The 144,179-nt window shown below is 38.3% G+C and overlaps 4 protein-coding genes across 7 annotated transcripts; 3 read left to right on the top strand and 1 right to left on the bottom strand.

The window, feature by feature from the left end:
- The first annotated feature begins 80,176 nt into the window (after nt 1-80,176).
- On the top strand, nt 80,177-89,594 carry dipk2b (divergent protein kinase domain 2B). 2 transcript variants are annotated; one of them, XM_056755667.1, is made up of 5 exons: nt 80,177-80,549; nt 87,379-87,637; nt 87,903-88,076; nt 88,266-88,554; nt 88,771-89,594. In XM_056755667.1, the coding sequence occupies exons 1-5, from the start codon at nt 80,368-80,370 to the stop codon at nt 89,115-89,117; spliced, it is 1,251 nt and encodes a 416-aa protein (XP_056611645.1). In that variant the 5' UTR covers nt 80,177-80,367; the 3' UTR covers nt 89,118-89,594. The 2 variants fall into 2 exon arrangements, with proteins under 2 accessions (XP_056611645.1, XP_056611644.1); XM_056755666.1 differs by having other exon boundaries at nt 87,379-87,643.
- On the bottom strand, nt 89,436-126,000 carry kdm6a (lysine (K)-specific demethylase 6A). Of its 3 annotated transcripts, XM_056755663.1 has the most exons (31): nt 125,477-126,000; nt 125,276-125,339; nt 121,642-121,750; nt 121,511-121,560; nt 118,462-118,520; nt 116,396-116,440; nt 109,102-109,222; nt 104,644-104,698; nt 104,154-104,188; nt 102,923-103,016; nt 101,761-101,887; nt 101,484-101,582; nt 100,190-100,409; nt 99,792-99,926; nt 99,096-99,233; nt 98,923-99,000; nt 98,709-98,813; nt 98,173-98,553; nt 97,306-98,057; nt 95,363-95,492; nt 95,138-95,243; nt 93,609-93,814; nt 93,439-93,500; nt 93,285-93,359; nt 92,199-92,347; nt 91,987-92,101; nt 91,652-91,839; nt 90,956-91,097; nt 90,737-90,863; nt 90,418-90,588; nt 89,436-90,227 (listed from the first exon to the last, which is right to left on the bottom strand). In XM_056755663.1, exons 1-31 carry the CDS (start codon nt 125,632-125,634, stop codon nt 90,198-90,200), a joined length of 4,326 nt encoding a protein of 1,441 aa, XP_056611641.1. In that variant the 5' UTR covers nt 125,635-126,000; the 3' UTR covers nt 89,436-90,197. The 3 variants fall into 3 exon arrangements, with proteins under 3 accessions (XP_056611641.1, XP_056611642.1, XP_056611643.1); XM_056755664.1 differs by lacking the exon at nt 116,396-116,440; XM_056755665.1 differs by lacking the exons at nt 99,792-99,926; nt 116,396-116,440.
- A 477-nt stretch (nt 126,001-126,477) lies between these two features.
- On the top strand, nt 126,478-128,550 carry fundc1 (FUN14 domain containing 1). The gene is made up of 5 exons (XM_056755668.1): nt 126,478-126,641; nt 127,169-127,325; nt 127,493-127,568; nt 127,667-127,795; nt 127,963-128,550. Exons 1-5 carry the CDS (start codon nt 126,623-126,625, stop codon nt 128,038-128,040), a joined length of 459 nt encoding a protein of 152 aa, XP_056611646.1. The 5' UTR covers nt 126,478-126,622; the 3' UTR covers nt 128,041-128,550.
- A 759-nt stretch (nt 128,551-129,309) lies between these two features.
- Nucleotides 129,310-140,674, top strand: efhc2 (EF-hand domain (C-terminal) containing 2). The gene is made up of 15 exons (XM_056754525.1): nt 129,310-129,458; nt 129,554-129,742; nt 129,827-129,977; nt 130,062-130,285; nt 130,367-130,618; nt 131,379-131,486; nt 132,100-132,238; nt 133,464-133,629; nt 134,758-134,900; nt 135,030-135,226; nt 135,302-135,435; nt 135,814-136,008; nt 138,420-138,512; nt 138,606-138,708; nt 140,479-140,674. The coding sequence occupies exons 1-15, from the start codon at nt 129,417-129,419 to the stop codon at nt 140,629-140,631; spliced, it is 2,289 nt and encodes a 762-aa protein (XP_056610503.1). The 5' UTR covers nt 129,310-129,416; the 3' UTR covers nt 140,632-140,674.
- Nucleotides 140,675-144,179: the final 3,505 nt, after the last annotated feature.

Here is a 144,179-nt window from a genome sequence, read left to right as displayed (position 1 = left end):
CTAAACACCCAATACTGACAACTGTGATTCACCTTAATATTGGCCACGTTTTACCAAGGGCCATTGTTGACACCTGTTGGTAAGCTTGTGTCATGTTGGTTGTTGTAATCAACCAATTGTTTAATTTCCTTTTATTATTTTATTAATTCAGGTCTATGTTAACTTTATTCCTATAATTTTTTTACTGTCATAAGTAAATCTATGGACATTTTAAATGAGAGGACAATCCCTCTTTTGTGACAATCATAAAGAATGAATGTGCTGTGCTGCCACCTACTGTTCTCACTGTAACAGCACATAGTGAAAAGTCATGTTGTTATAATATATTAACCAACAAGTGTGCATAACTCACATGCTTATTTAGTCACTAAACTTTCTGATTCTGATTGAGGTATCCTAAATGTATCACTTGAGTGGCAACAGTCTCAACAGGCATTTGTAACAATAACTCAACAACCTTAAAAAACATTGTTTTATAAATATTGCCCCTCTTTAAATCAAAAGTAGGCTAAAAGTTGCAAATAAATTACAAAGAAAGTAAATTGATTAAATTGAACTCGTTCCATCGATCTAATTGTTATTTGAGTTGACCTTCCAGTCAATTATCTTTTGATAATATTTAGTGCATCATCACTTTAAATGTCGATGAAGTTATTAAGGATTTTACGAAAATCTACAGTGTTGTCTAAAAATGTATCACATGTCTGCACACAGGTAAGTAAAAATTTGTTCCACCATTCATTTCATAATTCTTTGTGTGGGTTACAGTCTGTTAACAAACATGTTCTCTTTGTTTACTTCTTGTGGATGTATAAATCTTTACTGCTGACAGTGGTTATGCTGTAAGAAACAGGAATTGTCATGTTATAGTTTCATTGGTTTTCATCTGCCATATTACATTCCACTAACTCGTTTAGCACATATTATATTTTCTCTTAAAAACAATACCATTCCCACAACATTAAATTAATTAGAGTTTCTGTGATATTTTATACTGTATTTTTTCGTCAATGTTGTGCAACGGAAAATGGAACCTGTAGGTGTCTCCGTTGCTTCGTTTTTACACTTCGTAGCAGTAGGTAATGCCGCTGATACACTGAACATACCATGTCTTCATTGGCTTAAATATCACCATGGCACACCGTATACACAGGTGCCTAAAACACGTGTTTCCACGCTGTGAATTTGCAGGCAGCGTGTTCACAAGATAGATGTATATTCAATTTTAGAGTTGCTTTTTAATATTAACAAATTAGACTACAGTGCTAATAATATAAAGCAAGTGACCGTTCACGGTTACCGTATGCAATTAAACATTTCCTATCTAGTATTACAGACAGTAATGCATAGGTACGCGTACATCATCAAAGCATCGCGAGAACGATTCGAAAGCACTCCTATAGGCTCGTTCTCGCGGTGATTTGATGTAATACGCGGAACGGTTTGCGCAAGGCCGTATAAAAACTATGATGCAAGTGTATGTCCGGTAAAACGACGTCTGCTTTCATAACGTGCACTGGATTTAGCGGTGACGATTAAGACAATTCTATGTTTTAAACACCCCACCTCTCATCTTTTTAATGGTCCTCCCAAACCGCAAATTATGTCCTTCCTGTTACAACGTGCCTGTTTATGGCGCGCCACCTCCGTATCTTGCTATTTAGGTGAGGGTTGGTGAGAAGGTTCTAGGGTGTAATTTTCGACATAGTTGAGAACAAAAAGATGAGATTGTTTATGTATTGTGAATTATTAAGCGACCTGATGGTGGCGGTATTGCATACTGAATGATTTGAGAATTTCAGACTTGCGATTCTGGTGGAGTGTGTGTGGTAAGGTCAGTTTGTTTGCTGCCATCATGAGTGGCCCTTTGAACTCTTTTGTGTAATGATGACTCAGTCATTATACAGCGTGTTGTGTTGTAAAATTCCTTATTTATCTAATTACTATTTGTTTAGTCTAACAAGTTAAAGGCACCCAAAGCATAATATTTTGTTTAGTCAAGCATGAGGCTAATAGCTATAGTAACTTACATTTTATTTCATCTTGTAGGTATTATAAAATATTTTTTGATTTAAAGGACCATCTCTCTCTTCCTCGATCGTAATAGCTGTCTTCACTATGTGGAAAGGTGAGGCAAAAAAATCTCAAACGTGAAATTCAGCAAACCTTCAAGCATTTAAAGGCTCAGTGCGCTTTTACTCATGACCCCTATTCACGTCTGTGAAAAATATTTTCATTGTGTTCATATTTTTCCTCCAGCGCTGCCCACACAACTCCAGCATGCCGCAGTGCATAACCAGCATGCCTAAAGCTTGCAATCCGCCGTGTTTTCGCAGACTCTTATTGTGGTGTAAACAGGACGTGTCGATTCACATCCCCAGTTATCTCGTTTTTCTCCCCAAACCCATGCATTCCTTGGCGTTTTCTTCAAAGATGAACATAAGGGTCAAGTAAAAGCACTTAGAAACAGGCATAGTGGTGATCTGGGGGAGCTAGAGTGGGTTGGTCTGTCTTCCATCAGCCATGGCTAACAGATCATTCCCAGGTTCGTGGGGCTGGAGACGGCAGAACAGCTTGCTTTGTTTTAAGAGGGAATGCCTTTAACATACATTCAAAATATCACGCAAGCTAACTCTGGCACCATTCACAAATGGGATGCCTTCACTGCAACTTCATTTTGCGGTCGCTAAGATCACACAACACCCTTATGGCTTCTTTTATTGCTGTTGCCCATGCCATCAATCACAGTGCACTGATAGGCATTGACAAGACATTTCCAGACTGCTCAAACAAGGGATTACAGAGGCATTTTAAAAGCTCTCACAGGATGTCAGAGTTCACTTGTGGCCCTTTAAGAGTCTATAATTCTGGAACGAAATTGGCAAATTCTGTTGCGCTTTAGAAATGCCAAGGGCAAAGCAACTTTCTGCACAGGAGAGCATCCTATGTTGCATAATAAAATGAATTGCCAATTGTTTTTATTCCTAGAGTAAAGATGGATAATAGCAAGGGTGATATTCAGAACGGATGACTTCCGGAAGAAATTTGAGTGACGATTATGTTTCTTTATAATATAATAGACATTATTCAGATTCCATTCGATGAGCCTCAGGAATAATTCTGTAGGTCGTGTCTGGAACATGTTGCTTTGAAGCTATAGGAGCCAGCTGGTTTTGCAAAGATTTGAACATCTCATTTTACTCACGATCTTCTGGGTGTACTTTTCTGCTTTGTCGCGTAATGTATTTGCTCCTATCAGGTAGAAAAGATAGATCAGATCAGCTTGTGTAAAGAGCCTTACCTGCATGATGCCTAGTTTGGTGTCTTAATCTTTGTGGGTTTCTCCTAAAAATTAAACGAGTTAATTGCCAACCGTCATGCCCTTATACTAAAAAGCCCCATTTGAGTTCTCCTCTAACCGCTTAAATTTTTATCTTGATCAGATTTCTTTCTGGCTGGGGGGTGGGGTGCTGTCGTGGCTGGTGGTATGCTGTGGAACTTTTGGAATTCCAGAGCTGATTTCACATGTTTTACATTGGCCTCATTCTGAATCACTTTGGGTGCACATGGGTTTCAGACTGGATGTGGATTAGGAGATAAAGATTGGCGACCTCTCACAGTTTGTGCCGTTTCGACTGGCCCACCTTAAGATAGGAATGAGAAGTGAAGGCAGGGTGGCGGTTTCTGGTCCTGCTTGAGTCGGTTCCCATGTCTCCTTTAGAATTTAATGGGCTGAGGCAGTGGGAATCTGACAACTTTTGTTTAATTTATGAGAAGATGGGCCTGTTTTTGTAGTTTCTCCCCAGGTCACATACCAAGGATTGTGTGTGTGTCTGTGTGTGTTTGTGCATGCATAGAATGGTTTCACGTTACCATCACTTAGCAATGGTGTCACTGTTGTCACGCTAGCTTGGATTGTGTTATCTGCACTACCTTTCCAGGGGTTTGTGTTTAACAGAGATGATATCTTGAGAAGAAGTGACTTGGGAAGCTGGAATCCTCATGTCGTATTACTTTGATGTCAAGGGTCATATGATATCAGATGTATTCATTAACGTGTGATAAATCTGTATGACCCTAACTAGAGATAAAACAGAAATTGAAAATGTTACATTTTCGTAAATGTTATGCTTTTTTGGATTATATTTAAAGCGACCCTAACACACGGGGTTTCTTCCAATCTCATACAAATCTTGAGTACCTATAGAGTAGTATTTCATACGTTGTATCGCCGAAGACTATTTAGTTTGATCACATTTCTGAAAGCTAGATACAGCTGTACGATTATTTCCGAAATCATATGGCATGTGCAGGGGTAGGGGTAGGCTGAACTAAAGCACATTGTCAACAAAACACAGACATCAGTTTCACTCACCGGAAGCGGTTCATTTCAGCCATCTTTTAGCGCTGGGACGGCTCCATATATCAATTTCAAACGATCTCCAAATCCAGCGTTATATCCACCGTTTATGTAACATTCATCACCAAAATGGAGTTAACAACAAACACCTGAACTTCGCGAACATATGCTCTCTCTCTCTCTCTCCTGCACACAAGTGGAAGTGACGTCTGCGCATGCTCCATCTCTTTCTCTCCATGCTGCCGCATGGACGTGCTCGCTTGCTTTTCCGGGAGAATTATCCAATAAGGGACTAAGAAAAATTGTTACAAAATTGTCCAATAAGGGCAAAACAGTTTTATATGTTCGTAAAAAACTTTCCGAAAGCTGTATGATATCTGGGGGAGTGTATTGAGCACAGAAATACTTCAAAATACGCCCAACTCGTTTTTTGACAAGTTGACCATGTTAAGCATGAGAAGACGGCACGTTTTACATTGTAAAGAAGTCAGAATGCATGACACATCGTTGCAGTACCCCTTAAAAACAAAGAGCCGTCTCAACACAAGTTACAAGGCTCAAAAAAAGCGAATGCACCGTGATTGTGTGTCTGATGACAATACAATACGGGCTAATGTATTCCTCTTTGTGCAATTACAGATCCATACTTCTGACTTGAAGTGAGTCATACAAACCGTGGAACGAGAGAGTTATTAAACGTATGACAGACAGAAAGAGAGCAAGACAGAGGGTGGCGAGAAAGAAAATTGAACTTAACTACCATAACGCCACTTAATCTCATTTGCATTGCTTCTTTCTTTGCTAACCTCAACCTGTGGCATGCCAGAGTCTCCCCCACGTGTCACCTAGGAATTTCCTATCCATTAAAAGAAGAGAATGCAGCGCTAATGTATAACCAATTACACAAGTAGCATTTCCTGTGTTCCTTTGAGATTTTTTTCAACCTCAAAGTGCCAATCAAGGCTGGAATGTTAGAACATGATTCTTATTTACTAAGGGTCATCGCACCATTGCCCCTACATTCTAAAGGCCCATTGTTCCCAAAGAGCCGAGAGACTCTATAACCCTCGGCCCCTGCTCTCTTACCCCAGAGCCCCTACATCAAGGGACCACGCTGTTTACACAGCATCCGCTCGTAGAGTGACCCGCCATGGAAAGGATTAAATAAGGTGGAGCCCTCACTGCAAAGGACAGAGAGATTCAATCACTGCCATAGATAGTTAGACTGAGGCAGTGAGTAGAAAGAGAGAGAGGCGGCTCGGGTCCGTGAGGTTTTTGTGCAGTGAACAATGGTGAGATTGAGACATTTATGACATGATAGAGAGAGACGATTAATTTAAAGGGACAGTTCACCCCCCAAAAAAAATTCCGTCATCTAAAGGAAGAAATTTATATATATTTGGAATAACTCACTTAAGTTGTTCCAAATATGTTTAAATGTCTTTATTCTGATGAACACAGAGAAAGATATTTAGAAGAATGCTTGTAACCAAACAGTTTTTGGCCACGATTGACTACCATATTAGTACCAAAGAAACGTATAAATATACTAGCTTCAAATGATTTCACAGCGAGGGGTGAGGGATGTGGGATGTGAGCCACCTGTATAGAGAGTTTATAATGAATGTCTTCAGAGTCAAGCGAAATGGCACGATAGGAAATGAACCCTCTCGGTGCAATCAATGGCTAATTTATGGAAACATGACCATTTTGAGCACTGCAGATGCAAGGACTCCTTAACAAGAACGGATCAAACCAAATCCGACGCTCATGCCCTGAATTAATGCATTCCCATCCTATCGCATTCCACCTAGTATAAGAGCTCAAGACGCAAGACATTTTGACATAATTCTCTGCATATTATTTTCCAAACTTCTATTTATTGCTTCACTCCGTAGAAGATCTTTTGGCTCAAGGTGGCTGACAGTATGACTGTGAGGGTGAGCTTCGCTGCAAGCGCGTGGCACAAAATGAGAGATGCTGAATATTGACCATCTCCTGTGCTTTTAGGAGAAGTGCCTGACATCTCCACACTCACATGGAGGCAGACAATGTGCATTGTTAGCATGAAGGGTATTCTATCTTCCCTCTCTGTCAGGTCCATCAGCTACTTTGGAGAAGCTCAGCACACATTAAGAATGATTTTGGTTTCACAGCACTGCATTAGATTACATTTAGTTTCGATTTAGTCTATTATGGATACTAGTAAAACTGAATAAAAGAAATCTCGGTTGAATTGGCTTTTGTACATTCAATTAAAGGGATAATCCATTCAAATATTAAAATTCTGTCATCATTTACTCTCAAGTTGTTTCAAACTTGTATACATAGCTTTGTTTTGAGGAAAATAGTTGGAAATAATATTGTATAATTTTTTTGTATTCTTTTTTTACAGTTATTTTAAATGTATTTGACATTTTTCACTGCATTTAATTGCATTTTAGCGGTGACTAAAATGTCTGTAAAATAAAGAGAAATGTACTTATAATTTTCTGCAGGTACTTTTTCCACATTTTACCGGATTTTTTTATAGTGCGGGTTTCTCGCATGCAGTGACTTCTAACGTTTTGCTAACGGCGGTTATGAGCTTTCCCCGATAAAAGAAAAACGCTTTACGCGTTTACATGACCTACTTCTTATCAGGTTATTTAGCACAATCTGCGGAAGATTGTGCATGTTAACGCGCTTAAAGATAAATCACAAAAATGGCTTTAGCTGGGTTTTCACAGCCAGGGTCACATATTTATAGTTGTATTATTTTCCAAAATGAACCAAAATTGACAAATACCAACATGAAATAGCACACAATCCAAAATGTGTTTGTAAGCATGTTCATGCAAATTCAATAGATAATGAACTAAAGCACTGGATTATATTGAGTGCTTCAGCAGTGTGTGTATCCTGAATGCTTTGACCCATTGCTCAAATGCAGAAACCAGATTAGAACAAGGTGGTCAGCACTGTTTGCTCTCTCTGAACCGCTGTCTTCGCCACTATGACAGGCATGCCAAGAATTCCACAGATCACTGTGTGTGCCGATATGGCTCAAAGGTATGTAGTCACATTAACAGAAACTCAACCTACCTGACTGATCGAAACTACACCCACGCGTTATTAAGCTCACAATGCCCTTGTGGGAAACTATGAAACGGTCTTGGAAGCTAATTCCTTCCCAGATTCGGAACAGAGACGGGCAGGTTTGAATGAACCGAGGTATGTGTATAGAAATGCCAAGGTCCTTCTCTTCATTCTGTCCTCGGTGGTTGCCAGGATATGCTTAGATTTCTTTTATATATTTTCTTTCAGACAGCACTGGCAAACAGGCTCAGACGATGTGTATTTGTTCTCTCCTCAAAACACTCTGTGTTTACGATGCTCGGCACCTTAAGGTTGGTTAATGCGAACAGCTGACAAAATTTAATAAAGCCATTTTGTGTATCTTCTCGGCACAAAGGCGCTTCACCATAAAGGTGGTCAGTATATCCCTCTTCTTTCTTGACATTCAAACCGCCACAGGGAATACATGCATGTTTTTTACCTTTTCCTAAAATTATAGAAAATCTGGCATTGCAACTCTTCGTCTTGCCCTTATTGAGGCGTCATGCAAATAGTCAAAAAAGTACAAAATGTATCATATTTATAATACTTCTAGGACTACATGCAACCATCAATTAATATACACCTGGCATTTAATATACAGTATACATGCAGAAATAAATCTCCATTTAAATAAACATACATTTCATAAAACAGATTTGTTTCCCAGTCCTAGTGGAAGTACATTCCTGAGGGTTTGGTTCTTGTCTTGTGGTTCTTGTTTTATCCTCCCTCCCTGCCTGGCCCAACCCAGCTGTGGGAACAGGGCTGTGGGGCGTAACTTCGTGCCCAGTCCTCTCACATACTTAAACAAACACATGTACATACATATCCATGGACTATATAGCATCTGCTGTTTACAGCTCCTGTAAGCCAGTCCCACAAAAAGTGACTATTGCACCTGTCTGTGCACATTGTCTGTCATGTAGTATTTGTAGTCGCAATGTGCGATGAACATAAATGAAGACAAATTGGAAAACCTCTGGTCTACTGTGGAGCTTATTCTGACAGGAGCACCCATTTAGACAGGACGAGACTACATGTACTGGGTAGATCACAATACATATAGTGATTTCCTGGCGAAGTGGACTATACTTAGTTTTGTTTTTAACATTTAGAAGCAGGTAAATTGAAAACTGATGATACCACAATAATAGACCAATAGACCATTTCTGAAATAATACTCATTCTGTACTCATGGCGAAGCAGAATATACAGTAATTTTTGAAGATTATAAGGATGGTTCAACCAAACAGGAATACTCTTTCGACATACTTTTAAACTCATTGTGTTCAAAATATATTTCATCTGTGGAACACAAAAGTAAATATTTTGAGAAATGTCTCAGTGGTTTTGTGCCCATACAGTGGAAGTCAATGGGGTCCAATGTTGTTTGGTTACCAGAACTCTTAAAATATCTCTTGTGCTTTGCAGAAGAAATTCAAACAGGTTTGGAATGACATGAAGGTGATGGTGAACACTGAAAGAACTTTCATTTTTGGGTGTACTAAGTGCCTCTTGCTCTTATTCCATATCCTCCTTTTTTTAGTGTGGTCTTTATGTTAAATGCACTTAGATATTTCTCCCTATGATGTTTTTGTCACATCTTTATTATTGACCCCCTTGGTCCACACTTACACCTGGAAGTTGTATAGACTTCACCCATTCAGACTAAAGCTGCTCTTGTTTTCAATGCAGCGCTTTTCATTTTTGTGTGCAGTGTGCGTCAGATGGCCCGTGAACTGTTGGCAGTCTGAAGATGTGCCATCTTGAGTCGGCGTATCCCGGTGATGATTTCCATCAGCTTGTCTAACCCACATGTGGGAGCTAAACTCAGACCCCGCAACTGCATCTGCGAACAGGCATCAGCCACTACAGCTGCATAATCCACTGAAGTGCCGCATGTAAATCTCAGCCAGTCCTCATTAACCTGCCGTATTCTCAACTCAGACCTGTGCCGGTGACATGCTTTGAGGGGCCGGTAGTGTGTGCTCATTAGTCAAACCCACACACACTGCCTACCTCGGGTCAAGAGCTTTTACTGTAGCCACCCTCTCGGTTTTCGCGGCTGATTGATGCCTGTTAAGGTGTCACGTAAAAGAACTCCACTTTAGGCCTGATGAGTAGCCCAGGTGAGAGTAGATGAGCACCGCAGTTTCAAGAAACATTTTTGAAGTATGCTAATTTACATGTCTGTAAAGCGTAAGTGGTTTTACCACCTCGCTGTTTGGAAGCTTTGGGCACGATGTGGAATTTTAAATCTTGTTGGTTTGAACTATGGATTTTCTTGCACTGTTGGCATTTTCTTTGTTTTGGCTCCACACAGTGTTTTTTTTTTTGGGGGGGGGGTCAATGACATTCTTTGCCCTTTCCAGTTTACAGTCTGATTATGTCACATCAGCTTGTGAAAGCCTACTGATGTCAGCTGCGCAGTAAAAAAACAGCTCGCTTCTCTGAATCCTTTCACTGTGAACTCTAACGGAATATGTTGGTAGGCGCTCATTATCTTGTCCGCTTTATTCTTTTTTGTTATTTGCAAAATCATGGTTGTATTTATCAACCATTTATTTAACTAAACCACTTGATAGATTACCCACCAAAAATGCCTTGTATCGTAAGGGTTCACGGTTAGCTGCTTAATTTATTTTGCACAATAAAATTGCCTTACTTGCGTATACATTTGGGTGGTCTTAGTCAAATCATACCACGAACAGACGTAGATTTGTGGGGGTGTGGTTACACGAGGCCTTTCAGGCTGGTCAGGGTGAGCATTCGCTTACAGATAGAAATGCATCTTTTGTTCCGACACTTACATTTTTGCAATTTTAAAGACACAGAAAAACAAGTGTTCGCCCCATTTCCCCCTTAAATGGAGTTCTCCCCAAATTGTATATTCTAAAAAACATTTAGTCACCCTCTGGTCATACAAAACATTCTGTGGAACGCATAAAAGAAGATAAGATATTTTGAGAAATGTCTTGGTGGTTTTGTGTCCATGCAATGGTCAGTGGGCCCCCAATGCTGTTGGGGAACCAACATTCTTCAAAATGTTTTCTTTTGTGTTCTGCATGGGAAAGAAGGTCATACATGTTTTGTGATGATAAAATCATTTTTTCGCTGAAATATCCCTTTATCCCTTCTAAAAAAACACATTAAAGATATATTTGATTCATAGCGTTTATTTATTTTCCAAAATAATTTGCAATACATATTTAGAAATCTTTGGACATGTGGTCCAAATGTATTACAAACCGTATAAATGTATCTTTATATTAACAAACTCTGACAAACGATTAAATGTTATGTTGTTTGGACGACCAACAAACTGTTGGTATAATGCTGTACCAATAGTTTATATTGTTATAAACTATTGTTTATATGATGCTTTATATAATGCTGTACCCATTACTGAACATTAAATGTACATGTTGTTCTGTTATTTTGCTACATCGTAATGCATTTTTGCTGTCAGCATAGACAGGCAAATTGTTTGTCCCTGGAAACTCTTCTTCTGCCTGGTGAGGACACGGTATAGTGCCTGCATATGTAAAGTTGGAAGCTTTCATAGGTATGTCAGAACTTCTGTTGAAAAGTTGATCTTTTACAAACTGGACTTTAAAGACTTTGGTCAGTGAACCCAAACCCTGTATGGTCTGTACATGTATGGTGTGCATAGGCTGGCCTGTTTAATATTCAAATACCCTTTATTCCACATTTATGGGCTTATAAACGGTTTCAAAGTGGGCCGACCTGATAAAGGCCTTCTGACAAGCAAAATACAAGGGCAGGGGACAGCCTTATCTGAGTTATGATTTCCTTTGTGCCCTTGGATACCGTTTGATTAGGGGCACATGAAAAGCTTGCGGCAAAATCATTTCTCTTTCTCTGACAAAACGTGGTCTCTGGTTTTATCAGTTTACCATTGATCAGCTGAGATCCCACAAGCCCTCGCACGCCATTGAGCAACAGGTGTGACGTCCACTGTACTGTGCAGAGGACAAACTTTAACGTCATAAATTATACAATATCGCCTTTGCCATCAATAGTCACAGCTGGTGTTTAGAAAGGTTTCTATCTCGACTGTAAATGGGGAATAGAAGCTGCCATTTTGGCCAGGATTTATTTATTAATTATTTCTTGAATTTTGCATCTTCACACATTCTGCTCAATGTGTGATACTAAACCTTTTTGCGATAGCATCTGAGATGATATAACAGGATTTAGTTTTATGATAGACGTTGTTATATATTTCATTATATTGTTTATATAAAAGAATATTTTTGCTGCTGTCAAATCATGAATTATCGATTCTATAATTAATCTTTGTGTTTATATAACATATTCATTGTGTGTTGCTTGTATGTTTATATATACATACATGAATATATTAAAAGTTAATTATATTTAATTAAAAATTCATATATTTATGTAAATATTTATATATACATTATACACATTTATTTTGCAATCAATTAATCACAGTTAATCGATTTGCAATTATTAAAAATATTATTTTGGTGTTTAAATAGTGTTTTTATCCATCAACAAACACACGATGATAAGAAAATAGTTTCTAATGGGAAAGTTTAAATTTCAATTCTGATTAAGTGATCAGATGATGTTTTTGATCACCGTTTTTTTTCCAAAAAACAATTCCATGTATTGAAGATATCTGTACATCAGATTACAGTGTTCCATTAACTGTTATCTTATCATTTTAAATCAGGAAGCCTGACTTACTCATTGCCTTATACAGCTTCAGTCAAAAAAATGCAATTCATACCAATTGTGAGCTAATGGTTTATGTAAAGTTTATTTTTCCATATTGTTTATAATCACCTATTAATGGAGATTGTTTAAGACAGTTTAAGGTTCCTATTCCTGTAATATAACAAACACAATTTCAACTGCCTTCTCACGACAATAGAATTCAGTTTAAGTAATGTATTTTCAGTTACGTCTAATCAAACAACATTTTAATTTAGCTTCAATAACTTCTCTTGTTAGGTCAGAGGAATGAAGGCCGTTACTAAAAATATTGGTCAATATGTCAGTATTTTACAAATACAATATACCATATTTCTACACACTCATAAATTCTGAAATATGTGAAAATACCCTAAGGTGACAGTTAAAGATGTACAAGTAAGAAACTGACACAAGTGACTGAGGCACCAGCTCATTAGTTGGATGCTAGCTGCTTCTCAAAGATGCTCCAATTTTGATAGTCCTGCATCCTGCAATATGTGAAATCACTTGACTCTGTTACAGCAGTTTTTATGACTGCTAGATGTGGTTACAGAGACCGCAGAAGTTATTAAAAATAATCATCTGTCTTTTTAACACATTTAACCCTGTTCTGCAGCCTTTCAACTAACCCCTCCCCCTGAATCATCATTGTTTAACAGCAAGCCATTTATCTGGCACAGAAATATGACCGTGCCTGAAGTATCATTTTCCGCTGTTTTTGCAATATGAATTGAATAAGAGAATATGTAAAACAGAGTTTTTCATGACTTGCCAGCCAAGCTGATTTCTGCTGTCAGTTCTGCCGTCCACGTACCCGGCGTTCTCCCCTCAGCATGTGTTTAGCATGCCATGTCTCAGGAAAATAAAACCACAACTATGTCACGGAGAGATTTATTTTTGCCTTGTAAAACGACCTGAATGTTGTGGCATTTTTGAAAATAGTTGTGACACAAAACTCTCTGCCTTTCTGAAGTAATACGAGACCTTTACGGGAGGCAAGGGAAGTTGAACCAGACGAAAGGTTTTAATTGACTTGGAAAATGACTCTATAGCACTGGACGTCACTCAGCCCACACTAAAGCAAACAGATCTGGACATGTCAAGGGCCTTTGACGTCCAGCGTGCATTGAAGGTCATATTTTCTTCTGCTAAGACAGACTGTGGCTAAACCGCCATGATGAAACCACCACACCCCCACCTAGCTTCTCAGCCCCCCCCTGTTTCCATCGTACTTTCACACTCCGTCTTGGTTTTCTAATGCGCAATGTGTTAAGCCTGTTATTCAGAAGATCTGTATGATATGCTGTTTGTACTGTGGTGTTGATAACGGAAAGCTGTGACGCTGCTGTCCTGTCTGGAAGAGAGACTTTAGTCATGTGAGGGCAACAGTCTAATCTCTGTGTGGCCCCTTTAAAAAAACAAACACACAGGTTGATACGCTGACCTCTAGGTTAGTTACAAATGTACGTCATACATCACCGTCAACGTTGAAACTACAGAGTCATTCGCGGGACATTCTTTCATCATGGACCAAAACAACCATTGGTTTAGTTTTGGCTTCCAGCCCCTGGCAAAGAATTTGAGTTGTATTTGAATGTGTCATGTATCCTGTTCAGATGTGTCTTAAGCATTTAGTTTGGATGTTTTTAGGTTTGATATTTAGGTTTAATATTTGCAGGTTTTCATTCAAATTTGGGAGAACTGTTGGAAGTGGTTCATAGAATGAAACACAAATGATAATTTTACCTACTTGGGTGGTCTTAGTCTACTACATAGCATCTTGCTGTACTGTTTGCAAATGCATAAAAGTGTGGCCAGACATACTCATTGCCTTATACAGCTTCAGTCAAAAAATGCTAATTATACCAATTGTGAGCTAATGGTTTATGTGAAGGTTATTTTTCCAAACTGTTTATAATCACCTATCACCACAATTTCATAAAATTTTGCTTCGATACTACATAGCATCTTGCTGTACTGTTTGCAAATGCACAAAAGTGTGGCCCATTGGCACACACTGGACCTGCCTTTTACCTGATTTTCCAGTTCTCAGATTTGTGCTTCAGACACCCCCCTACTGCTTTAATATAAAGTCACGGCTACCTAACACAAAAAGCGTGATTAAATGAATATATTTTTATTCCTCAAGGGAGAAGTGCATGCATGCTGTGGAGGAACGGGGGTAGGTTATGACAGACGCGTCTCTTTTGGAATGTGCCAAATTCAGTTTTTACTCTGTCACATGTAACATGATGTATTTTGCCAGAGCACTCATTTGAAATAAGGACAGTGGAAACTCATGCAGCAAGATCATAATTATAGGCCCATTCATTCACACATTTTGACAACTTTGATATGCATGATTCATTTGAACCTATTGAATACATTTTGAATGCCAGATTATTTGTTTTGGGTGGAGGCACCTTGTAACTTACTGGAGCATGCGGAGATTCATTTTGTTTGGCGTTTATTCACAGAAATTCTTATGTATGGCTTCCTACTGTATGTATTTGTTTCTGTTTGGGTGGTTGACATCCTTTGTGTCTCACAGGAAACCAGGTGCATCATTCTTTCATTTCAAGTCTTATCAGGGAGCACTATGGAGATTGTACGGTTATGCTGACAGTAATTGTTCGATAAGAATATATGATAAGTTAGCGTGACCACACTCAGTAATTTTATATTTTTTCTGCCAATTTAACCGTTCTAGGATTAGCAGTACGATAGGGTTGAGAACCCTTTAATGGTGGAAGACGCTTTTACTAAAAGCGAAAGTTGCTTTCTATTGGTAAATCGGGAGAAAATTTGAAAGATTGTTTAGATCTCATTTAAAGAGATGCATGGTAGCATTGGGGTCTCGTAAAGGAAACATCTGACTGAGAAGCAGATGATTTCAATTAAACTCTCCATTTTTACTTTTCATAGGATATCAACGCAAAGATTCAACTCTGATAACCACTGTCATTTAGACAAATAACAAAATAAACCATACGTATATTTCTGTCAATTTATCTTGCACACCCAAGGGGCCAAAGTGACTTCACATTGAGCGTTTGCATCTTGTCCTCTATTTTCTTTCCAAACTAAAAGAAAACTAAGGTCTGCCCGCACACCGCTAAACTCGGAATTCACTGTCTGCTCTGCTCACCTTGAGCGGTACACGCTCCCCGCCACGCAGACCCTCTTCACCCCCGCACACAAGAAAATGTGCCATCTAGATGTGGACAGCGGCTAAGAGAGGAAGAGGGAAAAAAGGAAAGCAATTAGTCATCGATTTCAAAGCGAGCATATAATAAAACGTTTCCCCCCTAAGGTAAACCTGCTGAATACAAACACGAATTAACCGCCCACGCCAGGCCTGTGAATAAGGCTAGAAGAATGTACGGCAGCCCACACAACCGCCATTAAAGAGTGACACACTTAGACACACCGACACATGTAGATATGCCTCTCACCTTCCTGTCACTGCACTCAGCTTTTCAATATTCATCATGTAGCGCTGTAAAAAAGCACAGACTGCGCTCGGCTTCTTAGACCCTTTCACGCTCGCACGATGGAGTCCTTTCAAAGCCCTGCTCTGTAAGGTGAGAAAAATGTTCACCAAATCTATACTGTATGTTGACATCTTTGGTATATAAAATTATGCAGCAAATTTTGTGAGGATTCAGTTTTTCAAAGAGAAAAATATGTTTCAAAACGCATGTTTAACGATGAAATATAGCAATGCAATAGTTCATCCAAAAATGAAAATGTACTTCGTCTCTTGTCCTTTTAAACCTGTATGACTTTTCTTGCTTCTGCAGAACACAAAAGAAGATATTTTGAAGCATGTTTGTAACTGCACAACGTCGGTACGCATTGAATTGCATTGGTTTCGTGTCCATACGATAATAGTGAATTGGTACGGCTGTTGTTTGGTTACCAACTTTCTTCAAAATATCTTCTTTTGTGTTCGGCAAAAGAAAGAAAGGTCATACAGGTTTGAAATGACAAGAGGGTTTGTTAATGATGACAGAATTTTCATTTTTAGGTGAACTGTCTCTTTAGTCCCATTTTTAGATAGATGCATTTATCTTATTTTGCATTAAATATTTGCATCTTTTTTCAAACATGCTTTATCAATATCTTATTTAGTGTTGCAGTGAGATTAAACGAGGAACGATACATTTATACAAATGTATAAAACTCACTCAATCACTCGCTCGCTCTCTCTCTCCATATGAATGTTTTACATATTACAGTTTTTACTTTTGTTTTGACTAAATTTTTTTATAATATTAATTAAGTATTGTATTTGTAAGATTGTTATGAAAGCTGTTAAATTATGTTATATATGTCTTTTATATAGCCCATCGTGTCTCTGAGAACTCAGTTTGGAAACCTACTTTCCACCCTCCCGCATTCTGCTGTTACCCTAGCAACGTAAGGGTGCTGCGTCTCCCGATGGGTTTTCACTGCGCTTGACTCTTTGTATCTAAATCACGAGAAAAACAAAGAAGAGAAGTTTGTCAAAAATTCACTTTCAGAATTTTCCAGTTCCACATGCAACTTAAACTGCATTCACATCAGCAAAGGTTAAACCTCAGATCACTTTGACCTGTTTTAAATCTCAATGTGTAGGCCCTAACAAGTATGAAATCTTTGGAAAAAGTACAGAAATACTTTTTCAGAAAACTACTTATGTGAAATCGTGTCTTTGCAAAGTAATTTTTATTCCTGAGAAAAAGTAGCAATCCGTCATTTGTCTCCTTTACAATCTACATTCGAAATGAAACCATTGAGAAGCCTCTGAGATCTCTGAGAAATAAAACTGTCTGGTTTTATAGCAGGTCTAGGATCTCTTGCTACAAAAGTGTGACATCAATTGTGTCTAAGTTTCCAGGAAAGCGAGATGGTTCTGTGCTGTCCCTTCACCCACATGCTTTAGATGAAACATGATGAACTACTTCTCTGGGGCCACTCCGGGATGTCCAGAGATGAACGCAGTTTTTGGAAATGTGAGCGAGTGATTGGAAATATGTCTGAGGCTGAATAACACTGTGCCTGACCTCTGAGGACAGTGTTCAAAGGAAACATGCCTCCTTCGTCTGTCACTCAGTTTGATTAATCATATTTTCCATAAAATGGGGATTTTTGGTTAAATGTTTTTATCTCAGTGTTGCAGCTTAAAAATGGCTTTTCAAGTAGTCATAGAAGCATTGATGCTTTGTTGCTCTGTCAGCAACTTCTGCAATTTTGAAGAGATTATTTCGGGGATATACTGTAATAATGTCAGGAAACCTGTACTAGTTTAATCTCGTGTTTGCTGGTTTCTAGCAACATCGGTGTTGTAAGTTAAATTTCAAAGACATGAAATTGAAAAAAGGTTGGCTTAAATGGGTAACATTTGTGCATATGGCAGATTTTATGTGCTAACAGCAACTCATTTAAGGTACAGTTTAAATTGTATCAGTTTTTTCTGTTTTCTTGGATTTTAATTTATATGACCTTGGTTCACTAGTTTTGCATAAATACTTTGGATAAAAACATCTGGTGCATAAACATATATCACTGTTTTGTGCAGATAGGGACCAAACGGCCATCAAATATATGCAAAAGTAAAGACAAGTAGGAGCTTCATTTCATACTTTTCAATCTGTAAAATGTTTTGTTTACTAACAGAGATAAGGAAAAATAAGATAGGAAAAATTATACCATTTAAACAACTTACAAAACCACAATGGTGGCCTTTAGTAAACGGAGTAAAATGGTCATGGTGGTCTGACCTCTCAGCCTTCTCAAAGAAACCTCACTTAAAGGTGTGACTCATCACCTTCAACAACGTCAGAAGTAGGAAGGCTTGACATGGGTGCTTATGTATGCAAAGTCTTTTCAATTATCAAGAGCTGTTAGCTCATCATTGCTAAATGTCAGACCAATTTCACTCTGTATGATTCATCCAGGTGTTCTTTGTTTCTACATGTTGTCCCCAGAATTTGCATTATGTGAATGGCATTTTTTACATGCCGGGGGAGACTTGGGCCTTTCCCCTCATGCCTCGACTGAACCTCCCTTATTGTTTTGGATTTTAAGCAACGTGCAGCTATGTTGTAAGTGTAAATGTTGGCCCCCCTTTTGCCACAAAAAAGCTCCCCAATGGAAAGCAGTGAGAACGAATGTGCGGTCGAGGTGACTGTTTCGTGCCCGGTCTCAAAGGGTCCGGTTGAGCAGGTAAATGACCTGTATAGATGTTCTTTTATTGCGTGACTGAATGTAGACATTTTTCTCAGTCTCACACAGACCGATACCCCCCATAAGGGCCGAGAGTAGGAACCCCAGGCTCGAAGTGCAGGCGAAACACGTCTGTCAACACACTCTGCCATGTCTGTGTAATCCTCCAAAACAAATGAGCAGGATCTTAGAAAAGGGAAAGCCCTCTTTACCCACCGTTAGAAGTGCAAACCATCTCCTCATGAGTGAATCGTTTCTGTTCTTTCTGAGGGTTTTGCATGCTGAGACTCAGCTGTTGCTTTGGAGATCATTTTTTCAGCGTGTTTGTCCGGTATCGTAGCGAACGTATGATATTAGTCTGTCTTCAGTAAGGTTTAACACACTTGAATGTCCTAAACTTTGTGTGACTCGCACACACTTGCGTTGTCTGGTGACCGTACGACATGGGTCGCACAAGACCACAGGGGTTCGCTCTCTCTCTCTCATACATGGCCTGTAGCCCTGTGTTCTTCAGACAGTTCACACATATATCAAGTAACTCTCACAGCAGAACATATGATCTTATTCATGCTTTCTTGGGCATATAAGATTCAAATATGTTGTTTAATGCGATCATGTCAGAACTTACCAATGATGGAGGATATAGTTTGTACCAGTTAAGGGTTGCAGTCAGTTTACCTTGTAATTTACTATATTTGTGACATCTGAGCTATAAGATACTGTATTAAGACTGTTATTTAACATATTAATTTTGATTTCCAACGATAACAAAAACAAAACAATCGAGGTAAAACAATTGTGCCTCTTTTTTCTTTGGATCTTTTCACTTCTTCATGTGTTATTTGTAACTGCGTATGAGCTCTGCTATTTTTTACATATTACATTTTGTACAGTGTCATTTGTTTTTTGGTTGAATTTTGATTGAAATTTTTTTTTGTATTTTTTTTTTTTCAAGTAAGTGAGTATTTGTTAAATAATCATATATCTCACTATTGGCTGAAATAAGCTTGATTATGATTTTTCTTGTTTCATAATCTTGTTTTTACAAAACCAAAAAAGGGTTTTAAATTAATGTTAAGAATAAGCATGTTTATTTAATCATGTCAATCTTTTTGTAAGGATGTGACTTTTTGGGTTATTTCTGTGATGACAGAATGCAACAGTCAGGTCTGTTCTTGCCTAACTTCACCTTTAATTTTCATTTCCATCGCACATGCATTAACTTCAGCTTATTAATTAAAACGTCCGGGGGGAATTAAGAGCCTGAGTCAAATCTCGTCCTCAACCTCCTCCATTGTGAACAGCAAGCCAAATCTGTTTACCTTCATTACATTTATAGACTATATTAACTTGTGAACTAAAATGTAAACAAAAAATCAGAGAAGGCGATAGCGAGAGAGAGAGAGCGCGAATGTGTTAAAAAAGATAGAAATCTATTGTCTGTTTTGTTTGTCTCTGTGGAATTACTTCTCTACGGTTGAACTTCCCACCTTGCTTCAAGCACTTTAGCCCACTCCACAGCCCCCTCCCCCCCACAGCTGTCCCTGGAGAGGATCCCCCTGACCCTCCTCAGCCTATCTGTGCCAATGCAGCCCACTTCTCTGAGTCCTGAAGAGGAGAGCTGGGCTCTACCGAGCAGCTGGTGAAGAGGCAGAGATATGACGCCTCCCTCTTGCTCGCTCTCTTCTTCTCTCTTATTTATGCCAAGTTCCTTTCAAATGTCCGTAGTCCAGGCAACTGAATTAACTGGATAGAGTAATGCATTGATTGTATAGATTCGGAAATGTTTTCAAATCTTAATGTACAGAATTTATTTACAATGTTGGTCAAAATATTGGTCATTGGTGATATTTGTGTAAAGGTTCTGACAACTTGCCTCATGTGATACAGTGTGTGTTTGTAAAAAAGATCAACATCAATAAACTATATTTCTATTTCTGGGTGATATCAAATCAAATGTTACATTTCGTTTTTTTGAATAGGCTTCAAGGTATGTACAGTATATGCCTAAACGGATATAAAACAACCAAACCCAGGCATCTTTATATGAAAATGTGGTATTTAAAACAAAATCAACTAATGTGTGGTATCTAAAAATGTACAATGAAACTTTTGAATGATGTAAAATAAAGATGAGATATTACATGACAGAATATATTTGTTAACCCTACAAAAGTTCAGATGTCCTTACATATAGAGCTGTGGACAAAATTAATAGACCATTTTTTCAGCTTCTCTGAATTTGCTAGTATTGATTATATGTCTTGGGGTGAAATTATCTTTTTGTGAACTTTTATTTTATTTTAATTTATTTGCAGAAAATGAAAACTTGAGAAACAGGGCAAAATAGCAGAAAAGTATTTTGTCAGACTTAAAAAACAAGGTCATATTTACTTCAAAGCAAACAGTAATATTTGTACATGTAATGAGGAAAAGTAATTTTTTTATGTGATAACCTGGATTTATATCTCCGTTTTCATGTGTCTTGTCATGATGTCAGACATACACATTGCTCCTTATCACTCCTGAGGTTTGATTTTGTTGAAATTCAACAGACACTGGACTGGAATGGCGACGATACATCTAGAAATGCGGATTAAATAAAAAATCTGGAATTGTCGCTTAATTTTTACTGCAGCTGTATTTTTGGCTGCACAAATAATCGTATTTCATATATAAACGTTTAAAAAAATATATATATGATTTCTGTTGACAGAATAATAGCGATTATTATTCTTGAGTAAGCACAATAATTAATAATCATTTTACCCATTATAGTGCTGCCATAATATTTCTATATATTCAATATTTTCTATTCAATCGTGGTATTCAATTAACCCATGTCTGTTGTGCTCTACAAATGAAGGTAGATCACTGCTTTCAGGACTACAGGCTCTGATCCGATAACGTGTCAAATGCCTCTGACCCTGATCAGCAAATCTCCCGCAGGGCCATTGAAAGGAAGCAGACTAATGGTCATTCATCACTAAGGGCTGGATAAACAGAGGAAGTGAGAGGGTGATCGTGCCTCTGTGTAATTTATGTGGGAAGCGATGTGTGTACAACACCGCGCGGGCCGAGGTGTATATGTTACTCTCCAGAATGCTTTTATTTGAGGTTCTACTTGACCCTCTGTGAATCTGCTCGGAGGCACCTGATATGAAGTTACTCTCTCTCTCGGGAGGGGATCTCTTTTACTGGGCCCCCCAGGTTGATCTTGTTTGAACCTGCTGATCTGTCTGGGAGCATGAGTTGTGTTACAGAACACCAGAACATGTAATGTAGAAAGTCAACTTGGTGTTTTATTTTCTTGTAGTCATGCAAATCACAATTAAATAGGCAACATGTATAAGATTGTTCCTGTAATGCTTATAAAACGATATTGGCAAACAATTGCGACTGTACCATATTTGCACTGCGTCACAAAACCTTGTTTCCTCGCAGACTCTGTTATTTGGCATGGATTTCACTTTTTCATTTTCTTATTGTCTTTTTCCTTTCACCCTCAATCAATGAATCTTCAAGTCCCTGAAGCATGTGTGACTAAGACATACCAACCCCCAAGTTTATTCAGGGCAAACGGTACAAAAATGATAACAATCCTGTTGGTTCATGTTCCTGTTTCAGTATACGCTACTGACTAAATAGCAATGATATACAAGTGATGTACAGCAGTGATTTGATTTCTATCTCATGTGTCAGGTAAAATGCAACACACATACACATACACAAGCATACATATACACGTCACACATTCCAGCTCTCACCTTGTTAAAAGAAACATTACTTTTGTAAACCTAAAGCCAATGCCAGACTGATACCAGAATGAATGTTAATGGTTTATTTTTTCTTGCAGAAGCTTCTTTCCAAATTCAATAGATCTGAGCTGAATAGAGAATAGAGTTGTCACGTTGCTGGGCAGAATGCTTGAAATGTGTGCAGTACTGAAAATCGACAGAGAGAGCAAAATTGTTACTCCCACGTTATTCCATTGCATTCTCTAGTGCCACTGTTGGCACAATGGGAAAGCAGCTTTTAATGACATTAATAAACATGAATTTGAAGTCTACATTAATGCATTTGGCATATGACTTTAACTATAACGACTTGATGTATACATTTTATCAGTGTGTATTTGCTTTCCTGGGGATCTGAACCTGGGGTTTCTAGCCCATTTTCTAACAGTTAAGTTAGAGCAACACCATGTAGTTGAACCTTAGCAAAGAACCTTGTTTGGTTTTGTTGGTAGACTGTTAAAATTTAGAACCTGTGGAAAAACTAGTTTGTGTTTGTCGGAGAACTTGAAAAAAATATTTGGCAATGCAACCATTTGGCTTACTCATCTTTCATGGGTTTTGTGATGTGTTGGTGAATAACTGTTAACTTGTTTTCCCATTAATTTCCAGTTAATCTTTACAAACCGAGGAATGAGTCCAATAATTTCTCGTGGTAATGATGGCACATTATTGTATTGTTCAGAGGCTATTGTTATCTGATAAGACATGACTTGGGCATTCAAGTGTGCCGTTTGTGGATTGCACAAAAAAGGCATTTTTGAAAGGGTGTCAAAGAGAACATTAACAATAATTAGGAAGAACTCAAGTCCAGTTAAAATTTAAAGAGGGCCTCTTTTTTTTACAGATGTAGTTTCTATGTCATTCTCTGCATTGCTAATAAACAATTAAGATATCCGGGCCATATATTATCAAAAAGTCTAATCATTTAATTTGGAAAAAGGGCTGCAAAAAATTCTGCCATAGAAGAACCGTTTTTTGTTGAATGGTTCAATAAAGAACCTTTAACGTTCATAGAACATTTCTGGTTCACAAACGTTTTTTTTGTACTGGAGAAAGGTTCTTTAGATCAGTGGTTCTCATACTGGTCCAGAGATGGTTCCATGTGGGGGGAAAGACGTTGTGGCATTTTATGAAATATAGAAATTTATTATACATCAAACATCAGAAAATAGAACCAATGGAATTTATGTCCCCCAGTGTAACTGAAAATGTTTTTGGTTTCAGTAAAATACTAAGCGTAAGATTTTAAGTCTTTATTTTGAGAGCACAAAGTGATGCACCCCACTTAAAGGGGGCCATTCAACGTAAAAGTTTGAGAACAACTGCTTTAGATTATAAAAAAGGACAGAAATGCTTCTTATAAGAGCTGTTGTGTAAATGGTTCTTTGGGCAACCAAAAATGACATGAAGAACATTTTGTTTTTTAAGAGCGTATGATCAGCATCAACGTCAATTATCGTTTTAATAAAGAATCTGTGTTTACCACCAAGAACATAATTTATGCTGCAAAATCTCACAGATCATCGCACAAGTGACACCTATAGATTCGCTCGGCTCTGTAAGAGGGAGTGATGGAATAGCGGCACTGCAGAATAACATTATCAAACACCCACGCATACATGCACACAAGTGTATATACTCCACCATTAGCACCGAACGCAAACACAAAGAGCCTCTGAACGCAGAAGGCTTCATGCGTTGCTTTTCTGGAGCAGATGGGGTTGAACTGAGCGATGAAGCCTGGCTTCATATATATTCATCAACCTTCATTTCTCGCCTCAAACATTCACATGTTGAATTTTTTTTTTTGCCCAAGCCTTGTCCTATTATATCCATCGGGGTTATTGAAGCTTTTGTGCGCCGCGTTCGTTTAAGAGAATGTGTTACATCACAGCGGAGCACAACAGGGGATATGGAAGGCTTAATCAGCCCTTCATTGCCCAAACAGGCTTCCCACACTCTGCCGTGAGGTCACCCCACCACCTCCATCTCCATTTGAAACACTCCAAAACGGGGGCTCACAACCCAGTACGTGGGGGTGGTGGAGGGCTACAATGGGTCGCAGCAGCAGTCTGTGAAAAATCAGCGCCGGTAGCGGACAAAAGGTAATAGAGAGCCTACACATTTGAGTCGTGACTCCTGCATGAAACAGCTGTAGGAGTTGTCAGACTGCACTTGTAGCGCTGTTGCATAACAAACTGGGCGGCTTTAATCGTGATGGGCGCAGGTCAGTTTTCCCGCGGCACATCCAGCCCCTCAGAGAGGCACTCCTCTCTCAAATAGAGCTAATCCACTGTGTGTGAGTGCATTTCAATTCGGCACTCAGCGATTCCAACACCCCCGCTGCGCGCGCGCGTATGTGTGTGAGTGCATCGCACACTTTCAAAAAATCAGGAGCGAAATGGCCACAAGCTGGTTATGTTTCACATACTTTTGAAAGTGAAATTTCACGTTGGATAAAAAAAGTGACCAAATTTCTGGGATACGTTTGACAAATTATTATGTATTTGAGGCTGCCTCTAAAGCTTCCATTTGCTCCCTGCACGCCGTCACCAGCCAACACTCGGTTGAAAGAAAATGTGACATAAATGAGTTTGTATTTAAGCCAAAGAGCAGATCTAATGTTCGAGGAGGCTGCTGATAATTGAATGTGTGACAAGTAGTGCGACTGAGTGCAGGCGGAAGGCCTCGGTCGGGAAATGAAAGGAAATGTGCGCAGAACGCTGGCGGTCGGAGGGAGGAGACATATGTCTGGGTGCTATAGACTAAAGTGCTCTGCTGAAAGATCAATCAAATTAATCTCGCAGTGCTTCTAAAGCGAGGGTGGCTGTTACTCACAATCTTGCTGTACGTGGCATGACAATACCTGTATTAATTTGAATACAGTAAAAAATCTGATCAACGGCAAATGTGGCAAATTTATTTGAGTTCGGATGCTACCTGAGTCTTTATTTTTAATTGAATCCTAATCATGAATTAGTTAAAAGCGGAGCTATCATGTCATGCATTCGAACTTCTTTAAACTGTGAAACGGGCTGGCTTCTGATGCGTAACATGGTCAACTTGTTAAAAAACGAGTTGGACGTATAGTATACTTGATACACTCCCCAGCCAGTGTTCGAATTGTGTAAAAGCTCTTGGGGGGTCCCCTAACTAGCCCTTAAAAAATTGCTATGGATCTTACTTTTATTTTTCTATTTTGCATTGTACGTTTTTCATCCAAAACCAAATTTAGCCTTTTGTAAAATCTCTTAAATTTATTGATAACAGTAAGATTAACAATTTTTTCAAAATGTATAATTACATTTTTCTTACCAATTCAGATTTTCCTATCCTTTATTTATTTTCTTGTCCTTTGATTCTTGTTCTTTATATAACTGTAATGGAATGCTGTTCCTTTTTTTCGAATATTAATACAACAATTCATTGGAACGAGTGAGGGAGAGGATAGGTCGAAGTCAATAGTGGCTGTCTGTACAGTGCTGCCAAACCAGCCAGTCAGAAGCATATGAGCGTTTTGAACGTGATTCCTCTCTTGATAATGTAGATCAAGTACATGTAAATAATCCATATGAACCAATGCAGAATAAAAAAAAAAGTCATTTCTTTGGGCAAAAGCAGAATAGCGTCAAATTCTGAGTTTATGTTTGCAGAACAGAGCCCAAGATAATCTCTGGGGAATGCAATTTTTTTCCTGAAGGAAGAAAAATATTCTCGGGGAAACGTAAAAGTTTTGCAAAGTAACGCAATGTTTTTGGGGAGAGCAAAAGATTGGAAATATTTTCGCTCTCTTTCGTATTTGTCCACCACCCGTATGTCCCCTTAGTTGCTGAGTAATGCGTTGCATCTGTTTTGACAATGTGAGATATCATCGTACATAAAGAAAGACTTGCATATCAAATTTATAGTAACTGTTGAGGTTAAGAAAAACGCTTTCAGTTTCAATATAAGAGGATCCGCACACACCATTGTCTCTGTACATGTCTTCATAGAACACTGTTTGGCGCGCTTGAGCATGCATCGATTTTTCAGACGAAAATTTAATTTTGCGTTTTATGAAATGTGGACAAATAACGAACAACAGGGCCCCCCCTGAATTCGAACCCTGCCCCCAGCACTCCAACTTGTTTCAGAAACTTTTTTCTAATTCTGGATCCCTGTGTCGTTAAAGGGATCCTATTCCTTTTATTGGCCAAAAACATGGCAGGGCCGGAGCGAGAGAGAGTCGCGACTCCGTTGACTCCAATGGAACAGTTTTTTCACAGCAATGGCGGTTCATGGAGGCTCTCAATAGTTCCAGGAAATTACTAGTTATGCATGGAGCTGCGACTAAACAGACCATATGAGGTAAACTTCTTACCAATTTAAAGACGAAAGCCATTTAATTAATAAAAAAGGAATGAAATAAAGCATTTAAAGAGAAAGCATAACTTCCTGGAACTATCTGAAGGCTCCATGAATCATGTGACGCTCCAGCATTTTGGACTTCTGTTAGCAGAAGTCTCTATCTCTGTGGCTCTGGGCAAGGCGAAGGCGAAACACCCCACCCACGAGCCAACCGACCAGCGAGACCCGCTTACCATCAAGGTTATCTGTGCTGCGTCAAGATGGGCTGCGCAGTGCTGCAGCTTCTTACTCATGCGATAGTGAAGTTAAGTTGTCCGTTTGTTCACGGCATTTCAGTTATGGATATTATATAAATACGGTGGATATAATGCTGGATTTGAAGATTGTTTGAAACTGATAGATGGCGGGGTCCCAGTGCTAAAAGATGTCGGACATGAACTGCAAGCAGTAAGTGAAACTAAGTCATAGGTCTGTGTTTTGTTGGCAATCTGCATGTCATGCATAATGTACAAAACACGAAGGGATGATGTGATGATGTGTTGGTTGCTCGTGCTTTAGTTCCACCCACTCTCCCCACTTGTCCTACCTCTAGCAGCTCGTGTTTTTCCCTGAAATAATCGTACAGCTTTATCTCCCTTTTTTAAATTTGATCAAACTAAATACTCTTCGAAGATACGACGTATGCAATACTATTGTATAGGCACTCAAGATTAATAAGAGATTGGCAGAAACTGCCTTTGATACGCAATCCTTAAGTGGCTGTAAAACAATAAAACTAACTTATATTAATCCTTATTGACAACAGACGTACATCAAAACTTAATCATAAAATATCCATTTAAATTCTGTGTCAAATGTGGAAATAGTGCAGTGAGATTTGCACATTTTTTAAATAACCAATGTATGGATATCATTTTTATCTAGTTTTGAATTGGATTTATGAATTTGAATTAAGTCTTTCTTTTGTTCCATGTTTCAACTCCTACTTTTAATTGAATTGGTAATATCTGTGTGAATCTACTTTATCAATCCTACACGATTACAAGATTCTAATCATTAAATAAGAATATGAATAATCTTCGTATAACAAGTCAGCCTGTATAAAATTGAAACTTGTTAATATATTTTGACAATTTCATGCAAGTATTGATAAACTTGTTTTATGCTAAAATTATAATATGTTAAGAATAGATCAATCTTTCTTATGCTAAGTGTATGTTTGCTTACCTTTACCTGTTGCTGCGTATATTTCTTTTCTCAGAATCACTACCATAACATAGGCCGAAGGGACATGGATTGCATATTTTTAAAGCTATTAGACTTTGAGATCTTGTTGTCCTACACAAAGTATTCAAACTGTCTTTCCACTGTAAAATATTAAGCTGAGCAGATCTCAGTAGCACAGTCCCAAACCGCTTTTTGTGCCCAGGAGAGCCATGTTTATAAAACAGCCGTTAAGTCAACACTCGTGATCCTATGGCAAAGATAGATACTGCTATAAATCATTACAACAGATAACAAGTTTGATGGTACTTTAAACGAACCCCAGGCAAAATATTCCTTCTTTCCCAAGGTAGGCAAATCCAGACCTTTTGAGAAAGGTCAGGGGAGTCAAATACCACAAGGAATTCTCCTCGAGACGAACCCCAAAACATCGGAACGCCTCCCTCAGGGTACGAACGGAGCGGCTCTGTTGCCTGGAACCCAGACGTGTTTGTCTTATGTTTTGCATTATCTTCTAGCCGCTCTGAATCCTCTGCCGCTAACTGTTTTTATGTATGATTTGCATTGAACATGTCGGATGGGACGCTTACTTCTGCAGCAGCACATCGGGGCGATTTACTCGTAACTGACTGTGGATGATAATGAGGTACTTGTGCTGTGACTGACGGGGTTGGTGTTTTCACAGGAGGAATCACAGTGGGGCAGCTCCCTCCTGGCTCACGGCCCCTCTGGCTCCCCCATTATGTTCAACAAAGAATGTAAATCCACTGTTAGCTATTAGCGTCCCTCCGCTTTCTTCCCACACAAACCCCTGCTCCAGAGGGGCACTGAGAACATTCCACCAAAGCTGTGGAATTTCACTGTTTTCAGAGAGGAAGAATTGAGGAACGTATATGAATCTTTCCTTTTCGATTCTCTGCTATCTGTGTGAGCTGTGATTTTATGCAAAAGCGTAATAAGGCGGCATTGGTGACAAAAACCCCAAATAAGCGTAATGCAAATATAAAAATCAATCAAAATGTTTGGCCTCATATAAAGAAATATTTTAAAACCACATCAACCTTTTATTGCTTAAAGACTTCTGTGAACATCGAAGTATTATCCAAACCTAAAATTTGGTCTCATGAATGATTTTGATTTTTTAATGCCTTTTAGATATTGCGCTTTGCATTACTTTTGAGCGTTCTTCCTTTGAAGTAGACAGCATCACACTGCAAAAAGTTATTTAAAGCATTATCTGTTATTTATATGGGAATTTGCTCTAAAGCTAAGATAAATAAATAAAAATTTCAAAATACAGTTGAAACAGCTGTAAATATCCTTCATATTAGTTCAGTATATTGTGTTGTTTTATCCAGTGCATGATTTTAGATGATACCTTCTATCTCCATAATTCATGATTTTTATTTTATGCCATAAATCGTTATAATTATTTGTCCCCTTTATGTTTGTCACTGGGTTTTGCAAATATTTAGGCAATATAAAGTAATGAACATTTATTTTTTAAATATTATGTTTCTAAGTCTCCACATTGGCCATATTCTGTATGATTAAAGCTGTGTATGCATATTCTCTATATAGCTAAAGAGGAAAGCTTTAATATTGTACAGGCATCTACTGTAAATATAGAAATATATCAGTATTTTTTATACCTGGCGACATTGAACCTACAAACAAAGGTGCCAGCTTTTAACCGTGTCCTTTGGCGTGCCCTACCATTTGCTGACCTCTCAATGACAGAGCTTGGGATGATTTCCAGCATGCCAGGTGAGTTTCGCTACCTCGTTCAGTGTCCTGCTGTGGCATTGTGGCGCTGCGACAATCTAAGCTGAGAGTGCCAGGGAGCATTGCCTCATTAGTGTAAGATATTTTGTCAGCCACCTGCTTGTTTTATCCCACCCTGTAGTATCCAACAATAAAAAATAAAACATCTGAAATGCTGACAACACAAACCAATGTTTCTTTCCACTGTCGGCTGGTTTTTTCTCTTCCATCTACCCCACGTCGAAACCATTTCACTCTTTAAAATTTTTATCTGAAATATGTTGTGGTTGCAATCTGCACGTGGGTGTCACATTGGCGTGTACCCGAAGTTCCACTGACTTTCATCCTGCTGAGCGATGGGCTGTACTGTGAGGTTTGCAGCGTATTTGAATGGTGCTGGTGTGTGGGTTATAGGCTGGGCTGCATGGGGTAGCCTTCGCCGGTCCTGCTGCCTTCTATGTTATATACTTACCACTGAGGAGATGAGGTGCTGTCAGACTGCGGTCTTTCTCATCTGTTACATAGGTTGAAATTTTTGGGTGGAGTATCAGGAGAGCTTGCTTAAGCTGAAAACCGTGGTACTTGAGAACAGGGAGATATTTGAATACGTATCCTCTTGTCTGATACAAAATTTAAAAGTAAAAAAAAATGTTTGATGTGTATTACAGAATACAGAGTGGTATTTTTGTAAATCTTTACCATAAAAGTCCCCATGAAAGATTTATTGGTTTGTGAAGTCACCATGAAACGGAAGTAGTGATTGACTTCTTTTCCGTTTAGTGACGTTTATCCGAGTGAAACGGCTTCTGAAATGAGAAAAAGAGGTTAACATTTTTCTTAAAGATTATGAGGGTGCATGAATTACTAAAAATAACGAAGTGCGATAAGTCACTAATAAATACAATACAAAACAATATTCCATAAGAAATATAATTTTATGCCATCTTTAATGTAAATATATTCAGCCTTAAGAACCAAATTTAGGCTTTGAGGTATAGGTTACCGTCTATTGCCTATAAAAATATAGGAGGAGCCAGTTAATTTATCCTGCCTTCACTGAAATAAACTTCAAATTTCATTGAATATTATGTTAACTGATCATATTTATTCAAGCCGGTGGAAGAAAGTCAGAGAAATGGTTTGTATAATTTAATCATTAAAATGATAGTTTCAATTTAATTTTTTTTACAATTTAATTTTTTTATTCGTTGGTGCTCTGTATTTCTATGTCAACAAGTTGTTAGCCACACAAAACACTATTCAAGTCAATAGAGTTGAGTGTGACAATACAAAGTGCTTCTCACGTGAAGACATGAGACAGAGTCCAAATCGGTCACTTATTCACTTTTATGACAGAAGCAGCTTCCTTCTAAAGCAGAAGTATACAGCAGATATCAAGGTGGCTCAATGGGTTCCCACACAAACACAATATACAATATTCACAATATAACTTTCATTCCAGCTCTCATGCAGCTTCACTATGAATGACAGTAATTAATGCACAACTCAGGGGCTGAAAGTGGTTGTCTGTGGGAGGGAAAGAGAGCTGTGCCCACTTCATCCCCGGCAATGCTTGCATTAATTGTTCCACACGTGTGTATCACAGTCTCTCTTTGACCCCAAACAAACATACATGCGTGTCGAAGCGTAAACACACACGTTTACAGTGGCTTCCTGCAGCCGTCACCCACTTACCCGCCCACATCCCTCTCCAACCCTCTGTGATTGACAGCCCACCTAACAACCCTGCAAACCCCCACACGCAAACGCACATGCACATGGAGCTAAAGGTCGACCCCGGTTCAACCTCTCCTCAACAACAATGGCGCATGTTCATAATGAGGCACGAGGGCTAACAGATTGTGCCGGCCGTCCCACCGCTCAGCCACGGAAAGAGGGAGGGTTGTGTTCTGAGAATAGACGCTTTCTGATTCACAAGGTCCCTATGTTCAGTGCTCACTACATAGTGAGCAGAGGACATTTGTGGTTGTTCACTTTATTTCGAATTTCCTGAAGCAGTATCTAGATATTATATATTTATAAATGTGTAAATAAAAAATGCCCAAAAATGAAAATTTTGTCATCATTGACCAACAGCTTGTTCCAGACCTTTTATAAAGTTCTTTGTTTCGTCGGAACACGAAAGAAGATATTTGGAAGAATGTCAGTAACCAAACAAACTCTTCCCTCATTCCCTCCCATAGTATGTCCCTGTCTGTGTCCTGTGAAGTGATATATCAAAGTAACCGTCTCTATATTTGGAAGAATGTCAGTAACTAAAACAAAATCTTGTTGTTCAAGCTTTGATCCTCCTATTAGCATGTCCTTGTAAACTATCGGTAAGATTTAGCGTCTAAACAAAATGTTAATACGCTCTACTTGTCGCTTTGGATAAAAGCGTCAGCCAAATGAATGAATTGAAATGTAACGTTAACCAGCCCATAGTGGGAGGCAAGTAATGCTATTCTTCCAAATATTTTTCTTTGTGTTCTGCTGAATTTTTTTTAATTAAAAAATATTTTTTGGGGGTGAACTATCCCTTTAAGAATGTTAATCTAACATTGTGATTACATAGAACACATTATTATTTAGACTTTATATTTGTGACAATGACATTCGGCATCACACTTCTTGTCATTGTATTAGCTCACTGTAATTTTAATATTGAGTCATTGAGCGATGACTGATGGGTAAATTTCCCTGCCTGCTTCCTGTGAAGTGATATATCGATGTCACCTTCTTTATGCCGTTTGCAGTGCCCTTGGGACTAAGCAGTGAGATCTCACTTAAGATGGCCAAACATCCGAAATGTGAAATCTTCTGCGATTAAAACATGCCCAGTTTTTCATCATTTCACACCAAACACACTGGTTTAAAGTATTGATGATGGTGTAAAATGTGGATGTCACAGTTTTCTCACATTGATGTGTTGTTTCTCATTGAATCCTTGTTTTGAGTGTTTCGTCAGTCATTGCTTGAAGAATATGAAACAACAAAAATTTTCGGAACTATTAAACCACATGGCATGATTTGATATCGTATTTCTCCTTATTGATGCGATTATGTTTTGAGATGTGTGAAAACACCTCTTAATTATACCTGACTTCATATTAATGTCCTTGATATAGCCTTCATCTCTCCTATCAAAATAACACGACACCATTAAAAGCATGATTGAACAGATACTTTAAATAGATTGTGTTAGTGCTATATTTTTATTCACACGCACAAAGGAAAACACTTGTGTTTCTATTGGTTTACCGTATACTTTAACCACGTTTTAGCATTACAGGTGGTCCAGTTAAAGTGATGAAAATGCTGTGTTCATTTACTCAACCTCATGTCATGTCAGTGCTGGCACTCATTGACTTCTATTGTATAGACACAAATCCAATGCAAGGGAATGTGTGCTGGTTAACAACTTTCTACTAAATATCTTTTTTTGTGTTTGGCGGTGTAAATGAAGTCTGAAATTACGCGATGGTAAGTAAATGATGATAGAATTGTAATTATCCCTTCAATTACAGTAGAAATACATGCAGGATACTCTACAGTGGAATGTGCACAGACAGACAACTATAATATAACATAATATAACACTATGGTATGCTATGCTATGATATATAATATGATATGATAATGAAATTAAATACAAGACATCTTTTCAGTAAAATATTTTCCAATTAATTGAATATATTTGTTTACTATATTACATTATTGGGAGAGTTGTCTTGTGGGATTGACTCAACAGGCTGAAGTTTCAAGATTTAATTGCTTGGATGATAATTGAATAATTGTAATATTTATAGGTCTGTACAGTTTCATTTGTATATAATTTAAATATAAAATCTTTTAAGTATAAAAACATAAAAGACAATACATTTTTAGTTAATATTAAATTGATGGCTGTCGTTTAATATGATGCAGGTTAACAAATCTAGTGACATATGTAAACGAAATAAACTTTGAATTTGTAAAACAAGAATTAAACAAGAATTTTTGTTTCACATATGTGGGTTGTAAGAAAACACCTTTGACACTTGCTATGAATGGAATGCAAAATAATGGCTTTCCTCCGCGTCTGAGTCACCTTCATTGAGAGCTGAGGAAAGAGAAGGGTGTCCTGTTTTTACATGTTACGACAAATGCCGTAAAGGAATGGAAGTCAATCTAAATCAGACGCGCTTAGAAGATTGGACTATCTTGGCATGCTCATAATTGTCAGTTTGAGATTATTACGTTGCTGGAGGGTGATTCCCACTCGCATTCCTTTACATCTTCATTTTAATTACCTGTCTGAATGTCCATTGGGTCTTTAAGGGTCCTGGTAGGCTTTTATCGGGAACAACTTCCAAAGAGAATCCCACATTTTTTTTCATTTTGGGTGTGTTGTATGAAAGAATCCAATTGTGAGTGAATGATTGTTTTATAGGAGGAGCTGGATTTTGATAACCGAAAGCACACCTACGATAGGGTGTGCCTCAACAACGAAGCCCACCCCTGCCCAAGAACATTTATACCTGGAAAGTCTCCTTCCACAAACAGTTGAGGTGGGTTTATTTGTTTCTTATCTACGATTCTCACTTTGGTTTTGCCAGACGTTAAGCATTTCAGGAAGTGGCTTTGGTACAATCTCCTACCAGATGCCAGCAGCTAAAACAATAACTTAAGTAAACAAGTGTAACGCAGCCATCGCTCCACCTTTAACAGCATGACTCCTATAATTCTTTGCTGTACCGACTTGTGCACATTAACGCTAGTAAATTAAGAACAATCACGTGTATTAAATAATCTGTTTATGCCTGAAAATAACTCTTCACCGTTAGAAAGGTGGAAGAATTTAAATGTTGAGATGTCTCATGGCTTGTTCTTAAGTATAAGAAAGGTTCTCTTGGTTCACCTGTAAACTTTTAAGGGTCATTTTAGCACATCAGACAGCGTGATCTAGCTCTAAGCCCCGTGTTGACACCTCTTGTCTAAATGTAAATGTTAGGTCGACAGTCAATTAGTTTAAAGCTATTCCAAGTATGCAGACTCAATTTCAAGGTACTCTACTCGTAAAGCACCAAAAATCAGATCGCAGAAATAGTAATAGTCAATCTGCAGTCAGAACTGTAGTTTTGTATTTGCATATTCTTAGAAAAATCTAAGAAATCTTAGTTTACAACACAAAAAAAGTATATAAATATATATTCTGATAATGACGAACTACTCTTATTGTTTACTTGTCACCTGCTTCTGAATTTAATGGTGCCAAAATTTTAAAACAAAAAGTCATGAGGCAAGAATGGTTCTTTACTGCATGAATTGAGCTGGCTCATAAAAAGTGATTATTTGAGATAATCTGACCATGAAGTAATTTCAAACCTAGATCAACACATCCCTACTGTTTTAAATCTGAATTGGATTTATTTTCATGGTAATACAACTAAACATACTGTTATGAATTACCAATGCCCTTTTTTGTTATCATTGCTATGGAATTACAAGGGAAACTCCCTTGTACATCAAAACTAGAACAGTGTTTAACCAGCATGTCCTCCCCCACTTCACCTAATATCATCCATGCTTTTTTGGTTCTTTAAAAAATAATTTCTTGTACAAGTTTATAACAAACAATATCCAACACACTTTTTAAAAAAGTGTGCCTCAGGATTCCATAGTTCCCTAAGGGACCTTTAAATTCTAAAGAATCTGTTTCACAAAAGGTTTGTTGTAGTGTAAAAAGGTTATAGATAAAAAATAAAAATATATATTCTCTCATTAAAACCTTCAAGGAAATTATTCTTCAGTGGCCTTTTGTAGCACCTTTATTTTTAAAAGCGTTTGCTTATCATGGACATAAATGCTTTAATAAGTGTCATAGAAACTGGCTATATGAAGCAGTATTTCCCACGATGCTTAGACAAGATGCGATTTAAAATAACCTCCAAGAATAGTACATGAGCTAGAATCCAAATATCTTGAAATAGCTCATCGTGCTTGTTGACTATGGATGAAATCATTCAGGTACTGTGTCTGTATCAAAAATGTAATTTTATCATTCACTCGTTATCATCATTTGCTTACCCTAACGTCTTTACAAATCTGTATGATTTTATTTCTCCTGCAGATCACAAAATAATATTTGAAATTACGTTGGTAACCAAACAACATTCCCCCCATTGACTTCCATTGTACCGACACAAAACGTCTTGGTTATGGATGTAACCTCAAGTTCCCTGATGGAGGGAACGAGACCTTGTGTCGAACCGACAGATGGGGTTCGCCCTTGAGAAACCTATCACTTTGACTGGTTTTGAAACGGGTCGGACTCTGCCCCCGGATATCCGGGTATAAAAAGGAGATGGCGTGCTGCATTCATTCACCTTTAGTTCTGAGGAGCCTGAGAGCCTCTCACAACTGCTGAAGCGGTCGGCACGTGTTTGTGGCCAGAAGGACACAACGTCTCCTTCCCTTCATCAGGGAACTGAGGTTACATCCTTAACCAAGATGTTCCCTTTCTGTCGGTTTCTCGACGTTGTGTTGAACCGAATGACGGGGTTCCTATTAAACTCGCCACAACGCTGTGCCGTATTACAATCTCAGCGAAGCAAAGGTGACAGGCCTGGGCGTGTCAGATGTGAGCGCTTCGTGAAATTTGTAAACTTCCAGTGGATAGGTGGGCAGAGGGTCCCAGAGCTTTTAGAAAAGGTGGGAGGCCTCTACCTTTGGTCCTCACGGGCGGCGGCCTTTGTTTCCGCAAGGCCACTGGGTAAGTGCACTCCTCGAATGGGGAACGCACTACAGAGACCACTTCCCACCATCGGGAGGAGTTCTAGTGGAGACACCCGCATGGTGTGTTGCAGAAACATAGTTAAAACAGCAGCAGTTTTATGTAGAAAAAAATTCTCCTCGATGGTTTAAAATGAGGAATTTGCTTTATCCTGAAGCATATCTCTCACACACTTTCTATGGATGTGTTCCAAGAATCTGGAACGATCTCCCTCTCACCACAAGATCAGCGGATTCTGAAGCTGTCTTTAAGAATCGTTTAAAAAAACATTCCTCAAAATATTATCTTTTGTCTTCCACAGAAGAATGAAAATCATGCACTTTTTGAATTGCATGAGGATACATTTATGACGAAATAATTATAAGAATCATTAATAAATACAATAATTATTATAATTATTTTATTTTTGTATATTTATGGGGAAACTGTCACTTTAATGGCACTTAATATATCAAATATTTTTTTATGACCACTCAATGTTTAATGTTGCCTTTTTTTCCCTTTTTTTCTTCAGTTAAACTGTCGTCAACCACTGAAGTTGACACTCATTAACAACTTTGTTTGCAAAGTAATGATAATACAGTGACATTACGGTACATAGCGTCAGAGCAGAGAGTCCAGAGGGTATTCCCACTGCGTCTGTCCACATCCCACTTATGAAAAAGTACCTATGCTGTAGATAACTGCAAAGGAAGTCAAATCACCTTCTTGGTCTTTTTTTTAAGAAAATTCCTAACATTGTTTTTTTTCTGGGTACGTATATACCTAAAATTCATAGCTTGTAGAAAATTTCCCCCCAGATTCATAAATGTTAACGCATAACATGTAAATTTGCTTTAAACAGCAGGATGTAAATGTCTGGGATGTACACTGTAATCGTCAGAGCCTTGAATCTGAGAAACTACCCAGTGGGTTGTGTGCAAAAACAGGGTGAGTCGATACATTTTGTGGGTAAAATCTGGGTTAAGGTGGGGAGAGAATTGCAGGGAAACTGTGGGTGCAGGGGTGGGGTCTTTGTGCAAACACATGTGATGAGAAGTTACGCAACTGAATACATGAGTATTTTTCTTTGTAAGTGGCCACACCTGTTGATAACAAGCTTCCAGTTCTTTTGGCCTGCATAGTGAACTCATGAAATGCAAGCATTTGTGTACAATCAAATATACAGTTTGTAAGCGACGTAATACAATACAATGTAACTGTCAGCAATCTCCCATACTTGTGTGCTGTGATTCTATATTTACTGGTGCTAGGAATCTAAGCACCACACTATGAAGTGCTAAGAAATCAATTATGTTATCTGACGAAATCATTATGAAATACAGGTATCCAATGATGAAGACGTTCAGCTCCTGTAGTATTTTTTGTAAAATATATTTTTAATAGACAATGACAGGCACAAATAAAAACAAATAAAAAAATCTGTCAGCCTGTGTTCTGTGCCACCTGTGAATGAATAGAATCTGATTGGATTGTTCAGGGAGTTCAGAAAATGTGTCATACATCTTGACAGGTTAATGCTAATAGTTTTGTTAGTTAACCACCAGAGATCAGACAAAGAAAAAAATTGAGGTGATATAAGAAATTAATCTGGGCTTGTGGGAAAAAATGCTAGTGAAAGTGACAAAAATGACCCCCTTTGTGAATTCTTCAGTTTTGAAAAGTTTCTGACACTGTACTCAATAAACTTTTTGAGCATTTAAGCCATTGAGACAAGTTTGTACCTCGAATAAGCCTTGTATGTGCCATCAGGGTCTTTAAAATCTGTCTGCGTTCTGACAGAGACTCTGCCTCTCCCTATTATCTCCCACCTACGCATAATTCCAGCCTCTTGTCCATAAGCATATTACTTGAATGTATATGAATATTCTTTCACTCTCGCTCTTTAAAATAGCCCAATTACCTGCTCTGAAAAGTAATCACAGGTTGAACCACACACACCCACTTCTGCTTAATGCACAGCAGTAAATGTAATGTTGTGTAACCGGGGTGGTCGGACCTAATAGAGCATTTTCCGTCCAAATGGTCTCTCTGATAGACAGGTTCGTATTTTATGACCTATTTTGTGGATTGCTAGTTTTTAAAGGATGTGGAGAGTATGACTCCAACGCATCTTCCCTGAAATGGGAGGTTAAAAACACCATACAGCTCTTTCCCTTCATATACAGTAACAAACTGCTCTGTTGTAATATTTTGGGGTTGATGGAAATACTGATTATTTTATTTTGGGTAGAATGAATGTCTAAAGACTTCATATGTCCACATTCGTTCCTTCGCCTCAATAACCGTTTGATTGCGTTTGCAACAAAGGCATATGTTTTCCGTATACTGACATTTCATTGAGTCCTCACACTTTTAAATGCACGCAGTGTTTGATGGGCATTAAAGAGCTGGTTTGATGAGATGCTCATGGAAAACAGTACACATATTGAGGTGACCTATTTATGATTTAATGGAGTGAGTAATCAATCCAATAACAGGGTGAGCATTGTGAGATCATGAATTAGAATGTCACGTCCAATTTCCGAATTGTTTTTTTTTCCCTCAGATGAAAAATCCTAGCTGGATCATGTCTCACAACAGATTGGTTGTTGGTAAGACCAGCCGTAGGTTGTCAAAAAGCCAAGAACAATATAGCACTTCATATACAATAGTATAGTCGCAATATGTTTCAACTGAGATTCAGATAAGATTAAAGTCTCCCTGTGGTGGAAATCAAGTTTTAATGTTGTTTATATCTAAATGTTGTTTTTTTCATATTTACATTTAGTTGTTTAGAGGACGCTTTAATCGAAAGAAACGTACAAAGGAAGGGAAAACAATAGAAGCAATTATGCGAACAATAATGCGTTGGTGAAGACAAAACAGGTCTCATTCAGCCCATCCAAGTATACAAAGCTAAGGATTTTTATTTTTGGGGAGATTGTGTAGAGTACTGCACTAATGAAATGATTTTGACGGAAGATATGTGTTTTTTAATGATTCTTAAAGACAGATACAGAATCCGCTGATCTTGTGGCAAGAAGGAGATCGTTCCAGAGTCATGAAACACATCCGGAGAAAGTGCGCGAGAAATATGCTTCAAGATAAAGAAAATGACAAATTTTAAACCATTGCATTTTCTACATAAAACTGATCCTGTTTTAGCTATGTTTCTGCAACACAAGTATCGAATGAGGCATCTAACTATAATCAATTGTCCAAGCTAACGTGATTGAATGGAGACGGGGACAAATTTGCATATTCATGAATTCACTTATACTAAATGAAGCAAGGGTGTAGAGTCATTTCAAGGCATGAAGAAATTATCACCAAAAAATATTTTACCAATGCTTTTTTGTGCTTAAAGATGAGTTTTAAATGATACACATATCGAATGCGTTGTGCTTGTTACAGCACAGAAGAAATTGTAGGAAAAGAGGTTGGTCTCGCATAGCTTTGATGATCTTATCAATGTCAACTTGTTTTAGATGTTTCTACGGAAATTTCTCAGCTGGAAAAGAAGAATCGCGAGTTTGACAAATGTTGCAGCGCAAAATAATAAGAATAGAGTAAAGGAGGTATTTATAGACAACTTGTATACGGTCTTTGGAGTCTGAGACATCTTTTCCAAAACTACACAGGACAGGCATGTTAAATTATCCATGAGAAAGCAGACTTAAGCAGAAGAAGCAGAAATCTGTGAAATACTAAAGAGAGTGAAAGAAAAAAGGGAACAATGTGTGGGGTAACTTAGGGAGGCTGGTCAGGTGGCGGCATTTTAAAGTAGGCAGTGAATGTTGTGAGAGAGTTTGTGTGGGGTGGGGGCGATGGGGGCTGACATACAGAGCCGTGTGTAGGCAGGAAAGCTTCATTGCTCACACACGCTTACCATGCAGCCATGGGGGTGGAGAGATGCTATGTAGTTAAACCCAAGGCAGCCTGTGGATTCGACACTTCCAGCGTGACACTTGCGGAGAAAGCACAGCCAAAAGCTTAGCTTGAACACACTTGCACACACTTGCACACACACAAACACAGAACAGCAGAATCTTAACAGGATACTGCAGTCAGGCACATGAGCATGGGAGGAAATGAAGGCGAGGGTAAAGAAAGAGAGGACGTGCATGTACAGGTAAGATTTTGACCTTTTACATTATAAACTCAGACACACCTCCTTTTGGAAAAACAATCTTTAGCCATTCCTTTTAGTTTTAAGAATGATTCATAATGAGTGATGTAAAGTTTTGTTATCATTAATTGTTTCATATGGAGAGTTTTGGTGGTGTTTCACTTATTCCTGTGTTCTGCAGTAAGTGTGAATCATCTGTGTCGTGCGGTGCTGTTTAGAAACAAATAGTTTTCTGTGTGGTAAGACGGTGTCTTTGCTAGAGCGGAATGTAAGGGACCGAAATCACGCTTTGCTCTTTGTTCTCTGCTGTTGCGTGGCGGTACATGTGAGATAACCCAAAGCGCTTAAACTTCACAGTGGGGACTTGGCTAATACCATTATCCAGTGTATTTGTTTTTGCTGTATCAACATATACCAAAGCAGATTAGAAATATCATGAGAAACTTATTGTGTGTGTGTGTGTGGGTGGATAAGTCTCACTGTGTGAGTGTGCGATCAGGAGCACATGAGTGTGTGTGGGTGTTTGAATATAGGTATTTGTGTGGGTAGGTGTATCACGGTGTGTGTGGGTGTATCACGGTGTGTGTGGGTGACCGGGTGTGTGTGGGCGCCAGCGAGTGAGGACAAACGTGCGTATATGTGAAATATTCCATCCCAAGCATGCGTTTGTCTACAGTGCCTGTCAAACCTCTTAACCGACTCTGAATGGTGCGATGAATGTTGTGAATTTCAGCTGAAACATGAAGACAAAAGCCAGAGGCACATTTAGGAGGGTATAGCTCAGACGGATCGCTGGGAATCAATCCCCTCGCTGCAGTGGGAAAATCCAGCTCTCGGGTTTGTATTTCAGGTTCAGCTGGAGACAGTTGCAGCCTGCCGACTAGGGGCTTTCCCAAAATGGGGCACAACCGGGAGGGGATACAAAGAAACCCACCTGTGGTGCCGTTAGAACGGTGATGTCAAGAGGGAGCGTGAAGCGCCTTGCTGTTGTGTCCCCACAGGGTTGGCGATATTTTTCATTTCCAACTGACTGATTAATGCAGCAAAGTATTTCAATGCTGGGTGGTCTGAGAGGTGGTCTCATTCCGTCCTTACAATTGATGAACAAAGAGTAAGGTTTCTATGGATATGCTGCCTTCAATTGTCCTTGATGTTCAAACCGCAGAAGATGCTAAAGAGAAATATAAGATTAGCACGGATTTCACAGTCCCCTCTCTTAGATTTTTTAACCCTTTAAATCTGATCAAAAATATGAAGGATTCAATCAAATATTTTTAACAATCAATTTGTTGTTTCGATATTGGAAATAAAACAACGGAGATTGAAGTATTGAAGTCTTAAATTTTAACCTGTGTAGATTGACTCCATATAGACTGTATTTTGCAATGTCCCTTCTGTAGATGCTACATTCACAAATGTGTAGAAAGAACCTGACTTTTTTTTAACAAGATTATCATAGTAGATTATTTCATTCGTTTATATTGAGTCTCAATTGTTCTTGACAGATTATAACGAAAAAGAGATTCTCCCATATCAAGATTCTTAAAAAAACTCCATCTAAGTTAATTCTGGAAGAATGTGTTGCATTACTTGTTTTTGTGCTTTGGAGATCAATCCACGTTGACAGTCTAAATGAGAGGTAGGGGGTGAAAGTTCACTTGAATTCCTTTTTAGATACCACCTTTGAATTCAGGAATTTGGGGGTCACTGATCATTCACCGTGATTTTTTTTTCAACAGGAATAAATACCTGTACTTAAGAAACCTGCACTGTAAGATTTTAACTTTTGTTTTATCTCTAGTCCCAGTATCCACTCTTACTTTACAGGTAAATTAAATTTGCCTTAAATAGACCTGCTATCAATGTATATGAAAATCTGTGTTTCAAGATTGTCGGAACCAGATGCAACATGATCATTCATGTTGTGGAAGATAAAACAGTGACATATAAACTACATATAACATCAGTGGTTATTCATTACAATACTTTTAGTCTAACTAAACAAAGGCAACATGTCCTTTAGACTATGGTTAAACAAATTCCAGCCAAAGCGGGCTGAAGTCAGAGTTGATTGAAGTCAAGAGAGAAAATGCAGTCAGGAGAGGGAATGCAGTTAGCTATTGTTTGCTTTTGTCTGCATCTTAAGCTAAGCACAACCATGGATGTTGAGTAATAGATCCTAATCTTAAAACAACTCTTCAGTTCTGTATCCTGATATGCTATTTCTGAAATGATAAATCAGCATCAATTTATTATCGTATGATGTTGCAAGTAGAGAAAAATGTATATACCAGTAGATTTCAGCAAGGTTGTCTACTGTCAAATAGTTCAGTTCTGTATATTATCGACTGGAAAAGCTTTTTTAAATGTCTTATACATATAAGTTGTTAAAGTAAAGATTTTTTGTAAAGTTCCGTGTGAAAATGTGTTATAAATATTTTCTAGAAGTTCAATAAATACACATTTGTAAACATTTAACTGAATCATCTTAAGTCACTTGCATGAGAACCTAGTAATGGTTTTGAAAGAACATCATCCCGTTTTTCCAAATACAAATTTTACAAATTGTTATTCGTTTTAATTAGACTTAGAGCATTTAAATGATCAGCTGTTTTCTGACTCTTTGTCTGTTGCTTGTGTCTTATTTGGCTGAAGCAGCTGTGAAACTGATATTTAAAATGTTTTCATACCAGTACAGACTCATACTGTGCTGTGTGTGTGAGCAGGGCTGAAGAATCATGCTGCGCAGGCTATGTTTTCATATTTTGTTGTGTGCAGATGGTCACACATTGATTAGAAGAATAAATGGTAGCTACAAAAGTTCGTTTGTTAAGTTTAATGCTAATTTATTAATGGTATTCAAATTTTCCTCATTATAAGATTGATACGTTTTCTTGTCACATTTTAGAAAATGTTGAAAAGTGTTTTTACTTTAAAACATTTAATAAACTTTTAAATCCTCCCCTTGAAAACCCTCTATGAGATGCTCTATGTAAAATTGAAATTATACATTATATGCCAGTCTGGCACTTTTAAAAATGTATGTAAATTGTAGGGCACCACCCACAGCTTTTGTATTTCCCCTGTGCATCCTATCTGCATCCAGGACAAGGCACTGTGTGGATTGAAGAAGAGAGTTCACGGTCTGTTATGAATGAGACGATGTGGTCAGTTAGGTAAACTTCCATTGTACTTTTTTCTTGCTCATCTTACTCTGGTGAAATCCCGGGTGTCTACTGTAAAAACAGCTCTGTCGAGAGAGGGAGTGAATGCAAAGGCTGAAGCATGTTATACACAAGGTTCAGTGGTTTCCCATATTGATGTACATCAACAAAAGTACTTAAAATAAGTGAAAACACCAATTACTCATTTGTCAACATGCAAATTTCAGCCTCTTCAATGCACACAGCAATTGAAATTCATGTGTTTGCCAATGCAAAGCTAAAAACCTCCCAAGTTTAAGTCTCAAATGCTGTGGTATTCTTCAGAAGATTTATGCGTTCTTATTGTAAATCTTAAGGCAAGGTTTCCTTAGAAACAGTTGATAAATAATTATTCAGTATTTATCATCAATAAAATACCAAAATCTTTATCTAAGAAAATTTCAAAACCCACATCTTGGGAAACATAAGCTTATAACAAAGCATCCAAAAACACATGACAGGCTTCAATGGTTTAGAAAATAGTTTCCCTCAAACGTGATTTAATTAATTGAAAGTCTTTATTATAAAGTACTTTCTCTCTAGAATTAAAGTTTCTACATTAACTGAGTGATAAGGTATAAAGACACCTTATCATCTTATTCTGGTGCTATACTTTTTAAATTATTAATGACATCATAACAAGATATAGGCTACTACTTATGTTTATACAAAAAATAACAAAACAAGCTTTTCCAATGGTTCTTTGGAGTATTCGTAAATCTTTCCTCAAGCAGCATTTTTGATGAGTAAAGATGTTGTGTTTTCACAGTCTTAAAAACGTTTTTATTTAGATTTGTACTTTTTAGCTTTTGAAGTGTTTTAACAAGAAAAACTAAATGCATTGACAAATTTCCCCTTAGATTTACAGTTCAAATCTGCCTACAAATTCGATTTACGACGATGCAGCTGCTTTGTTTGTCTCAGTTTGTTCTCAGAAATATCGCGAGTAAATTCAACATAAGGAGAAATGATGTCATCTCAGCGTTCAACTTTTGCCTTTCTTGCACTAAACTCTATTTTTGACTTAGGAGTTTCCTCCATTGTTTGCACGAAAGAATATGCATATATATCGTAAGCCCGCACACGCTGAGCTCAATCCCCGTTATAGCCGCGATGTAAGGGACGGCCCCGGCGGAGGGGGGATTTCTGAACTAAAATGCTTGTTAGTGGTGAAGTCAGCAGCGTTCATGTGAATGGGGCAGTTGTGGCATTTCCAACCCGTTCGGTATGTAAACGCACAACGTGAAAAGCCCTTAGGTGGCCGGTGTGACCAAAAGGGAAATGACAAGCAGATGAATGAAAGAGGCGACGAACGTCAAGTGTTACATTTGCGTCGTACTTTCATTTTTCTCGACCGAGCTCATTTTTTTCATACCTTTCTTTTTCTGCCTTTTTTTCTGGACACAGAGAAACAGATAGTCCGCTATCAGATGAAGATGGTGCGGATCGGAAGAATCAGCACGAAGTGGAACAAAAGGTACGTGTTTCTGTGTATTTTAGAGAATTTTATTTGGCTGCATATGCATGTTTCAGATGAATTGTTGAGGATTTTTTTCATATGTAAAACCACCGAGTGGCATCTTGCCAAAATTTAGCAGTAATGCCATAAAAAGGATGCTTCCGCCGATGGGTTTTAAAGAAATAAGAACACTCTGCTGTTTGCATTTATGTTGGTTTGTGCATTAAACCTCGAACTTGCAGTGCCGCATGTACGTAGCGTGATGCAGCTACAGTGTGTGTGTGTGTGTGTGTGTGTGTGTGTGGTCTCTGTGTGTTCCGACAAATGCATTTTATAGAGAGACGCTGTGGCAAAAAGTCAAAGATTGTCTTAAGTTGTAAAGACGTTGTGACACAGCCCAATATATGTATTAGTGCTATTTCGTGTAAGGATCGGAGGGTGTTGTATTCGGTTTGTCCTTTTCTTGAATTGAGGTAGTGGGGAGGGTTGTGAACTCAAGGAAAGGAAATTCTTGTGTGTGTTTTGGAATGCTGTTGCCCCGGGGGGACTGAAAGAATTGAGTTGGGGAATAAGAGAGGAGAGAGTTTAGAGAGGGGAAAATAGGGGGACGCTTCTTTTTTTCCCCAATGACAAGGATAACACCGCAGAAAGATGAAGTGCAGTGGCCGGTGATCGGACACATTATGCATATGGATTCAACGAACCCGGTCACCCCGGAAAGCACCCTCGAAATTGTGGCTTTTCTTATAACTACTATTATTAATACTACAGCCACCATTACATCTGCTACTTTATTAAAGTTGATGTCCCCGTTGAAACAACTTTGTATCTAAAGTAGATAAATAAAACTGTTTAGTTTGGTGAAGTTACTCTTTTCTTCTTGTGGTGTTAAACGAACCCAAGTTCGTTTATTCATTAATATTGAGGGAATTACCGTATAGTGTGAATTTTATGTTTCTTTGTTTCGAATATTTGCCATCAGGGGGCGCGCACGAGACACACTGTGATGACAGGCGATGAACTGTAGAACTTGAGCATCTACACATTTTGTTTTATCCTTCTGGTCTAATATGAACGTGATTGTTTCTGATATTGTTACAATGTGGCTACAGCTTATCAGTAACAATAGCTCGGCCTGTATGCTGACTGGCAGCATTTTCCTGTAGTGATTTGTTTTTAAAGAGCAGGACAATTGCACCTGATGTCTGCCTTGTTCAGGTTTTGTTGTTTTTTGTAATCTTCTTACATACCTAAAACCTAAAAGGCTCAGTGTCTTTGGTTTCCTATTTGTTTAACGCTAAACCGGATAAATTGGACTATTGGCTTATTTTTCAGCAAAACCGCATCAAACGTAATTTTAGTTTTAGACAGACAGTGTATGTGTGATCAGTTACACAGCAGCGCATTAACAATGTCTGCTTTGTGCTGTCAGACATGTCGGAGTATTTTTTTCCTTTCTCGTTTTGCCCTGAAAAGAGCTGTTAATGGATCCTGTACCTCAATTGGCATAATGATAAGGACGTGAATGATTCATACCTCAGTATATTTCAGTTAAGTACCTCAAAGTGCCTTCAAAAAGCTTCCCTCTTTTAGCAACGGCTGCATAATTGCCACAGTTTCGTGTTCTATTACACAATAGCGTTTTAAACCTTTGTCCTTAGTCTAGGTTTTACTGTTAAGGGAACTTAAGGCTTATAATTCCTATAGGATGTCTAATCATAAACAGAAAAAGTGATTATATGTGATCTGAAAGCTGGTTCGTGAGTAAAACTCTCATCCCTGGAGATTATTTGTGTTGAAGAATGGCTGTTGGTGATCGCCCACACGCAAATGTGAAGTATTCTAATGAGCAATCTGTCTCGCATGGGTGTCATTTTAGTTGGTCCGTTTCAACAAAATGTTCCTTCACAGTTTCATTTGAATTGGACATGTTGCATAATAATGAACTATATATATTTATATATATATTTTTTTAATTAACAAGATCAAGACTGATACTCTTTCTTTTCCCTCTTATTTTCCCATAGTGCTTCAGATGACCTTTTCAGAATAGGACAGACTTGTTGAAACTAAATCGCATATTCGTTCAACAATGGTAAGTCCAAAATTCTCTTCTTTGTGTCTGCTCCTTTACAAAAGGTTGGCTGGACTGGGCAGTTCTATAAATTGGCAGGTTACACACTTTTGTGGTTTTGAGAGTTTAGGTCTGTAGGTGATGATTGGCAGGTGCCAGACTGGGTTGTTAATCCACGGTCTAGCAAAGAGTGAGATCAGAGCACGGCAGGAGCGGAGTCTCTCATCCGTGGTGTTGAAAAGAAATGTGATCAATTGTTTCCTGCTGCCAGAAATGTGCAAAAGGGAAAAGTTTGGAAGAAATCTCAAGAACGTGTTGCACAAAAGATTTGGCATTTTACACGCATGCACACCGCCCAAATGTATAGAGGATAAAAGCCCACACATTATCTTGAGTGCCGTGTCCCTTTAGATCTAGGGAAGATGACATCATGAAACGCTCGCTCGGTGTGGGCTTAGCTCGTGGGTAGAAGAGGTGTATGTGTGCAGAGGAGTAGAGAAAGTGAAAAAGAGAGAGAGAGAGATGGAGCGACAGAAAGAAAGAGACGATCGTTGTAAGTGTAAAGCCCGTAGGCTCCAAGCCCAGCGTTTTACGCCCACTCTCTGGTTTGTGTGGGTGTTTGAGTGGGCAGCAACTTGTGACTCATCCTTGTTCAGAACCACACAGGGGCAACTCCTCTCCTCCTCTCCTGTCCTCTCCTCTACTTCAGACTTTTCATCTCTTTTCTTTCACTTCTTTTCTCATCTGTTTTCTCTTCTCTGTTCTTCTCCACGTCTTGGTGTTGTTCTTAATGTTATCCAGCTGAACAATCAATTCCTTTATTTTATCTGACCAGTGACACATCGTCCCTTCTGCTGAACCTTGTAACTGTTTTTGTACTCTTTCAAGAGATTAGTATTACACATGGATAAGCAGTGTCATGAGTCATATGCCAAAGATTATTGCATTCCCTCTTCTTAAGTACTTATTTATGCATTGTCATTCCGACAGAAGACTTTTGTTTCCCTGTCCAAGGTATGAAGTCTCTACACTTCTTCAATACAGTGCGCAAGATCGGGATCAGTCACCCGAAAATCATTTAAAATTGCGTTTCTCACACAGCCCCACCAGTAAGGCTCATGCGATGCTCCATCCATGCCAAATCTGTAATCCGTTCAGGATCTTTAAAGGTTTTGCTATATGCACACATTTCCCTGAATATCTTATCAACAAAAAATATTCCATCAGAAAAATATCACGATTCATTAAAAACAAATGGACCCTTCTTAAATTGTTGTAATGTTGAATAGAAATGTCAAATTTCACCAGCGATGTTCTGTACGTGTGACAAACCATTGTGTGTCCGCAGACATAACATTGATGTAGACTCTGGATCAGAGCGGTCCCGTTTTTACCCTGAATCACACGCGAGGGCATAGGCGGACAATACAGTAGCACCAGGAAGTCTGCTGGGGATGTGTGATCACGCACCCCTCTTAAATTAAAGACAAAGAAATGCAGACCGGGACTGTGGTAGACACCCCTGTTCCAACACCCCTCCTCAGTCCCCCAGGCTCCTATCAGGTCCACCGGCAGATGAGCCAGATAAAGACGTGTGTGCTATGGAGGAAATGAACCCCGCTGACCCGTAGCCCAGTAAAACAGCTGGAGAGAAGCCCTTCTCTCTCTCTCTATGTGATTTCTTCCCTCCCTCAGTCCCCTCTTGAATTTCTAGTTCCGCTTTTAATCCGGCATCGCTCTCTCGTCCCGTAACTCGTATTGTTTTTTTTCTTTGCGCGCTGACTTGTTTATCTCTTCTGGAGTGTCTCCGTCAACCATGCTGATGTCCAGCGAGATCCCGTGCCAGAGTAATCACTTCCGCCTTTCATTACGCCTCTCCGCTTTAGCGGGTAATGCATGGAAGGGAACTTACTCAGCATTGTATACCATCAGCACTTTCTCTCCGGCCTTGAGATAATTGAAGGTGGTACTCCAGGAAGCCCTGAAAGAACTCATGTCTGGGCCAGGGGAGGAGGGCGGAGGGCCTGGGTGTGAGAGCAGGAAACCCCTTTTGGGGTGGATTGGAATGTTTCAAAAGAACGCATTCGGAACTTCCAGGGCGAGGGCGTCTGCCTATGTGTTGCTGGTCACTCTTGCTCTGGAGAGGGGGCGGAAGAGGGAAGCAGGGACTCTCCTCTTGCACCCTATCGTATAGGTGACGGACAGCCCACAGGATATACGTGGGGGAAGAGCGGATGGGATCACCGCGGCACAAGGCGGGGGTCCCGCATCCTGAGTTTAGAGGGACAACCCGAGGCGTCAGGCGGGGGTTGACGAGGGGCCTGGGCGTGTGTCAGTGCGAGCGTGAGCAGGGAGTGTGTGGGCAGATGAGGAGAGAATAAAAGAGGTGGGCGTTGTGGGGGCGATCACAGGCAGAAGAATGCTACAGACCAACAGACAACGAAGCGGTGGGGGTGGAGAGAGAGAGAGAGAGAGAGAGAGAGAGAGAGAGAGTGACAATCTCCCCTGCATCTGACACCTTTTAAAGGGCCAGCCAAGGTGTTAAGGCTTTAATGGAGTCTTAACCTTTTTCTCACTGTTTACCACCCCAACATCACACAAAGCCCTGTGGCAGGGGACAGGAAATCTTAAATTCGTACTTATCACCAGATTGGTTTCACTTACTTGATCTCACATAGAAAATGTTTTCATATTATGTCATACAAACCAACATTTCTGTTCCAATTTCTATTCATAAAATGTGACTATCACACTTGATTGAAATGCAGTTCAATCTGAGGACAGACAATTGAGAGCGTTGCTTGCATTATTAATAAGTCACAATATAGTAGAGTTGAAGTGAGGTTGTCAACGTTACGGGTTCATTCAGTACAATTTATATTTAAGAAAAATAGCATGATTTGAAAACTCAATGACCTTTGGATAAATTTAACATTCGTAAAAGTCTCCACCGTTACCAAAAATGTCCTGTTTGATAATGCCCTTATTAACTCCATGTTAAAAATTCAATTCAAGATATTTGTCGATGACAAACAACGCACAATAATATGAATTATTTTATCATTAAATCACCCTCATGTCATTCAAAATGTGTTTGTCTCTTCCTTCTGTGGAACAAAAAATATATATTTTAAGGAATCTCTCTGAGGTTTTGTGTCAATGGCATTCAATGTTGTTTGGATACCAACGTTCTTCAAAATATATTTTGTTCTGCTCTGCAGAAGAAAGAAAATTCATAGAGGTTTTGAAGGACACGAGGGTGAGTAAATGATAAAATAATTTTCGAATAAAACGTGGTGTGGGATGCCTAAAAACAGGATGATGACACAATGGTCAAGTATTGCAAAGGCAATAAAAGTCCTCTGTGTTTGATCATAATTTTTATCCAGTTGACGGCTCTATGTAAGTATTGAATTTTTCTAAGCATCGTGTCTCATATTAGCTGCTCAGACAGACTGGAGTAAAAAGTAACACTGTTGGGGAACAACACCTCTGCATACGCGAAGACGGACACAAAGTGTCCTACAATTATAACCGTGGTTTTACAACTAATCATTAAGAGACCGTTGGTTTCCTCAATAGGAATGTTTCACATTCCTGAATCAGGGTCAGATTCGCCTCCACTCACCGGCTCAATCCCTCTTTGTCTTGTCAGCTATGTCAAGCAGATGGTTGGCATGGTTACAAAGTGTTTGGGCGCAGAGTCTTGTGCCTTTTAAAAGCCGCGTTCGCATGCTGGTGAAATGACAGAGGGAGAGCGTGTGTGCAAGGCAGAATGCAACACAAGCACGCAGCGCTATCTGCAGGCCCGTAAAGCCATGCCTCCAATGCATGACAATGACATCACAGCTGCATGTTCTTCTCTGACTACCGGCAGCTGGCTGCCACCTAATATAGCCATCTAGTGCCTGGGGCAATACTGGTAGAAACCAGCGGGGTGAGACCGGGCAGGCATGCACACAAGCCGCAGAACTACGTTCAAGGAGGAGGGACAGGGTGGCGGCAGTACGTCAACCTGACGTCTCTCACCAGCAGACTAACCAAATTCCATTGTGTCCTAAACTAGGAGAGCACAGTCATGTGGTTTGGGCTCGCTCGCACAGACGAGGGCTATCTGAGCTCACTGTCACCATAAGATCCAGTGTGTCTTACGATTGATGTGGTCACCTGATGTTGGCAGCTGAGCCGTTATTTGAATGACCCTGAATGAATCTGATTACAGCATTGGTCGTTTTTAACCCACAGAGCATTTGGAGATGCTTTTGTCACTGTTGGGATGATGCACAATGAACATTTGTGCATATACGCTTGTGTAAAATATATATCCGTGTGCAGTGAGTTAAGCATGTTATGCTTTTGAAAATGAAAAAAAGGTTATTTTAAGGGTATTATTTTTAAGTATACTTTATTATGTAAACCGTGTGTTTCTATTACGTTTGCATTAGAATTCTAGGTTTTTATATTCTCTTTAATTGTACAGCATTGCCTACATTTATTATAATCACCTTAACTTTTTTAGCTCCGTCGAGTTTGGATTCTGGTCAAACAGAAATAATTGATTGTGTGTTGAATGCTACGGTATGCTTCGCCTTTTCACAGACATAAATATTCATATGAAAAAATGCAACTAAAAATATTAATTCTTGGCACGAAGATACAGTATCTTGAGGCAAAGTATTCCAATACTTTAAAATATTCATTTTTTCTCCCACCCTTACCATAAAGTGGGATTGCACTGTTATTGTGAGGGAAGGAGTAACCAAATTGATTTGAAACCAGATTGATCTTTCATAGTGTTTGGCTCATGAATAATTCCAGTCTCTCAGCAGCTAGGGTCAGTCATTGCTAAAACTGTCTCGACCCCTATACTGCATTAGGTTGTAGTTTATCAGGTCCAAGTGAGGTTGCAGAGGTCAGTGAGCACAGGCTGGACCAGTCTTTTATCTTTACATTCATGGTGCTGTTTTCAGCTACAGCCTCACACCTTTTATACAAATGGAATGTGAAGAATTTCAAGAAATTTTTATATTCTGTCTGGTTTTGTAGGCTTTATTATGTGCTTAAGTAATAAGCATGCAAAGCATGCAAGGCGACTGTGTGGCTGAAACGCACAAGACCATACTTGAATAGAAAGGTGGTATTTGCTTTCTTAAATTCTCACTTCAAATTATTAGCTTAGTGTAGTTGTTTATGTATTTTGGGTTATTTTCACATTTTTGATAACAGTCTGTAAAAACTGTGGAGAGTTTTTTCCAAATAAGTATTTTTGCCTCTTTTATGGTTCAGAATGCAATGTTTTTATATGATAATCATATACTGTGATTATTTATTAATTTATTTATTTAGTACTTAATTTTCTCAGAAAGAAATGCATTTAATAAACTATATATTAATAGGTGATCTTGCACTTTAGAGTTTCTTATAAATAAATATTAAAAACAACTGCATTTTAAGATTAGAATCGGTTATTGAAATTATTAAAAAAATTTACTTTGCAAAATTTAATTCAATTTGTAATCTTCAAAAAATGTATTAATTTCTTCAAAATGTTTAGAAAATGATAACAGTACTACCCACTCAAATATATCAAAGAGCTGTTGCTCAATCCAAAATTCTGCACGTTTTTATAATAGTTTTTTTGATCTAATATGTAAGGTAGCAGTTAAGATAATTTCCTCAAGTAGGAGAACCGTTTTTAAATTCCTCTCTCAAATGATAGGAGTGGGAAGCACATGGTTGCAACAACAACAATAATCGCCTCTGCTTGTCCTGTGCTTACATTGTGATGTTCCTGAGTCATAAGCTTTCAGCCCACTGACAACAAGATGCTTGGGACCAAGTTACACAGTTAAAGAAAAACGTCAATGCGGTACATTAACGTGTTCTGATGTGTGAATCAGCGTCACCTCCTCCCTTCTATCGGAACACACGCTGTCTGTGGTCAAACTCGATTTCAACCAGCAGACTGACACAGCAGGAGCTTAAACACACATTGAATGTTGTGTACAGATTAAAGTGAAGAGATGAGCAAAGTAGGTGTGAGATGTTTACAATAGACAGTTCATTTATACAACTGTTCTGACCTTGAGAATGACATAAATCACAGATCTTTAAGGGTTAATTTTTTTATGTTATAGAGATGCGAAAATCTCTAAATAAAATATTAATTACAGTGGGATCTCAAAGCTTGAGTGTATTAATTGAAATACATTCTTCATTTTCCTCATTAGATAAAATTAAACTAGTATAAGAACTATAGTGAAAAAATACTATCATTTTCAGAATTCTACAGTATTTGACAGTCTCCTTTTTGCTTTATAACAGCAAGCTAACATGGACTTCACACGTTAAAGTAAAACCTGTTAATGATCTGCATTATGCCAGCATGATATATAAGAAGGTTCAAATGGTAGTTAAAAAAAGGAAATATTAAATGGTTCAATATCAAAAATTACATGATTGGTTATCTAAAAATAGAGAGATTTCAAATATTTTTACGGTTTACCGTAATACAAAAATATGTTTGTTTTCTAAACCACAAAACGTAATTAATTGAAACTATTTATGTCTATGGATGAAATGAAATGAAATATTGCATCTTGCAGTGTTTAAATATAGTTTTAGAACTTTAAAAAAAAAGTATAACATATTTTATATATAAATGTAAAACATAAATAAATTGTTGTTTTTGGGAGACCACACCACAGCAATTAATCGCCATATTTCCCATTTTAATAGCATGACTAAGAAATATTTCTCTGAGTCACATAGGAGACTTATTCACTTTTCAATTCGTCGTCTTTTCACTGCTGATGACTGAGCCTCATTTGAGCATCCTGTGGCTGACCGGCCGGTGTTTGTGTATTGTAAGGTGGGCAGTAGAGAAGCACAGAGCTGCGCTGTATTACTCAGACGGCGGGGGTAAAATACTGGGCTTGTACGAGCTCCACACGGCGCGGTCCGGAGCACACGGTGATGACTCACTATTCTTTGGTGACTAACAACTAAAATATGGTAGTTTAAAAGAAGTTTCAGCCGTGCTCTGGTTCCATAGAACTGTAAAGAGTGAGAGGGGCAGGTAGAGATGTCGTTTCTGTCGGCTTTCTATATAAGTCTCTCTTTGGTCTGTCTTTTATTTCAGTGGAAAGGTGAAGCTCTGAAATATTAAACAGATGAGTGTCCCTCTGCGGTTTAAGGTTTCCCAAAGCCAAAGAGAATTCAGGTACTTTCTCCTGGATTGACAGTTGGGTTAGGTATGTCACAATATATTGGGATCGACAATAACCCTGATATTAAAAAACACGATTGATCAATTCAATGTTCATTCTACACATACATTATGGTAATATTGTACACTTTAATTTTAAAATGTGATTCGTCAAAAAAACACACAAAATCAAAGATGAATTTGACTGACAGCATTATTTATTCATTCTCTAAAACAATTTCAATCGATATCGTGATATCGACGGCGCCCATGATAACCTCGATGTAAAAATGTGATACCGTGACAGCCCTAGTTGGGTATTTATGGGGATGAAGTAGAATGAGTTGTTCTGCTCTTGAGATGCTGGACTTTAATTGGGTATAAAACAGACCTATAGTGTGTCTCCTTTTTTATCGGTTTCTATCAATCAAAGTGTCTAGTCGAAAAATATTTGAATCTGGAACCTGATATTTTTAATCAAATTGTTTCGTAGTGTTAAGTGATAAAATTGCCAGCTGTGGGATTTTTCGCTTTTATTTTATATTTATACATTTAAAAAAACATTTAATAGATTTGTACTTTAGTTACAGTTTGTAAACTACGTTTCTGCTGCCGTTAAAAAAGAAAATAAACATTAGACATGTTGTTTATGCTGAATAATAAGGCATCATATGTATCAAATGTCATTATATTATTAATAAAGTTAATGAGAGAAAATGACACTTTTTTTATTCTGGTGGTCTCTGAGTAAAGCTAAACTGACAAGTTTATGAACGTCTTTCATACTGTCACAATACACGTTGACTGTCGTGAACGACTTTGGGTAAAGAAGGTTTTAGACGGTTTAGTAGGGCAGAATCGGACAGGAATCTTTATTAAAGGACACAGGCTGTTCCTCAGTCACATAAGTAGGGGAGTTTCCTGCTTCTAAAGATCGGAGGAACAGCCCAGGCGTTTTTCACCACGACTGCCGGCATTTCTCTCTCTCTTCCTCCCTTTCGCTCTCCCCCTGCTTTTTTTCTGAATGGGTGTCCTCTCACTAACCTCTCAATTCACAGCAGCATTGAAATAGGACCTCTCCTGAACACTGATAGGCTGCAGGCGAATCGCTCGGCCCCCTCACACCCGACTCTATAAGAACTGCGGCAGTCTGACTCCCGTGTATGACTGACTGTTTAGACAGAGAGAGAGACGGTTGCTCAGGGAGAGAAAGAGAGAGTTAGAGATAGTGTGGGAGGGGACGGTAGAGCTTAAAGGCAGCGACTGTGATAACTGATATTATTCAGTCTCTGCTGAAACGGGGAAGCACCTACCACGCGCTTCCTACATCTGTCACTTTAAGACTGTTACTGATTAGTCGCCGAAGAATGCGAGTGGAAAGCGAAAAAACGTGTGGAACTCGTATGGAGAAGACTGATAATGCTGTTGAGCTCAGTGGAGTTTTGTTTTATTTTCCAGCAGCGAGACGGTAGAGAACAGACTTCAGCGTCTCTTGACCAGTTCCTTCTCGGCTCCTGAAGAGGCTGGATGAGGGGGAAGTTGGGGACCCCGCACATGCAGGCAGCGCTCAGCCATCAGGAAATGCTCTTTTCACCCAGACTGAGTAAGTCAATGAGAAGGGAAAAAAGTGCTGGACTAATGAATATCATATGGTGGGCTTTTAAACTGAGAAATTGTTTGCAGGTTCTCGATAAGTAGGTTGAGATATTCAGAGGGTTAAATTGACAGAAAAAAAAAAAAAAAAAAAAAATTTATTATTATTTTGTTATTGTGTGTTTGAAGGTTTAATGTATATACATATACATATACATATACAAGAGCCTACATGTGTGATAAGTGTGTGTGTGTTTTGTGGGTAGGTCTGCCATTCATTAATTCTGCTTTCGTTTTCTATCTGTGTCACATGAATGACTTAAGTGAGTAAAGTTGATGGTTTTTAGACCAGACGAAACTAATTCTTCAGCCAATATTTAAAATATATTTATATCAGATATAAGTCAGATCAATGAGAGAGAATTGTCAATGTGGCTCATGGAGGCTGGGAACATATTTTTGGGGTTCCCCTGGGACAGCGGTTATGTTCCGGGGGGGTTTTTGTTGCCCGGAGTGTCCACCAATGAGTGAACGCTCTGTTACGGTTATGGCTAGTGAACACAGAAAGAGGAAGAATTTATAGAGTCCCCGCACAATGCTGCTTCTTATGAATGGAGTGTGTGAGTATCTCTTCTGATTGGCCGGCTGCTGTTAGTTAATCAGAGGACACATTCTCTGGTTTGCTGGCTGGCCCACTATTGGCCAGACGGTGGGTGGAATTACCGGTGTTTAGCTTTACCTTTTCTGTCTATTCCACCAGCTGTCACTGCAACATCGGCCAGAGCGCTTGTTTGCGTGTGGATATATTTGTCAGTTTTGGGGGCTGATCGGTGTTAAGGAAGTGTGGGTTTCATACACTTAGTCATGGGCCAATCAGAATGCGGTACAGAGAGACACACTGGATTCGGCTCTGTGCCCAGCTGTTGTCCTTGAGGATCTAGTGTACATGTGCGTAGATGACCTTCAACGAAAAACTTTGAGTTATGCTTGGGACTAGGAAAATAGAGTATTTTTGAAACAGAAACAAAATAAATGTATATTGTTATACAATAGACCTATTTTATTTATATAGAGTTAATAGATACAAAGATGAACAGAATACATTTCATGACGCCTTAATTGTACCTTTGGATGCATTATTGATTTTCTTGCAAATTGATAAATTAAAATAAGTAAACTAAAAATCTATTTGAATGAATTCCCTTCGAAGGATTTTTGATATATATATATATGGGTAGTATACAGATGGGTAGTACAGACAAAGGAAGTGTTAAAGTCCCTGAAACAGTCAGCTCACACACTAACCTAATTATTTTATTGCCGACTTTGCACAGGCGCCTTCCGGAAACTACTGCAAACAAAAGCCGCCTTAAATTTAGATCTCAAGGCTACCTGCCACCACGTGAGACTTGCATAGGAAGTTAAAGGATGTTGGGTGTGGAGAGGGTGTGTGCATGTGCGTGCAATACTGACGCCTCAAACAGCCAAAGGAATGTGCCGGTCACACATTGACCCCTGGGCTTGCTGAAGGGTGCGGCAATAGTACCTACGCCCACCAACATGCTCGTGCATCCTCCATCTCTTTGTGTTCTAAAAGTATACAAAATCTTCCCCTCCCTTTGGCCCAGCTCTCAGCGGGCGAGTTCTCATGCCCACCCAAGGAAGTTCGGTATGAGTTTGTTGTGAATGTGAAATGGTATGATATAAACCATTGTTTTCCTCAGGCTTGATACTGTTGTCTATTGCATGGAAAAGGTTTAAAGACCAGCATTGTATTTGTGTTTTACTTATAAATATTACACGGCTATACTGGTCCATAAACTCGACCAGTATCATACCAGCATGGAAATTCATACTAGTCTAAGCTAGTCTTTTCTGCAGGGCGAAAAAAAAAGTATCTAAAATATTTGCCTTTTTCCTCAAGCGCTGTTTTACAGTGAATCAATTCTGAAGTCAACCTTAAAATCAACGCTTCTGTTCGGGTGTGACGCCGCTTTGATTTTCTAGGTCATACTTTTACTGTAGTTAGGGTTTCAGTGGCAGTTGTGAATCATCAGGTTACTTTTTTAAATGAACGGAATACTCATTTTTGCACTTGTGCTGTTTGAGACGTCAGACTTACACTCCCTGTGCAGGAAGGGGTGGCAGCGACTTGCTTCAGGGTGGAATGAGAGGGAGCCATGGCACGTTTTACTCGAGTCGAGAGTGTTTGGGTAATGAGAGCACTTAGGTATCCATGGGTGTGTACCGGCAAGACTTAAGTCACCACGTGGGACATTGCCATGATATAGCCTACCTGCCGTAAATGTGCCACAGGGTCAGTTTGGCAGGTTGCGCAAGCTCCCGCCACAACCCTCCATCTGCGTCTTGCCTATAATTTCAGTCAAATGTTTAAGATCGCTTGACTGAAACGTTTATCATGATCTTGAAAACATTTGTTAACTTAAATATTTAAAATGAGTTGTGCAGACAAAAAATATTTTATTATTAATTATTCTTTGTTCATTATTCCTTTTTTGGTTTAATTTATTTAAATTATTATTATACTTGTATTATTGTACTATTATAATTAAATTGGTTCATTTTATATAAAAAGGAGTATTAATACGACTAATTATTATTATATTAGTATAAGAATGAATACATAAATGAATACATTTTCCTATAGTTCCTGCTGTGTTGATCTATTCTTTTGATGAGTTCTCAATAATTGTAAAATGTGGTAAAAATAAAGAATATAGAGTATTTGACCCTAAAATTTTGATTAAACAACATCATAGTTATCTTGAACTAAAGATCTGGTCTTCCTGTCAGAGACTTGCTTTTGTTTTCATGCCTGTCTCCATGCCTCCATGCTCCTGATGTAATGAGTTGTAAGTTGAAGGGTTAAGGGAGACAAAATGAGAGGTGTGTGCGTGCGTGACATCCACGCTCAGGTAATGGCGGAACCCACACCCAGGCCTTTGAGTGTCACCATGCCCATATATGGGCACTGTTTCCTTACCTAGGTAGAGTGCAGGCAGCACATTGAATTCCAATAAGCATAGAGTGGCGTACGTGCGCTAACACGTCATGGAAAAAAATTAATATCAATGTAGATCAAACGTTTCCTCTCTTTTAACTCTTTAGGTGAAATTGTTGTTTTGTGTCTATTCTGAAATGGCTTTAATAACGCACTCAGTTGGTGTAAAGAAGATACCCAAATCATGCTGTGGAAGACCTTTGGCCAAACTCTTTGCCGTCTGGGGTGGAGGTGGTTGGCATATCAATGTGTCAGTTCACTCTCTTCTCTAATGAAGAAGAATTAGTCGGCTTTTATTTAGGTGTAACTAAATACTTCTGTGTGCGTGGAGAGTTGAACCCATGGCAGCGGCGGAAAGTAGATGATTTTTATTCTCCATGCCAGCGAGTGTGAGTGGGTGTGCTATGAGCCAGGCTCCTTCGTTCTCTCTCGATCCTTCTTGCTTTAGTTTGCGCTTCTGCCAAAGCCTTGTAAAGCGTCCGTAGGCTCCGTTGTGTGCCAGCTCTTTCCCATCAATACAGCCCTCTGGAAAGAGTCTCTCGCCTGTCCTACACAGAGTCCAGCGCAGACCTTCCAGTAGGCGGAACGGTCTCGGAATGGCAGCAAAGTGCGCGCATACTTTTTAGATCGGCGTGAGACTTAACCGTCCTCATCAGAGCGGCGAGGGATCACCTTTCACTTCAAACATGACCCATCTGTTTGGCTTCTCTCTAATGGGGACCGCATTACAAGAGTCATGAAGAAAATGGACTTCCCAGCTCCGGAGTAAGTCAGAATTTGGCTAACGCAAGACTGCTAGCACGATGGCAGCATGGCAGAAACCTCTCACTTTCCCCGAACACTTGGGGCAAATGGAGCCTCTTATTCTGATCCGGCATCTCGCCGGTTAGCAACGCTTTAGAAGTCTCTCGGAACCAGTTACGCTCGCCCTCCTGATGGCCTTATCTGATCTGCCGGCAGACTAATGGAATTACACGTTGATTCGGAGAAAGTTGGTCGGGAGATCTCACTTTTCCCTACTCCTGTTAGGGGTGAGCAGGCTTAGGGCAATGAAATGAATCTCGTACACCTTTTATGCAGCCGGGGCCAAACTTTGAATGATTGTATAAACAAAACCCAATCGAGGGTGATTATCAACACTAGGCTACCCAGATGCAGTCCTTTATCGAATGTGGCTCACCGTGGTTACTTATTCTAAATCGAGTTAGACTTAAAAACCAACCTTCATGCTTTCCTAATGTCAGGAGACAACCTCTTTGTGAAAGTGATAGCTGCTCGCCGCTTGTTGGCTGTATTCACAGGCAGTATCGACAGAAAGCAGTCCAGACTTCTTTAGAAACATGTAGGTAGAAGGTCAAAGGCAGCGAGCACAAAACTTGGCCAGAGCATGTGGTAGAAAATTGATTTCACCATAATCGCGTAAAAATATCCTCTTTTAGATGATACTGTGCACTTGACTCCCTCAAAACTGTCAGCGATTCTCAGTTCCCTCTTCAACAAGTAGTCCTCAGTGGTATTTTGCCAAAACTGAAATGAAATGCGGGCATGATCCATCAATTTTTTTCATCTAAGATTCCCACTGTTCCGAACAAAAACATGGACGCAAAGCACACTTTTTCTCTCACAAACAATTTTGTATGTACAAATAGAAACGCACATACTTGAGCTGGGTTCCCCTTCTTCCCCTGGCGGCCCCACCTCCTGTGCTAGGGGCTGGTGTGGGTAATGATTCAGATCCTGTTTGGTGGCCGACCATGTTGACAGCATTCTGGTCAGGGGCTCGGCTGCTGCTCCTCTCAAAATCTGGATGTGGTCAGGCCAGTCATCTCTCAGGCAGCCAGGAGGAAACCCACATCAACTGAAACTTAATGGGGCTACAGGAATAGCCCGGCTCGGTGAGGCTACCCTGGCAGCTTCCTCTCTTCTCTTTCTCCTGCCCTCCCATCTTCAACCCCCTCATCTGACAGCTCTGGCCCACATATTGTAAACAGTGAGTAGTACAAGTAGGGGCTCATCAGTTCTGGTTTTGGACGGGCCTGATGTCTGGATCGCCATCAATAAACACAAAGCCTGCTGTGATCTGGGCTCAGTCTGTAGTGAAAGTCTTCATTAGAGATGATTGATCCTTATCATTAATGTTGCCGAACATTTGTCATCAAAAAGGAGCACTATATAAATCACATTTGCTATTTGATTCGGTTTTCATTACGGTGCGGAGAGAGTAATTGCACTTGCGTAAAATATTGCTCTGGAGTTCCCCGCGTGGCTTTGACAAGTCATAACTTTGATGTCTGTTCAGAAGGCGACCTAAAGGCTCTTGCTTTTTAAAACAACGTCGTGAATTTACCTGTCATGCTTTTTATGCTGGTGTCTTTGATCGATGGCAAAAGTCTTTCCAAAGCATGGTTATGAGGCAAGGAATGCGAGCCGTAGAGATTTTAACTGGTTTTTAACTCAATCTGCGGCACTGTTTTGGGGACATTTTCCTTATAAGGCAGCCCTTCCCCGTGATGCCAATTTTCAAACTTTAGTTGGTGTGTAATGTTGCTGTCAGAGCATAAACAATATCTAAAAAAGATAAAGCTGAAAGTTATTGTCGATATATTGTCTTTAACAGAATTCACTTTTCAAGTACTTCAATCGGACTTCAGCCCTTTACCCCCCGGGTTCATGATGTCACTATTTGGAGATTTTAAAATACGCCAAAAATGGGGCGAGGCCAGGAAGAGTCGTGAGAGTAGTGTTTGGTTATCAGAGATTGTAAACATTTGACTAAGCTACGCACTTAATTACTTTCACTTTCATCATGGTCCCACAGCTGCATTTGGATTATTATGGTCATTTATTTACCTTAATTTTAAGGCAGGCAGTGTTATGGATGTGACATGAAAACGTTCAGAGATAGAATTTGTTACCAATGTAGTATATATGATATACTACCTGACTAGGAAAAATCTTGAAGATGCTTTAAAAACTTGAAGAGACGTCACATGGGTATTTGAACCACCAATTGTTAATATCTGTGCTGTTTATACAGTAAAAACCTTTGGTTCAAACATTTTCACGGAATTGCCAAAAGAAAGATTCATAAACTCTGTTTTTTTCTGCTTACAGGTGTGTTCAGATGGGCTTTTCAGATCCCACAGTTCTCCAAATCTTCAGTTCAGGTGAGCACATCTCATACTTTTGTATCATTTGACACACAAAACGTAGTACATTTTATACATTATTGCCTACATCAGTCTTCTCATGTTCAGTCTTGTGGATGCATAAAAGTATTGTGAGAAAATAAAAAACAAACTCAGTGTAACACATTTTGGAGTTGTCAGAACAAGTGAGCGTTAGAAAAGATTGAATGCCACAGAGTGTCTATATTTCACACAGTGCCTCGGATTCCACAACAGTATCGACTGCAAAGCTGTTACACTTTAACCGTCAAAATGCACTTTCGGCTGCAGTTGTACAAGAATGTCAGCTTAGCGCGATTTCGAAAGAAGTCTTTTGTGCTGACTAGCAGGCGCATGGGAGAGCAGTAGCTGTGGAAGGTTATGAATGGAATGTGACGGAATTCTCCTAATGTTTACAGGTCATTCATGTGAAGACGCAGGCTAGGGCTTCTCCTCGGGGGCAGACAATAGAGTTGTGGCAGGAACACATACCTCCCTGAAATGCTTGCCGGCACAGACAAGAAATCAGACAAGAACAGAAAATGATGATGGCGTTAGAACAGAGCTTTGTCACATGAATTGTTTGCCTTACTTAAAGGCGGCTTTAGTGATTGACGTCTTTACAAAGTCTCCATTCGTGCATCCACGCATTTAAGTTTCAAACACATTTTTCGGTGCTGCCAGATGAAATACAATGAGAGTTGAACAAAACCGACGGGCCGGAGACACAATATAGCCGTCCATGTCAGCTGTCACTGCCGTAATTAAATAGCAAATTTTTACGGGGTTTTAATACAAGGAATCCGCTTTATGGCCACCATGGCCGACAAATATGATTTGAATAAAATTTTGTGGTGCTTTGTCATCATTAATCAGATGCTTGTTTAAGCCGCATAATAATAACTCCGCCTGCACATATGAGAAACAAATACTTTTAGTGCCCTTATCAGATGACAACTGACAGTTACTAGATGGCCAATAAAGCGTTCAATAGACAAATATATATTAGTGACGCAGTTCTGATATCAGACCGCACCACTCCCATGGCCCGATCACACACAACCACTGGTGGAAGGAACACAGCACTGGAATTCAGTGTAGGGGAGAGGCCGGGAAGGAATTCCCTTAATGGAGAAAAATTGAAGTCAAGTGACCATCAGCTGGTCAAAGTATGTTTGATCAATACAGTCACAAGGTCTAAGGTATGCAAAGCTCAAGCTTTTGAGGCAGGGTGTGAAAAGAACTGAAATCATCTCTGGGTGCTCCTGTCAGTCAGAGGCAATAATTCTGTTTTTGTTAATTGTTAAGATAATGCATGTTGTTGCTAAATGGCCACACGCTCTCCGCATCCTCATCCGGTTAAAATGGATTCATGTGGGATGTGTTTTGTGCTCTTTGTCACTCTCTGTTGTTTTAATTTGTTTATGAAAGCGACAATAATTTATTCTAGTCATACTGCGCCTTTCCATGGGCAATCACAACAAATGGCTAATGGTTTTAACAAGCACGTCACTTCTAATTGATAAGATCTCTCTTATAAAATGGTGATTGTCGAGGAGATCTGAACGATGTGATTGAAATACACTGTAGTAACAGTTAAAGGAAATATTTTTCTCAATTTATTGTGTCTTGATGTCCAGACTCTCATATCTAGATTTATTGTGGTCATTCCAGGAAAGTGTCTCTTGAATTTTAACAAAGTCAAACATCAGGAGTAATATACGGTCATCCAAAAGCAAAGTGAAAGACTGACAGCGTTACAAGAAAACTGTGATTAATAATATTTTTTTATATTTTTCTAAATCCAGGTACAAATATTAATGTTGTGTTGCTTGAATATGAACATGTTTTCTTTGAGGTATTTAAAGTCTGAACAAATACAGAGCATCTTTTTTTTCTTTTTTTTCTGCAAATAAATGCAAATATTAACAATATTTTTATATTAAATTTGGGGGAAATTATTTAAGTAGATGTATGAAGATATTTCTTCAAGAATATCACGAAAAACAGAACAGAAAAATAACCCAGAACATCTACTGGTAATATTCTACTGTTTTATGGACATTTCCATTAACACTAAAACCCATTGCAGTTCAAAATTTACAGTACACTTGAGACAGCTGTAAAAAAGAAATACACCATAACATTTACAAAAATTAAGTGAGTGTTTTGCTTAAAATAGAAACAAAACCTCAATCGGCTGTATGTACCATTTTTAATATGGTTATATATTTGCACCAGAAATCAGGACAAGAAAATTATCTTTGGGCATCACTGAATGAGAGCGGTGCGTGCATTTACATGCGTGCCAAACCACTAAGTGGATTTGGAGAATTGTCTTAAACCAGGGCATACACTGCCATGGTATTGTATAGCATCGATGTGAAACTCATGATAGCTGTAAGCGCTTGTCTTTTTACTAGAGAACAAAACTCAGGTCCTGTTTGGTTAAAAGGGTGTGAGGAGCACACAGATGCTGTTCAAATGCGCCGGAGCCGTGGCTTCTGTCTGCCTGACGTCCTGCCTGCAGGCTAATGGGAAAGAATGAGAAATATTCGCGAGTGCTAAAGCCACGCTTAAAAATGCCCATCAGGAGATTAGCTTCCCCTCCCCAGTGCCGCGAGCAAAAAGAAGGGCTGTCGTCGTGCTCAGTAGCAGCAGTCACTTTGATTTTGGGTTGTCTAACCTGCTCACTTCTCTCTCTGTCTTCCTCAGGAAGTGATGGCGGTGAGAAACCGAGGATGGCTCAAGTGGACAACGGCTTGTTTTTAGGGTGCTTATGAGGTGCTCAGTAGTCAGTGTAGATCCTGTGTTGCAATCAGCAGCTACATCTGGCTACTGGGTCTCTGATGGCATTTTCCACTTCCTGTTGGCACATTCCTTTCATATTGTGTGGTACGTTATCACAATTCGTGCTTCATCCTGTCAGAATGGGACCCGGTCTGTGTCATGAACGTTAAAGAGGGCCATCGTCTCCTATCTAACAGACCGTTTCTGCTCTTCGTTTCTGTTTCTTTTTTAGACCATTCAAACTTTTTTGTGCCTAGTATGTATTTTATTTTTCTTAAAAGAATTTGATCAAGGTGAGTTGAGCTGTCAAGAAATGCTTTAAAGCCCTAAGCAATGGTTTCTGACATCTGTTTAATGTTATTTGAATGGATCGGCACATTGTTTTTTGTTTGACTGCCGAAGATTCAATTTAAGTGATTAGGTAACAAAGGACAAGGCGAGATGTCATTCTCTTTGTGATTTGTCTGTCAGTGGGACTGTCTTTGTGCGAATGTTTTCGAGTTGCTCAAGGCTGACAAATAATGAGAGTTAAATTTGAGGACGCTGGAATCTCATTGGCTTTCGAGTATGAAGGATGAATTCTTTTGTGTTGTCGTGAACCTGGCATACAATGTAGATTTCTGTGTGGTTCAATCTACAGCTACATTGTCTGCTGGGTTTCAAGCCAGCTAAAAAATCTGCTCTGCTCTGCTCATAAATTGAATAAGTAAGGTAAGTTATTTGTTTTTTTGATGTCTGTGCATGCTTAAAATAGTGCAGCAAAAATGAAATAAAACTACTAAAAATATACTTTTGTGTCTGATTTATTCTTGTAGGCAAAGCATATTCATTGTACAGTATCGGTGTTTATTCTGGTTAGGGGTTCAGATGGATATTTGCAGGGCTGCACTGATTCCATCCAATGACAGACTGTCAAATTTCACAAGGGATTAAAAAGGCATCCAAGATATTCACAGTACACCCAGAAGAGTGTCTTATCACTATTACCCATCTGTGTCTGAATACACCCACCCACAACACACGCAGTGGAAAAGTTGGGCGAAGAATCAGTATACATATTCAAACAATCCAAAATCACATTTCTACCTGAAATCTACTGTAGTAATATTGCGTACAGTAATATCTTTAGGGACTTGGTCGCGTTGAAGAACTAATGAAGAACCCAAGAAAACCTGATGCCCTCCGAGAACTCGGTTTATTAAATCTTCACACAATCTGTCTGCAATATTGACAGAAATTGCTCCAAGGAACGCTGTACTGCATTTCTTTCAGTCATGACTTCCTATTGCGTTCTTTTGTAATATGACAGTTGCCCACCACCAGCATATTCCAAATAACGGTATAATTTACAATACAGTTAGAGTAATGAAGTCCGGCGAGTAGATGATTATCATGACGTTGCATCTTAATTTCATTCAATTTGATAGAGAACAATATTCATTATGCTTAAGAGAGCACATCAAAACTTAACAGCAGGACACAACTTTATTATCTTGCAGTAGCTCCTGTAACCGGTAGCAACACATAGGCCATGGGTTCGATCCTCAAGGTGCAGACCTACTGTAAAGTTATTTTTTATACAAAAAAACATCTGCCAAATCCAGAAATATCTTGTTAGACTTAGGACACAGGGAGTGGAAAGGTCGGACTGCAGTTGGGCATACTGTTGGCATGGGCACAGGTGTTCCCGATGATGTCATTTCCCCTTGCACTACTGTTTGGACAACAGGAATATGGAGGCAGGTGGTCATGATCTGTTGTATGTGCTCTATACTGCAAGCGGCTGCCAAAGCAGCGGATACTGGAAACACAACAGGAACCGCGCGAACACACTCGAGCTGCTCCAGGAACAGTCACTTCCCATCTGTCTGCTCAACCCATCAGGAGACACAGTCATCATGTGACTGTATTTGCTCTTTATGAGGTGCTAAATTCACACCACTCCGAGGAAACAATTTCACAACACTGCAACAAAAAATCAGCTTTCAGTCTTGTTTTCCAATAAAAGATAAATAAAGATCAGTGTGAAAGCAAATAAATGAATAAGTTGCTGTTGGCAGCGTGTTTATTGCATCATTTTATAACATTTCATTTAGACGGTGTTAAATGCTCTCATTTGTAAATCACTTTGGATGAAATCATCTGCACAATCAGGGATTATCAAACATTTGAACGTTAACAAACCCCAAATATAATTCATCTTAAGCATTTAAACTATTAAACAAAAAGTGTGAAATTATAAAAACAACATCTAGTTTGTAGAAGTGAAACTGAAATAATCTTTAGTAACCTTTGCTGCCTTTTGTTTTGTTTTTTTAATTGGGGGACTGTCTAAAGACCCCTGTGCTAAACAGGGCCGGGTCTAGATTTTTCTTGAGCCCCTCCCAAAATATCCAGCTGACAAATAAAATAAATACAAATTAAATACGTATTATTAAATATCTATTATTTAAATAATGATCTGTCAATTTAATCACATAAAAAAATGCAAAAATGATGCATGCAATAATCTATTATTGCATATCTGCCCAACCAGAATATGTGATTTCCCCCCCCCCCATACCGGGCCTTGTGTAAATATAAATTCCTGGGGTTGATTCAGAAAAAAAGAAAAATATTCTCTCTATCTCACTATTTATCTGTGCAAACTAACAGCCTTTAAAAAGCTTTTTTTACTCACAAAAGAACGCCTCTGTACCTCATAGGCTGATACTCTGACGTCGTTCTCATTCAGCAACAAGTTTTCGGAACGAACATTTCCGGGGGGAAAGAGTCCAGCGTGAAAGTATTTCAGTAATGTAAACCTCTGAATGGCGTGTAATGGGAGTAAATCGCTTCTTTGATATCTTGTGCTTCAAGTGCTGTGTGATGACATCAGCGGGGGTCCTTCGGGGGCCGCGGTTGGACTCGTGTGGAATGCTAATTGATGCTCTGTCAGGATTTCCCTCGGGTGAAGCAAGGACCGATTGGCACGATTAACTACACAGACCTGTCCACGCATTTATCTCGCCGTCGAGATGCCTAGCGTCAGTACACGTTTACATGGCCAGAACTGGGACAGTTTGCTTCTCGTTAATGGGCTAAAGTTGAAGGGCCCTGTAAGGGGTGAGGGGCAAGGACTAGTTTAAACGGCAGCACTGACGTCATTCATTCATGTTGTCTGTGGTGAGAGATGCGTAGTTATAACATCGACACACCGCCCGGCTTTCTGAACAAATAAACACATCCCTTCACAACGGAAAAAAGTATGTAATCTTAAAATTCTCAGATTTTTCTTCTGTGAGAAAAAAATAACTTTCTTGAACCATGTTTTTGTTAGTCTCAGTCAGAAGAACTCTAAATCAAAATCGATAAAGTGACAGTAATAATTGTATATGATATTTTAAAGCTCTAATACATAGTTTGCATTCAGAGAATATATTAATATAAAATACCACTATATATTGGCGGTTGGCAATATGTTTATTGCATAATTTTAAAACATTTAATTCAGACGCAATATTAAATGCTCTTATTTAATAAAGGCATCTGCCAGATGGAGGAATTTACAATTGTTAATTGTATATAGACCTACATTTTAGAAGAACCTCATCTCATCTTAGTTGTTTCATCTTAGCCTCCTTTAGCCCTAGCGTTGTTGATTTAAATAGTGTAACACCAGATAACCTGCAAAGGTCATAAAATGACATTAATCTCAGTCAGCTCTGACCTTTTCATCCTCAGACACTGGATGTGGGAAACACAAGAGCTGATATATTCAAATGCATTAATTTCGCTTCCCACCGTTCTTTCCCCTTACAGTGAATTATAATATTGGACTGTAACACAATACGGAAATGCTACAAAAGACTAGGCAAAGCAGGGAGTCGCAAAAACAGCCTTGACATCTTATATGGTTTATATGGTGAATTTTTGCACTTGCAAATGTCTTTGCGCCGTACGAGGCATAAAAATGTAACATGGAAATGTTCTTCTGCCATGTGAATGCATTTGCAATAAAACACCGCAGGAGTGCTTGCAGAAGTGCCATATTCTCTTTTACCTGAGTGACTCATAAAATCTCTTAATATCAGCACATGAACCTCAGTGCCAGGGGCAGATTAGAAACTGACGAAAGTTTCTGCATTTCACTTAGCGGCATAGATTCGATTCCATCTGCTCGCTCGGGTGCCATGGAGACGGGGCCTTGTCTCGAATGTGAGGATTTCTGGACAGAGAGTGTTTGGTGTGAAAACTGCCTCTCTCCAAATGCTGCAAATGATGAGCCAATAACAATTATATAGGCAAATAAATCCTATTTATTAAGAAATTCCAAAAAACTCCAAAAGGTTGATGTTTATTAGGGGAAAAATCCTCTTGAGATGAACGTTTTAGAAACACAGAATCCAATTTGAAACTACTGCGATAAACATTACCGGGTTTGGTAAAACATTGCATGAACATAATCAAGCATCAATTGAAAACGTCCATGCGACTACGTAGATCATTCGCTACGTTTTAAAAATCGTAATCCCAAAATCATCCAACACCAAATCTCGATATTATTATTAATGTATCCCATTGATATCCAAATCCTGATATGACGCACCTTCATGTAACGGCTGAGCTATGAGTACAGGTTTGGTGTGACTGTTTGGCACCTCTGGCGGCCCCCTTGTGTGGGTGGGAGCACATTCTGTCGGCATTACTCAGTACTAAGTACCTGTGAAACTTTAACAACATGATACACTCCACCAGCATGGTGCAAGTCCTGTCCTGCTGTAGGGTTTATGCTTCTCTCCTGTAGGTAACAATGGCCAACTCACGCAGGGTGTACAATACATGCATGTGCTGGTCTCATGATCATGGGAGAATGGGTGGGTGGAGGGTGGAGACTGGGAATGTAAGTAAAGACCACCCAGAGAGCAAGTATGAAGATGCTGAGGGTCATTATGGTGCCAGTGTCATAACAGGCATACATACAAAACTATATAGCAATTTACGTAGAAGGTCTAAGCAGCTTGTTCTGCATGAATGACATGAATTCATTTTTATTTCTATAGTGCTTTTCATAATATTGCATGGTTGCAAAGCAGCTTTACATACAGAGATATAATTATGAAAAATATATGTAACATAGAATACACTGTATTATTCCAATCGTCCAAATTACAATTAAATTTAAACATTTTTAGGAGATGTACAGGAATACCTGTCATCCCAGATAAAAAAATCATTGCTTTAATTTTGAGTCAATGTTCAAGTGATTATTCACAACATTTAACATTATAATATTTTGCTATCTGCTATATTTTATCCAAAAGCTTGTACTGACATCAGTGCCTTATAAAATAAAAGTAAACTATCAGTGCCTCAAAATACAGAATAACCAATAATTATTGGTTTTGTTTGTTTATAAAATTTTAACAAAGAACATTTCGTTTTTTTCCTTTCCTTCCTTCAAATTGGGTCCTTGTTATTTATAATGATTTAGTATGGTCACTTTAGACATGAATTGTTGCATGCAAATTTAAATCCTTTATGAACTACTATAACCTGTTTAGTTTTGGGTAGCCAAACCAGTGATTCGACACAAGCATCCTGGTCATTTCTCTCCATCCACATGCAAACCATAAACCAAGGAAAATCCCACAAGCCCAGATGCACAAGACGGATAGGCTTCCCTTCCTGTTTCCCTCCCTTCCTTCCTTCACTTTCTGTAATGATCCAAGGTGTGCACATTCCTCACTGCATCCTGCCGGTGGAACAAGGTGATGTTAAAAAGACAAACATGGACATCAAGAAAGATGATCACTTCATGCAATCAAATACGTTTGATTGTTCAGAACATCCTTATGCACTTGACATACAGTAGTTCACTTCCATGGTCCCCATAAGGGATAATCTTTTTGATGAATATTTTCTTAACGGTTTACTAAAAATACTAATGTTTCAATAGCAGACTAGGGGTGGTGAAAATTCACAATAATTACAGACATACCTAATAAACCCATGGACATTTGAGATGTTAACAGTAAGGGGTTGGATGTATTTTATACGTACTGATGTGTCTTTTCCGTGTTTTCATGTTTTTTCTGCACTGTGTCTAACCACGATGTCTCTTTCGATTGTATAATCATTTTAATAAAAAGACTGTTTAAAGGGTAATTCACACTATAGAATGCAGAAAATATATTTTGTTTCCCCTACAGCATTTTATTGTTTGGAACATGAAAGGCAAATGAATATATATATACGGTTCTCACAAGATACGTTTTTCAATAGCTACAAACTAGTTTATTTTAATATAATTTGTCTTTTATATTCAGAAATCAGAGTGTATGAGGACCATATAATTAGAAATAAATAGAATGTAACCTGATACGATAGGCTGTGTTGTTTAACCTGAGGATGACAAATATTTTCTTAAATGAAAGTTAAGTACTTTCTTTTATTGACTCTGTGTTTAAAAGAAATTACTCTATTTTGCATCCTATTTGCGGAAAGTTTTCTTACATCCTATCTAAAAACAATGTTTCAAAATCCATGAAAAAAGACTTTGGGTTGACTTGTAATTCAAAACATATCAAAGTTAAGTTTGTGAAGAAATTAAAAAAATATCTTTTGACACTATTTACCAGAAGTGTCATATTTTCCTTTATTAACTAAAGATTTAGAAAACATAATTGACAAAGGTGTCCTTACAGTTCTTCTGAAATATTTTTGAAAAGTGATGTTTAAAAAGGAGAAGAGGAAGTTGTCATGCATGGCCAAACCAACTTTTTTCAAGAATTAATTCACCTCAAAATAAAAAGTCTGTAAAGTCATTCCATTGTTTTGTTTTTCCATAGAACACAAAAAGAGGAATTTGAACTTTTTCACACAAAGCTCTTTTCCATATAACAGCAGTTCATAGTGGCAAATCTGAAAAACCTTCGAAAGCTTTGTGTGATGATCAGACTGGAGTTTGTTGTGATTTACTAAAAAGCACAAAGGGATAGATCACCGCATCGGTGAGTAATGACTTCATTTTCCTACTATTTAATGGCTTCACAAGACTGACATATGGACTACATTCATGGTACTTCTATGGTGTTCTTTTTCTGTTTTTAAGAGCCTTTGTGGCTATGATCTGGTGTTGCACAAAATGTCCATTTTTTTTTTACTTTTCAAGAAAGGTTCCAACATATTGGTGGCCAGTTCCACAGAACTACATTGACAAGTTGACAGCGTGAAACAAGATCACACCTTTGTTCACAGCTATATCTGAACGAATGACCTGTTGCTGACCCGATGCCCCAGACACTAGCTCACAAAACCTGGCAGGTCCCTGCACGAGCTGCCGAATCTCAGCAGACAGTGAGCATCCGAACCCGACCAGTGGCATGTGACATGGGTTAAACTTTCACTCATACCCTGAGCCCTGCAGAAAGGAAGCTGTTGTGCAATATGAGGAGGAGGGGAGCCATCATTGATGGATGAAAAAGAGGAAGTGAGCATGAGACAAATGAACATCACATGACGGGAGGCCACCGTAAGGATATTACAAGTTTTTTTTATTTTTACCATCTGCTGAGTTCATCTGGTTAGATTTACAGGGCACTGCCTTGCTAATGCCCTCATTGGTCTAATTATATTAAAGAGCACCTGATGCAAAAAAATGCAGGAAACGTAATGGGTGTTTTAACGGCAGCTGATTTTATGATTTGGAGCTTCTCGCACATTTACTGTTAGTGAAGAGACCCTCTCCAACTCAGCACACAGCAAGATTTTTAGTGTGTCCTTTAGTTTCAAGTAGCTTAAAAGTAACACTGTTGCCTAGCGACCACTCTGCGATACAGCATTGCAACACACACTTTTTTAGATGTATGTATTTGTGATACAGCTGAGAGAGCGTTTTTAAGAGTTAATCTATTAAATCTATTGTTTCTCTCAACACACTCATGTGACATTAAAGCGTCTCAGGAACAGAAGGGGCAATGTAAAACATGTTGGACACACAGATGCCCCACCTTTCCTCATCTAAAATAATAACTACTGTAAAAGTACTACACAGTTATTTCATTTTAAAATATTTCATTACAAAAATGTATAATTATTATGTAATTCTTTAAAAAATAAATGTTATCGTAAAGCAAATGTAAAACAACTAAGCAATCAAATTTTTTACAAGTATATTGTTAAACTGTATTGAAATAATTGTTTCAACAAAATGCTATCTACACAGTAAAGGTGCTTCAATGCCACAGAACAAACATTTTATGGCTGTATGGTTCCATACAGAGCCTTAAACATCCACATAGCCTTTCTGCTTCACAAAAGGTTCTCTGTAGTGGAAAATGGTTTAATAGACCTTGAAAACCTTGAAAAGGTAACAAAGAAATGGTTCTTTTAAGAACCTTTGACTGAATGGTTCAATTGTGAACCAATAACGGTTCTTCTATTGCATTTCTGTAAAGAAGCTTGATTTTAAAGGATGCATTTTTTATTTACCAATATTCTAAACCGAGACATCATGCTTAAAGAAGCAGTTCACTTAAAACCAAAAATTCTGTCTTCATTTACTCACTCACAAATTATTCCAAATCTGTATAAATCACTGCGTTCTGACGAACACAGAGAAAGATATTTGGAAGAATGCTTTTAACCAAAGAATTCATGGCCACCATTGGCTACCACAGTAGGACAATTTTCTTTTTAAATTTCTTTGTTCTGCAAAAGAAGATATTTTGAAGAATGTAGGATGTACACAGTTCTGGGGCACTTTATGAAAGCAACATCTAAAAAATAACACTGTAAAACAGAAATCACCCTTCATTAGTCTAAATTTGGTTAGCCCAAGTCACAATTTCGGCATTTTGTTCATATATAATTTAGAAAAAGATCACACTGTAGCATGAGATCTGAAAACCTGACATCCCTCCTACTGTCATAAAGTTCTTATTGATAGGCAAGACAAACTGGACTTTAGAGGGTTAAAATCTTTGAAACCCGAGATCTGATGAGGAAAAGGAAAGAGAGGGCACGAGAGGAACTTGAGGGAACGAGGGTGAATAGTTATAATTTCTTTCTACGCTTCTATTCTTCTAACAGAACTTAACTTTCAGATGTCTACAAAAACTTCGCAAAAGTGGCAGTTCTGTGGACATCGTCAACATTTCTGGACCGACAGCTCAACGGCTGCTACACGCCACCCGGCACAGCGAGACCACACAGAGATCGGTGTCACTTTCTTGGCATTTAAACTACTTTGAAGATCCCATTTCCTTGGCAAAGCTGAATCAGCCTTGAAAAATGCTACACGGCTGAGTCATACTTCCTCCTGGATATGACAGCGCTTCCTCACAAACCGATCTGTCCTCCCTCCGCTCTCCATATTTCAAACGTTAAAGGGACGGAACATGGAAGAAGTGAGCAGGCTATGAGTCCGCTTCGGTCTCGAATGTAAGATGACTGATGACAAACCTACACGCCAAATAAAAGACAGGCGAGACACTCCAAAACAAAATAACTGACTCAGTCCACATTTGATTTATATGCACTTCAAAGTTTTAAGTATACAGCGGGGTTCAGATTGAAAGTATGGGTGTTTTCCAGTTCTTGTAATGACCAGGAGGTTTGGGATTTGCCACATTTATAGTTAATAAAGTTCAAATGTAAAAAAAAGATGTTGTACTATTTCTACTGTAATAATTGAATGTAAGTAAATAATCAATTCATTAATGCATAGAAGACACTCTTTTAATATTTTAAAATCACTTTGTAAAAATAGATCTGTTTTGCCAAACCAGAGCACAGATTTAATTTAATTTACGTTATTTCAATTTTAAGTTTACTCAAAGTGATATACTTAATATGATATAATAATATAATTTATAATAGTAAACAAAAAAAATGATGTGCAGTTGCAAGGGGGGATTCCATAGATTGATGGAGAACGTTGTACTTCTGCAAAAACACAGTCAACACAGCTGTCTACATATGAATAATATTTGAAGTCATATTATGAGTACAGTATATGTTTAACTCTAACTTAATTGAAGGGGAAAGTTAATCAGAACATGCGTCTATGAATAAACAAACACAATCCCCATGCGTCTAACAAACACACACCCTGGTCAAATGATACGTCATTTCTGCAGGTGTCACATCTGAGAAGCAGGATCTTTACTCTCTGCTGTGTTGACACAACACAAAGCCATAAAAGACAACGACAATCGTCAGGTGAGTGACGTTCACATAGTGGATCAACCTTTCCAGATTGTGCCATTGATGTCATTTGGTCATTACTTTACCAGCTTGTTTCTACAAACCCAAACTGGCCAGTGAACAAACGATCTATAAAACCACAGCGAGAGCAAATGTAGTTTTCCACTAACACGGAGACATTCAACAGGTACAGGGTCCGGTTATGCGGACCTTTGTGAACTCCACCTACTGAAAGCTTAAAATTCATAAAAGAATTCTGCTCAAATTCAATCTTCTTCGCACAAAAGCCCGAAGCTTTCGTTTTCCTTGAACTCTATCAGGGGGCATTCTAGAAAGAGTGAAAACAAAATGACTCATACGGGGAGCCGAGGGGAGTCGGAAGAGAAAAGATATATTTGGGCTTTCGATAACTTGATAGACAACGAAACGGATTGGGCAGACCTGGACTAGTTCATGAGACCACACAGGAGCCCACAGGGACCCCGAAGGTGTTTTGTATGCATGCCAACATTGCCATGCTGATTCATTCACCATGCGCCACAAACCATGCACCCAAACCCTCTTCCAAACATCAGCATTTCAGTCATGGAGGAAACTATCACCCTAAAGATCAGATTCCTTCCAGATGATGCATCGACTCAAACAAACATAATGATTTTTTTATCTGTGCTTTAACATCTATTAATAAGTATACATTTGAAATAACGTTAGTTAATACGAAAAAAGACAATCCTGTCTCTAAAAGCAGTAATTCATTTTCATATTTTTAGTTAACACATTATTAGGACAGAAAAATAAAGCTAGAGAGAGTATTAAACACAGTAAGGGCATATATAAACAAATCTAAATTTGTACATTATTTTAACAACTTAAAATGCATCAATTCTATGCTCTGGTTGAGCGTGACCTTTCACCCACCTTTACTTCCTGTCGGTTTATTGATGAATTAGAAACGTCGAAAAGAAAATAGCCAAAGTAAATATTTGTTCTTCGTTTAAAGTAGCGCAATTGTGTATTTTTAAATTGGAGTAAAACATACTTTGCAATATCATTGTGATGAATATAGTTCCGCAAAGATACTTGTGTTTGTACAGCTGTACAAATTCAGTTGGAGTTGTAAACACCGCCATCTCGTGGCTTTAAAATCCACAAACCTCCATGTTCTCATTATTACTATGTTTGTAATTCAAATTTTGTATTTAATTACATTTTTACATTTAAATCACCCAGAACCGCTTTGACTCCGTTCAACTTCAATCCGGCAACGGAAGCCGCGTTTATCATCTTACGTAGGTGACGTAGGCTACATAGAGACACATAATAGGAGCATAAAGGTGTCATGACAACAGCTTAAGCGCCTCTGATGAATTTGTTTTGAACCAAAGGTTAAACAAGCTTACTTTACACTCCAAACATATTATTATATTATTATTTATGGCTTGTAACTGTTATCTTATTAATGAAACGCAAACATCACTTCTGTGCTTTGTAACAGCTGTTTTAATTTCTAGAAATATAAGAAATGCATTTAAAGGCAATGTGAACGCATGCTAACATTATGTGTCATGAAAACGTGCTTTTTTGACATAACAGTTGAAATATAACCTTATGTCAGTTATGAGTAACATCATCAGTATGAACACTAACCCAATTGAGGGGATTTTTATTCTCCGGGGCCATAATAACGTCCATGCAACAGTTTATTTAAATCACGGATGTCATTCCGCTATAGAAAGTCATGTTTATGTAATGTATACACTAAAATATACATCGAAAATAAATGAGTAAAAACTGTATGTGTGACGGAAAGCGTGGTTGCCATGGTTTTGAGAGGCAATCTGACATTGAATTTGGCTAATTGGTGATGTGATGCGATTTATCGACTCAGACGATGCGATTGTTAGCCTACATTTTCTGATTCAAGGTCTTTATTTGTCACATTAAAACCAACAAGTGCAACCGTTTAGTAAGATTTGGTTTAGTCACTTAATAAACTGCGTTTCCTCTTGTCTCGGGACTCGACTGAAACAGTGATGATTAATACGCGCTGAGTCAAAGGCGCAGTGTACTATTTATGTCTCGTATATATAGAGTCTTAAGCCACAGTCTTCACTCTCAGTGCAGGGCAAGACTGCGCATTTTATTACTGAACACATACAGTAATTTCGTTAATTCATTGATATTTGAAAGTATATGTTTTATTTTTAACAATATTTGTTGAGGGGGAAGATGTGAGCTGATTGGTAACAATTCGGTTTGAATATCCATCATTCATGGATTGTGTTCAAGTGAAAAGCACTTTCGATAAAAGCATAATAAACAAAAAGGCAGGTAGTTCACCTTTAAAATGAAAATTCTGTCATCATTTACTCCCCCTCTTTTTTATTTCAAACCTCCTTGACTTTTATCCGAAGAACATTTTTCAAAATATCTTCTTTTGTGTTCCGCTGAAGATAGGTTTGTAAATGATGACAGAATTCCCATTTGAAGGTGAACTACTCCTTTGATACAAATCATATTTAATATTACGAATTAAAATAATAACCTACAATAAATAATAATAAACAAATCATTTATTATAAACTCAAAGATGTTTAAATATTAAGCACACTGTGCCGTGTCATTGACTTCTACTGACCATTCATAATAAAGTTCATTTTAGAAAATGATTCATAGCCGACTTGAAAACGAGAGTGTGTTTAATTCAATCCACTTCCGACAATAATTGGAGGATGTTTTCTCTGTGGTCTGATGACTAGACCAAAGAAAACTTCCACAGTTTACTGCAGCATATTAATAATTTCCTCTATTTAAATAAGCTGTGGTGTTTTTATAAACTCCCTTTATAGTTGTGAATCAGCGTGAGTAAGAACACAAGCATGTTGAACACGTACCATGAATCACGCGCGTGACTAACGGGACAGGAATAAACTTTAATCGTTCAGTTTCTCGACCCACCCACTGAAGTCAATTTTACAAGTCTCACGACTGACATCTATTGCTTGTTTTGTGTCAAAGCTCGTCAGTGCGTGCAATGTCATAGGCAACATCAGTACAATTCTAAGGCTACAATCTTGATCTTTGTCAGGCTGTATGGTTTTATAAAAAACACATATAGATTTGTTTCTGTTGCAATGCAAGAGGGTTCAACAGACAATGAAAAGCTAAGGAAGAAATGGCTCTTTTGGAAAACAAATATGGTTCTTCTATGACTTTACTGTGAACAGCTCCTTTATTTTTAAGAGTGTTTAATCAAAACAGAACACAACCCTACTGCTTACTGCATTTATGGAAGACGTGCGAAGATAATCCTGGAAACTATAAAAATTACATCCATTTACCATAGAAATAAGCATTGTAGTCATTAAACATTTGCTTGGTTATCTTGGTTGAGGCTTAATCGACTTGAGATGTTTAGATATGTGGTTTGTAAGCTTCCTTTTAGAAATGCTTGCATGTACAAAAAGAGTCTTCAAGGCTGCCTTGTGTTTCTGACAAAGTCTGCAAGTCAAAATAAAATACACTGCGAACTTTCGATCTTCACTGGAAATTGAAGGTCATGTTGAGCACATTGCATTGTGGGATACACTATTCAGCACAGTGGTCTCTTGAAAATCACATATTTTTGGTAAAGTAAGGTCATTCTGTGCATACAAAAAAATATTCCTTCTGTGCACAGTGCACGTCAAGATTGGTTGCATTGCAACAGAAACAAATCTATATGTGTTAAACGTTCTCGATTGGTAGGGCAGAACCCAGGCGCATACAGCAAGGGGTTAACTTAAATACTTTTATTAAATAAAACAAACACAAACCCACGAGGGGGGAAACACAGTGGAAACTCAAAACAAGGAATCAAACCAAAAACTTCCCGCAAGGGGGACAAAACAAACTTGGCGAAAACGAAAGGGCACGGCGAATAGGAACAGGGTAATGCAAGACAAGGAACTGCCAGTACGACAATGAACCGACACAGGATAAGGAATTCATGGGGAAGGGGAACACTAACAAGGGATGATGACCCATGGAGGGTCACAGGGATCAACACTAATGGGGAACTGGGTGGACAGGTGAGTGGGATGAAACACTAATGGGGAGCTGACGGAGGAACAAGAGGGCGGGGCTAAAATACACGACACCGGAGAGAGAGCATGGCATGACAAATCCAAAACAATGCCATGCCCTTTCTCCACATAAAACACATGGGTCTGACATGATCCTGCCACAAGACTCGAAAATCAACACGAGGTGAGGCAGGATCATGACAGCACATATTACATATTGCACACACAGAATGAGTTTAAAAAAAAAAGTTTGGTCTAATTAAAAAAATCATGTTTTTTATTGTTATCATGTTTTTATTGTGTTTCATTGTGTTAGTTAGATGTATTTTTTTAGTTATTATGGCTCAAATATAAACAAGCCAACTGCAGTTTGTTTGAGATTAATTAGTTTTCCCTTTTTTTGGATATAAACTCTTCATTTATAAGTCAATTCTTTCTGCCACGCTAAATTATACACACTTTAAAAGGTTTTAATATTGGATGCAAACCTGTCATTAAGAATTGTCTATCCACTAACAATAGTCACACTATCTACAAAATAGCCACATTTCTTTGTAAAAATCCATAACCATACATGGTAAATCCAAATTCTCTTTTAGTCTCTATTAAAACAGTCTACATAGAGTTTGCAGAGGAATCTGAGCCTGAAGGTGTAAAATAGAGTCTGTGAACTAATTTATATTGTTTCATATATACCAAAGGTGTCTTTTGATAAGTAGTTATTAACTGTGTCCTTTGGGCAATAAATATGTTGATTGTATAACCAGTGTCTCTCTACACATGTATAGGCTACACAGAAAACATCAGAAAAATGAACCAGCTTCATCAAATATTTCTGTGTAGATTAGTCTCCGAAATAACAACATGAAATAGGATGTCCAGCCTTCGCGTGTACAGCTTTGAAATTAGGCTGTATGCTGGAGGAAGTGTCACCATGACGACAAGGGTTATCTTTGTTCTCCATGTGTTTCCTGTCTGAGTGAGAGGTTTAGTGCTGAGGTGTGGGGATGAAATAGGCTACATATCAGCTTACTACCGTAAACATGAGTTGGTACTTCATTGTTTAATATCCTGGTGTGCTCGTGAGGTTCGGAGTTCACGTCTCTCACTCCTGGAAGTTTATGAGCTGTACTGGGGTGCTGTGATCCGAGGGTTTAGGGTACAGTAATGGCAGAGATATGGTTGAAGGCCTGGACACTGTATCTCACAGTTGCACTTGGTACTTCAGACCCATCACCTTTACCCCAACAGAAATTCTACGAGCTTAGAAGGAATCTCTTGGGTTTGGATAAATGCAATGCCTGCATTGGAACTTCCATTTGCAAGAAGTTTTTCAAGGATGAAATCAGGTAAACTACTTTTTTATCTATTTCGGTAAACAAATGCTTTTCAAATATAATTTTAGGAAAAATATAGATGCTGTAGTTGCTATGTAAACTAACAAACTAACTCTTCCGGCTTCCCTACTGTTCAGATGCTTTTATTTGTGCTCCGTGCTTTGCGCTTCTGCTTTATCTTATTTTAAAAGTTTTGCACAGTGCTAAGACTAAACAATTGGGCACTAAAAGTAAAGAATCTCCGAATTACTTTGAAACTTTTGGAATACTCAGCAACCAGGATTTTTTGGGATAGTGGTCTACCAGCCTATGCGGACAGTTGACATTCTTTAGGATAACAAAGCTGCCCACACACAAACAGGCGAAAAAATGCCTTCTTTTGGATCAACAACCACCTGCTGCTCAAGATGCCAGAAACTTCTACAAAAGATTGCAGTTCTCGAAACAAAGTTACTTGCGGTACTGCCGTCCCTGCCGGAATACACAGCTGAGCCTCGCCGTGGACCCTCTCAGCATAAAGTTGGTGAGTTGAATCTAGTGCTTCTCAACAGATTATAGTGAGCTCAGACAAACCTGCAATACATAAGCAAACGAATGTAACTGAAGACACAAACCAATGGCATACACAGGGCGCAAGACCTAAAGGTGCTCGCAACATCAGACTGCCACCATTTCACAAATTTCTGTAGCCTCATCTACCCCATATGGCTATACAGTAACTCGACTCTATTATCAGAAACATTTGTAGCAGGGCTACACCTGCATAGTGTTTTCCTCAAGCAATGATTAACAAAATATAATTCTGTAAATGGGATTGTCATTAATGATGGGGAAAATGTTATTTGAAAAGAGCAGTCAGAGCTCCTTAAAAGGGATTTTAATGAACACTTTGAAATGCTTGGAAAACTGAACGTTCAGTTATTCATCAATGGACCTCTCCCAGCTTGAGAAACAAAAATATGTTTTCGTGGCTACTCATTCTGAATACATTACATGTCACAATAAACCTGCAACTTGAGAGGACTGAATTTCAATGACAATTTCAATCTCTTCTGGTGTCAAAGACAACCGACATTAAAACAGATGGCCTTCACCCAAACAAGTTTACTAAAGGACAATATCCTCTTCTCACTCCATCAACCGTTAGCAGAGTGTGCTAGTCCACTCCTGAATGGCACACATACACCTGGCCTTAGTGACCACAGGAGTTGGATGGGACTTGGATAACACCGCTCAGCCACAACAACCACTGCTCACGGTCACCACTCATGCTGTATGCCCTGCCCAGTGACATCACATCAATTGGACCTTGAGGAAGCCTCAACGCTCAAGGACATTTCTGTTGATAACAACCTGCCGAGGCAAGATAACATACTTCAGACTCCAGAAACGTCAGACTCGAAGTCTCTCTCTCCGACATCACCTCTTTTGAGCTTCTCAGTGAAAATGGAGGAACTAGTGTTTCGCTAGAACAAAGCGCTCCCACTCTATTGTCGCGATTCAAGAGTTTCAACCAAAAAACGACGAGCCCCACAACCACCAAAGCCTCTGGATCCAGCTCGCCCATCTAGGGCTGGGGGATATATCGTGCGATTCTTATACTCTCAGTTTCTCAATGACTTACGGTTAAGTGCCGCCACATCCGAAAGCCAGAGGACGCTCTTGCGCAGAATGTCTGAATATGGGAAACAGAAGAAGAACAATTCATTGCAGGAAATGCCAGTGGTCATATTTTTTATCGCTATTCTTCAAACTTTTCAGGTATTTTCAGGATAATAAAGTACATAGTGATGATGTTCGATGAGTTTTGCTTTTTCAAATGTACGTTATAAACGACTCTGATTTTAGATCCAGCAGTACCTCCTACTGATCCATAGTTCACAGAAGAGCTGTACATAAATATCTAATCGGTTTCAGAATCGATTTGGACATGTATAATTAGCGTGAACGCAATATATATCGCCCAGCCCTACGCCTATCCCTTCCTTCTGAAAGAGCTGTCGGCCTCTACCACAACACAAGGGATCACACCGACCCCATCTGCTAGAGGTGAACAACACAAGACTGATAACTGACATGTATTGGGTCCGTGCTTTGATAGAAGCAACAAATGTTTAAAGAACAACCCAATGTTCCTTTAGCTTTCACTATAGTTGTCCTGATATGTAAGAAATATGTAAAAACTAAGGCCCTTTCCAGTCGTATGGCAAACCTATCTTATCTACTGTCTATATTAGACGTCATTCTGAGAATGACAGTGCCTGTTAATTTAGCACTTTCGAACATCCTTTTTGATTAACAACCTCATCACCAGTGAAAACTTGAACTTCATGTTTCCAAATGAAACTTGGTTAGATAACAGCAGTAGTGCAACAATCCTCAATGAATCAGCCCGGTTGTGGCTATAGAAGGGATACAGCTAGGGCGGAAGTGATGCAAAATCTTGTCATAAAATTACAATAAATTACATTCGCTAACGCCTACACCTACCCTAAACCTAAAATTACAATAATAAAAAACGGTAATTAACTGTTATTCAGCATCCCAAAAATGATGCGTTATTGAAGTGGCATGCCCCTTGGAGGTAGTTGTATCCCTTCTCCCATACTTTACTTTTATAAATGTCTGCAGAGCTATAAGGAGAGGTGGAGGAAAGTTGTTCTATTTAAAGTTATTTTTCAATGCAAGCAAGTGTTACTTGGTGATTCCCTATCCTTTGAATACTTGAGCATTGCCTTAACCCCTTCTTATGCATAACATGGGTCTACAATGACCCGTATTCATTTTCTTTTGTTACATCCATGGCTGGGTATTTTTTGCTCATCTTTTGAAATTAAATTATTTCAGCATTTATTATTCCATGTTATCCATGACTCAATTTTTCATTTTATTTGAAATTTTTCCCAGGATTTTCTACAACAAGTTTACACACAAATGACCAAAATGACCCATCAATACAATAATGATAAAACAAAAAAATAAAGACAACATTTTGTTAATTAAGACCAACCCATTTAACACTTTAAATATATTTTTTTACCACTTTTTCACACTTAACATATCATAACTAATAACACTAATTTGAACTGTAGTCTATCTGCAGCGGAACTTTAGTGAATTGTGGTGACCAAATAAGATAAAAAATAGACAAATCAACATCACAAATTTCCAGTGACATCTCACATTGCCAACTCAGTGCTGACATGCCTCACACAAATGACAACCTCACATTTGTGCTCCTGCATCAGGACTTAGAATGACCTTATCTTCATTATTCATCGTGTTCATCACGCAACACTCTAAGACCATTTCAGCATTTAATCTAGAATGACTGGGACCAGCCATAATAACACTCTGGATAAATAAAATCACAAGAGTATTTTCAAATGCATATCAAACAGTTTGTCAAGTACAGTACTTTTAGACAGAAACCTTGAATGTCAAAACTGAATAAAGAGACAAGGTTTCTGCCCAAAAGCAACAATATATACTTGTAATATTCTATTCTATAGTTGATCTAGCTTGCTTTCGCTAGCTACAATAGATTATGTCAACAGCATGCTATGTATTTGGATCTCTTTCTCCTTGAGTAATAGATTTCAAGGTCAAGGAAATCTTAGCCTTACATTCAAATATGATTTCTAGTTATCTTTCAGAATATGTCAAATATTTTCTGTGGTTAAAAAAACACTCATTCAAATGCAAATGTATGGCAGGTGAGACGAAAATGTGCAAATATCAAAGGTCCTTTATCAGTATTTTTTTACCCATTCCTGTAAAATTGAGATAAAAATACAAAAACTATAGGTAAGAAAAGGAAAGTTAGAAAGGAAAAATAAGCAATGCACCTTGGTATGATCACTTTGGAAGGTTCTATCTTACATTTTTGTCAAAACTTCACTTGTTCCTATTCTGTAGGTTATTTACACTGTGATGGTTTTCTTTGATTTGTACATTTTGGGCCTTTTTTATAAGAAAACAAATAATTTCTATCTACGAAGTCAGATGAAATAAAATGATTTTAATCTCAATATCTCAAAACTGCTCAGAATGCAGATAGAACCTTATCATTCTAAAGTGACAAAAATTATTTCTGCAAATCAAAATCAAGATATTTAATGAATACCTGAAATATTAAAGTAAATGATAAAATACATTTCTGTCAAAGATTCAGCAAAGAAACAGTCAGGGTCATTTTAGAGCCATGTTGTGCATTAGAAGAGTAGTGTTCCAAAAACTTTTTATTCAAAACGTAAGATAATAACAAAATAACGACTTATGATGATCAACAACAAGTTAATTAAGGAATACCTGGAATACTAAATTATTACATTAATTTCTTTCAAAGATATAGAAAATAAAACCTCTCTCGGGTCATTTTAGACCCATGTTGTGCGTCAAAAGGTAAAAGGTGCACTACGCATTCTCTTTACAATTATTTGTTCTATAAACACCATGCACTGTGCTTTACCTTTGTGTTTTTCTGTTTTTCTTGTTCTTTGGAACAATGCACATTGTGAGAAGCCCTATATAAATAAACTTGACTTAAATTATTTACAGACCTCCCAAATACTCCTCAGTCTTTATTGATGACTCATTAGCAAAGGTCTAAACATTTCATCCACCTCTGTTAGAGATATGGCACTGTATGATCATTTCTGTATTTTCTTTGACATATCAATCTGTCCTGCCACTAGCCATGTCTCTGTAAAAAAAAGGTTCATAAATGATATGCAATCATGCAATGATTTTGTAACTTTTTTCCTTGAGAAGATCAATAACATCAGAATGGCATTCAGCAAAGCCCCATATGGCAGTCAGGTCAGTCTGACATCATTACAACAACCTCAGAAATAAATAAGCATCACAGCACAGAAACTGCTCATAAAGACAATAAAAGATATTCGATTAAATTCTGATTGAGACAAGATGTCAGTTCTGGCATTACTAGATCTTAGAGTTGTCTTTGACACTGCAGATCAAACCATACTCCTAAATAAGCTTGAAAATTGGGTAGGACTTCCTGGGTTGGTCCTTAAATAGAGGGGTTACTATGTGAACATACATGTAGGAAACCATAAATCTGACTGGACATCCTTGGTATGTGGTGTTCCACAGGGCTCATTACTTGCTCCGCTCCAGTTAGATTTGTATATATGCTCCCACTCGGCCAAATCATGATAAATAACCAAATTGCTAACCACAGCTATGCAGATGACAATCAGATCTACTACGCCCTCTCACCCAATGACTAAAGGCCTATTGACTCCCTTTGCCAGTGCATTGATGAAATTAACTGATAGATGGGTCAATACTTCCTTCAGTTAAATAAATTCAAAAGTGAAGTCATTGTATTTGGTAACAAGGGTGAAACTAACAAGCTAAACACATACCTTGACTAATGAGGTGCAAAGACACATTTTAAAATTCTTGGTGTCATTTTAGAGTCTGACCTTAGTTTCAGCAATCAGAGCAATTAGCAAATCAGCTTTCTACCATTTCAGAAATATAGCCAGAATCAGATGTTTTAGATTTGGAGAAATGTATTCATGCTTTTATCACCAGCAGGGTGGATTACTGTAATGGACTCATTACAGGTCTTTCCAAAAAAACATCACACAGCTGCAGCTCAAACAGAACGCTGCTGCCATGATTGTGACCAAATCCAAATCTGAGCATATCACCCCAATCCTCAGGTTCACACCGGCTACCAGTAACATGTAGAATCGATTTTAAAGTATTATTAATTGTCTACAAATCACTCAATCGTCTAGGACCTAAATACATTTCAGATATGCTTATTGAATTTATACCTAACAGACTTCTCAGATTATTGGGATCAAGTCAGCCCCGTATCTGGAAACTGCTTCCAAAAGACATCAGATGTTCACCAACAGTAGCCATTTTAAAATCCAGATTAAAAACACACTTGTTTAGCTGTGTATTTACAAGCTGGGCACTGTGCTGGTTTACATCAACTGCACTTTTATTCATATTTTCTTATTCTTTTCTTATTTTGATTTATACACACTATATAAAACAAGTTTATTTCATTTTTAATTATCTGCTTAAGATGTCTTATGCATTATGTTTTTTTATTTTTCCTTTGACAATTATTTTATGTAAAGCACTTTGAATAACCTCTTGTATGAAATGTGCTATATAAATAAACTTGCCTTGCCTTGCATTCCCTTGCCTAAACATACATTTTCACTTTTCAGGAAATGAAAAAAAAGGGTGCTTTTTAAATTCTTAAATACTGTGTTGTCAAAGTTGACAAGCACTTGCTAATGTTCTTGTTATTGATTAGATTTTTGCAAAATCTAGTAACAAACAAAAAGCATGACTATAATAATGACTAATGGCAAAACAAAAAAAATCACGAAATTTCAAGAGTTTCAAGAGGACAGCAGCAAAATGCAACTATGTGGGAAATTAAAAAACACAGATTTTTTTCAATAAATAAATACTGCGTATCCATACCTTTTTGCTTAATAATTTGCAGAACTCTAATACATACATGATGGGTGACTAGTAGCCTAGTTACTTATGAAAAAACTACAAATCATGAAAATGGAGATATGAGGTTTCAGTCCGACAGCAACAGATAAAATCAAAGAATAGTACATATTAAAAATAAAACATTTTTTTCTTCCGTCTATATGAGACTACTGATGCATAAAAAGACCATTGACTGCTATTCTAAAATAAGAAATGTAATTTAAGTACCTTTTCAAATCTATCTAAAAATGTTGAACCTACAAAATGTTATCGTTGATCTCAATCATCATTAGTAGTGATTTAAAAAAGCAAACTAGAACACAGTTTTATTGCACCGCAGGTTTGAAGGATGGCTGACGGCGCAGTCTAATGGCTCTGTAGCAGACGTTCAGTCAAACGAGGGAAACTATACAGACATCACAGCAGGCTGGAGGTCAGTTTTGCTGTCCCGCCTTATGTCTCCTCACCTGCACGAGATTTCAGACAATAGCATCTGCAGCTCGGCAGGCAAAGGGAAATCCTGTAGCATTGAAACCGTCCTAAGGGCCACTCCACGCTTCCAAAGTTGGGTCCGTTCCAACCTACTGCTCCCCAACATGGTGAAGGTCTGCATTTGGTCTCTATATTCTGACATTTTCAAAGCTTTCTTTGATCTAAATTGAAATTGGATGCAATAAACTAAACAAATTATAGTATAATGCAATTGAAGTCGCTTTGGACAAAAGCGTCTGCCAAATTCATAAATGTAAATTTCTAACTCTAATTATATGCACTCTTAATTCTCACAAGTTTTTTATGTTTTATACATGTTTTTATGTTTGATACATTCATCATCCTGCATTATTCATCAAAACCCTCTTCCAGGGTCTGACCGCCCCAATGCTGCGCTGCCCGTCTCAAAGGCTGCTGGACCGTATTGTGCGACGCTACTTTGAAGTGATTGACGTGGGCAGCGTGCAGATGAAGCACTTCACCGAAAAGGACAAACTCAGACTTCTTTATACCCTGGCTGTCAATCAACACGCCCTCATACCGCAGGTATAATGACAAGGGAACTGACGCAATTATCGCAGTCACCAAGCATTTGAGAAATTGCGATATTATTCCCGCATACAGGAATTGGGACCACAATATCTATATGAAGAATATCTAAACACACTGTTGCATTGCACACTGTGCTCCCTTGCTTCCTGTTTCTCTCCCCTAACTTTGACCTCTCATCTACAGATGTTTCCAGGCACTGAGGGCTGGCCCTTCCTGCGCTATCACGGCTCCTGTGGAAGGGTGATGGTGTGGGCAGGCAGCACACCCATAAGGAGACTGTTTTCCTCTTCGTTGGAGCGCCGTGCTGATGTAGCATATCAGCTCCTTCACATCACACAGAGTCTGAGCTCTAATAGCCTCCTGTTCAATCTCTTCTACACAAATGTCTCGGAGGATACATTCGGCACCTTGGATGACAGCAGGGTCTTCATTGTCGACAGTAGTACCATAGGGATCATTGACTTAAAGGAAGGTTAGTTTTGGACGGGTCAATGAATGCTGAATGCTTATCACAGTGAAGCAATGAGAAAGAAAAACAAATTGTGTTTGGTATAAGCAATTTAAGTTTCTTTTACTTACCCACATGTCATGTTTCACTAGACAAGGTGGGCTGTTTTTTTTTTTAAATATTGTACACGTCCATATTAGTAATATTTTTAAAAGGCCCCAATTGCACTCAATCCTGCAGGATATCCTCCTGATGAAGGCTTACAGACTGAACACACTGATGTCTTCTCCTGTCTCATTGGATCTTGTGAACAACCTCCTCCCTGTGAAACTGTCCGAGGAGCACAGAGTTTTATCCTTCTTTGTCAACATGTGCTCCATAACCTGCTTGGTCCGAATGATGTACAGTCTGGTGGGCTTCCAGAAACAGCACTCCGTGAGCTTGCGATCTGCGCTGACCAAAATCAGTCTGACCAGAGAATAACCAGTGCCGTCCAAACCCTGAAAGACATTCTACAGTCCCTAAGACCATGCAGTTCTCTCTATGGATACAGGTACCCTGAATGCCTCTACAGTGACAAATTCTAGACCACCACAACTAAAGACTCATACCTGTAAGAGGTGCCACTGAAGAGGAACAAAAAAGTATTTTATCAGTAATGGCATATTGCATTAGTAGTTTCTATTAACCAAGTACAGGCAGTAAAAATGCACAAACACAAAACAGTGACTGTTCTTTCAATTATAATTCACGTCTGAGACAAGGACTTGCATCACAAAAGGAGGATATTTTAATTACGAAGACACCTGTGATTAATAACCCATAAACCATATCAATCTTTACGTTTCTGTACAATGCTTGCAAAGCAATTTTATTCTCGTATAGAAAATGTAAAAAGAGAAATGTTCAAAATAACATTACTCCATAAAATTTAATGGCAGGAACTCTGGAAAAAATAACAGCATTCCATCGACAAATATTTTCAAGCAATAAATATTTATAAATAGTGTGAATTTACAACAAGATTAGAAAAAAACACAAATTAAAGTTTATTCCTCAGTCTATGTGCAACCCATTTTTCTTGGTGACTTGGCTACCCCACCCCTAACGTTTTCCTTAAGAAAAAGACAAAACTATTAAAAAAACAAAACACAATAAAATAATTCACATTACAATTATCCTTTTACTTTTTTGTTACCTTAAGTCGTTTCTAACAAAAAAGCCCAGCTACGGTAGTAATTTAAAGGAAATGAGATTGAAACAAATATTCATGTATCAGCCCATACATGAAGTCCAATAGAACAAAAAGTAAAGGAACAGAAAAAAGGAACTTAAGAATCAGTAGTTTTTGAGTGATTTTGACATTTGTGGTATATACACAAAATTTGTTTTCCTCAGTAATTAGTCCATTTGTAATAGTTTGTGTTTCAAAGAGAAGTGGTGCTGAACAAGCTCAAACAGTCCTGAAGATGAAGACGATCCCACTTCATTCCAGTGGGCCGACACTCCATACTTGGCAAGGTTGCATAGACAAACAGCTTCGAACCAGCGGCCATGTGGGCTTTGCTACAGAAACCAGTGATGTGTAACTGGGTCAAATTTCCTGAATATCAGAAAGGGATGTGTTGTGTTCCAGGGTGTTATCCGAAGAACCGTTAATGTTAACGTCAAGATGAGGAGGAAGGCAGGGGCGGGGCCTGTTAAGAAAGGGAAACCACGTCAACCATGCATATTTCAAAATCAACCATAAGTCAAATACTTGTTGACCTAATATATACTAGCCTAACCCACACAACAAATGAGGACGTACCCTGAATATGGTTAATCGGGTACAAGTACATGTAGATAGAAATCTAAAGAAGGTCAATGTAGTGTTTGATTACTTACTAATGTGAACTGGTCATACACGTGAGTGAGGTGTTCTATTTTGTCCTGCTCTAAAACCACAAAGTTTTCAAAGTTAGGGCTGCATCTTCTAGCGCAGTCCTGGCAGTGCACCACATACGTCTTGCGTGAGTTGCTCTCACTGGTGACAAAGAGCAGATCAAAGACCTCCACCTGAAGTAGAAAATTGATTTAAGAAAAAAAGAAAAAAAATTGCATGAATGGAAAAGCTTTGAATAACAAGAATGTGGCATGCTTGGAAGCAATTATAGTGGCATATAAAAATGAATAAAGTTTTTAAATACAAAAGCATTGATCATACCTCACAGATGCTACAGTAATGAGCAGGCTCGTCCTTGGTCCTTCCGTGCCACACCAACTCTTTTCCAGCAGCGAGGAGAGCTTCCCTCAACATCTGACACTGCTTTAGTGTCCTCAACAGACAGTACCTGAGGAGCAGGAGAGAAGAACGCGTGTTCAACATTTTCATTTACCAGCATGAAAAGAAACCACTTACATAAATATGTTGCCACACACTCACTTGATCATCTCAAACAGTTTGTTTTCTGACACTTTGAGGTTCCTGGCCATGTTCCAAGATAGGTGAATCATGGGAACAATGGATTTGACGCTCTGAAGTTTGTTCCACTCATAGCGCTCAACAGCCAGCTTGTACTGATGCACTAAAAACAAGTAATTTTATACAAAACAAAGTTGAATGAATAAACAACTCAACACGACTAGAAAACAACCCTCCTTTAGTAACTGATGAACATTGTTAATGGTTTCAAAACCTTTGAAAGACCACAAGAAAATACACAGGATAGTGACAAGGTAATAGAGGAATAGGATAATTACGTGACATCAGAGTCTATGTTTAAGATAATACAATCCCCAAAAAGCATCAAAGATGGTAGACATATATGGTTAACTTGGAAGATGTTTAAAAATGTTTAACTTTTTGACATTTAGATGGTCTTCAAACTTCCAAATAAACCGGAATCCATTTTCTATTCCATATGCTAATGTCAAATAATTTTAACTGAAGTCTCCTGTTTGTCAAATGTGCTGTTTATGTAGTATGAGAGTGACATTTAATAAAGCAAACTCAGCCGCTAGTTAGATATTATGATGGTTAAGTTGCTGACTTGATGTGGACATGAACTCATGTGGGTAGTAAATAGCAAGGCAGCCTTACTCGGAGCAAATTCACCAGCAGTGATAGGATGATATTTACCTGTGAGCGGTCCAACATTCCAGGCAATGTTGTTGCACCAGCCAATGGCCTGAACCCAATGTACAGTGCCTGTATTGAGCCACACCAGATCTCCCGGTCGCTGGATAAAGCGATACACTGGAACATTGCTTTCATACAGGTCCTCTAGATTCGGCCACCACGAGCCCATTAAATAATTTATATTATTCCTGCAATGTAGAGACAAACATAAACATTCACTACATAAACAAATATAATATTTAAGGACATGCCAATATTCATAACGTAATGTTAGACTAGGGGTATAACTCAGGTAGCTCTATTTTAAGAGGAAGAATATCCCAAAATGCTCTTACTTTTCACAGAATTCATTCATGACACCCCAGTATGGCTCATGAACTGTAAACCATTCGCAATCTCCCGGACCGATGTTAATGTTCACAGAGCAGAAATTGTTATTTTCCTGATGACCTGAATGTGAGAGACAGCGTTTAGCCCCTTAATCGACATTGAGTCTCTTGCTAAAACACAGAAAGATGCATGTGCATGCCAATGAACTGAACTGAACCTGGTGTCCTGCTGCCTGGGACCTTCATATAGAGCTGGACTGTGTTCATTCCGAGAATGGTGTGACCCACATGACTGAGCAGATTCCCTGCAGACACCACCCGCGCAAACGCAGGCAGCTTACTCAACTCAGCCAGCTGCAGCTTCCACCTGCAAGAGCAACAGGACAGAAAGGTCAAATGCAGTGACCTGACATCTCTTCCTGTTCCATTAGAGCTCTGCTTAAATTTCTTCTCTGAGCAAGTTTCGCCCGCGTATTCGGAAGATTCAGACTTGAATACTCAACAGTTGAACTTTGGACGCACTATGAGACTGCCTCAGTTTGAAGAGACATAATGCTCAAAAATAAAGCAACAAAGCCACAAGTGACCATGCGCAAATACTATTAAGGGGATGTTAAATATGACTTAAAGTCATATGAGTGCCTAAGACCCAACCACCACAACATACGACATTTAGTGACTTCTTGCTTTTTTGGAAAAAACGATCTGTACAATATACAATAAAGAACTTAAATGAAGGTGTAGTTGCAATGGATTTCTCCATTCATACGAATGCTTATCCAGTAAAACAGGTAAACAAATATGTGCATAGAATATTTGTCTTTTGCTGCATACCAAAGTTCAAGTTGGTGACCTATAAATTCATACGGTAAACATTTCAACAATAGAGAGATTAAACAAGTTGTTTTTTCAATTAACCCAAGTACATGACATGTCTTGCTGCCCATATTTGAAGCTTAATTTTGCGCCACCTGCCCGACCATTATCATAAAAACAATTATAATAATTACGAACGATTCCTATTCAGGTAATAGAGTCAATTACTGTAGACTCTACAAATGTAGACTGTTTATAGTTGCCAAGCAACGTAACAAGATATTTTTATGATGAGAAATAACAGCAAACAATTGCTGTACCGGCACAAGGGTGAGTATATTTGTCATTTCAGAATAAAAAGTCCCTCTCTAAATCATATTTTAGAGCCACTCTTTTAGAAGAATTTACTCTCGGATTAAACTTTTAGTTTTGTTTCATAAATGTGTTTAAATAAACAAACAAATGCTGGGACAAATAATAAATCGTACTTTTTCTCATCTGACAGGTCAATGTTTGTTCCAAATTTGATGTGCTTGAATGGACCTCTCCGTCTCCGCACCACACTGAAATGCAAATGCAGTTAAATAACTAAAACATTTCAAGTGTTTTGAACATTCAGGCTTTTGTTGCACAAGGACTTACTTTTCTGAAGGAGCTGACTCTGTGTCTGATAGTTCTTTCTGCCCTTTCTTTTCATTCTCCTCCTGTCAGACAGAAAAGATTAAATTGAACCATTATAAATCTTGGCGAGTAAATTGCAAGGAACTCATAACACCGAAAATAATTAGTGTGAGCGTATGATGAGGACTAACCCGCAGGGATTCCTGGAAAGACGAGGCTTGGTATTGAGCATATCTGGAGATTGTGGTGTGAGACCGGCTGCTCTCAAAGCGCCACATCTTCTTGCTGCCAGTCAAGTCCCAGTTCTCATCAGTGGGCTGAAATAACTGAGTTCTCACCTCCACCAGGTGGTCTGGGTTGGCCTCTACCAGGGTCTTGGTAGAGAACAGACCTAAATCTGATAGAGCAGCAAGAAAGGAGGAGAAACAGAGAAAGAAACAGCACAATTTAGAGCAAAATTTCATATTTCAAAATACCAGATTTGAAACCAATGCACAACCAAATATGCTTATAAACACAATTAGGTTAACAGGAAATAGTTTTTTCTTTGAGTCCTGGGAAATGGCATGTAATTGCATAGCTGTTCCAAGAAAGTACAAATTCTGTCCAAATGGCAGAATTTCCCAGACAGCCAATTATGATGATATACACATCAAAGATCAGACATTGACTACGTTTACATGCAGACCAAAAATGCTATTATTACCCATAATCAGAGTAATGACTTAATCGCAGTAACATGTTTACAGGATATGAGAACACCTCTTTGCTCCCGTTTACATAAATTATATTAAGCTAATTATTTGCTGAAATACACAGCACAAATGATGATCTCAGATACAGTAGGTGTGTGCTGCTGGCCATTGTTTTAATATATACGCATCAAATACAAACCACCGATATGTGGACGTATTTTGGTTATTCGGTGCTGTGATGAATATAGAAATATGATGGAAAAAGTCTCTGCAACTGTGGTGTACGATGTCATCGCGTTCGTGCTGCTTTTGTATGAAGATAAGGAGCAGAAACTGCACTGCAAAAAATTCAACTTGCTAAATGTTCTCCCTAAAAAGATAAATAAGTCAAACTAAAGGATTCAAATGATTTTTTTGCATATACTACACAAAATATACCTAATGATGTTCTAACAAAGCTTATTTTGTTGACAGCACAAGTTTTTTGTTGAAATGCTTCAAAGTTTGCCCAACTAACAAAACGGTGTATATTGAACAAACATGATTGCAAGAGTTTGACAGTTCCTAATACATTGCAGCATGTGTTCTGTGTTTCTTATTTGTTTTTCCTTATAAGATTGGTGTTTTAGCTCTTGCTGGCTTAAAATATGCTTTAATATCACTGTTACGGTTAGTTATCTGTTGTGTTTATAGTTTTTCGAATGAATGATGGTTTTTGATCATTACCATGATTGAGGTTTGTGTGTTTAATGTTAAGGTGCAAGTACATGACTGTTTAAACAGTTATTTGATCAAAGTTTTCGCCCATGTGATGACACTTTCAACAAGCAGATGGCGCCGTTGTCACTTATACTAAGTTATAAACCACGTGTCAAAACTTACTCTCTGGCAGCCTAATTTAAATGCTTATGTCCCAAGTGCTAGGACGAGTACTACACCACCTTTTCAACTATATAAACGAGAGGTGTGCTGCCTAACACACAACAAAGGTATACTCGGAGAAGTGCTCACAAACACCATCTCACCTAGCTTGAGTGCTCCGGCCAGGCCACGGATGACAGTAACAGGGTTGGCTGGGTTTGTGCAGAACTGATGTAGTGGTGGAAAAAAGGCATCCCTCTTGTTCTCCAACTGCAAAGGATTTGAGATGTAAATTTAAGAAAACAGAAGTGCTTAGAGCAGACATATATTACTTGTATAAATGTGTATTTGAATTATAAAAAGCAACAATTTGTTGATGTTGTACTCACGTAAATACTAGGGGTGGGAGGATTTAGCTTGTCCTTTGGTAGCAGAGGGAAAGGTGATGGTGGTAACCGTGGAGGTGGACTTTTTTCCAGTAAGATGCTGTTGTTCATCACACCATTCTTTCCAAGATTTCTACACAATAAAAGAAATTATCATTAATTCATGTGTACCCTTAAAATGGTAAGAAAGATTATTAGCTCATTATTTAACTATTTAAAAGCACAGAGTAAAAATATCTAATATAATGATACACTCTTAGTGTTTGTTTAATATTTTTCTGATAAAAACACATGAGCAATAAATTGCATATAGTGGTGATCTATAAGCGCCGCAGAGAAAATTACATTTTTGTAGGCCAATCGAGAAGTTAGAGCCACACTGGTTTCCTCAACAGACACAACTTGAAAGATAAATAATATCTGTGATTAACAAAGGTTTATGATGCTTAAAAGTCTTAAGATAATATTTACAAATCAACACGATATTTGTTACTTTCGAAGCATAAACACAATCTCTAGAAATAAAAAGCTAACATGATGCTATAAACAGACTACACTACCATCGTTTGAAATCAAGGTCACCACCACAAAGCCTCCCACAACTTAATTAAAAACGTGTTTTTACACCAATATCCATCTACATTTTTATTGAACTTTGTCCATGTGGCATTTATTGTGAGATTTATATGCACGATGACGTCTAACGTACCCACCTAAGGATGAAGTCGCTTTTAGCAACTACCGATTTTAAGACACAAAGGTTATAAAGTCCCAAGCGGGTTATAAATGGCATGTTTATATCATAGATTAAAACATGAAAATATTTAGGCTTTTTAACCACAGATCTCATTTCAGGCAGTTTACCAAAAAACCCATAGACTTTGCGGCGATTGAACCGAAGTGGTACCACGCTTACTCGCTTCCGGGTTTGCATTTGAAAATGTGTCACTTCAGTACTCTCTACTATTTCTGGGGTGTTGTTGAACTCAATATCAGGCACATTTAGCATCCATGTGTTGTTTCTTTCTAGATGTAGATAGAGGCACAACACAAACAAGAGATGGAGGCACACACAAGTTTGACACTTTCTTTTGCCACTTAGTCTCTGAATTGTTTAGTAGTGTGACTTTCTCGCTGCTATTTTTGACAACAGAATAGCATTTGAACATCCTGTTAAAACGTCACATTGCAAGACTCATTGCGAAGGATTAAAACACGCATTAACAATGTATTCATTTTTACAAATACTAACAACTTTGTTACGTTTCAAGAAATATTATATGAGAATTACCTTTAATTAATCACCGTTGAAAAAAAATGTCTATTGCTTACTGTTAGTTTGTGTAAATTTATGTGAGTGATGCGATGTGAGGCCATGTATGGTACTCTATGGTACTTAACCCATCCAAGTGAACACACACACACACAGAGCATTGAGCAGCCATTGCTGTGGCACAAGGGGAGCAGTGGGGGGATCTGTGCCTTGCTCAAGGGTCTAACCTCAGCCGTGTTATTGAAGGTGGAGGAGAGTGCTGTTTATTCTCTCCCCCCCCATCTACAATCCCTGCTGGTACTGAGGCTCGAACCAGCAACGTTTGGGTTACAAGTCCGAGTCTCTAACCATTAGGCGACGACTGCCCCATTATGCACCATAAATGATTGAACCTTACTGTACAGTGTTACAGAAAAATTTCATGCATATTCCCAAGTTCCTAAAAGCCAAAACACTGCATATACACTTTTCTATGCAAATAGAACATTATTCCAATCCGAGTTGACTCAAACAGCAAGAATAAAAAAAGATACCACTCTGAACCACTGTTTCCCTGATACAGAACCAAAGCTGCATTTCAACAACTCCCTATAGTACATTGTTTATATAATATAAAACATTGTGATGCTATATCACTGGATAAAGCAACTGAAAGTAAGGATGAACAACCTACCTGCATGCTTTGAGCACCTCACTAGAGCTGGGGTAGATAGAGACAGCAGACCATGGGACGAACGAGGGGCGAATTTGTTTAGGGCAAGCCAGTGGGGATGGCACCTTTAATGGGCTCTGAGAGTCCTCCAGACCTTTGCCGTTGAGTATGGGGCTATTAAGGCGGTTATGGGTACCATGGTGGTCTGCAGATTTTGGGGATGGTGTCACCATGGAAGTGACAGAACATGGAGAGGCAGCCACAGAGTTTTCCTGTGGCTTAAGACTCGGGTGAATATTGTTAACTTTTGAGCCGGCAGCCACCAACCCATCATCGTTACTATTATTACTTTCATTGGCTTTTACAATCAACAAGGCAGAGAGCTGAGGATTGTCTGAACTAAGTACACCTGGTGAGCGGGGTTTCGCCCCAGCAGCGTCTGCCTGGCCCTGATGGACGTGATTAGGCAGTCCTTCTGCAGTGGCAGTGCTGTCGGGCGTCCCCGCAGAATGCCCGTTTCCTGAAGGCTTGCTCTCTTTGGTGTGCACCGTGCCTTGCTGTCCACCTGAGGTAGCAGAGTGAGAGGGGCTAAGGGAGGGGAGGTGATTGTGACTGGCCTCCTGCGCTAACGTGTGGCTGGCGGTGGCCGGACGTCCGACCTGATTTGGAACGCCAGTGCCGGTTGCCAGGGTAGGCTGGGAAGTCCCAGCGGAAGAGAAAGGCTGCTCGCCGTTAGGACCTGCTGAACATGAACCTGGACTTTTCTGAAGCCCCTAGAAAAAGGCAAACGCTGGATTAGATTTGAAATGCACAAGTTTACAAATGGTCTTTTCCCGACTATCCAAAACCTTAATGCTTGTATGAATTACAGAGGCCGTTTCATCTTACCTGAGAGGAGTTTATGTGTTGGCTTTTCAACGATTCATCATCCATGCTGCTGCTGGTGGGGGTTGTGCAGTTATGAGGTAGTGCGTTTTGCCGCGAGTAAGGCACGTTTCCGCTGCTCCCCGATCCTGGGAGATGATTATTGCCCACAGAGACAGCTTCTGTGTTACCCAGAGGTCCAGCTGTGCTGCATGGGGCGGGGCTTGCAGGTACAGGTCCGTTGGCTATCGGCTGAGCAGCGCATCGGGAGTGGGACGATGGTGTGCGGGACAGGACAATGTGTGACAGTTGGTGAGGGGAGGATGTGGAATTAGAGTTCATAGGCAGTGAGGGGCCAGCAACAGGACCGTTGGGCTGAACCTGCCCCATGGCATTCAGTCTCATCTGTTAAGAGAGTGAGTGAGTTCTTTACCAATGTCTAGTTGTGAGCTAAAGTTATATATTCACGCAAATAATAAAGCAAAAGATTCAGAGTGACTTCTGTACAACACTGGATTCAAGTGAGGTGATTTTTAAACAAATTCTAAATGTTCATATACCTGTTGATTCTGTTGCATTAGACTGAGCTGTTTTTCCAAATGTTCCAGCATCTGCAGCTGTACCGGCTTCAAACTGGCCCTGTTGGTTCGTAACTGTTCCAGGAGCTGAAGAGGGACAAGAAAACCACATAATATGAACAGTCTGTTTTGTCAGCTCAAGTCATCCATCAATTCAATCCAAAACAATCATTCACGATATGCAGCGATTACTAACCTGAAGTTTCTGGGGCGTTAAACTCCAATTGGCTATTTGATGATGACCTGGGTCATTTGCCAAGGAATCTGAAGAACTCTGCATGAATGTCCGGAGAAACAAGAAACCCATAAATATGCATCAAGCATCAAGTCGTAATACAAACTGAAAACTAAAATGTTATGCCTCAGTACCCCGGCTGGACTGGCGGTCCTCTTCCTTTTGGCTGGGCTGGACTGGTCGTCTGTCTGGCCAGAGGGCGTGTGGGGAGGAAGAGATTGGCCTGGAATCTGGGATTGGGCTTCATTGCTCTGATGAGCTTTGCAGGTTTGCTATAGGTAACAGATGAAGAATTGCAACTACTGCAACTGCTCGCGCACACATGTTCCTAAATGCAACGGTCACTAAATGCATAAAACGTTGTTTTGCTACACTTTTATGACAATAAAGATTATAACACAATGTTTCTTTCTAGGACAGACCGGAGAGCAAGAAAAAAACATTTACACTACCTTCCTTAATAATACGAAGTATATCGAAATTTGATTCAGTTCATTCAAATGGTTCTTTGGATTCAGTGAAACAATGGATGATGTGTGCTGATGAGTGCTATGGTCTAATGAACTAGAGGAAATAACTTTAAACCTTAACAGTTTAAGATTATTCTCCAGAATCAATGTTAGGAACAACATTGTTCTGCATGACTGGAAATTAAGAACCTTTTAGTGGTACTTAATCAACATGGAAAGTCAGGCCTTACCACACACAGATACACTGCTGTCTCGTGAAAGTATTAATGTTCAAGCTACCACTCATAAATCATTCTAACAGTCTAAACCATTAGATGATGAATTTAAGTCTACTGGCTTATCTAGCTGATCTGTTCTCACCTGTTGTGTTGTGTTGAGTGCTCCCTGTCTGGAGGTGAGCTCTGCTGGGATTGGTAGGCTCCACGCCTCCTCAATACTAGGGAGCATTTTACTTTTACTTGGTAAACTACCTTGCTGAGGATTACACAACTGAGCCTAGAAAAAGATTGCGTAGAAAACATGTTCATTGTGGGATTCCCGCTAAGCTTGACTCAATGCAATGGTGGTATGCATCCAATCACAGATGAAAATGACGATATCATATCGTTCTCAGTGCTAATGTAAGCATGTCAGACACAGATGTGTTTAAACAGGAAACAAAACCGGAAGAAAACCAAAAACATGCATGCAATATTCCGGGAAAAAATGACAACATAAAATGCAACGTGTACTCTCAGGTAACGTCACATTCTCTCTACCTGAAGGCATTTAATACGCGTTGTCAGAGCTTGGATGTTGCTGCAGGATTTGCTGCATGTGGCATTAATGTAGCACTTGATGGCATCCTGCGGCTGGTCGCAGGACTCGTAGAGGGTGCCTAGATCCATCCAGGCGGCTGCGTGGCTGTGGTCCAGCTGCACAGCACAAATATACGCCTGCAGAGCATCCATCGGCTGGTTCTGTTGCTGATACAACACACTGGGGACACAAGCACAGCGGAGGGGTCAATAAAGAAAACAAAACCCCTCCTGATGTTTGACAAGGGATAGAGGGGGGTAACTGGACTAGACCTGGAATAGGAATAGTTCACCCAAATATGAAAATCTAGTCATCATTTGATCACCATCCAGTTGTTAACAGACCTTTAAACATTTTTTTGTTGTGCTAAACACAACTGAAGTAATTTTGATAAATGTTTGTATCCAAGCCATTTTGGGTCATCATTGGCTCCCATATTAGGACAAAAGACTCCTATGGGAGTCAATGGTGACCCAAAAACGGCTTTCCCTAGCACTGCAGAGATATGCTTTTTTTTTCATAAAAAACGCAACTTGAAGCACCCCTTAAAATGTTATGCTTATGGTGGGCATATATAAAGTATAAATATGGAAATAGTCCTCATCTGGACAAATGTAATGAGGCCTTTAACAACATCTACACAAGGCATATCATTAAGGCATTATCACTAGCTCTTTTTCCTTTTATGGGGGGTGATAAGAAGCCCTGTGTTAAGCTCTGACGAGCTATAGAAAAGATTAGCTCTGTTCAGACTCAAGACCATTCATCTCATTTTGATGTGCAAAAAAGCATTTAAGGGATAGTTCACTGAAAAATGAATTATTCAATTACTCAATCTTTAGCTCAAGTGGTTCCAAACCTGTATAAATTTCTCTGTTCTTTTGAACACAAAGAAAGATATTTAGAAAAATGTCACCAACTGACATTTTTGGGACACCACTGACTGCCATAGCAGAAAAAAAATGGTAGTCAATGGTGCACCAGAAATGCTTGTTTTTCCTAAATTCTTCAAAATACTTTTACAAAAATAATACAATAATTCTTTATACCATGGTAGTCAATGGTGCCCCTGAAAACAAAGTTGCTAACATTCTTCCAGATATATTTCTTTATGTTTAACCAAACAAAAAAATTTATACATGTTTGGGAAACTTTTGAGTAATTCAAGACAGAATTGTCATTTTTGTGTAAACTATCCCTTTAAGAGAAGTAATGCAGGATTTTCTGAATGAGAACTATTAATGTATAGCTTACCCAATCGAGCACCATGTATCTGCACTGGCCTCAGACTTATCAATAGACTGTCGGTAAGATATGAAGGCATCTTGAACCTTCCCAATACTTGAGTAGCACCTGCATGAAAATCAGAGCAACTTTACAAAAACACATCTTACGGAAACACTCTTAAAAATCTAAAGCATCTTATGTCAAATTTTATCAAATAACTAGAGAGCACAACTATAGAATACGAGATTAGTTATGTATAAGAAAAAGCGAATGGTTCTACTGAAAAACAAAACTTTCTGCGTACCTGCCCAGGAAGTACCAAGACTGTCCCGAATTCGGGTCTGCTTCTAGGGACTTCTGCAGACACTGAATAGCATAGCTGTTCTTGTTGGCCTTGTCTCCCAACTGCTCGACTGTGTGATGCATCCAGCCTGAGGAAAAGTGGGGAAACATGAGGATCAAAATGCCATCAATTACCAAACGATCTCCCTAAAAACCACTCCGTAGTGCGCTGTAGAGACTGGCCCTCATAAAACAAGCAAATGGTCTGTGTCTGCCTGCCTTAAGGGTAGGGAGAGGAGGTGAGGTGGGGGAGTGGGCTGGGTTCTTATACCACCAGCAGCTTCAAAAGGTCCCAGCAGATAAAGCTCTGTCCAAACAGCCATCTCTTCACCATTCCCACCCAGCCAGTGGTTGTTAAGAAGAACAAACCGTGTGTAGACAAAGAACTTCCCCCATGTGGCCTGGTTTCTCCTAGACACTGATCCCAGCAGAGTTCTTAACACCTGTGGCAAGCGCCTCACTAGGCTGTTGCTACAGCAACCAGGCCATAGCCGACAATTGCAGGCGCAAAGTGGAAATAGCTTTATCGCAGCCTTTTTTCTTTGTTTTTAGACTGGTGAAAGAAGCGCAGCGTGATGAAGAAAAAAATCTCATCTTGAGGAATCGCACTCGGCACTGCACAGGGTTATTTATGTCTTCATGAATCGTTCTTAGAGCTTTTTAATTCAAGTAAAAGACAGACAGTGCCAACCTGAAGTCGGCTGATCAGTGGTGGAAATCATGAATATTTCCAGTCTATGATTTGTAACCACATAGTCATCCGCCAAAGCAATCAACCCATGTATCAGCAGTTCTTGCACAAGACAAGTTTACACATCGTGGGAAATTGGGATATGTTTTAGAAAAGCGGGATTATACACTCGAGGATGCTATTATAAACGATGATGTTATAATGTAATGCACAAAAGTGCATTTAAAAAAGATATTACATACATGCTCTATTATTTTTTTTCAAATTTGTGCTTTCAGTTCTCTTGGATTTAAACTTTCAAAGAACGTACTATAGTCTTCTCTTTTATTGCTTGAAAATCACCATTATAAAAACCCTTCTATTTCTAGGTTTTTTCGTTATAATGGGAGCCCAGTAAAGCAGAAAACATGAGCCAGATAAAATAGACACTCACCTAATTGTTGAAGCGTAGTTGCCTTCACCTGTGCAGGAAGATTCTCTGTTTGTAACAGACTCTCGTAAGCTTCCTTTGCGATGCGGTATTTCTTCTGTGGGCAGACAGAAAACGAAGAGACGTTTTAGCAGACAAAAGGGTCAGTGCTTTTACAGCCCCTTCGGGTGAACACAAAAGGCCCCGTCAGAATGACCACAATGTACAGTCTAATAAGTTCAGGACAGGATGAAAGAAAAGACTGCACTGAACAGGCCAGTCATAGGAGAAGCCAGACAAACTCATAGCTAGACACAGGGGGAGGGTCAGTGTAGGACAGGGCAGGCCAGACTAGACTAGACTTTACAAGTCGGACAAACACAGACATGCTCTGTATGAGTGTAATTTGAGAAGCACTCTCAGAATAAGTGTTTGTTTTCTTCATTGACCTTGACGCAGATCTTTAGTGGAGCTGGTGACTGACCACCACAGCCTCACACTAAAAGGATTTACCAGATCACCTCCAAACACATAAGGGTCTAACAACATGATAGCGATCTCATCTGTCTGCTGTGGACTATAAAATCGACTGGTTGTAAAATCCAGGCCTTGGCGGGCTGGTAAATGTGTGCATCAGATGCTTAACTTTTGATATAAAGATATAAAATGCACATAGAACACACAACTACATTCAGCTTTGTATACGGCAAGATTTAAACACAAGGCTAGGTTGTATAAGAACTGTCTTAGTTTAAAGGACAGACCTGACTGAATGACAAGAGCCCATTACTCACCAAAGAGAGAAACTAAAGTAAGTTGATGGAAAACAGAGGGAAGGGGGTGAGTGAGTGGCGCCCTAGAAGCAGATCTATCATGAGGGTATGTTTGGGCAACAGAACTAAACTGCGAGCAAAGGAAAACCTCAGAAACAGCAAAATTGACCAGTCACCTCAATGACCTGCTTTCTTAATAAACCACTAATCTATAGACCACTTATTTTCCACATAAGATCCTGGAGGTCCAACAAAATGTCTCGATATTAGAGGGATGATGCTTGGAGAACACCACAAGCCTCTTTTGGTGAAGCGGTTTCATTCACTATTAATGACTGACTAAGTCCAATGGAAACATACAAATGTAAAACAGGACATTGTTGTATTCTACAAAACACAGGACAGATCAAAATCGAACTCAAAAATTAAACACCAGCACAACAAACTTTATGAATAAACCGTTAAAGAAGGAGAACACTCACCTGAATTTCATACACATGAGCAATGTGGAACTGAACTGTGGGAACAAAAGAAGAAATTGACATTTATTAATACAGCACATCCTTTTATGACGGAAATCTGATAAATTAAACCAGCGTTCACCGTTTCGACTTTTGTTGTGAAGGGCTTATGGGTGTACATTCACACGTAGGGAAAAATCTTAGTTTGCCCTTCATGCACTTCAAGCATATCATTACCGCCACTGTGCAGGGCAACACGCGGCTGAATCTAGTCATGCCGTTTCCTTGACAACTAGAGTCTTGGGCAAGGTGAAAATAGCAATGAGAAAAAAATCTAAATTAAGGAAATATTCAGCTGATCCCTTTCCCTTGAAATCTTATCTATCCAGGGCAACACATCCCGTATGATATACTGCTACAAACCCTTTCATCGATACATGCATAATTAATGTAATGGTCTCATAAAATGTTACATTCACCAAAAATAAACATGTTTTATGGAGGCACTTACTTTCAGCTTTGGACAAAGTGCAGGGTGTGGAATCAATCAAAGCCAGCTGGAAATGCTGCAAGAAACAAGGTGAGGTTTAATAGGATTAGATAGTTAAAAGCACTTGAGTTTTTGCATTCTAATTATTGACTAGTAGAACTGACATCCTATTGTAAATCATGCCCAAGTCAAACCAAGATAAAGGAACATTTAATAAAAGATGAACGAATGGGAATATGTGAAGGTGCCGTTTTTGTTCCACTACTTCCAAAAAGAAATCCTCATCCTGTAATAATGGAATGAGCCATAAAGGAACACAATCTTGCATGACAACAGAACAATAAAATGTGATCAAAGCATCTGGACCTGCAACAACACAATTAATATTATTCCTGTACAACCTGATGGTTTTAGGACTTTTAGATGTAGCCTGACATGGACATTAATGAACACCAGCTTTGTGTCTTCAAACATTAAGAAAATGACTTTATGCATTCACCAACTGACCAATTTATGGGTGAATCTCACAAATCCAATCAAGAAAATGTCCAATACAAGTTTGTGTTTACAAATGATATGTCTGTGCATATCTATTTTGTATTTCTAAACACATCAACATACATGTATATATTTAGGAAATATCTGCAGGTACATGTTAAAATGTATATATAATTTAAATATGTGCACATTTATTTGTTTTATATTTTATGATTTTCATAAATATATAAATGTATGTGTTTATGAATACAAAATTAATAATCACAAACAAAATTAAAAACACAAACTTTTATTCTGGATGCGATTAATTGAGATTAATCATTGAACATCCCTACCCCAAACCCTATGTTGCTTAAAAGAAAATAAAACATATTTGGACTTTGAAAATGTTTATACTGACCCCTCTTATTCTCAATAGTGTATTGCAAACTAAACATTCCCCATTTATTTATTACCAACCAAGAATAATGTGTCCTATATCACTACTGAAACCATTTCTAGCCTAGAGATACCCAGAGGAATCCCATTACCTGCATAGCAACAACTGAGGAACATGGCTAGGCATTTTAATGTCCTGTTCAGGAGCACACCCAGACCTCTAAACTGAATGGGGACCGTAAGCACCAATACATACATGGGGATATACCCCACTTTCCTTTACTAATACGAATACCAGATTCACAATTCAGACAAAATCACAGGCATAGACCATGTGTAACCAAGCGTGTGTGTTCTCCTAAACTAGCCCTGAACGTCAAATATATAATAAACCAACAAACAGCATGCCAACAATTTACCTGAAGCAAAAAAAGAAGGAAAACACACACCTATCTACTCCATACAGACACCTCCTAACAAACAAAAACACAGAATACTGACCACAACAAGCCCTTTGTGCTGAGCTGGTCTCCCATGACCAACTGTGCCTCCTACATGCTCTCCTTTTCTATGGCTCTCAACTGGTAAGCAGATAATGCAGCAGGATTACCAGTGTCTGTCTCTCTCTCTCTCTCTCTCTAACACTGATTACTATTCAAGAGAGAGAGCAATGCCGGCAGCTGAGAGATGACACGCTGCTCTCTCTCACTTGATACCTCTAAGCATTTTTCACTGCACACACCATACGCCTACCATGTGCTTGCTCTCTTCCTATCTGCAGGAAATCGGGACACAAGCTTATTAAGACGGTGTGAAAGGCAAAGATGAGGAAATCAGAAGAGGAGGTATCAGAGAATTCAGAGCATCTTATAAGCAGGGCGTTAATAATAGAACTAACACACTGTCATTGTCCTATATGGGTCTTGCTGCAGCAAACCCGGTTAACAGCAACCAAATTTCTGCCATGAGGGTGAAATAAGGTCATGTAGTATGCAAAGATATTGACTGGTGTTATGAATTCTTCCCATTTAAATATCAAAGAAACCCAAATTTGTATGTTGGCAAAGCATCAACATAATTCAAAAACATGTGTAATGACAATACAATAGCACTTGCCCGTAGGGGTGTAACATTACACTCAGCTCACGATTAGGTACATATCTTGATCCTGGGTTCACGGTACGATACACATCTTGATATTTTGAACAAAATAAAAACAAATTCAAATAACATTTATTTTCAATATATTAACAGTTTCAGTTACTTATTTGGTTGCACATACAACTTAATAAAGAATTTAAACACTTAGGCTGAACTGAAATTAGAATTAAGATCAGTGTCAATTTTGACAGCAAATCAAAACCAATATGTAGTCTTTTGACTAAAATGCAATTTAGTTTAAGTCATCCCAATTTATCATAGATTTAGTATTTTTTAGTTGACGAAATCTACATTATATTAGTCTACTAAAATCTATCTGGATTAACTCATTTAATTGGTGTAAATAAATGTTCCATACAAATATTTAACTGTTTTGACATAATTTACTTTACCTTGGAATTAAATTAAACCAGGTCGTTAACCAGGTCATTATTACCTTTTATTTAACTCATTCACCGCCGGCCTTTTTAAAAAAAGTTGCCAGCCTACACCAGCGATTTTTAACGTTTTCACCCAATTTTAATGGCTCACAGAAAATGTTCTGTAAAGAGTGTATGGACAAACAATATGTCAAATGAAAGAACAGTCTCAGCTTTTAAACAAAATAAACTATATTCTTCTATCTTCATTTGTTAGTTTTTTATCACTCCGTAAATGTGGGTAGGTTTCTTCAAAAATGCATAATTTTGATTAAACAGCTGAGATATTTAACATTTTTTGTCAAAGATTCCGGCCGGATTTCACTCAGAACAATCATTAAAAACTGCTAAAACATATACGTTCTAGGTTCTGGGATTCTGTACTTTTTCCCAAAGGTGTGTAATAGCGGCACCTGCTGTATAACCGTACAAACACTGATTGCCGTAATAACTCGTCTTTGGCGGGGAAGTGTTGTTTTTAAATGACGAGATAACTCTTTCACCGCCATTAACAAGTTAAGTTGAGTAACTACTGGATATGCATGGTTGTAACAGAGAATATAAGACCATAAACGACATATACCAGTTCATTCAGTCTCATTTTGACTCGTTCGTTCAGTGAAGGGCGTGTTTATTCAGTACATTTAACCAATGAAACGCACTGACAGAGCTCATGCTCAAGCACTATTGGCTCGTGTCAGTCTTGAGACAGTAATAAATGAGATTTAAAAAAAAAAATACATTACATAAACCATCTTGCATTTCTTCGATCATGCAAATCACATACTTGTTTTTTAGCATGTCATTCGATCTTCTAATATATAGTATGACTCCATCGCTTCTCTGATCGGAACAGTTTTGGTTTACGTTATGTTGCATATCACGATATGCAGCAGCTCACGTTAGCGGATAAATTAACATTGGCATTTAAAAACGTTTGTGCTGCCTTCGTAATGAGTTTCAGGGTGACTTGCCTGCAGTCACACTTAAAGTTTGTTGTGAAGGAAAATATGACGTTTTGTAAACCAATAGGAGACACAGATTCTCCTACTCCCAGACTTCTCTCTCTACCGCATATGTGAGATAAGCACACGTGATGCGCTGGGGCAGAGTAGGTAGCGTCTTGACTGCTGAACGAAGAGAATTAAACCTATTGTAAAATATCTCCATCTCTCTACGATGCGCTTTGTAACATTTATGCATCGCAAAATAATGTAATACGAAGTATCGATACACCCCTACTTGCCCAATAAAGAAAATTACATTCCTGTCTATGAGTCAATCAAAATAAAAATAAAAAATTGAGACGGCTGACATACATTATGAACCAGACACATGTCAAAATTTAAAAACACAGGTACAAATACGGTCATGGTACAAAACGGATTTGGTAAATTCAGCTATAACAAAAAACATTATAAAGCGTTTATCTTTTAACATCAACTATATAGATTTTATCAGTGGTAAAGCCTCACATATATCATTTTAAAGGTCACGTATAACAGAGAGCATTAAAATCTGGTGTCTACTATAACACACTTAACATAGGGTTAAAGAGGCGGGTCTGAGCACAAGACTATGCGGTAGAGAGTGCACAATACAGGAAGTGTAAAGAGAGCGCTGGTTGTCTGCTTTTTATCATGCCTTATCAGGCAGTTTAGTGCAGATGGCCACTCAGCATGTGCATATACTCCCAAAAAAAGTGCATGGAGGGATATAAAAATAACCTGCAAACAGCACCAACAACCTGACAAACACTCTTAAGCGCAGCCTCGTGATATAGAATTAATTTATTCAACCTTATTACCAAATCTTAGGAACCAGTTTTTTTAACATTAATAATAAAAGCCTGCTCTTAAGGATTTTGAGCTCCTCAAATTCAATTATTGTGGACTGTACATATTGTTTTATTTAAACAAAGAATATATGAAAATATGAAATTACTATAAACAGTTGGGCATGATTAAACCTAGAGAGAGACGGAGAAAGATAGAAAGGGAGCAAGAACAATAAACAGACATACCTTGAGGCTTGACTCGTAATCTGTGCTGACTTTAAACATTAGGCCGAGTCGCAGATGGATCTCCTTGGCTTTTGAGAAGCTGGGGTCAATGTAAAGCACCTCCTGAAATGCTTTAATCGCCCTGTGGAAGAGAGAACGGCAAAAGAATCCTTTACTAAGAGACACCTTAAAAAAACATATTTTTACATAATCTGAAAGCTGAATAATTAAGCTTTTTATTGATGTATGTTTAGTTATGAAAGTACAATACATGCCGGAGAGGCAACGGTTTAAACCTCTGGAATCTGAGGTTGCAAATAAATCGAAATATTGAGAAAATTGCCTTAAAAGTTGTTAATCAGAGGCACTGTAGCAGGTCATCCACTCTCAAAAATAAAGTTTTCATATATTTAGAGCAGGAAATTTACAAAATATCTATATGGCAAATAATCTTTACTTAACATTTCAATGATTTTTGGAATAAAAGAAAAATCGATATGTTTGACCCACACAATGTATTTTTGGCTTTTACTAAAAAAATTATTGTGCAAAATTACAGTAGCAAAAGCATCACTGCCATGGAAACGCTTGTGAATCACTGGTGCTGCATGCTAAACTCTGTAGTAACACAGCTGTATTAGTGGATGGGCGTAGATGATGATATTGAAATGCTGAATACAAAGAGTGCCGTATGCACACGCACAACAGACTACTACGATCTTGCCTCCTTGACAGATAGATAGCAACACATGGCCTTCTCACAGAAGAGGGTACTGCTTGCTTAGAGTCGCAGGCGAATAGAAGTTTTTTCTGAGGCACGGCTCACTGAACTCAATGACCCCTCCCCTCCACATCCTCTTCTCCCTGCACATCACTGCAATTCCCTCAGCTCCACACATGACATATGGCAAAGCTTAATTATCATTTCCTTCTAGCCAGTAATTAAATTACTCTCACATGGGATGCACTTTTACAAGGTAAAAGGTTAATCAATAGGATTACTAAATTTACGAGTTTATTTAACCGGTTACCATGTTTACTGAAACAGAACTGCCCTTCTCCGATATGTACATGGCATGATGGGATTTCAATGTGCAACGCAATGCAGACATACTCATGTTTAAAATATGAATCATTGTCTAAATGGCATATGATCCTATTAAGCTGAAACAAAATCATTGCATTGTTGTAATTTACTTAATATTCACTCTAAAGGTTACATGGGAAAAACTAGTACTCAGTACTAGTACTGAGAGCATTAGAATAGCACGATATATCACCCAGCCCTAACTGCATGTAAACACCTTTACCGGTTTTTTCTCAGTTTTATTTGTGTGCACATGTCCGACAGCGTAATCATAAAAGTCCCATACGGTAGTAATAGCAAAATAACTCCTAAAAGTCCACTCTCGAATCATGCAGCCGATGTAGAACCATCAAAATGAATAACTTTTATTGCATATGCTGGTTCTGTGGACATAAGATATAAAAAAATCTTCGAAGGTGACTTCACTGCACGAGAAAGTTACTTGTAAACAAGGTTTTCTGCAAAGCCGGTTTATTGAAATGCACGTAAACACGTGAAAACAGGTTTCTTTTCTAGGCTGATTATTGAAAGATATCAGTTTATTTATTGCATGTAAACACACTCAATTACGTGCACAGTAGGGGTTGAATGACCTCCGATTTTTTTTAAGTCGACTGCTATGTGATAAAAGTCGTGTCAACATCGACTATTCGATGACGTCATTAATTAATAAAATAAGAGCTAGGGAATGTTTTGCAACAAGATTTGATGGTTGTGGGCAGTGTGTGCTGGCTGCGTTAGAAGCCTCTAAATATATAGTATCTAAATACAAATAAACTGTATTTAGTTTATTTATATAAAGAGAAATAACATCTTAACTAAAATCGCTACATCAACCTAACGTTACTTCAGATCTGAAGCGTGTGTACAGACCATTTGCAACAAGTCCACTGAAAGTGTCATGTGCACTAGTAGATGAAAGGACAGAAAAATGTGTCGAGTTGGTGAGTAAGTGAAAGTGAGCAAGTAAGTTGGTGAGTAAGTGAAAGTTAGCAAAAATGTGAAGCCAGGTTATCTCAGAATTAGAGGTAGATTACATCTTCAGATTCACACATGCAGGAAGCTGCAACTGTGCCCTGTATTCTAACTCAGAAGTCCAGTGTGAATAGGGTAGTGACTTGAATTACAGGACAAAGCATGGCAAATTCTTTATAATAAGTAACTAACTAAATGCATCATTTTGATTAAACCGCTGAGATAATTAACGTTTTTTGTCAAAGATTCCGCCCAGATTCCACTCAGAACAATCATTAAAAACCGCTAAACCATATACGTTCTAGGTTCTGGGATTCTGTACTTTTTCCCAAAGGTGTGTAATAGCGCCTCCTGCTGTAAAGCAGTACTATCACCGAATGCCGTAAAAACTCGTCTTAGGCGGGGAAGCGTTTTTTTTTTAATTGACGAGATAACTCGTCAATGGCGGTGTAAGAGTTAATGAGGCCTAAAGCATATTGCACATAATGCTATAAAAAACATAAATAAACACTTAGGTTGGTATATGATCGCCAGCCTGTGGATCGGCGATACACGATAGCATCAAGGGGAGGGGCAATTACACATTTATCCATGACAAGCTGGATTTGTTGACAAAATAAGAAGCTTACATTTCTAGAAAGTGTGACTTAAATTAGCATCCTATCAGAGTTAAAGTTCAGTACAGTTGTCAGTACAGTTGTCAAAATTGTTACTTGCCACCGCAATCTTTTAAACGAGAGAAAGTAAACTATTGCTATAAGTCAATATCATTCATCCAAATGCGCCATTGATGCCCGCATGCGCTATTATTACTCGATTGCCAAACGGAAATAACTAATGCGCTGGTTTTAAAGCCTCATAGGACTTCCTGCGAGGAAAAGTCAGAGCCGCTCATATCACAAGCTGTCTCTTTCACTGAAAACTCAACTTTATAAACTCTCTGGCTTGAGGCAAAGCCCGAGATAAAGCTCTCCCAGGCGCATCACTAGCTCTCTTGTGCGCTGAAAACTCAAAGCCCACACATTATAAACTCTCTCTGGCACAAGGTAAAGCCTAAGCCGTAAGCATTGCAAGCTCTCTTGCATGAAGAAATGCGCGATGTATGTTTGGAATATTGATTTTAGCAAACAGCCAACAATCGTTTAGGGAATCAGCTTTCGCCGATACTTCTGCTGATAGTCGATACACAATAGAATCGTCAATCGGAATAACCCTATATTGTTTACAGTGTCTTTGTGAGAAAAAGAAGCACATAAATGTTCTGGTAAAAGTGTCTGCACAGAAACTAGTGCGATTCTCCGCAGCACGAGCACAGCAGATGCACACAGCCTCAACAGGGTGGTAAGCAATCATGTTTATTGAAGAGCTGTGTATTTTTGTGTTAATAGTTATTATTAAAAGTAATTTTAAGTTTAAAGTGCCTTTAGAAGCAGACAATGCTATTCTTGCATCTGACCTTAAATTTGGAGATGAGGACTTTTGCAATCATCCATGACTTAGCTAAATAGTATGCCTATATTTTTAGTTTTCGATTTACTAACAAACAAAGATTACTTGCTTAACTATGTTTGTTTTCATAGGCAAATTATTTACGACTCATTATAATTACTATTTACGGCTTTTCTGGCATTATTTCTGCCTTTTGTTCACACAGGGCGCTTTCCGGGACTAATCCCGTTAATGTTACTGGGTCCCCTTTCGAATCACTTTTCGGAATAATCCGGGATGCGTTTGCGTTCACAAGGAAGGCACTCTGGCCTTTTTATCAGCCTTGCCTGCGCAGTAATACACAATCTTTGAAGTCCATTCATAGCAAACATATGTAATCATGAGACGTAACTACAACCAAACAAACGTTCTCAAACTCCATCTGTCCAGAAGTTCATCCGCATAGCCTCCATTCAACACAATGATTAACACACACACACAAAAACTTTACCACATTCAAAATTGCAAGCTGTAACTATTTATGAAGTAGAAATGTAAAGCTTGAATCAATAACTTGATTGTACCATTAAAACATGCATGTCTGTGTTTAACATAGTTACAATGGCTTCATGACTTCCCGAATTCATATTTTTATCATAAAAAAAAGGCTTAAAAATTACCCTTATTTCTTATCAAAGCACATAGAGAAAACACATCATATTATATGCTAATAATGTGCTCCCGGGGTTGCGGCCAGTCAACGCGGGTCGGTATAGCATGTGTTTTGGCAAAAAAAAAAAACATTCTCAAGAGTGTATCAGTACCAGATGTTTACGATCAAGCTTCATCTCCGGAAGAAGCATTACACATCGTTTTAAATTGGCTTTGTTAAATAATATACTAAGCATGTAAGCGGCTGTTATTAACATGTTCGCGGCTAATCCTGAGACTTCACATTGGTCCAAATACAGGTGTTGTTTGGTAACGTTAGTGGTAAAACGCATCGCGCCCATTGGTTCAGAAGACTTGTGACCGACATTATTTCTGTAAAGCTTGTTTATTAAAACGATGGAAAGTTATAGCAGTGTCGTTCTCTGTGAGTTCAGTGTTTTCTCATTTGTCCTAAGTGCGACAATACAAAGAGCGGATAAAAACAGAGTTCGCATTTGTAAGACAATGAGGTTATGCTGAAATTCTACTCACAACATAATAACGCCTGGTTGCTGATCTTTACATAACTGTCTGTCATATACAAGTAGTGGTCGACCGATTATCGAACTGGCCGATTATCGGCGTCGATATCAAAGATTTAGCCGATAATCGATATCGATCATTTTCAAAGCCGATTTGCCGATAAAGTCATTTAATTTTGAAATGCGCTATTTGGCTCTGACGCAGCCAAGGATTTAGTGAGAGCAGTCGGAACACGTCACTCTAGTTTGTTGCCTAGAGTAATGCCCGCCCACTGCCCCTCTGATTTGTTGGGACTAAGTCACGTGTTCAGCCATTCAACGCGGGAGGCTGCAGAACAGAAAGGGTTTTTCACTCTCACACCGAAAGCGCTGCTTCGGGTTCATGCTCTCTGAGGTAAGGCAGCATCAGACGTTGAAATAAATCTCAATCCACTACACTGAAGATGCAAAACACTTCAATTTAATTAGTGCCTTAATTTCGGAGCAGCTTTACGGGTTTCCTGCAGGTTCCGCAGGATTTACGCATTATTATCATGTAGATGTAAATCACATCCATAGTATAACAATGATTTTGCTCTGCAAGCGAGCAGCACACTGCACGAGTTTCATGTAATTGATCGAGCTGGCGTTTTGCACGTCATTTTAAGTTACGCCATTTCAAAAATGCAAGCCATTTTAAAGCATAAAGAACTTGAATCGTCGGTCTTCAGTCAGAGCGCTCTCATGCACGCGCGCACACACACACACAGACTCCGCAATCTCAAGCTGCTCGCGACAAATGTTAGATCGAGTTATTTTTCGCAACTTATTTATACACATAAATGTTCAGAGACACTCATGGGTGTGACTAAATGCCCGTCTTGCCGACAATACACTCAAGGAATAGGCTAATGTACTAAGTGTACCTAAAATATGCTTTCAATGTTATAGCTTCATGAAAACATTTGCGGTCTTTTCAACAACATACACAATAAAGCTATAAATTATTTACACTTATTATATAAATTCAAATTGTGCTAGTTAATCAAATGATGAGCACAATGATTCATTGAATAGTTCTAGTATTGTATGCAATTTTTAAGTCATCAGAACATATTTTTTTCCATAAAGAAATATAATTTATTCCTTTCAATTCATTTTTTCATTTGTTCCTTGTTGTTTTTTACTGTGTTGCTTGTGGTTTACAAATGGTTCACATAATTCTGCTGGGTGCTCCCTTCTCTCTTTTGTTATTATTAATATAAGTGTTATTATTAAGATTTCTCAGTCAGAAATAAATATCTTTCAAATGTTTCATAGCCTGTTTTCTTAATTTCAATATAAATTTACGTTTTTACACCATATATATATATATATATATATATATCGGTTCAAAATATCGGCTATCGGTCTAATTCAAATGGAAATAATCGGTATCGGGCTGAAAACGCATATCGGTATACCTCTATATAGAAGTACTCTGATAGCATATATATATGGCTCTATCCCGGTTTATGTCCGTTAGTAATATGCATGCAAATGATTAATCATCAATGGCCAACATTTCAACCAGCAAATGGTCAGCATATGTTGTTCTATCTATGTTTTTGTCTTTTCCATTTAATTCGTATTAATGAACAAGGCATTAAGGTGATTTTTATTGCATTGGGTGTATGGTTTTGGTTGGAAAGGGCATTACAGATGTAATTGCACTTTCTGCCGTATTGCTTATCGCGATGTCATCCAAAGCACATGTGTAAGCACTCTACCCCCTTTTTTTGCATACATGGAGGGGAACAGAAGCTCCTTTGCATTTAAAGAGACACACACAAAAACAGCTCGTTTTCGATTGCAGCCACAAATGGTCATGTTCAACATCTTTTAATGAAAGATATGTGGTGTATTTTGGTGTATGGTGTACTTGAAAGACGCATTCTGGGGATACACCTGACTATTTTTACATTGCAGAAAACATCTGGGATTGCGGCCCTCTAAGCACTAACCTAGATTAAGCAATATACTGTTGTATGGAGCTCTCTAACAATACTACAAAGCATAAAAAAATGAAACGTTATACATCATGTTAAATCCTATATATTTGTGAGTCTCTTTTGATAAAGCCCGACGTGTATCAATGCAGCTTTCATGAAGAATAATCACTTAAGCCTTCAGGTCTTGCGAGTTGTATGAGATATGCGCGCGCCCAAGGAGTCAGAGCACAATATACTAAACTGAGTTCTCTTACAAGCCTTCTTACTCAGAAATGGACATATAAACACAAAATTCCTATATTAACAAGAATCCTTGTGAACAAACAGTTGGGAAACAAAACGCATGTGTGTTACAGTATATTGTGTAAGCTTTTGAAGGGGCAGCAGCATATTAAAGATCTCTGTTTATAATGTTGATCAAACAAGGATCAAGGACAGGCCCAAAAAGCTTTTTATTAAATATATTTAAGTAATTTGTAAACATTATTAAAACTTATATGAGAAATGTTAGCCTAGAGCCCTGCATAAGCATCAACACATTTTATCAGCATCCTTCAATGCAAGCCAAGTTAATGCAAAGATTCCTGCTGCGCAAGCGTGCCAACCATATCTACAGAGCATGTCTGAGTCATACCCTTACAAAACCAACATGGTATGCCTACCTTCTCTGTCCAGAATGGGCATCGGAGGGGGTGCGCTGTACTGCCCTAAGACAAGGAAAGAGGGGACCTCCAGTAGTAAATATCAAAACATACCATCTGTACATGTATTTGCCAAATCAATACCATTTTCTTATGAACTCTTGTACTACACATTAATATATCCACACATATTTTCCTTAAAATGCTAGTGGGGGTAAAATACACTGAAAACTTTGTTGTCTCTTTATGATATATGAATATGAGGTGACCATATTGTGTGCAAAACTAACAGATCTAAAACGTAAAAAAAATCTTTAAAATAAACACCCAATCACCCAGAGACAATAATTTTATAGCTGCTATCATAGACATTTGAGTGAATTTGTAACACAGTATTTGAAGAGCATTACTGCAAATAACTGCATTCAACAAAACCAAAAGGGTCTCACACATTCTTTCCCATAAACCTAGTTAAATAATGTCTACCCTCTCGACAAATCTCAATTTTCTGCATGCATATAAGATTTGTATAGCAACTAGTAACAGACAAAAGTATTTTAAGAGGGTATATACAGAAATCATAAATTGAATACTCTTTTTAAGACTATTTCCATACATGTTAAGACCTCAACTCCACTTCAAGTTTTAATCCGTTACATTGGCGACACTTTAAGGGGCTTGTTCACCCAAATAGGAAAATTCTGTCATCATTTACTCACTCTTAGGTTGTTTCAAACCTGTATACATTTCTTTGTTCTGTTAAACACAAAGAAAGATATTTGTAGGAATGTTGGCAATTCTTAGTTCTGGGACATCATCTACTACCATAGTAGGAAAAAAAATGTTTTGATCTGAACACAAAATTAGATATTTTGAAGAATTTAGGATAACAAACAGTTCAGGGGCACCGTTGACTACCATTTACTACGGTAGTAAAATGAGTTTCCAGAACTGAAAATTGCAAACATTCTTCCAAATATCTTTCTCAGTTTTTATTAGAACAAAGTCATTAATAAAGGTATGAAATTACATGAGGGTAAGTAAATGATGACAGAATTTTCATTTTTGAGTGAACTACCACATTAACATACATTTACTGTATATTGATTGTAAGATAGCACAACTATACAGTCTCAGTTTGTGAGAACTCCTTATAAATGCAACATATTTCAGAAGAGTGGTAACTAAGCCCCAGATAAATTAAAGTGACTAACCCAATGCAAGGTTTATTAGAAAAAGGAACAAGGCTATGCTAATCGCCTTCCGAAACAAAGACCAGTGCGCCTCGCAGTTATTTCCAGAGACGACCATAAGCCATGGTTCCAACTCCTTATCCTCCAACCATTTGCACAAAAACTTGCATTTCTCCATTAGTCAACGATGTTGTTTAACAACCAGGTGTAAATGTACATCCCCTTCGCATCATCGATGATTAGATTCAGCCAGACTTAAGCATATGACCACTTAGGACAAATATAAAAGGATACACAATTTAATACCTTGGGAAATGGCATTTAAGATTTTTTTAAAGGGCTTTAATTTTCTCTAAATGTATTTATCTATGCAATGATAACCTGAAATGATTTGTGTTCACAAATGCAACACAACGCTATTGAGTGATTGCTGACATATAATGAAACTCTACAAAGGCCTTTTCTGTGGAGCGAGCACATATTATATATAACTCCGAAGACTACTGAGAAAACCATCTGTGAAACACACTATTATGAACCCCACACAAGGGGTTTAAAAAACTAAATGAAAATACTTATTCAATAAGCTCTACTACACAGGCCCAGTGCTTCAAATTAAAAACAACACATTGATTGCAAAGCTATAAACTGACAGAAAATGCACAGCTTGCACTGTTGTCTTTAAGAAAACAAAGTGTTGACTGAATGTTTAATAAAAGCTATCAGAGGAGGGCAGTATTCTGGGAATTTGGAATTGAGGCCACCAAATGGAAATATAATGAATACTGTATAAATGCTGTTATGGACATCTCTACAGTCTGATGGGAATCGAAAATCAAAGAAACCTTTTGGAGCGCGTGAAAACCACAAATGCAGCACGCAAAATGTACTTACCATTGAAAAGCATTGTAATGGAAGTAAACCAAACCAAGGCCGTATAAAAAGGCAGCATTCTGAAAAAAAAAGAAATGACGAGTCTGAAACAGCATGAACACACTTAATAAAGCATCACAGTTTAATTAAAAAACTTAAAGGTACAGTTCATCCAAAAAAACAAATTCTGTCATCATTTACTAACCCTCAAGTTGTTCCAAATCTGTATGAATTTCTTTCAGGTGAACACAGAGAAAGACATTCGGAAGGATGCTTGAAACCAAACAGTTCTTGGCCACAAAAATGACAATGGCAGTCAAAAATGCCGCAGAACTGTTTGCTTTCCTACAATCTTCAAAATTATTCTTTTGAACACAAAAGAAGATAAGACATTTATAAAGCAATTTTTTTACTATGGCAGTCAATGGTGGTCAGGAACGGTTGTGGCTACAAGCATTCTTCCAAATATCTTTCTCTTCGTTAATCAGAACAAAGAAATTTATACAGATTTGGAACAACACAAGGGTGAGTAAATGAAGACAGAATTTTTATTTGGGGTAAACTGTTACTTTAAGTACTTATCATTCAAACAATGGCAACAGTGCTCGTGTGCACATACAATTCATGACTTCCTTTTGAATCACTCCTTAATACCGAGAGAAACCTTTGCACGTCTGATAAATGAAGGTGAAAAGATGACGGATTACACTTGGCTCTGAGGCATCTGCGCTCAGCCGGGGACAGAAACATCTGCGGCTAAGTAGTGTTAAACTAAAAACGGGCAAAGTCTTTACCCCCTACAACCACAAAAGGTCATATTTACATAACAGAATGTTCCAGCAAATATGGATCAATGAATTATCGTTACTTAACCTCTTATCTGTGTTCACAGAGGAAAAGTGTTACTCAAATTGAAAGCCACAGCGGCTTGTCTGCCCCACAAATACACTTTCACTAGATGATATGGTTAGCAGGATGATACGAAACATGTAAAAGAGTAATTGCTCTGAAGCTTAGCAATATGACGAAAAATCTTCTTTATTTAGCAATTTAACGAGGCGAACATATTTAATAACTAATTGTTAAAACTAATTCTTCAATGGCAAAAAAACAAATAAATTCTTTGCATTTTAATAAGAAAAATTCTAAACATACGCACAAATACTAGATCTTTGTGCCCAACAGACCTTTAGCAGTGCAAAATAACATATTTTTAGGGCCACACTAGACATTCAATCTAACTGCTTTCATATCTGAAACATAAACACATGCATGCAAAAAAAGTCTCCCTTAATTAAGCTGAAATAAATAATAATTCACTAAGAGCTTAGAAACTGATGTACATATGAAACTGCAAACAAATGTTTACTGACCGAGTTTATCTCTAAATGATGACGCTGACAGAATGCACACTGAGAGTAGGTCTAGACAAATGCAAAACTTGACTCCAAAGTTGTCAGGAAGGAAACTAAGATCTGAGGCTTCAATGACAGGCGTAACAGCACATGCTACTTATACGCTGCTGCATCGAAAGACCTTTGGACAGCCGTGTGAATTCAGGGCACTGGAGGAGCACTGACTGTTTGCAGCAGACAGAGCGACGGAGCGCTTGGTGCATCACCCTGACAGGCTGACAGAACTGCACTCAGCTCGCTTCTCACACCTTCACAAATCATACACAGCTGTCCGACTGTCGAGACGGCACTCTTGAAGGAGTAGTTCACTTTCAAATTAAAATGTCATGTCATACAAGCAGTCCATGTGTTTTTTCTGCAAATTGAGGCTTATAAGGAAAGCTTTCCAGGGCTCCATATAATAGACTTGAAAGGGGGGCTTTTGGTTAAGGTGCATTTTACATCGCAGCTTCAAGAGGCCCTACATGACACCAGCCTATAAATAAGGGTGTCGTCTAGCGAAACAATTCGTCATTTTACAAGAAAACAAAAATAGATTTACTTTTTAAACATAATTATATGGCTTGCCTTGCATTGCCTCGGAGTGCCTCCAGGATGCCCATCCACGACTTCACGTACTACATAATCACTCTGGAAAGGTCATACACTGTTTATGAGTGTGGGGAAAGAAAACCGTTCAAAAGTTCTTGGATGATGAATGACCAGATTCTCTTTTAAATGGTCAGTTTGTGTGCATATCAGAGATGCGATGAAACTGATATTTTGACCTTAACCAACAGCCCCCCTTTCAAGTCCATCATATGGATAAGAACCCTGGAAAGCTTTCCTCATAGCCTCAATTTGTTTTTCAACAGAATAAATTAAACACACGGTATGACATGTGGGTAAGTGAATTATCATGACATTTTCATTTAAAAGAGACCTACTCGGTTAACCCGTTAAACAGGTGGTACATTTTTTTTAAATGTGCTTCTGCAATAAATATATACGGACTCCTACACAGAATGACAACAACTTGCAGAATGTATGAAATCATCCGATTATCAGAGTCCAATCGGCATTGTTTACATTGGAAAATTTTCCATTCAGCCATCCAAGCTAAACAGTCTCAACGCAAAATATACTTCATAATACAAATGAAATCCCAGCCTAATAAATCACAAAGACTGTTAAAAAGTCCTGGTTCTGCAAGGCAAATTCTATTAGCTGTATGCTGATGTTTAGTTTCTGAAAAATCCCAATGAATGCATCAACATTCAACAACAATATTCAAAAGAACTCCATCATCCACAGAATTTGGTCTGCCATTGAGATTTCGCAGCCAACAATGTCACTCTTACTCAATGCAAGAAGTGGTTGGAAGCCAGAACTGTCAAAGCCCATGAGTAGTAATTCTCCATCTCATTTCACCTTGGCACAATATCGAAAAACATGAATCGAAATTACAGCCAGTTACTACGATTTTCTTATTATTTTGATTGAAATAGTCGTTTCTCGCCAAAAATATTGCACTGTTTTTGCAAACCAAACTAGAATAGAATGCTTATTTATTCAATAAATAAAAAAATGTACCCTTATAACTGGTTTTGTGGTCCAGGTGCACATATCAATTGTAAATGTGGTCAAATATATTTTGTGAGAAGAGAATCCCTCACCTTCCAGTAGTCTGACTGTAAACTGTAGTATCTCTGGTATGCAGATAATGCTGAGTAAAAAACAAAACAGTGATGATCACATTAATAATAAAACAAATAGACATTAAATTCCAATAAAGTCTATAACTCACCTTTAGGGTAATCTTCCAGTAAAAGGTTGAAGTGACCTAGATGGCAAAACACCTCCGGCTCAACCTTTCCTTCAGCTTTTAAAATATATACATCATAGCAACGAACAGCCTGTGGAGGAACGAATAAATATTTAACATTGAATGTCATAATATCCACATGAAAAAAAAGCCTGTTTTAAAAAAGTCTGGTGTTTCTAATTCATTAATCAGCTTAAACTACTTAAATATAGATCTTGCAAACAATTTACTGTTACTGTTAACTTAACCCAACACTTGACCAAAGTGGACCATAACAACAATTGTTATCAAAAATATCATAAATTCAGGATGCACTAGCACGAAAACCGATACTGAAAATTTGTTTTAAAATCTTTGAAATAGTTTTTGTTGAATTCCTTTAATAAACACACAATAAAACCAAAAACAATTAAGGAGAACATATATTTTTAATCAACTCAACAAATATAATTGTCTTAGTCTTTTTTTACCAATCACCTTAACATTGTAGATCTAGAATTATTAGGCATATATGCATAACAGTAGTCAAGTTATAGTCAAACATAATCTCATAATATCTTTTCATGTAAACGGGCTTAACATGAGCCTCAGTGATATCAGCACCTGCCGGTTGATGGTCCACGTGAGCTACATCATCAGTTACTGACAGTTCGTTCCACTGACCATACATGTCTGTCAAGAGTCTGTTTTAGTAGTAGACTTTGTTATGGCGTGCCTACATGATCATCCTTTGATAACAGCTAGTAAGAGAGTTAAGCACTGAAGGGAAGCTCGGACGCTGAATATTTCTGCTTTTATTTTGGGCAGTTTTTTCTTTCACTCGAAATCGATAATGCCGTTTTTGGCCGAAAATTTTCTTCAGCCAAAATTCCGGTGCATCCCTACTTACAATGTCTCTAAATAGACGGGCATGTATCTGGGACACCATGTTTTGAGAGACATGACCACATTGCAGGAAAAGCTACACAGTGACAGACCGACAGCACAACAACGCAGAGCCAAGTGACACAGGAAGACACCCATCTACCTCAAGCTGAATGCATATCAGAGCCACCACAGCGTTAAAATGTCTGATTGCCAAGATAGTAATGAACTATTTCCGCCTCAAGCTCCAAATCAGATCAATTTAACTATACACACATCACTGTAGACATGATGCATAAGACATCATGGATGACCAGAGGAGGAGTTGTTCTATGATAAGCATTTATTGCATCAGTCAAAGAAAATATTTTATCTTTTAATTGCTTATAATTTTTTATATTTTCCTGCAATACAATACATTGGTGCTCCAGTGCCAAAACACATTTTTAAAGGGGTCATATGACATGTGTAAAACGAATATTATCGTTTGTTTTAGATGTTATGCAATGTGAGATTTAAGGTTAAAATACGCTGTAATTTCCTCATACCATGCATGTTTGTATCTCCTCGAAACAATTGTGCTGATAGGTACACCCATCTTACTTGCGTATACATTTGGTGAGTCTTGGTCAAATCGTACCACGAACTGACGTAGATTTGTGGAGTTGTGGTTACACGAGGCATTTCATGCAGCTCTGGGTGAGCATTCGCTTTTAGATAAAATGCATATTTTGTTGCGACGCTTTCAATTTGGCAATTTTAGGCATTTAATACATGCATGGATACTGAAAACACACCAAAGACACAGAAAAACACGTATTCGCACCATATGACCCCTTTAAAGGAATAAAAATATAATTGTGTAAAGACTTGTAAGACTTTCGCCATTCACACCCAAATAATTTTCACTTGCAATGACCCAAGTGAACGTGCAAATTCACTCCCTGACATAGATGGCGCAAAAATGAAAAACATTATGCTTCTGACACTCGCTTGTCACATAGAAGAAGAATTCATCTTGCTTCTTCTTCGTCAATGTTCGCTCGGCAAGACCATTTTGTGCTTGAGCACCACCAAGTCATGTTTTAATGTAACTTCAGCAGCTCCAGCCACGTGAACAAAAGTGGCTCATTGGTTGACCAGTTTTTAACGGAGCGCATCAAACAAAAAAAACACTGCCGATGTGCACACTTACATTGGCACACTTTGTTTAGTCACAAGGCGTTAAACTTTGACGATAAACGTGCACGATAATCTTCCAGGTGTGGACAAGCCCTAACACTGTGTATTATTGTGCAAATTCACTAAATATACTTTTTCACTCTGAAATGCATCCCACTAAACTGCTTCAAATTCTATAGGACGAAGACACATCAGATATGAAAAAAATACAAAAAGTAGCCAGCATTGGCATAATGTCTGCAGATAATGTTGCCTGCAATTGCTGAAAAAGCCATGCATATCCAACACGGCTATTCAAACCAAGTCCACTTGCTTCGCCATATTAAAAACCCAATGACTTCCAAGTATCACCATCCCTCTTCAACTAAAATCTGCCACGATAAATTGTTAAACCAGATGCTTGAGAATGTGATTATGTGATTAACATTAATCAAAAGTGTTTTTTTTAGCTTGACTGATGTAATCAGACAGCCCAATAAAGTTCATATGAATGATCACTCAATTGATTACAGTTGGCCAGCATCATGCTAATCGGCTAACATGTGGCCAGTGTCGGTTAAATCTATTCGACCAGAGATATACCTGTACTAATGCATCTTCATAAACCCTACAGAAGGCCTAAAATCAACAAATAATCGAAATAATTGACAACTTCGTTCTTATCTGTCCTTACATTAAACATCTTGTCTAGCTACACCTTTACACTAGCAAAACAAAATAACAACAGATATCCCTGCATGTTCAAATTGAAGATCAATATTAGGACTTTTCATAATTAAGACACATCCCTTCTAACATCCTTTGACGTTTTAACTGCCAGTCCCTGCAATTGGTTATTCAAATGAATGCAAAGAAAGGAAAACAATACATTTCCATGAAAGGTTAATGGCCTACTACTCATTAAAAAGCCACAATAACAACGAGGGAAATAGACGAAAACATGTGCAACAGACCAGCCATTACAATGAAAATATTTAAATGCAAAATTTGGAGTGGAAAAGCTAAGCAAGCTGTCGGATTGGATAAACAAAAAGCAGTACGACCAAGTAAAAAATGCGTTAATGCTCTTTAAATCTGCAAACAAAGTGATAAAGACGAAACTACCCTAAACGTTTCAAAGCTAAAAAATATGCAAAACTCTGCTAGAGAAACTACTTAAACCTGATCACCGACACGCATTGAGTTTCATTTAACGGTGTAACTTATGAATGTATATTATAGCATTTCACTGGGTAATGCTGTGTATATTTGATCTAGCTCTTGTTGCGTTGCAATTTAAAAGTATAAAAAGTACATAAACTACTATTACACTATCCGTATTACTGTGTTTCTGTGTAATACGTGTTTACTTAGGCAGAGTTAGATTGCGAGTTCCTGCTGTTACATTGCAATTTCTCCTATGCAATTTATAAAGTATCTGCCTTTAGACCCCATCAGTGCTGTGAATGTTGTATCACCGTATCTGTGTAATAAGTGTGTATCGTCCAAACTGTGTCTTTTCGATGTTGCAGTATTATTTTAGAGTATATGTTTGTGTCTGTAGACCCACATTAGTGTCACACACTCGTACCTTTAACAGCAAGGCCTTCGTTCTGGCGCCATCTTCATGAAGCCTCTGAAATCCAAACAGTGCGCTGCAAATAGAGGACAACACAGGCGGTTCCGTGTTACTTCACCTGCACCGCATTCATTTACACAGCTCTTACACGGGGGTTAGGGTTATAAAAACGAACGAAGGGACACGATAAGAAGCAACAGGACATTATCTGACCTGTCTATGCCTGCTAAGCGCTCCTTTTCTTGCGGCGTAAGCTTCGGAAAGTCCTCCTCGGTTTCACTCGCTTTTCCCGCCGCCATTTTCTTTTCCTCATCACCACCACCAGCAGCAGCGCGAGCTACAGCGGCGACCGACACTCCGCACGATTTCATAGACAAAAAACTCCAGCGAAATTATTTACGCACCGCAAGCCGAGCACCTTTTGTGTGGATCCGAACGCAAAAGACTATATGGCAGATCCTCCAGGGGATAATATTTCCTCTAATCGCCTTCTTTTCACATTGTCCTCGACATTAACGAGTCACAGTTAGCTGGTACACTTAAATGCATGCAAAACAAGCAATGTTGGGTTATACGGTAAATTGTTTTTTAGTAATATCTGAAACTTCCCCCTAGTCGCCACCTCAAACTTGTTATAATTGTGTCACTCAAGCGAACCCACGCCGCCACCGTCGGAACGCCTCCTCTGTGATTTTGGCCAATGGCTGTTTTCGGGGAGGACCACGTGATTAGCCTGGTCTTGGGATCTTTATTTCCTATAAACTTTCAAGGGGGAGGGTAAATAACAAACCCTTCAACTTTACGCCGGATCTTCGCCTGCTCCAATTGGCTCACCTGGATTTATTATGATTACGTAACACGTACATGAAACGCATTATTGGACGCAGCATCTGTCTGTTAAATAACACAGGGTATAGGGATCTAGTGCACCTAGTCAGTGCATCTTCTCATTCTTTATGATCTGTGAGCTACTTCCATAATGCCGTTTTTTTCTATACATCCAACCGAAGTTATAATGATAATATACGTAATTAATAATTTTGACCTCCCATGTGAAGTACTATACAGAAACTATTTACAGAATAAAATGACTATGAATTAAGGGAAGGATTAAATGACTCTTGCACGTAATTCATATTGACGGCAATACCCATTGGTCACTTTTTGTAAATGAAAGTGTGGTGGTATTGTACGGAAGCATTTTGTTTAAATTATTACGTTACAAATTATTTTAAGGAAGTCTTTTGAATAGCTGTTTTACGCAGTGCTACGGCTCTATGACGTAGGGTCGCACGTAAATTGCGCAGGGTTTTACGTAAAGCTACAGCGGTCGCTAACGTTGGAACACTGCCTCATAAAATGGCGGATCGTGGAGAAGGTAAATAAATCGGCCAACCAAACGTTTAACTAATAGTCTTGATTGACTATGTGTGCATTTTATCCTGTGTTTTATATGTAATGCTATGTTTTTCCAATCTAGCATATCTTTGCTAATAGATTTGTAGATCTGTAGATCTGATCTAACTGTAACGTTACAGATATAATATAGTTTCAAAATTCCACCACTGTGATTACTTCTTATTCGTGTCTTGCTTGCTAAATGCATGTGCTTAGATATATTTAAAACAAACCCTGTCCTTCCGCTCACGTGATGTGTTTTGTAATAAAAAAGCATAGATCTAATGTATGTTGCTGTTTAGCTTTAAATCACTACACTCTATTGCAATGCAAAGATTTAAAGGAAAGAACAAACATAATAAAATATGTAATTGTGCACCATTCTAATTGATTCTTTTACAAATATAGTTTCTTATGTATTTGGGTTTTGTGATCTCTGTGTGTCCCTGTTGTTTATATAAAAAAAACTGTTCATTTACAATGAGTAACTTTTCACTTCATATGTAGAAGCGGAGAGTGAAGATGAATTGTATGAGGTTGTTAACATCACAGATTATGCCAGGAGGCATCAGTGGTGGAGTCGTGTCTTTGGGACTAGTACAGGACCCATTGCTGAAAAGTACTCTGTGACTTCACAGATCATGATGGGTGGGGTGACAGGATGGTAAGTGATGGTACAGATGTAAGATCTCATGTTATTTCATATGCACAGTATAGTTGAATGATAATATTTGTAAATATACTCTGTCAGATTAGTTTTACAGTGTAATGTATGATGTAAAGTAATAAAAGCACACATTTACATGTCCACTCAAATGGCCTGTCCTGTAGGTGTGCTGGTTATCTCTTTCAGAGGGTTGGAAAAATTGTGGCAACTGGTGTCGGAGGAGGTTTTCTTTTGTTACAAGTAGGAATTATTAAACTGCTCCGTATAGCATGTCTATTGTTAAGAATGCTTTATGCTTCAATTATATCTTAACTCTGAAAAATAATCTTCTGTTTCAGATTGCCAACCACAGTGGCTATGTGCAGGTGGACTGGAAGAAAGTAGAAAAGGATGTCAATAAAGCTAAAAAGCATTTGAAAAAAAAGGCAAACAATGCACCTCCTGAGCTCAATTCCATTGTTGAAGAGGTAGGTATTGCTTAATGGTATCATCATGTTGACTTTGTGCTTTGTCTGCTTTAGTTCAGGTGTTCCTAGTCTACCATCATGGTCATGACAGAAGTACACGCTGATTACTGTGTAATTGCAATTTCTGGTGTTGAATTGTAATGTTTACCAACCTCATTGTTATGTAGTCTACAGAATTTGTGAAGAGGAATATTGTTATCTCAAGCGGATTTGTTGGAGGATTTCTGCTGGGTTTGGCATCCTAAATTAAACCTGGACCTACTGCCACTGGTTTAAATTATATTCTCCTTCCAATGGACATTTGAAAACCATCATTGAACATATTACTGTGAAATGTTGTTCTTAACTGTAGATAGCTAAAACATCCTTAAAAGATATCCTGTGCCAATAACTTGTTTTTAAAAACGTTTGCTTGTTTTTTGCTCACTATTTATTAATAATACATGAAGTTTGTTGCAAATATAACTTACATAATGTGTCTTATATTTAGCTTTTGAGTACATTTGGGTTAATAGAATAGAATAATACACTTGCCAAAAACATGTTTTTCTATATTTTTCTTTTAGTTGTGTATTTTTATTATACAGTTCAATTCACCAATGACATCCCTTCATCATTCTCTTTACGTCTTCCCTGGTGGGGTTGCAGGGAGTGTTGGACTAACCCAGTTGTCTCGGGCATAAGCATTGAACTGCCCTGGACAGAGGGCCAATACCAATAATGTTTGTGGAAATAATAAAATATGTTTCTGGTTACTTTTTCCTATCATGTTTTTTTAAGTGCACCCAATGTCTTTTATATATCAGAACGTGTGTGATTGCAGATTCCTTAGTCATCCACGAGAAGGCTTGAAAGTGTGGGGTTGTGTAGCCTGATTTTAACCCCTTAGGAAAATTAGCCATGGTTTTATTATAGTTAAAGTGTAGTAAACAATTTGTTTTTGGTGCATTGATTTTTATTTGTATTTATATAGTTTTACTACGAATATCATGGTTAAACTATGGTTAATATTCTTAAGTCAATTTACAGTATGTCTAACAATGGAACAGAGTTCACAGGGTAGTGGTGCAGTTTTTATACGTTGCGGCATGTATATTTTTTTGTAGAAAAACACTCTTAAGTGTTTTTAACCCTTACCGCAATAGACTTCCTACGGGTACATTTATTAGAAATCGTTCAAGCTAGTAATGTAAAGTAAGCATTATACATAACGCAGGTGTCAAAACTGCTTGACGAGTGTGATTAGCAGCATTGACAACGAAATCAAATCGATACTAAGATAGCGTTAATATGTAATTTAAATCGATCAATGAGATACATTTATAAATTATGACTGTCTGATTTATTCCTTCTTTGTCTTTATTTACATTTCATAGTCGTTAGCAATCATAGGGAGGACCGGATAACGTTATGTTTATGATTGGCCTTCTTGCTGATATAAATGTAAATGATTAACGTAGTTTATCAACGTAAAGAAACAAAACACTTCACGTATCTATCACGTGATCCGCGTTTCGTTGCTTAGCAATAATATTTGCAAACACATTGCTGCCTTGACAACCAGTTGTCCGGTCTGAAGTCCAGAGTTGAGGAAATTACATTATCGCCTCTGCAGCTAACCATGGCGTTGCCGATGCTGCCTGGAAATTCAACCAATAGAAATGTAAGTAGTGTCAAAATAAAAAAAATGTTTTGTTTAAAAAAATATAATTATTCAGTTTAATTATACTGAAGTGGAAAATATTTTTAATTTTAAAGCTTGGAAGAGACAAATTTCATAAATCTCAGCATTTTGATTATTCGAACGGAGTGCCCTTGATGATTGGGGCAGAAAAGCCTGGCATTGGAGGGGAACTGCTTCTGGGGCAGAGGGCAAGACCCAAGTATTCCCTTTTTCCTAAAGGAGAGGGTAGTGATGCCCCAGCATGGGTAGCCTTTGACAAACAGGTATGTCATCACAATAAGATACTTTGTTTTGTATGCTATCCAAAAATAATATTCTTCTAACTAATAATTGTGTTCTTAATTAAGGTCCTGTGCTTCGATGCGTATTTCCAAGAAACTGTTCCTCAAAGTAGGGAAGAAAAATATAGAGTACGAAAGTGTAAGATTTACTTCTACCTGGAGGATGACACCATACAAGTGGTGGAACAAGAGCTCAAAAACAGTGGGATCCCCCAGGGTAAAACCTCAAAGATGTAGAGTCCTGACTATTTAACAAGCTATTAACAATTCTGTTTAATAATCCCATTTACCTCCTTTGCAGGGACCCTGATACGCCGCCACCGAATTCCTCTCCCACCTCCTAAAGATGACTGCTTCTACAATGTGCATCATTTTAAAATCAATCAGGAGATAGCGCTCTATTCCAGGACCTTTATGATTACAGACTGTGACTCCTTTACACACAACTTTCTGAGGAAAATTGGTGTGCGCCTAAAGCCCAGTGTTTCAACGCCAGCTGATCCATATACCACCCAACGACAACAGGTGAGCAAGTGTCTAAAATGTAAAAACGGTATTAAAAAATTCGGTCACAATGTTCATTTAATGTTTCTTTGAATCTCACAGATGGAGGAAAACATGAACCCATTGCGGCCATATGAACGAATAGATACTCTGAAGCAATTTTTGGAACATGACTCCAAAGTCTTGCGCTTCAGTTGCTATTGGGATGATACTGAGAGCATGTTTGGAGAACCACGAGAATTGATCTTGCATTATTTCCTGGCAGATGACACCATAGAAATTTACGAAGTTCACTTTCCGAACTCAGGTCGGGACGCTGTTCCTAAATTTTTGCACAGGGGTAGGCTTCCTAAGGTTAGTAGGAAAAAGCACTGTATTGATATACATCCTTAATAGTTGTGTTTCAGAAAATGTAAGTTTTTTTACTCCACTTGCAATTTTTTTCTTTATTTTTTACATTTGAAGAAAATTATATTTCTGCATAAAACAAGTCAAAAAACAATAAGAAAAAAGTTTTAGGTCTTTGAAAAAAAGTCTTGTCGTTATGTTACAAAATCATTTAGTTTCTAAGAATCTTGTTTTAAAGATAGTTAGACTTTTATGCAATTAAAGAGCTAAAAATTAATTATAAAAATGAGTGATGATTTCAATGAATGGTCTTTCAAAAAGTAAAATAGAAATGAGTCTTCACTGTGTAATGCAGTTTGTTCCACCTTTAGACAAGCTTAAGTGGTTATCAGTTCCTCTCTCCTCTTTTGCTCAGACAAATTTCCAAATCCTCTGTGCCAAGCCTTTATCCAGACTGACAGGGCTGAAGGAACATCTAACTTCCCTAAAGCGATTTTCAATTTCCTCCCTGCTTGCTTTTTAATCTAAATTCATTATGAAAGAAGAAGGCTTTCTTGAGTTTTTTCTCCATTTTCTGTTGCTGTGCTATCAGCAAGAGTGTTGCCTTTCATTAAATGTCATCCTAAAGGTTTATTGGAATCCCCTAGTGAGAAAATAATTCTGATCCCATTTACAAATTTGATTTGTCCTTGTTATAAATATCATCCGTTGCATCCTGCCCTTTAAGACAGATTGCAATTATTTCTCAATTGTTTCCGCTGAACAGCATGCTCCTACTCCAAAACATCAGCCTGGGGAAATAACAGACCGCACAGTCCTTAATGTATTTGGACCAGTCGGACATGGAGGACGGTATATTTTGGATAGTCTTAAAGTAAGTACAGAGAAAAATTTCATTTCAGATGAATTTTTTTGATGTTTTAAATGGATTTAAAGGGATAGTTCGCCCAAAAATGATTTCTTTCTTCTGCAAAACACAAAAGAAGATATTTTGAAGAATGTTGGTAAACAAACAACGGTAGTACCCATTCTGTTTAGTCACAAAACCCATGCAAGTGAAGGTACCACCATTGTTCGGTTCAAAATATCTTCTTATTTTGTGTTCTGCGGAAGAAAGAAAGTCACACAGGTTTGAAATGGCAGGAGGGTGAGTAAGTGATAACAGAATGATCTATCTTTAATAGACAAAGGGAACAGTTGTTGACTTGAGCCACAATGTGAAGTGGTTAGCATGTTTTACATAATTTGATGTTGAAATAAATTGTAGCAAAACGTTAATGTTGAAATCAGTAATGTTTGAATTTTCATATGACAGTGTAATCTGATTGCTGTCTAGGAGTAGGCCTATCATTTGAGATACAGTATTAAATAGATCTCACTTGTCATTTACTTATTTATTTTGGTTTTGTATATCACCATTCTTGTAATTTAATTTAGTAGACATGTTTTAAATGTTGTAATAAAAAAACTCCACTGCCATTTTACAGACTGGGGCTGTAGAAGAGGAATTCTTCAAAGACAGTGATTTGACTATCGGTGGCATCATTAACGTGTGGGGTCGTAGGGTGCTGATATGTGACTGTGACAACTTCACTAAAGAGTATTATCGCTCCAAATACGGCATTGGTGAGTTGTTTCTTCAAAAGATATAGTCACATGTTTCCCCTTTAAGTAATAATTAACCCAAAAATAAAAATTCTGTCATTATTTAGTCACCCTCTTGTCATGTCAAACCTGTATGGATTTTTTAATTCCGCGGAACATAAAAGAAGATATTTCGAAAAATGTTGTCGACCGAATAGCGATGGAAACCATTCACTTGCATGGGTTTTGTGTCGATACAATAGAAGTCAATGGCTGCCGCCGCTGTTCTGCAATCAACATTGTTCAAAAAATATTCTTTGGTGTTCTGCAGAACAAAGAAAGCCATACAGGTTTGAAATGACATGAGGGTAAAAAAATGATGACGAAATTTTCATTTTTGGGTGAACTATCCCTTTAAAGTTGATATTGCCATTATTGGGACTTTTATCATATTTCATAACATAAAATAAATGTGTATATATAGTTGATTATATAAACATATATAAAGTTACAAATTTGATTATACTCACAGGACTTTAATCATTTCCAAGTTTTGCCAAGAGTTAATGGCCACATGATGTCAGCATTGAGTTTAGATATTACTCCCACATCTGTGACATGGTTAAAACACAAACTTCTTATACTCTGCTCGGTATAAACAAAGTCTGTGCAACTTAAAGCTGGTAAAACTGAAAAGCCAGTGTACAAAACGGAAAGCCATTTTACATTAGTATCCTCTCTCTGTGTGGTCTGAAAAGTTGATTATTGTTTTCAAATTATTTTTTCATGACTGTGAATAACCGTCATAGCTGCTTGGTTCAGTGTAGACTGATGCAGAAGACTGAACGAGCAGAACTGATTGACACTTCAAGGTCACTCAGTTTCAGACAGCAGATATGAGCAATGGCCAGCCAGCTTCTTTATCTTCAAAAGCCTGGACGTGAGGAGCATACGAGCTCTGTGCCAACAGTAACACAACACGGGTGTGTGTGCATCTGTCCACAGCTTGTGCTGCGTTACGCCGACTGAAGAGATCACAACATTAGTTACACATGAATCTAATGGAGCCAGGTTGACACAAGTTCCTGATGGAGCACTTGTTCGCTTTTTGGGGGTCAAGGGGTTACAGATTGAATTTATGTGGATGAATCAAACACTATACTGTGTCTGACCTCGCTTACTTTTCTCCATACTCGCATCTGCTTAAATCTCTAGGAGCCGTTGGATGATCTCTCTTTTGATCTTTTCTTCTTGTGTGATTTCATAGAGGACTTTACACCTGTCTCAAACAAGGCCCTGTCCCCTGCTAAACCATCCAGAAAGGTACCACCCTACACTGGATATGGATCTGAGGAAGACTCGCTGTGCTCCTGTCAGGGTTTGTTGCCCAAGCCTCCGCAGAAAGACTTCAGGAAGCTGATGGAAAAAGACAGGTATCTAGTATTCTCAGCCTCAGATGATACGTACAATGTATATTGCAAAAGGAATTTAAAAAGTCTGTTTTTTATTGTATTGCACTTACAGTCTTCAGACACAAATGGTTGCCCTTTATAAATAATCAGCCTCTCTAAGGCATCCACATGATACTTCCAGTGTAGAAGATCCTTTTCCAGGATGGTTTATTATTAAACATTGTTATTACAGCTTAACTGTGCTTTGCTTCCAAAAGAAGCAATATCACACTGCAGATTATTTTCTTCCTCCCCGGTTTCTTTGGGAAAACAAAATGTCAGACGTTGGCAGGAACACAGTTTGAGGAAAAAATCTCTGAAACATGTTTGTGTAACTTTATCTTAATAAATCTTTAATAGATTGAAATAAAAGCAGCTTTTTCGAAAGGACAGAACTATCTCCATCTAATAGGAAGAACGTTTCTTTAACTTTCTTTTAATAAGGACAAACCAAGAGAAACCAACACCATTCCTGATCTGGTTGCAGTTAGTGAGTTCATTAGCATAGCAAGGAAATGTTGCAGGTGCATATGCTGTTGAATACTTGTGTTACATGCAATAGTCTATAGGGATATCTCAGGACATGATGAGCAAACAGGAGTCAAGAGTTATAGCTCAGCTGGGCTGGTTTGTTGGCCGGGGCAGGCACCTAAATCAGATGGAGTGTCAGGATGGCTGGACCTTGTGGCTTGTATTAGATGTTAAAAGTTAAAGTGAAAGAAATAGTGCTATCATATCAGCACTTAGGGTGGAGTAAAAGCTTTTGTGTATTGACCTAGCAAAGCACTACAAGAATGTTTTCGACAAAGAAGCGAAAACGTGATGACATCTTAGCCCTGTGTCAGCCGCTGTAGCATTTTTAAAAGGAGGGGGAGGGTTGGAGTGAGCCGTTGGTTGTAGTTCCTAACCTCACCACATGATGATGCTAAATTTCATACAATTAAGGTGAAGTTCATATTTCCCGTCCCACTAGAATCTTTAAAAACAGATGTTTTTTAATGAATTTCCCTATCTTCCATTGGTTGGACAAACATGTAGTCACACACTACAATAATGTTAATGGTATAGCCTTTGTACGATGGTAATCTTTTATTTTTAACTCTATGTCAGGCAAGGCCTCGTGAGCAACGTGTTGAGATTTGCAGGCAAAATGCTAACAGACAGCCCTATCGACAAGGACCGGGTTTTCATAATTTACTTCTACCTCAGCGATGACACCATAGCAGTTTTTGAACCTCCACAGAGAAACTCAGGTACTGCAGTACTGTTCGTTTGAATTCAGTTTATTGTAATGCGGTTCAGTTTAAAACAATCCTTGTTTCAATCATGTAAACAAAGTAAAGATTGTGTTGTATGCTAATTGAATTCCTCTTGTTCTGAAGGTATCATCGGGGGTAAGTTTTTGGAGAGAAGCCGAGTAAAGAAACCAGGACAGGAGCTCTTTAAAAGCGAGATGTCAGAGTATTTCACAGCTCAGGATTTGTACATCGGAGCTAAGCTGCATCTGAACAGTCAGCCCTTCCAATTGATTGATGCTGATGAATTTACATTCAGTTATATGGAGCAGCATGCAGAGGAGGTAAAGCAAAAATCATCTTCAGTTTTCTGCTTCATCCTCCACAAAAGCCCTTCACTTGATTTCTCAATTACTTAGTTCCCAAGGTCCAACGTTGGCACCATTATAAGCAAGATAAAGTCTATCAGGGAGGAGCAGAAGAAGAAAGTAAAACAGTTCCTCATGATGAGTGATCCAGGCAACACTGGCTTCGTTTCATATGAGTCATTCAGGTAAGAAGCTTGCCAAAATACAAAAAGGAATCACAGTGGCCTGGTGCAAAGTAATTTGTTGAAGCCGCTAAAAGTGGAAATGGAAATGACAGTATTGCGACTTTGGACCAATTAAATTTTACTGTGGACGGGCTGGCCAGTGTGACACTGCAGAAATGAAAACCCAAAATTTCCTGCGGCTTGTTGTGTTCGTAGCTGGGTAGGATGTGAAATAGATTACTTGTGGTTGACCTGCCGGACACAATGGCTCCTAACACACATATCATTGTTTTACTACAGAATAATATACAAGTCAAAGTAGTAACAACCCCTGTAAACTATTTAGTGTGACAGTGAATACAAACAATGAAGTCTCAGTTAGTTTCTGTTTATTTACAGGACTCTACTGGCCGATATGGGCGGTCAGTTGTCCGAGCATGAGATCATGACTCTAGGTCGCACATATTCACTGCAGGAGCAGCCAGAGATGGACGTGGGCCTTATGCTTGCTGTGGCTCAGGATCAGCTGAAGAAGAAACACTTTGAGTACTTCTCAGATATGGTGCAAGCTTTCACACATGAGGATCGAGACAGGTTGGACTTTGACATTTCCTCTGTATAATGAGCAGTCTCTCACTTTCTGATTCAAGGCCGCTGTGTAACATTACCAGTCGTATTGCACGCTTGCTAATGGCTAGCGTGTAATCTACAACTCAAATCTACATTATTAAATTTTTCATTTTTTAAATCTGTTTCAGTCAGGTCATCTTTTAAGGAAGGAAGCCCGAATATGTACTGTACAATCATTCTTAACATCCAAAGAGTGAACAAACAGCATTTAACTTTAACCAGAAATGATCTAACACTGTGTCTACACTGGACATGACAAGACATGACAAAAGACAACAGAAGCCTTATATTTAAAACTTTTGTCCACACTGCATGCAGCCCAACGCGACACAACAAACCCATAAAAAAAGGCATTTGTTGTGTTGCGTCATGCCGCTCGCAGTGTAGACAGGGTATTCGTTTTTTCTTAAAGGGGTCATATAGCGCAAATACGTGTTTTTCTGTGAATTTGGTGTGTTATTGCACATGCATTTGTTAGACACGTAAAATTGCAAAAATTAAAGTCGGAACAAAAGATGCATTCTATCTAAAAGCGAATGCTAACCTAGACCTGTTTGAAACGACTTGTGGTACCACACCCCCACAAATCAACGTCAGTTTGTGGTATGATTTAACAAAGACCGCCCAAATGTATATGCAAGTAACGTGGGTGTACCTGTCAATACAATTGCTTGGAACCTGATGTTCCAAATATGGTAAAAGGCGTTACATTTCCATCACACGCTTGCAGTATTCGACCAAACACTACGCACTGGTTAACTGGCCAATAATAGCACACCTCGCTTGTCAGAGCGATGAGCTCTGTGTTTTAGAGAGGTGAGGCAAAAAGGAGACACATACATGCACGGTATGTGGATAATACAGCATTTTTTTACTTAAATCGTGTATACACATTTCATTACATCTTAAACAAACGATAATATTCGTTTTTGTTATGAATCTCAATGGGAACCCAATTGCAAGGCAGGACAACAGGAGGTGAAGGGGTAAACAGATCTATTTATTACAAATAACAAGACAAAACAGGCAAAACAAAAACCCACAATGGGGAAAACAAGACAGGAGAAACTATAAACTTTAACAAGGACACTAACTTACTAAACTACAAAACAAACACTGGGAACAAACACTAAACTAAGACTTACTAGACACAGGGTTGATAAACAGCATACAAGGAACAATGACTAACAGGAACCAGGCAAGACCTCAACAGGAACAAGGTAAACATCTACAGCATACAGACACGTCTAAAACATGCAAGGTAACACTTACAATGAACGCGCACAAGACAATGAAACGTGAGGACTCTTATAGGGAAGATAACAAGAGGGAACAGGTGCAAGGGATTACAATCAAGGAAAGCTAATCAACACAAACTAGGGAACAGGAGGGTAGGAACGATGACGAGACAAGAGAGAGATGAAATCGTCTCTCTCCCACATGAAACAGAGGATTCTGTATGATTCCACCTCTAAACCAAGAAATACCTGACAAGGAGAGGTGGAACCATGACAGTTTTAGCCATATCATACCTTTAGGAATACTTTAAAAGTATATGGACATGGCCAAATGTGCACGTTATACAATTTAAAGTTACCATTTGCATAAAAATGCATTCTTATCAGGCGTGTCGCACATGTCCTGAAAAGTAAAGCCAAACCAATTTGATCGCCCCCTGGTATCTTCCCGCAGTATAGGTTCTAAACCCCACCCTCTATATGTGAATGAATGGGAATCACACCAAACTAAAAAATCCATTGCACTTCAAATATAAACTTTGACAAAATAATGATCTACGATTCCCCAATGTTCTTTAAAGACACACCGGCTGGGCTATTCGGAGAGTCATGCACGCATTGATGTTGATCACAAACAAGTCCAGTGAGGTAGATAGACCATCAATCTGGTTTAGATCGAGGGGCGCGATTAGTTCCAGCAGTTCAAGTGAAGCATTGGAAACAGATGAAGACCTGTGGCATGTTGCAGGCAAGGGAAATAAATGGAGAAGGTTTCCGACAGGTCAATGTGCATGTCCTGTTCACGCGGACATGTTGAAAGATATTTTCTAATATGTTCTAAATGTCCCGTGAATAATGAGTTCAGAATGTCTTTAGCTGTCTGTGATGAACTCTGGAACAGAAGATTGTTGTCAATAATATTTTCTTACCTACTATGTTATTCTGTTGTGTTTTTGTTGCATGTAATGGTTCTTGAGTCAAAATGTAAAGATGTGTATCTTGTAAACAAAATATTGTAAATTGAATATCTGTCTTTTGTTTCATTGTAGTTAGTTTCCATAAGACTTAAATTGTTCATTCTACCTCCTTTGTATCTTCCCATATATAATCCCCTTTCTCTCCACACAAATGCTGTAGATCAGGATATCTCTCCTCTAAAGAGGCACGGATCATCTGCAAATCTTTTCGCCTGCCCCTTTCCGATGACTTTCTAAGAGCTCTTCTCAAGAAGTTAGTCTCATCTCATTTACAGTAACAGCATATTTATTTCCATCAATCAAACATACAGAACACTGTATTTTACATTCTCTCGTCTGTTGACAGGTTTCACGATGAGTCTGAAAAGATTGACTACCACGCCTTCATATCAGGTCTCAACTGGAGAGAGAACCCGGCCCCTGCTGTGCTGCCAGATGTCACCTTGAAGGTGAGTATACCTAGAAGATTTCATCCTACAAAAACAAATGTCACACAAACAGAGTGGGTTGTGTGAATGAATATTGTGTTCAATGATATTGTTGTGTGTTTACATGCATGTCTGTAGTGTTTTACCACCTGCTGCTTTTCTTTTGACGCTAATAGTGTTAATTGCAAAAGCAATTTTTAAGCCTTAAAGGAACAGTTCACCCCAGAATAAAAAATAATCTGTCATAATTTATTTAGCCTTGGGTCATTCAAAACATGTTAATGACTCTTTCTTCTGTGGAACACAAAAGAAGATATTTTGAGAAAATGTCTTAGTGATTTTGTGTCCAATGGATGTCATCAAGGTTGTTTGGTTTTCCAACGTTCCTCTGAATATTTTTTGGTGTCCTACAGAAGAAAGAAAGTCCTACAGGTCTGGAATGACATGAGAGTGACACATGGTCAGATTAGACCGCTGGTGGTTTGTACATAATTTGCAGGATTTTGTGCTAAAATACTACAAATATAGTAGATTGACTATAGATTGTCAAAGTAGAACCAGTGGTCCAAATAGGATGACAGCTTACATCAAAAGAGTCCGTACATTCTGTTACCAAATACTATTTCTTCTTTTAGACAGTATCCTTTGTCATTTGCCACATTCATATCCCTAAGAGTGTTTGTGGCAGGGTGTTTGTGGCACCTCCAAGCCTCATCTCAAGTAAATCAGCCTTGGGAAAAACCCACTCAACTACTCTGAAGTGGAGCTTTTATTACAGAGCATTAATTTAGCATGCCTCCTTGGAGCTTAAACAGAACCAGCTGCTCAGAGACTGAGAGAAGCTCCAGTTGGTCCCTACCAACCAGCAGGGGGAGTTTGCACATCGTTTCCTTTGCTGTCTTTCACATTTAATTGGGGATAGTTGACACTGAAATTATATAATGATTATAACCTTTAGTGTAAAAGAATAATATTTAGGATTTACTCACCTTTATGCCATTTTAGGTGCATGTATGTTTTCCTTCAATAATAATTTTTTTCAATAAAATGCTGTCATTTTCCTAAATGGGAGTCAACATGGCGAAGATCCAAAATGCACTTCCATCCATCATTAAAGTAATCTAAATGACTCCAGCAGGCTAATATACCTGTTCTGATATGAAACGATACATTTAAGAAAACAGTTTATATTTTGAATTTATTTAGCGATCATAACCACGCATGTAAGCATCAGCACTCTAGATTAAAATATGATGACATATGGTATTTTAATCCGTGACATCAAATATCTTTGGTTCTTGCATGTCTCGTCATGAAACAGGGATATGACAACGACTTGAGACACGCTTGTCATTTTCTGCCCTGTGTTGCCATACACATGATGACCAAATTATGAGAGAATTTTTATGTTTGGGTAAACTATTTCTTTAAGCCTGAAGACTATCTGTCGGTGTATTCCAGAGTATTGAGTCTTCATCTGTTTCATTAAAACCAGATGAAGCTATGAGCTGCGTGAGAATTATGAATGTTACATATGAGCAATAAAAATCTCATCTGTTGCAGTCCTTTTAAAATGATGATTATGGACCTGATTTACTGAAAGACGTTGAACATTTGTCATCCTTTTTTTTAAATAGCAACTACCAGACATTTACCATGTGCTTAAAAAGTCCAGCCTGATAAATCTCTCTGTGCACTATAATTTGCAGAGACAGTAAAGGAGAGTCCCAGCTAAACTTTTGTGCTCCTCTGTGAGCTGTTTCTCCAACTCTGTTGTGCTGTTGTTTTTAGTTTGATGTCGACTGGAGAGGGGAACCTGCAGGCCCTGCAGTTAAAACCATCAACTACTTGTTTTTGCTGGAGGATGTGTTTGGTAGCACCACAAACTTTGAGAACAACCCAGTGGGACCCTCGCTGGCACCACAACCAAATCAAGAAATTTGATGAACTGTGTGTATTACAAAGATTAAAATTGCATTGATGCGCATTGTTGTGCCTTGTTGTTCATGTACTGCATGTTACAATATTATAAGCTGTCATGATCCTGTTGAACCTTTCAACTAACCTTTGAGTTTAACTTAAAACCATGCTAGAATGAGAGCTGTATTTGGACCTGTCCCGTGCACCTTGGGGCGATTACTCAGTTACAATCTAAATCAAATCATATTTCATAGACATTCACAGACAGACAGACAATCTTGTGTGTGATTGTGTGGATAAAGTTGTCAATGAAATACGACGGCTGCCAGGGCCAAGTGAAAGAAAATTGTTAAAATGTTAAAATTGTGCACCGTTCATGGTCCAAATGGATTTTCCCCAAAGACCTTATTTAAAGACATGTTTATTCAGTCTCTCTAATTTATATAGAGCACATTTCCCCTAGTAAAAAGGAAAATATAGAATAGAGTTGATTGGCTGTTCTCGTTCTCATCTGGTGTGTTATGCAATTGTCAAAGTCTGACGCTGTATATAAAAAGACAGATCGAGCGTGTCTGTAATCAGAGCTTTGCGATCAAGGCCTCCATGCCTGGCCAAGACAGAAGAAGCACATTACATCACGCCAGCATTATCAAGTCTTCATTTCTATCCTTCACGCTTACTAAAATATTAGCTTCTGTCTGAGAGACAAAGGCTGACGCAGGACCTGGCTCCAGTGAATGGGCAATGCGGTCCAAAACGAGATGAATTTGGCCATACTTTACTATTAATATTTTGGTTCATATCGCTTCTGTCTGCAGCCTCGCCACATTCCTGGCACTCTGATTAAATTCTTAAAATCCCGCATAGAGGGTTGTTTTAATTTTAGATGATATAAAAGCAAAATGAGGTTGACAAACTGGAGACCCTACAGTCTCGTTGACTTCACGGCACACACTTAGCGTTCATCTTAAATCCACAAAACCGTAAGTGCACATCAAATCTGCCATTTGGGACAGGGCCAACTATTTCATTACTTGCCGGATAGATTGAGAAACCTCTGTTTATGGTTTTATTATTTCCTGGATCTTGTTTAATTGATGTTTATTCAATCTCTGGAGTCTTTTACAGTTTCTGCTCAGGAAAAGGTAATAAAAGTCTCTGGGGGCAAAAGATCTCCAATGAAATTTTTAGAGGTCCATTGGAAATTGCTGAACACTAGTATAACAGTCAAAGCCATGGAGATGTATTGCTCTGGTTATTGAAACACATTTATAAGCCAAAGTGACTTGTAGTACACATGCTATCAGGCAGATTGGTGATAAGACTGCAGTAACGTTCTGGGATTCTGAATAGATAACCTAAGGGGTTCTATTCCTGTTACATATTTTTCATAGACAGAACAGATATATCACTTATATAACATATCACTTCATTGTGATTAGGAAAGTGTTAACGTGATGGTTAAACATGGAGACGATGATGCTTTGACAGCACTTAAAAAGATTGACATAATGCTTGGCCTTTTTGCCATTGGTTAGACAAAAAGATGAAACCAGGATGGAATTAAGTCTTTGCAAGAATTTTAGGAGGTCAGGACACCATCATGAGTTACACATGGGTAAACAGTCATATTCTCTCCACTTTTACAAAAGTGTAAAAACCCCTTTATTGAGCTGATATTATTACCTCTAATAATTGAATATACACAGAGATGTTAATGAGGGTTGGATTCTTCACCTACTGGATCATTCTGTGTTCCCTTCTTATTTTCATACAAAAACAGTTATATTAGACGGTTTTGAGTCTAGACCTGGTACAGTGATCAATGTAAGGTTGTCTTTGGCAAGTATTGTTTAGTAAGAGGAAGAAAAGCTATTCAACACAGGCTGAAATGTAGGACTATGAAACTATTTTGCATTCCCCGGGGAACTCGTTTTTGAAAGACAGCATATTTTTTACAATATAAATCACTCCAAATTATGAGAACTCATTGTCATGAAGTCCGAAATGAGACTTGAAAAGGATTGCAGGATATCCAATCCTGAACTCGAAAACGTGCTTTGTGTTCTTCATTCAAAAAGCATCTGTCTGTTGTTTGTTCGATAAAAGCATATTAAAGTTTTAAAAGGAATACAGACATGCATGTGAATAAAAAAGTACTCTCAGGGGTGCAGTATAGTACATGGGCTCCCCCCACTGTCCTTTTTAGATCCTCAACACAGACACCACATATTTGCCAATAAAATGGTAGGCTATTCACTAAAACAAAGTTTGAAATCAGGACATTGCTAAACTGACAAATGAAGCCTGTCAATTCCCTAAATACAGTACCTGTGCCCACATCTCATGGCGATACGATTAGAGTTGAAAGAATAGTTGAGTGTTGAAAGACTTCAGACGCCCCCGGATCCAATAAAAGTATCTGGGCATCCAGAAGAAGCTCTTGGAGGAAATCTCTGCTAAGGTCATTTTGCTCAGGATGACATACCAGGTGAACTCCTGTCCTATTTTACCTCTCTTTCTCATGGAAAGGATTCAGAGAAGTGATTTATTTTTACTCTATGGATGTGTGCAATATCCGTTTGAACATGAACACCTTCCGAAAATACATGGCTGGTTGTCATGTAATTCAACCCTGTTGTTATGATCAGACCACTTTGGTTTAGCATTGTGTTAATGTACTTCAATTCAGATTCTGGAGTGGTGAGCGGCAGTGTGTGAGCTGAAGCTGTTTGTTGTTAATTATTGTGCTGTCAAAGGGTCGAGAGATAGAAGGTGAGAACATTTGTGAGGTCACACAAGTCTTCCAGGTAATTATGTGGACTTTTGACCCCCTAAATTTGTAGCACGGCCAGTGGAAGCGTATAACATTATCTGATCATAGTTGCTGCATAAAACAGTAGGCCTTTTTGGTATTTTTTGTATTATTGTTCATGAAAACCTTTGTATTAAGTCATTTCATTGATTTTTGACTTCCTTGTTTCAGATTTCACATCATGGAAACTGCTTGATACAATGTTGGTAAGCTTTGATTATCACATATTTCTACCACAAACCTTTAGTTCCCACTTGGATGAAATCCATGTTTCAGTTAGAGTTTTCGTCCTCTTGTGCCAATATTTGGGGTAATTTAATTTCAATCTTCTCCCCCACCATCATGTTGATATCACTTGTGTGGAAAACATTTTCTGGCAATAGAAACACAAACTTTGAGAAAAACTTCAGTCTTTGCTGGATGTTTTCCATGTCAGAGATGTGAAATAGTAATTATGCATTCATTGGAAACTCATAATTGCACATCTGTTTTTTATCGGTTTCTCATTTCTCGCTTTATATTCCAAACTGAAAAAATATGTGTAAGAATTCAAAAACACATTCTTGTGCATAAAGATATACATTCAACACAGCTATCACGTTACGCCTTTGTGGTATTTGTTTAAGGTAAAGAAAATTGTTTCCCATTGTCACAATGTTCATCTGTGCTTCAAAATAGCTTCCAGCTGAATTGAGTTACACCTCCCAAATCCAAGTGTTGTGTCCCAAACGTAAAACGAAAAACCAGCCCAGTGGGC

This window comes from Triplophysa dalaica, chromosome 8 (assembly GCF_015846415.1).
Source record: "Triplophysa dalaica isolate WHDGS20190420 chromosome 8, ASM1584641v1, whole genome shotgun sequence".
Classification (NCBI taxonomy): Eukaryota; Metazoa; Chordata; class Actinopteri; order Cypriniformes; family Nemacheilidae; genus Triplophysa; species Triplophysa dalaica.
The sequence above is the reverse complement of the archived record's forward strand: the minus strand, read 5'-3'. Positions and strand labels throughout refer to the sequence as shown.

Bases quoted from the DNA above. Each gene is read 5' to 3' on its own strand.
- efhc2 (XM_056754525.1), top strand. From the start codon at position 129,417: ATGGCGTTGCCGATGCTGCCTGGAAATTCAACCAATAGAAAT. The intron at 129,978-130,061 runs GTAAAACCTCAA...CCTCCTTTGCAG, and splicing joins AAACAGTGGGATCCCCCAGG to GGACCCTGATACGCCGCCAC. The intron at 135,227-135,301 runs GTAAAGCAAAAA...TCAATTACTTAG, and splicing joins TGGAGCAGCATGCAGAGGAG to TTCCCAAGGTCCAACGTTGG.
- dipk2b (XM_056755666.1), top strand. From the start codon at position 80,368: ATGGCAGAGATATGGTTGAAGGCCTGGACACTGTATCTCACAGTTGCA. The intron at 87,644-87,902 runs GTCTGCATTTGG...ACCCTCTTCCAG, and splicing joins TGCTCCCCAACATGGTGAAG to GGTCTGACCGCCCCAATGCT. The intron at 88,555-88,770 runs GTTAGTTTTGGA...TCAATCCTGCAG, and splicing joins GATCATTGACTTAAAGGAAG to GATATCCTCCTGATGAAGGC.
- kdm6a (XM_056755663.1), bottom strand. From the start codon at position 125,634: ATGAAATCGTGCGGAGTGTCGGTCGCCGCTGTAGCTCGCGCTGCTGCT. The intron at 121,751-125,275 runs GTACGAGTGTGT...GTTCCTCCACAG, and splicing joins CGAAGGCCTTGCTGTTAAAG to GCTGTTCGTTGCTATGATGT. The intron at 98,814-98,922 runs GTTAGTAATCGC...GTCCCTCTTCAG, and splicing joins TAACGCCCCAGAAACTTCAG to CTCCTGGAACAGTTACGAAC.
- fundc1 (XM_056755668.1), top strand. The intron at 127,326-127,492 runs GTAAGTGATGGT...CCTGTCCTGTAG, and splicing joins ATGGGTGGGGTGACAGGATG to GTGTGCTGGTTATCTCTTTC. The intron at 127,569-127,666 runs GTAGGAATTATT...CTTCTGTTTCAG, and splicing joins GAGGTTTTCTTTTGTTACAA to ATTGCCAACCACAGTGGCTA.